The sequence below is a fragment of the Glandiceps talaboti genome, chromosome 7 (assembly GCF_964340395.1).
Source record: "Glandiceps talaboti chromosome 7, keGlaTala1.1, whole genome shotgun sequence".
NCBI classification, from domain to species: Eukaryota; Metazoa; Hemichordata; class Enteropneusta; family Spengelidae; genus Glandiceps; species Glandiceps talaboti.
In genome coordinates, this window is record NC_135555.1 from 5,001 (window position 1) to 115,000 (window position 110,000).

General features: G+C 35.7%; 1 protein-coding gene across 3 annotated transcripts; it reads left to right on the forward strand.

Moving 5' to 3' along the window:
- The first annotated feature begins 9,714 nt into the window (after positions 1 to 9,714).
- LOC144437657 (solute carrier family 12 member 4-like) lies at positions 9,715 to 90,665 on the forward strand. Of its 3 annotated transcripts, XM_078126650.1 has the most exons (25): positions 9,715 to 9,893; positions 13,402 to 13,428; positions 30,493 to 30,599; positions 32,741 to 32,866; positions 34,545 to 34,691; positions 47,468 to 47,653; positions 51,170 to 51,408; positions 55,527 to 55,732; positions 56,234 to 56,365; positions 57,009 to 57,107; positions 61,836 to 61,893; positions 64,703 to 64,996; positions 66,155 to 66,373; positions 66,981 to 67,085; positions 67,382 to 67,476; positions 68,641 to 68,720; positions 70,589 to 70,677; positions 70,830 to 70,936; positions 72,600 to 72,719; positions 73,160 to 73,249; positions 75,593 to 75,684; positions 77,702 to 77,809; positions 82,441 to 82,859; positions 83,234 to 83,367; positions 83,717 to 90,665. In XM_078126650.1, the coding sequence occupies exons 1-25, from the start codon at positions 9,761 to 9,763 to the stop codon at positions 83,806 to 83,808; spliced, it is 3,504 nt and encodes a 1,167-aa protein (XP_077982776.1). In that variant the 5' UTR covers positions 9,715 to 9,760; the 3' UTR covers positions 83,809 to 90,665. The 3 variants fall into 3 exon arrangements, with proteins under 3 accessions (XP_077982776.1, XP_077982777.1, XP_077982779.1); XM_078126651.1 differs by lacking the exon at positions 13,402 to 13,428; XM_078126653.1 differs by lacking the exons at positions 9,715 to 9,893; positions 13,402 to 13,428 and adding an exon at positions 21,175 to 21,206.
- The last annotated feature ends 19,335 nt before the right edge of the window (positions 90,666 to 110,000 follow it).

Consider the following 110,000-nt stretch of genomic DNA (forward strand, 5'->3'; position numbering starts at 1 on the left):
ACCAGTACGTGTGTCATAATACCACTAGTGTGTGCACACTAGCGCTAGTGCAGGTAATCACCAGTACTTAAGTCATAACACCACTAGTGTTCACACACACTAGCGCCAGTGCATGTAATCACCAGTACGTATTTCATAACACCACTAGTGAGCGTATACTAGCGACAGTGCAGGTAATCACCAGTACATATGTCATAACACCACTAGTGTGCGCACACTACCATCAGTGCAGGTAATCACCAGTATGTGTGTAATTATACCACTAGTGTGCGCACACTAGCGCCAGTGTAGGTAATCACCACTACATAAGTCATAACACCACTACTGTGCGCACACTAGCATCAGTGCAGGTAATCACATGTACATATGTAATAACACCACTAGTGTGTGCACCCGTGCAGGTAATAACCAGTAAGTGTATCATAACACCACTAGTGTGTGCACACTAGTGCCAGTGAAGGTAATCACCAGTAGTGTGTCATAACACCACTAGTGTGCACACACTAGCGCCAGTACAGGTAATCACCCGTAAGTGTGTCATAATACCACTAGTGTGCACACCCTAGCGCCAGTGCAGGTAATCACCAATAAGTCAGTCATAACACCATTAGTGTGTGCACACTAGCGCCAGTGCAGGTAGACACAAGTACGTAAGTGATAACACCACTAGTGTGCGCACACTAACGCCAATGCAGGTAATCACCAGTACGTGTGTCATAACACCACTAGTGTGCGCACACTAGCGCGAGTGCAGGTAATCACCAGTGTGGAAGTCATAACACCACTAGTGTGCGCACACTAGCACCAGTGCAGTTAATCACCAGTACGTATGTCATAATACCATTAGTGTGTGCACACTAGCGCCAGTGCAGGTAGACACAAGTACGTAAGTGATAACACCACTAGTGTGCGCACACTAACGCCAATGCAGGTAATCACCAGTACGTGTGTCATAACACCACTAGTGTGCGCACACTAGCGCGAGTGCAGGTAATCACCAGTGTGGAAGTCATAACACCACTAGTGTGCGCACACTAGCACCAGTGCAGTTAATCACCAGTATGTATGTCATAATACAATTAGTGTCATAACACCACTAGTGGGCTCACCAGTGCAGGTAATAACCAGTATGTGCGTCATAACACCACTAGTGTGCGCACACTAGTGCCAGTGCAGGTAATCACCAGTACGTGTGTCATAATACCACTAGTGTGCGCACACTAGCGCCAGTGCAAATAATCACCAGTACGTGTGTCATAATACCACTAGTGTGCGCACATTAGCGCCAGTGCAGGTAATCACCAGTACGTAAGTCATAACACCACTAGTGTGCGCACACTAGCACCGGTTCAGGTAATCACCAGTACGTGTGTCATAACACCATTAGTGTGTGCACACTAGCACCAGTGCAGGTAATCACCAGTACGTATGTCATAAGACCACTAGTGTGCGCACCAGTGCAGGTAATCACCAGTACGTGTGTCCTAATACCACTAGTGTGTGCACACTAGCGCCAGTGCAGGTAATCACCAGTACGTATTTCATAACACCACTAGTGAGCGTACACTAGCGACAGTGCAGGTAATCACCAGTACATATGTCATAACACCACTAGTGTGCGCACCAGTGCAGGTAATAACCAGTATGTGTGTCATAACACCACTAGTATGCGCACATTAGCGCCAGTGCAGGTAATCACCAGTACGTAAGTCATAACACCACTAGTGTGCGCACACTAGCACCAGTGCAGGTAATCACCAGTACGTCTGTCATAACACCTTTAGTGTGCGCACCAGTTCATATAATAACCAGTATGTGTGTCATAACACCACTAGTGTGCGCACACTAGTGCCAGTGCAGGTTTTCACCAGTATGTAAGTCATAACACCACTAATGTGCGCATACTAGCGCCAGAGCATGTAATCACCAGTACGTTTGTCATAATACCACTAGTGTGCGCACACTAGCGCCAGTGCTGGTAATCACCAGTAAGTAAATGGACATTCTAAGTTTCATCGTGAAGCTTTGCAGCATAGGATTGCATTTGAGACAAATATGTCCTGTATCTTGCATAATTTCACCTTTTTTTCAAGAAGGCGTGTAATTGTTTTCATGTTTTTTAACTATGAGCAAATTCAGAAGTTAGTCTGCTTTTCCCCCACATATGCTGCTCCAACTCTGAAAGTACCAAATTTATCACCCATTGAGGGCGCCAATTTTGTCAAACACCCGCTATTTTTGGTACTTGAATTGGAATTTTCGTTCAAACTTTCAGGATAGGTCTATAATATTTGGTTGCATCGGTCAGTAAATATCCCAAGGTCAAAGGTCACCATATAGAGGTACTATGGATATACAAGTAAACATATATATTCATACAAAAAACTACAACTTTTGAGTGAATAGCATTAATGCATTGTTAGCTAAGTCAAAATGTATATTTTTTTAACTGTTCCCTCACCCCTAACCTTAAACCAACACCCCCCCCCCACCCCCCACAACTGCTAACTTAAATTTCAATTATCAGTTTGGCCATATATGGTCATACTGTAAGTTTGATCCGTCAAAGTGAAAGTAACCCGAGACGATCTAGCATAGGTCAAAGTATGTTGGCAAGACATGCTCATACTTACCCATGGTTCACTGCACCAACGAACGACTGACCAGACCTGAATTCTGGTCACCTATGACATGCCAATATTTGACCTCACACAATTTGACCCGACCTGTCACCCATTGAGCTGCATCAAGCCTTTAAACTCAACACTTATGTAGTTAAAGTCATCGGTGACCCTTGACCTCGAATTTCAATATTCTAATTAGGAATATTATTACACATCTGTCCTGAAAGTTTGGTCAAATAAGACTGCCGGGAAAAATCTTCCAGTGTTAAGAATGGAATCCCTCCGCTAGTGGCCACCTTGGCGGTTCCTTCGTTTTTCCTATGGCTCAGGATTTAGTATAGGAGGAATTAATGAATTTATTTTGCTCTTGTAGTTTCATTTCTGTTGACCTAGGTTAAGTTGAGTTGACATGACCTGACACAAGTCCACCTGACATTGACCAAAATGACCCCAGTTGACCTCTCGTGACCTTTGTTGGTCATGTGCCATGTAGGTGTTCTAGGCCATATATGGTCATTCTTTAAGTTTGATCCGTCAAAGTGCAAGTAACCCGAGACGATCTACCTATCTAGGACTTTGGTCAGGTCAAATACCTACATGCTTATACTTACCCATGGTTCGCTGCACCAACGAACGACTGACCAGACCTGAATTCTGGTCACCTATGACCCCATGATATGCCAATATCTGACCTGACACAAGTTGACCTGACCTGACCTGACACCCGTTGAGCTGCATCATGCCTTTAAACTTAACACTTGTATAGGTAGGGTCATCGGTGACCCTTGACCTCGAATTTCAATTTTCAAATTGGGAATGCCATTATACTTCTGCTCTGAAAGTTTGGTCAAGAAAGACCGCCGGGAAAAATCTGCAAGTTTTAAAAAAAATCCCTCCTCCAGTGGCCACCTTGGCGGTTTCTTCGTTTTTCCTATGGTTCAGGTATTGGTATAGGAGAACAACTTTGCTGTTGTAGTTTAACATGTTTCGACATGGGTTAAGCTGATTTGACATGACATGACATAATTCTACCTGACAACCAAACTGACCCCAGTTGACCCCTCTTGACCTTTGTAGGTCATGTTCGAATTCCATATAGGTGCACGTGTTGTAGGCCACATATAGTCATACTTTAAGTTTGATCCATCATAGTGCAAGTGAAACAGCAACAACAAGACCACGTGCACGTTTTACAACGAAGAAAGAAAAGAGATTATGCTGGCTACAAAATTGTAACATTATGGTTATCAATATCAAAAGACATCTCAAGGACGTCCATAACAGAGCGACCCATGAATTAAGTTGAGTGTATGTTTGCTATTCTTATTAACCGTTGGCATTGGCAATGTTACGGCTAGGGCGAAAATTGGTTTCAAGTAAATGTTTTCGCTATTAAAAACGTTTTCTGGACATTTTCTTTATTTTTCATTCTGGAAAGGGTTGGGGTTAGGGTTAGGGTTATCCAACACATAAAATTCCATAGTTTTTGCACAGTTTCTAAGAAAAGTGTCATTTTCGCCAACTTTCCGACATTTTCGGTAAAAAAAATGACATTGCTGTTTGAACGAGATCGGAACCCTACAAATTTGTATATATCCTTGACAATCTATATATTTCCTGAAAGCGCATTTTATGGTCTATTCAACAATATTAACATTACAGAAAAACCCCGACAAATAACAAAGTTAGAGGGACATCTCCTATTGTAGATGCTTACCATTAAATGATTTGAATGGGGACATTTTTGAAAGAGAACCTCCTACATATCTATGTAAACATATTTATATTAATCATAGGATAGGTTTATTTCCATTATAAACATATTTATATTAATCATAGGATAGGTTTATTTCCATTATATATAGATAGCATTAAATTTCAAATATTATAATATATTCTAATAATTTCATCAAAAAATTAATCAAGAAATATGAAGAAATGTTATTTTTAATTTTAAAAAAGCAGTACCCTCAGTGGTGCACATCTCGTGGCAGGTTGTTTTTTCTGTGCTCTTCTAGTAACATATTCTATACACAAACTATATATTTCCTGTTGGTAAACCTAAAAAGTATATAATATTTCCTGTTGGTAAACCTAAAAAGTATATAATACAAATGTGAAAAAAAATGATTACAAATCGATACAAACTTTCCGTCAATGATGACTGATCATGTTAACATATATGTCAACATACACCAACACATCAAATTTGGTCGACAAATTCGCAACATTTATCAAACGGGAAGAATTTTTCTAAACAGGGCAAAAAATTATGTATTCGACTCGACTCAACTTGACTCTTGACTTGGCTTAACTTAAATTTACGTAAACTTACTTACCTGACCTTGTCCTTGACCTACCTTTACTTGAATTTACTTGCGCTTGCCCTACCTTTAGTTGACTCTTGACTTGACTTGACCTGACAATTTAGAGGGTGGGCAAGGGGTATATTCGTACTTCGTAATCGGGCCATTTTAGTTTTCGTTGTTTGTAAAACGTTGCAATAAAGTCCATAAAATCGGAATTCAGTGGTTGGCGTACTGCGTAATCAACTATTTATTATGACTATAATATCAGTACAAGTACCACTTTTTTCGTACACGTAAAAGAAAAATACAACTGTACCGTAATTGTACGATGTTAAAATGATTCAATACAAGCAACACTAAACGCGACTACAAGGTATCTGTAGACAACTGCTGCAATGGTTGTAAATTGAATACCACTGAGAAAAAGATAAGATACTATATATAAACATAGATGTTGGAGAGAAATCCTTCTCCAACGTCTATGCTGTAAACAGGTTAGATGAAATTATCTCTGTAAAATTTTGACATTAAAATTTTAACAGATATTGAATCACACTGTAGAATTGCGACGTGGATAGTAAAAATGGACTAGTAGCTAAACGTGCGGTTCAACCAGAGATGAAGTAATGGCTGATCATTCTGTGATAATGCTGGTATTTCTATTGACACACAGTCGTACACACTAAACAATGCCGGAGTCTCAAACTCTGAGCTATCATAGTTTTCTTATTAGTTACTACCAGGAGAGCTTGTCACATGAAGTCAGTTGAAGGATCCTTCCGATTGAAATGCATACACAAAATCGTACTATAAAAAAATAATTCTCATTATGATCACTAAGTAATAATAGGCATGATAAGGCAACGTATGTTATTCTCTTCCAATTGTTTTACAACAAAATGAGATCTAGAGGTAACCATTCGACAGGCTTAACGTTTTGTGTTCATCTGTAGTATTCTTTCTCCAGTAGTATGTACGAAAAATACTTTATGTAGCAACGCCAAAGCTTTATTTAGAAACGAATATGCTTTAATATGTAGTAACGAATATGCTTTATGTAGTAACGAATATGCTTTATGTAGTAACGAATATGCTTTATACAGTAATGCATTAATGCTTTATATAGTAACGAATATGCTTTATTAGTAGTAATCTCCCTCCCTCTCCCCTCCCTCCCTCCCTCCCCCACCCCCGTGCATCTTCAGGCTCCCTCCTCTTTCTACACTAGGAGGCAGTCTAAAACCTCACAGTCCTATTAGCCACACAGACCTTTTTCCCATGCTGGGCAACATCTTTTGCTGGACCCCGTTTGTCAGGCCTGGCGATCGCTCCATCGGCAGACCCGACACTGGCGGCCGTGATTTATTGTTCGTTTCGCTAATGTTGTACATATCTGAAGAGCGCTTCAAACGTGCTTTCAGGAGATATATAGGTTGCCTTGGATGGGTACACAATTGTGGGAGTCCGACGTCGTTGAAACATCAATGTCGGATTTTTACCGAAAATGTCGGGGAAACTGCGTAAATTTAACTTTACTGAGATGTGAAATTAAATCTTCGGAATTCTTTGTTATGGTTCCTATAGCCTTCTCCGTTGTGTGTGAAAAGTAAAGAAAATTTCACACAAAAATGGATAATATCGAAGATATTGACTAAAAACCAAGTTCGCCATTGAGGGGTCGAGCAAAATACGTCCCTAGTCTTAAGCATCGCGATGCTTAAGACTAGGGACGTATTTTGCTCGACCCCTCTCCCGGGATGGCGATCGCTCCTCCCGCAGGACCGACATTGCCGCCCGTGGTCATTGCTTCCCGTCTACCTGTATAGTTTGGGCTACGTCTTTTGCTCGACCCCTCTCCCCGGACTGGCGATCGCTCCTCCCGCAGGACCGACATTGCCGCCCGTGGTCATTGCTTCCCGTCTACCTGCATAGTTTGGGCTACGTGTTTTGCCCGACCCCTTTTGGAAAACTCCAAAAACTCCAAAAGTCAACCCCACACTACTGCAGACGAAATCGAGAGCTATTTGATGATAGAGGACCTTAGTACAGGCTAAGTGATACGCAATATTCACCAACAGCATTCACGCATTTAATTATTACATTCATGCGTGAGGTATAACCCACCCACACCTCCCCCACCCGCTCCCCCACCCCCGACACTTCTTTTCCCTGACGTTGGATACTATCATCGCATCATGACTTTCATAATGCTGTATGATGTGTCATGTACAAACACTGGTTGACTTGTGGATGACTTTCAACAAAAGATCTAGAAGTGGAACCGTTGAAATTGTCTAGCGCAGTCTTGTAGCAGGGCCAAAGAAGAATCATGAATTCTTTGAAAAGATGCTCACTACCAATCTTTTGAATAACTATAAGTTTGAAAATACGTATACAACTCTATCGTACATAAAAATCTGAGAAAGTGGTCTGAGATATACATGTAATGTGAACGCATTGGAAATTGCCAGGTCTAATCATGATATAACGATCTACCAGTAAAGTATACATGCAATAGAAACGGAATTATCCTTGGTATTTCTTTTCACTCGATTTCCATATAATGGTCATTGTGCATAGTGCTATAATATGCTCGATAGGGAACGTTTGTCTATTTTTATGGGTCGGTAAAAAAAACACGTACAGGCCAGGTACAGGCCAGGCCAGGGCATGTATCGACTGAATATTGTTTTTTTTTATTCACATTCAGATCCAAAGATGTGAATCCGTCATTATATTTGGTGTAGATTTTCGATTAGTTAGCAATTCGCCATCAGTTATCTTTGTTTTCAAAATCGCCACCCAATTAGTGTATTCTGTTCTAGGAATTACACTTTTCACATAGATTTCATACTCGTCCTTGTACCTACTGGGTGCATTTAAGAGTAAAAACATTTTAGAATTTTTCACATGAAAAAAAAAAGATGGCAGATACTCCTATGGGAAAGTAGTGACATTTCGTGCAGTTTCAGTATTTATTGATAACACAGGCCAGGAGAATTTGCACAAAATGAAGTGACAATTGCTCGTTCAAAAACAAAACGTCTTGGGATATTATTAGTCCAAGTGCGTCAACCCCCAAGATAAATACCGATCTAATAGGCGACTCTGTTTCCCGACTGGAAATCTGTCACCCTAACTCTTTGGCAGTTTGCAAAAATTGATAAAAACATCGTGAAAATTAATGCATATGTCCTAATTGTTTTGTTGAGATGTCGTGTTTATGTAATTCAGTGGGCAATATAACATGTATAGTAATTGTCGTTAGAATTTAACAAGTGAAACATTATGTTTGATAATAAGAATGTTTCAAAGTTAGCCTTGTATTAAATCTGTTTTATATGAATGTTCAAAATTACGTATGCATATACGTAGTCGCGGTTACCCAGACTCTTGTCATTGAGGGCGCCACCCCTGCTGGGGGTGGAGCCCTCAATGGTATGAGTCGAGTCTGGATAATTGAGACTAACTTATACGTTGCATCAAAGGGCAATGAAATTTGGCACAAAAAATCAGGTTAGGTGATGGGTACATTCTATGCTTTGTAATTGTGGATTTCCATCATTGGGTGCGCAACTACCATTTATACTCACTTCTTTTGTATGCAAAGTAACAAATAGGCTTTGATTTCTACTTGTCTACTACACGAAATCTCTTAAAATTTACTCCGTTTGGAGAACTAGAAGCTCGTTTGACATGTCAAATGTCAAAAATAGAATAATGCCTAGTTGATAGTCTTCCACGTCACTATAACCTTGGTGACGCCAATTTGCTGGGGGGGGGGGGTTATTGTCAGTCCCTTGTCATAAAACAGTTGTCATCAGACAGAATGTATAGTGTGGCGACAGTCAAGATTTCCTTCCTCACCGCAATTATCTATAACAAAAAAAATGACAATTTAAGTGTGAGTGTGATATTGTTAATTCAATGATACCAGGTCACAAATAATATATTTAGATATTTTGAGAGAGAATTCCCGTCACGGTTGATGCTACTATAGTGAACAGAACTGCACAATCTGATGTGCTACTATAGTCTCGTGTGTCAATCATCATCATCATCATCATCATCATCATCATCATCATCATCATCATCATCATCATCATCATCATCATCATCATCATTATTATTATTATTATTACTATTATTGTTTTTTACCAACTTCTTGATTTGTCATTATTTATTTTTTCTGTATGTATTAATGTAAATATTGTAAATTTCCCTTACTCGACATTGTGTTAGAAGAGCCTTTGGCTCAACAATTTATCGAGTTTAAATAAAGTCAAACAAACAAACAAACAAACAAACAAACAAATATTGAAGAGAATAAAAATTCCATTATAATTGACAGTTCCGGTGAACTGTGATCAAAACCCGTGTATTCTTTGATGAAAAAGATCAGACGTTTTGAGCAGATAAACCAATCTAAATATTTTCTGAACGGAATTGACGCGAGTTGTCAATCACCACGTTTCAATGGTTGTCAAGGTTTTGTAAATATCTGTCATACATGTATATAATAAAAGAAACACATGACTTGCGTTTCCAAGTTTACGATATGACTATGAGGGTATAATGATATTTAAAAAAATGAAATTTGTTTGTAGTTGATTCGTTGTCGGATTACTCATTGGAAAACCTTTGAAAACTTCCCAAAGAAAGGGAAACTTATAAGTTTGTCTAATCGCTTAGGACTATGGGCTTGACGGTGAAATCGAGGCTGATAAGGACGCCATATTTCCAATGATTCACACGTTCCGGTGGAATAGGATTTGCTGTGAATGTAGTGTCGGTCGATCGCACTGATTTTGCTGTCTGCAGAGAACAATGTCGGTTCGATTTGTTGTAACAAAGCCCGACGAAGAGCCACCAAATACTAGTAAAGGAGAGAATGATGGGCCCGTGGATAGGGACAAGATTGTGGAAGTTCCTCAAGTACACATAATAGACCTTGGTCAAGGTGAGTACCGTACGAGTCTACGACTACAAGTCCTACGGCAAATGGCATGGCAATCTTCTGACAGAGCTTCTCTGCAACCCACGCTTGAGGTTCGTGAAAGTACACAGTGTGCTATCCGAGCACATAGTGTTAGATTGGTATTAAGTTGCGAACAAATCGCTTAATTTAAACAAAACATGATATTACAAGACACGCAGTCGCATTCCCATTCCATTGACAGTTTCACTCAAAGATAATGGCGTTCGTGAAAGTGACTAATATTCCTACGCCCCCAACCGGGGTCTCAAGAACGTGCCATAAATGGCAGCGCGAGTATGTGCGGGTGGAAAAGACGTGCATTCGACGACAGGGGTGTCTCCTCTAGTACTAGATCACTTGCAATGTTTTTTTCCTTTTCAAGTTTCAGTCATAGACGCGTTCCTATCGTTCCACAGCATCATGAGCATGGCCGATTTAGAATTTGCATGTTTCTGTTTGATTGAATGTTGACAGCTACATGGACCACTTCGTGTTTGTTTACTTGTCACCTATCATTATGCAACGTTTAATATCCCGAACATTAACTTAGTGACCCGATGAAAGAACATATGTGCACGATGTTTACGAAATTGTACAGTCACAAAGATAAACTCTAAAAATCAGCATATGTTGTCATTCTACATGTAGTCCAGTGTCAGTTACGGTAATTGGTAAAGAAAAATTGATCTGGGTGTGCAGAAATTATCATGAAATATATAGTTATTAATTTGACCATCACAATTTTTAGATAAACAATAATTTTAGTTGTATGGTCTATTGAGAGTAGATGTATGTAGTACTAGTAGTTGAAATGATCGTATTCAATACAGCTTATCCATCCATTTCCATCATCATGACAGATCTCAGCATACACAATTTGAATTCTTGGTACCTGCAGTAGCATTTTACTTCATGCTAGGTCAAAATAGAACAAGAACTTAGAAGATCGAATTATTCTCATGTGCAAGTATAGTAATGCATGGGGAGCAGAGGTTTTGTGGTGTTGAAATCAACTGTTATTTTTAATGATGCACCTACAGTGTTCTCCCAAGAGGGTTTTCACATATTGAGCCCAATATCCTTTAATTTTTGCCAATACCTGATCAGTTGTCCCAATACGCAATCAGATTGCTTAGGGTTTGTGAATTGCACGATGACATTATTCATCTGTCACTCTGTTAGCTGATGCCTTTGTTGTTTTCAATGTATATTTGCAACATTTGTATTGATCCTTCACATCTAAGCAGCAAGTAAAACTAAAGAGTTTCTAATTACATGTAGTTCAAACAACTATTCAACCCTTTACCACTACCAGACAGATTTCATTGACGTTTGCAGTCAGTATTGTTATCGATAGGAAAGGATTGTACAACAACACAATACAGTATGAGAAAAAGTGCAAATATTCCCTTTCCATTACGAAACTACGCATCAAGTTGAACACTTCAAGTGTTATCTTTGTCAGTCGGAAATGTTTCCGTTGTTGTGGCAGTGTCGGTGGTTGTACTTGAGTTAGACGGGGGAGGTGAACTCTAGTCTGACAATTGTCCTTCTCCAGGGTCATGTCTATAACCTAGACCCCGCATGTACAAGTTATGTCAGCAAGCAGGACTAGATATGATCACACAAAACACTGTCCCTCCGCTTTCAGCCAAGGCCTCGTGACGAAGTTTGGAACGTCTTTTACGTATTTTCACTTTCGGCACCATCAAATATGGTAGTGTATGCCAAATATGGTAGTGAGTCTTCGAGCGTTGTCCAACGGCAGCTAATAGTTTTCATAACATGCTGTAGAAAGTAACTGAGCGACCGTATTGAAATCAAAAATACGCATGCGCAATATGCATGAGTTTGTTGATATCCCCCTAGCATTGACACAGTTGATCACATTACCGTCACACCACATATTAGCAATGTAAGCATCCAAATACCAGAGTGTTAACCTGTTTTCGAGCCATATTACGATTGTCATTCATTCTAGAGGGTTCAAAGAGGCAGAATCACTTACGCGTTCGCAAATATTGTCTTTACAAGTACCGCAAACTGGTTGAGAAGTTGTCAAAAAATGGCTTTTTTGGCTTTTTTGACCATTTTGAACGTTTCTTCATTTTACTCTTTTTAGCTTATTACACATGCCCTAGGGAATTCGGGTTTGTTTTATTTGATAATTGAGATGAAGGACGAGAAAATGCTTAGAGGATTTTTATGTTAGTGAAACAGGCAATCAGCACTGCTTTGTTGAAAATGGGGTACACATACAACAAAAATTGCCTTTTTGACAATCAATTGGAAGCATTTTGGATCAAAATTTCAAAATTTTGTCTAGACAGATTTTGACATGTATATTTGTGATGACAACTGTAAAAAAAAAAATTTTTTAAATCAAAATTGCCTTCTACAGCATGGAAAATATGAAAAATATGATATAATAATACACACAGGTGTCAAATTTCATCATAATTTAAACAAACTATATTTTAATGTTTTTAATGGACAAACACTGAAGATTTGGAGTCAATATCTTTATTTTTAACAAAATTACAACAATATTTCTACAATAAAGAATTGGATGAAAAATAGCCTATACAACAACCTTAATAACTATGTTAAAAAGTCATCTGAATATACAGATTCATAGGTAAGATTTAATGTTTCACATTAGCGGGACCTGGGACCACTAATTCTTTCAGCAGGTCTGCAGGACCACTGGATTTTTTAAGGCACTGGTCCGGGGACCACCAGTTCACAAAATGATTTGTTCACCCGTGTACATTTTAGGTCTAAATGGCACCAAAGGGTTTTTCACTCTGTCAGTGGCACCAAGATGAAGATATTTGAGATTTCTTTAACACACTTTTTAGCACAGCTGAACTATATTCACTTATGCTAGGTTCAATATTATTTATACATGCTCATGATGCTATAGCCCTGATAGAATGTCTTGTATGTCTGTGTGTCTGCCTATCTATTTAAAGTCACAAACTACTGGCTAAACTTTTGATATTTGGAAGGGATGTTGATTCCGAATCTCGTTAAGATATAGTTCAAGACAAAATATACATATCCACCTAGCAACAAGACCATACCCATAGTAACAGCCAAGTGGTGTTTTGTATTGCAAAAGTAACAACAGGAATGGGTAGGCAAATACATCATGTAGAGAAACATTCAAAAAAATAGTATGCAAATATGCCAAGCAACAAGAGCATGCCCATGACAACACCCAAATGCCTGTATACTTTACAAAGATAACAACTTGGTTGGACCAGCCAGTGAATAAACATTCAAACAAATACTTCGGAAAAGTGATGATTTGATGATTTTATTCCCAACATTTCATTTCCTATTCTACAAAGTGATACAAGAAACAGTGTATACATATCTATATATGGATAGGATAAGATGATAATGAATGTGATTCTGTTATACTGGTTAATATTGATAAATTAATTAATTAATCAGTAATTTTGACTTTTTTCCATGCCACCAGGAAGTAACACACTGCCAAGAAAACCTGGTAAGACAGCCAATAATAAATTAAAGTGTTTCAATTTGGTGTTAAACTTGAGTTTATTTTAAATATATACTTATATAGTTTTTTCTTTGCTGCATGTCTTATGTTTGATAAACTTTTAACTGATTTTATTTGCATGGTTTAATAAGTAAAGTTCTGTAATATTATAATTTAGTACAAGTATATTGAATGTAACAGTTTTGTTGAATTACTGTACACAAATATATGTGCACATATACATTTAGCAGTTTCATGATGTGTATAGTAGTTTTTGGTTTCACTGGAGCTGTATACAAGCAGTGTTGTCAGGGAATACCTGTTAAGGGCAATATCACCTGATACATGTTGTATGTACCAATACTACACTGTCTAATGATATATTGCACCATGTGTGTTCTGTGTCCATCCTAATAAAAATTACAATTAACAAGCACCCACAACCATATGGAACTCACTGGCCCTTAGACTCATGTCTTTTTTGTGGAAAACATCCCTGGGTACTATTATAAAGGTACATCATGTACAATGATTATGTACTGAAGAAAAAGACAGCATACAAATGTAGATGCTATGTAGTGATATGAAGACATCAGACCTAAATACATGTAGACTCAAAATAACCTAGAGACTTTGAAGAAAGCAGCAACACAGCCAGTCCTTAAGCTACATGTAAGTTCATATACATTTTTTTATGATTCCAAGGTGTTCCCTTTATTAAGATCATAATAATAATGTTTGTTCACCAATATAATAAAAAATAACCTTAAAATAATAGATACATATACAGAATACATGGCAGAATGGATCAAGAAATAGCAAAGCTAGTCAAGCTTATATCCCTTAGTGACTAACAAACATACCAGTACTTGTAGGTGTATATATATATATATATATATATATATACAACATTACAGATTGCCATAGGAACTATCACAAATAAGAAACATTTAAAAAATGACAAAGCACAACAAACAACAATGGAAACAGTAAAATTGATACACATACAATTTCCACAGTTACATGTACTTTACAAAAATAATATAAACTTGTACATGACAATACAGCTATACATACATGTAGTCTGAGAATAACAACTCTTTTAACTGTCTTTTAAAGTTCGTGCGTGAGCCAATAGACTGAATCTCAACAGGCAGATTATTCCAGGATTTGACGACAGAGTATGAAATGGAAGATTGACTATGTTGTATGATTATACTCTAGAAAAAGGTTACCTCTCTATATCTTTGTCTTGTATCATAGGATGATCTATAAGAGTAAAGTAATCTGTAATAGAGTGTGCACACTTGTGATACATGTACATCAGATCATGTATAAAAGAGCTACATTGTAACTGAAAATCTGTACAGTTTGAAAGTAACAAGGATTTTCAGTTGTTTGAAAAATGGGGCAGAATGATCCGAATATATACGAGCTAAACGTCATACAATCTAAATGTATCGAATATGCATTTCCCAAAACTTGTAGACTGTAGGTAAGATGAGACTGAATAAGGGATGAATACAAGTGAATCAACATAATCTATGGACTCTTTGCATTGCTGGTTCTTAGACGTAGGGCATGATTATCACATATATCAGTAAATATATTTGTGAATGAATTGAGTCCGTATCAGAGGCATTGTATACTGGCTGCCAAGACACGTTTTGCAGATCACTTATAAAATCATCGTACTTATAAGATCTAAAGTTTCTTTTAAGGATGGGTCTGGTAGTTGACGAATCAATGTTGAAGTTTTCAAAAATGGCAAAAGTAGCAAAACATTCCGATACGTCACTTTGAATAGTTCCGGCATGAATTCTATCTGTACTAACATTTGTATATATCATGTGATCAATAACACTTGATGAATTGCAAGTAACGTGAGTAGGGACCGAGATAATCTGCTCAAGGTGTAAACCCTGGTATACATATACATTTATGGAAATTAGTTGGTTACTCTTGTTATCCCTACTACAATAATCTACATTAAAATTACCCATCAGTATGCATTGTTTTTTATCAACTTTAACTTTATGGAGCGTGTCAAGTAGAGAATTCGTGAATTCAGGAATATTAGCATGGGGCTTTTGATAAAGAACCAATGTTCTCCCCAGAGGTTTTTCATGTATCGGGCCCGATATCCTTTAATTTTCGCCGATACGTGATCAGTTGTCCTGATACACAATCAGATTGCATAGGGTTTGGTAAATATTGCACATTGACATCATTGTTCATCTGTCACTCTGTCAGCTGATACCTTTGTTGTTTCGCAACGTTTGTATTGCACATAAGCTGCAAGTAAAACTAAAGAGTGTCTAATTAGTTCAAACGACTATTCAACCCTCTACCACTACCAGACAGATTTCATTGAAGTTTGCCGTCAGTATTCTTTTCGATAGGAATAAAATGGGTAAACCCGCTAATGGGGTAGTGTGATTCACACTACGGTACAACAGCTTTCGGTAAATCAAATGCAAAACCGGAACATTGGTTCGGCCGTAGAAGCATGTCGGAACTGCCAGATTTTGACGACTACATGTATAAAATCAAACGATGTCGTGCCATTTTGCTATAAAGTATAAAAGTTCGACAAACTCATGAAGTTGGCATTCAATGTCTACATGTACATGTAGTTAATTTTCTATGAGTGACTGAGTAACACCGAGTATATCTCAACCCAAGAGCATGTGCATTCTTCAGTGTCGTGAAAAGAGTTGAACAGACTAATATACCTTTCGATAAAGTGGCGATGTTATCTCTGATTATCAGTTTCATGTTCAATTTTACTCTGAAAACACTTTTAGTTTGTAGATTGACATTGTAGACTAATATATGATTGTATGACTACGATGAAAGTATGGATTTTCCAATATGGCGGCCATGCCGTCACAAACTAGCACGAGTTTTTGAAGTCCTCAATAGGGAAGCATACTAAGTCTCGTGTATCATGAAATTTCGGACTAACACGATGTCTGCCGATAGCTGTACACAAACTTTTTGCATTTCGAAAGTCTAATTTATCTGTGGACATCTAGATTGAAATAATTTCAGCTTTCCTAAGAATAATAATCAAAAACACTGCTTTAAAAAACTGTTATGAGTTTCTTATTGGTGCTAATATTTTGAAGTAATAAATTGGCCTTCAACTTTCCTTTGGCCACATGTACATGTACTACTTGTTTGATATTATGATGTACTTTGATTTTATCATTTAATTACTCAGAAATATGATTATTTTGTTATGTAAATTTATGCTAATTTATGTAAATTACAAAAAGGGTGTTGGCCAGATGCCATACTTCGGATAAACCAATGATTTTAAAACTTTGTCTGATACAATCCTCATAGAAAATTTTCAAATTATCAAAGTTTTTCCTAATATTAATATGTGCGACTGAGAATTATTTGTCGTGTTTAGTGGCAAAATTACTGGTAAACTCTGAAAGTGATAGAGTGTAGCTTTCAATGTTGAAAGCATGAATCGTTGCGTCAGTGCAAGAAGGTTGTATCTGCCTATACAATTGCATTTTAAATACGACCTTCTTGCACTGACGCGACAAAATGTCTTCTTCATTCAGAGAGACTAGTAACTTTTACTCAGGTCTTTTGAGTCACCCGTTCACATTCACTCAGTGCTTGCATCTGTTAAGGCTTGTTGTTCATGCTATGTCTGCCTATTGGACTCGCTTGATACGATCAGAAAAAACTGTTGCTTCAAGTTCAATGGAATGGCCTTATAAACAGGCATATTTAGGCACATTGACATTTTTTCACAGTGACAAGGCAGGTATAAGTCAGAGTATAAGTATAATTAGTCACCGATCAGTGTTAGATACACACGTATGGTGAACGCTCCAGAACATATGGTTCGTCATTACGTCATTACTCATGAATATTTATTACTAATCTGAAATAACCATCTGTCCATCGTAAGAAGCAAGAGCTCATTATTACGCAGTGTTGTGGAAGAAATAACAGCTCTGGTGTGCGAGAATGTTTCGTACAACACCATTTGCACTATTTTTTTTGTTATTCTCAAACTTCTAATGAATCTTGTTAGCCATTTACTTATTCCAGGAGTTATTGAAGAATGTATAGCATTTCTTGAAATTGATTTCATAAAGTTAATTTAACTTTATTCATTCTCGTAATTCATGCAATTATTGATGGCTATCGAAAGCCTCACTTTCCGATGTGTCCTCATGGAAAATTATTATGTAATTCACAAACTTGTAGATAGCTCATTGAATGACAAGTGTCCTGTACTTGAGTGTTTGCAGTCAAGGTCAAGTCCACATGTACAAATGTAAATGTTTTTCTGAGCTAGCATAGGAAGTGAACAGTTATTATTAGTTCTATGGCAGAATGCCATTCTAGACCAACATAATTAAAGACTCATAGAAGACGAGCAAAAATTCAAGGCTATTTAGGATAGTATAGTACTAGCTGTTAGCCTTTCACATCTGCAGGTCGGCTAGTACTACTTGAGATAAGTGGTCGTAATCTGAAAATGATAATATTTTAATGAAAAAAAATTTCCTTCATAGAATAAAGTAGCTAGATCATGAGCAATTCTTGTCTATGAAATACAAATGCAGGGTTCGACACTGGAGTAAAAAACTCACTAACCCACAGGACTAGTAAAATTGATAACGTAGTAGTTCTGCAAAAAATTTGGTGGTCCTGTCTTTAAGTGATTTCACTTGTTCACTTGGGCTCTTCATCTCTCTTATTTTTTGCTCTACTTCTTATTCACTTTTCCAAACCCCATATTTATTTCAAACCCTGTGTTCTAATTGAACTGTCTATTTCTTTGTAGTTGTTTGTGCATCATCAACTCCTTACTGTAATTTTGTTTTGTTTTTTATGTTTTGGAGCTTCTTCTTTCTTTTGTTGCTTTCTATGAGTAGTTTGTCTTAATTTTTGGGGGAAGAGTAATAAGATATGATGTGGTCTTATTTCTAGCTTAAATACTACATAACATTTCTGGTACACATTGATCCAACTATTGCATTTTTAAAAGACAAAAATTACCTTCCCATAGAGCAAGTCTTTATAGTGTTGTCCTTAGTGCATATTACAATGTATTTACAACATAAAGATAAATAAATTTGAAGGTTACAAATGTACCAGCAGTAAAATTTCGTTACTAATTACATGTACAAGTCCTTCGTCTATTTTCGTGTCTATGTACTTCCGGGTTGACATAAACGTTAAACGTGATACAGTCGGCCCTATAATTACTAGGAAATGACAAAACCGTTAGCAAAATAAAGTTCAGGATTTTAATTTTTCAAACTGAATACCAATATCCACTACACATTCAATAACTGGTTTCGTGTATTTAGAAATGTCCCCCAAAATACGACCTCGCAACACGGAACACGGAATCGTGTCACTGTTACTAGCTATATGTCAGTTAGTGGTACTACTACCATGGTTTCATTGTAGGCTGTAAGTTGTACCGGTAAAATTTACGATCATCGCATCATGTAGGAAGTATAAAAACATAGAACACATTGTTTTCTTGCTGAATAAACTCATTGAAATAACAACACGATCAAATTGCATCTTCGATTTTGACAGCCACCATTGTTATGATTGAGCTTCACTTAGTTCCGGTGAATGCAGCCGGGCGAACGCTGACATCCAATTTGTACAGCATTTTTATAAAGGGAGCTCGTCAATAACCTACCGAATAATTAACTCAGAAACGTAGTTTAAATACTAACTGATCTAAAAATTACTGTTTAGAAAGACTAAGCATTCGTACATAAATACGAAATCACGCGACAAAGATTTCAACCTTACTAATTTACTTGTTACAGTGTAGATGCCAGCCTTACCCGTATTATACACATATCATCGTACAACTAATTTTATTGGCTATAATATTAGCTACATTTGAAAGGTCTCACTTGATTGGCTCACCCTTCGCTATTCCCGTTTTCAAGAGACACCCCGCCAGAATCAAGCGCCACGTAGTACAACAATGGCATGAGATCGCCTGTTTGGCGACTTTCCCACCGGGCATGCTTTTCGAAAACTAAACAACATAAGCTTTTATGACACAAAATCATAGAAAATCTACCCTGTTTCCAAACTAATCGTAATTTTATCGCGAATAGACAACTGGAGTTGGTCAAAATAGCAAATTAAAAATCAAATGAATTTTACTATGACTGAATTCATATAGCCAGTATTTTGAATTCTGAGCTCCCTAATATACCTATCGAAAAGTCACTATCCCGTCGGACTACCTGCAATGGGCATATTAGTAAATTTTACTGGTCCTTACAGAAAGTTACTAGACTCGGGATAGCGGGCCAGTGTGTATGTCGAACCCTGTGACAGATGTATGTGCTTCATTCTGAATGTACAGTGTCACTGAAAAAGTTATATGACTTCTGTCACACTGTTTGATCTTGTGACCTGACCTCAAATTCAAATGATTTATGTCACTTCAGTATGTTGATTGAATGCATTTAGAGAACTGTGGCGAATCAAATTACAATGATTTTGTTCAAAGTGTAGATTACATCCATTTGGCACTGTGTATGATGTCAATTATGAAACAAAACACTTTGACAGTTGTACACAAATGCCATAAATGAATAAATAAATAAATTTAGTGTTAATTGAAATTAAAGTACAGTAGAATGATCAAATTATCATTCTGTCAAAATAGCTAAATTTAAAAACATGTACAGTATTTCTTAAAGACATTCATCAGGTTGGTAAAGCTAGTTGTAAAGCCAAAACAATGGACAGTTTGACATTTAGCCTGTCAACCAGAGCAAGCGAAATGTTACTCGTGACGTAAGTAATTACAATTCTCACTGGTGGTATAAGAACCAATTATTGCTTTGTACAGCATTGTATAATATATTTTGTTTCACATGAAATAATGTACAAAATACAAAATGTACATGATCTACAGTCAAAAACAACATACAGAAACAACAACAAAATTAGATATAAATATATATATAACACTACAGCATTGTATGTATGTCAGTGATTGCATCCTGTAACAAAGACAATTTCATAAAAAACAGTATTACATAAAGCAATAAAACATGCATATATGCAAACATGCCTCATAATATGGTACTGTAGTATACAAATGGACAAAAATGTAGTTGTCTGTTATGGGATATGTTCTAAATTTGTATATGTGTGTTTGCACATGTATTTGCCACGTCTCATCATATACATGTAACATGATATGCGCACAGTCAGCAAACTATCACTCTCAACCAATAATAAAACACATTTTACAACACTGTAAACTACACAAAAAACACATAATATTGAATGAAATACCTGATACATGTAGTGTCAAGCACCTTACGTTAAAAATTCAATTTCGCTGTCACCAGATGATGCCTTAAAGCAGATTGGGAGACAGCTGTATCCTCACCCTTCTCTTTGTTTTACAGTTAGTTTATTACATGTATGTGTTATCATTGGTGGATATCAGAATCAATTACATGACAAACAAAACCAGTCTAAAAATACCCGAACCCCACAGACACTATTGATAGAAGTCCTGGCATGTTGGTCTTCTATTTCAGTCATCTCATATTTTATAGTCCTATATACTGTACTGGTTGATAAGAGTACACAGCAATATTAGCATTTGTCATGTTAGTATATGGGTAGTGTTAGCTGATAGTGACACAAAGTCTGACGGAGGATGGCTTTAGTATAAAATCTGGTCAGAATGTATGGAAGCGTTACTAACAAGTTCAAGTATTACTCTCTGGATGATGTATGTGGTAGGTCTACATCTTTCATATCATTTTGATCAGTGTCACTGTTTCTAATTTTAAACACTTTCCACTCAGAATATCACTGTACATGTACAAATGTATATTCAAAACATGAGACAAGGCTCCTGTCACTCATTTATCGTTCATATTGATTTGAACAGTATTGTAAACATGTCCATAAATTCTGAAATAATTTCCTGTCACGAGAGAGATAATTGATAATATGAATTGTACAAGCTGTAGTAATGGGTTGACCCTATTTGACTTCTTAAACTAGTGGATGTGTGTATGAAAGGTGTGGCGTCATGCTGAACTATTTGTATTTGGAATGTACCCATCTGATATCCACCAAACTACAAAGAACTTTGTGTGAATTTTAGACAGTACTGCCTTTGTTCCTGAGTGATCTGACATTGCCGGCCTGTGTATTTGTGGACATCCTGGTTAATGGTTATTTTGAGTTGGTTTAAATGTTAGTGTGTGTGCAGTACTGTTTTTGACAGTCATCCTATTGTATATACAGTAGTAGACCTGCTGGTGATAAGCTTTCAGTTTATCACTGTCTGTTACCAGTTACTTATACAAGTGAAAAAGTCATTGCATGGTATATCGTGAGAATTTGGGCCATATCACTCTAGACTTTTGCATTGTACATTTGTATACCATGGACTGGTGATTTGCATATCAGTATAGAGGGTTTACTCCACAGGCACATGTTTCTGAGTTATGTTTCTGAATACAATAAGAATAGATATCAATATTATTGAGATACTTGGCAAATAATATTTGAAATGAAAGGGATAAAATATCACAGATTCCTAGGATTGCATGTGTCCACAGACCACGAAATATAAACGAGGCTTGCAACAGAAAACAGTCACAGAACAAGATGAACTTTCAGTACATACAGTCTTGTTTTGTAGACCGACACTACTTAGGTGACACTAAATAAAATGTCACTAAAATGAACAAAATGTTACATTTTAATTCCTACTTATTGAATTTTTAGCGAAATGAAAATGATCTGATATTTTTGTACCCATCAAACTTAAAGCAATTGGTGAGAATCGAGTAGGACTTCACAAGAAAACTATGCAATGCAATGTAATACTAATAACACTGTGGGCCAAATCTTGGAAAGGTCCAGTTTTACGTGTACATGTACTCCAATGTCTATGGTTTTTAGCACAACTGAACTGGGGTTCAGTAGTGCTATAGGGATCACCCAGCGTCTGTCTGTCTGTGTGTGTGTGTCTAACAACTTAATTTAAAGTCAAAAACTGCTGAACCGATGTGTCTAGCAACAAGACCACGTCCATAGCAACAGCAAAATGATGACATATATTGCAAAGATAATATCAGAAATTCATACACAAGTGAACAAAAACATTCAAAACTGTATGCAATATATCTAGCAACATGACTACGCCCATAGCAACATGGTTGGATAGGCAACTGGATAGTCATTCAGCAAATGAACACCTATTGTTAGCATGGACTAGCATATGGATAAACATTTTTAAAAATTGTACAGTTGTGCTACAACACCATTGTGGTATTTTTAAAATCACTATGGCTATGATTTGCTTCTTTTAGGATTTTCCATGGCTATGTGAGTATCGAACACTATGTTCCACTTTAGAACTTTCCTTTATCGTCTCACATTATTTTTGTTTTATTTGTTGTAAAAAAAATCTGAGCATACTGAAGAGAACTATGGCTAGTCTTGCATGTGTGAATTGTTTTTGACATGGGAGCGTGACTGTGCTGTGTTGACTGTACTGTACTGCTGTGTCCATCCACAATGAACCTGTTTGCGTGCGTGTGTGCGTGCGTGTGTAAACAACTTAAAGTGAAAAACCGCTGAACCGATTGCCATGATATTTGGTGGGCCCATTACCTTGGGTGTCTAGTGGGAAATTGTTCAAATCAATATGATCGCATCAGAAATGTGCATTTTACGTTTGGAAATGTGATTTGTTGTATTACAAAATGCTTTGACTTCAGCCTGGAAATGAAAGATTCTTGTTTTATTGATGCAATGAAATCATTAAATCTTTTATGGGCTACTTCACATATCAATGTCAATGGCGTAAAGATTAAGATCTGTTTAAGGTTGCTTGGCAACCTAGGCCTGTTTTTAGCACCGTCGAATTAAATCTTAAGACACTATGATTAAAACAGATTCATATAAATGCACAATCCTTAGGCATTCCAAAAAACAGTTTGTACAAACATGGAAGTGTTCTACTTCCATGGTACAAAGAATAAGAAGTCACATGTTTTATGGGGAAAGAAAAATAGTCAAGACCTCCATGATCATACTGTGTTTGGCAGGTTAAATTTCCTGCATGTACCGATTGCCATGATATTTGATGGGTGTATTACCTTCGATGTTTAGTTTGGAAATTGTTCAAATCAAAATGATCTTACAATGTACTACTGGTGTGTGATTTGGGTCAAAAAATGTAATTTTTGGTCAAAAAACTTACTCAAGAACTATTGGGCAGATCGGTCTGAAATTTGGTGGGAACATTCTTAGGGGTGTTTTAAGCATTCAAAAAATGTATGCAAGACCCCACCCATAGCAACAGCTAAATGGTGAGGTATTTCACAAAGATAACCACTGGGATTAAAAGACAATTGTATAAGCATTCAAAAAATGTACGTAAATTTGCCTAGCAACATGACCATGCCCATAGCAACAGCCAAATGATCACATATATTGCAAAAGATAACAGGGGTAAATAGACAAAGGCATAAACATTCAATAATGTATGGATAATCATTATCCATACATTATTGAATGAGAGCTTCTAGGGGAGACCCCTATGCCCCCCCCCCCCCCCCCCCCCCCACCACCACCACCACCACCACTTCCACAAAAAAGACTTGGACATATCCAATCTCTTCCCCTTCTTCTTACTGTCAAGATACAATTAAACTTTGTAGCTACAATGTATATTTGTGATAGAAAAGCACATTTTGCCTAAAATTGATACATATGGACACATTCAAGTGTCTACCCGCACATTATCAATAATAAGCTTTCTCGTGGGACTTTGACCTTGACAAACATTTTCAAGGTGAAATGAGGGAAATTTGTTTCCATGTGAACTCAATAAGTTTACAAGTTGTAATAAACAAAGACTGCATATGTCTATACCCCAAAGGTCAGCTTTCTTTTTATACTTTGACTTTGAGCTATATTTATATTCAAGGTGAGAGAGCAAATTAGTCAATATTAAGCTTTGCATCTAGAGACCTCATTCAAATTTGCACTGTAACTTTTCCATAAACACTGGGGGGGGGGGGGGGGGGGGGTCTACATCTTTAACAAAATTACCGTTGCCATGTACAAGGTACATGTACATGTATAGTGAACTGCAGCTTTGAGTGGGGACTATACATTCTGCTGTGCTCCCACATAACATGACATGAGTGGGGGCACAGCAGAATGTATAGACTATACACACCACAAAAACAGAATAGTTCACTCAAGGCCAGTGCATGCAGTGGTCAGTCTCAAATTTCACTGTAACACTGATACTACTGGGAGCATTGTCTGTATGAACTTGCCTTATGTCCCAGTCTTGTGTCTTCCACTAGTATGGTAGCACAACTTCAAAGAAAAATTTTGAGAATTGTTTGTTATGTAGATCCTGTGATAACAAAGGTTGTGTCATCATGAAGGGTTATCATATCCTGCAAATACCATGAGGATATCACTATTGTGTCATAAGTTGACATTTGACCTTTGACTCTTGTAAAACTTCTTTAGTAAGTTGTGTGTCGTCAGTGTATCAAAACACATGCAACAGTTACTACTACAGACATGCCACGGATGTTCAAATTATCACTAGTTACAGGTAATTATATAGTCATTTTAGACTTCTAAGTTTTACAGATTTATTAAGATCTTTTTAGTGGTTTTCACATGAACAAGAAAGAATAGTGGTAATAATTTTCTTGTCAAGTAAAAATGGTATTATATATCAAGGTCAGTATATTATCCATACAGTATCATTTTAGAACCATTTTGAAAGGACAATAATTTATGGAATCGACTGTACATGTATACTTTAATTGGTAGAGTTACAGTAGACGATAACATACAGTGTAATTTTGTACCATATACATGTAGTTCCACTGATTTCTATCTGACTATATATATGTATCAGGAAGCAAGTATAAATTTAACTTCCTGTGCATACAGTGTACATATATTTTTAGTTAGTCATGTTTGTCAGTTATCTGTTGTGTTCTCGTCAGTTACAAATTAATCTCATTGTTGGTCAGTGAATGAGAAGTTTCCATGAATTAAACTGTAAATATATGTACATGCAATCAGGTGAAAGTAGGACACAAGCCCAGTCCCTACATGAATGATTCAAAATTGATTCAAACTGAATCAATTCAGTTAAATCCGTTCAAGTTCAGTTTCTGTCCCCATGAGAAAACTTCAAGCAATGGATTTTAATCAGTAAACCTGTTTTGAATTTATTTACTTTTAATATTCCATCTGGGAACAGGGAGCATTGGCTGCAAATTTATCACAGGACACTACTGTGACTGTGGAACTTACATACAACATACATTCCAAATATATTTGTATATCAACCTGAACCCTTTTCATTAAAAAATCACGAATATGTAGTTGAAATGTATGTGTTGGAGAAGGTACATTTGTAGAATCACATAACATATTTTTCTGCCATACATGCATGATTGCCATTCCTTGTTTACCTTAAATTTTCTTGAATTGATTGGTACAGATTATAATGTCATTATTTACCTCAATCAGTAATGCCTTCATGTGATATCAAAAGAACATTCATCCTGAGGGCCCATAGACTGCAGCATTATCCAGCACATAATTCCTAATAAACCATCTTGTGTTGAACCCAAGAACAGAAAAGATGGTAAATAGCAGTTTGAAGCCAGTGGAACTTTTATAGCATTTGCAAACAATCATTTCATGTTGAAAATTGAATTAATGAGTTATAATGGGAAGGAGATGACAGGATAAATATATAGAGGGCATCTAGTAGGTCATATTTATTGAAAGTACATGTGATGCATACTTGAAATTTACTTATTTGTTATGACAGTGTTACTATGTTGTTGTATGCTTTATGGGTGACATCTACATGTAGCACTACCCCCCCCCCCCCCCCCGTAGGTCAAATATACTTGAAATTTGCTTATTTAATGTACTAGATATGGTAGACACCACTTTAAAGAAGGCAGTTGATCCACGTCAACTTCAGTATTTGAATTTCTGACTTGCATCTATTTTAGGTTATTGTTATTATCATTACATGTATGTGTCATCCATGCTATGTATCTGTACTGTATGTATGTACTTGTATGTCAGTGTTGCTATGGTAATGGAGTCAGATGGGATTTGTAATACATTTATCTGGAAATTGAACAATATTGAACTCACTTCATGTCAATTCAGATATTAACATTGCATGCAACTGTACGTATTTACACATCCCCTAGAGATGGTGGAGTTGAAAGGGTAAAAGTACTACAGTTAAGAATGAGACATTCAATGTATTATTATCAGTCAGTATATAACTTTCTGACAACATTTTACTTGTCACTTGAAATAATAGATACACTCACTGTTGCAGCTTTCGAACAAGGTCATGTTATTCGAAAATTATTATTACATGTATGATGTAGATAACTCTGCAAAAAATAACACCCACAGGGCTCGAAATAATGGCCTTTTACTTGCCCCAGGCAAGTGATTTCAAGTTTGAAAGGTGTATGTGAAACTCTCTGAAATTATTTATGGTATAAGATATATGTAAATACAAATTATTTATACACAAATGTACATCACACTGTGATTGTATGTAAATTTAATCTTGAAATATTAAATGTCAGTAGAAGTATCTCAACCACTGTGTTGTCAATCTTGTTGCCACCATTCAAAGTTTTGTACCTTTCAGTCCTTGCAAAGATTATTCAGTACTGCTGTCGATAGCTATGTTAAACTGCAGGCCTGTTGACAATTAAGTCATGTTAGCCCATATGTATGATTTAGAGAGAATATGTATCCCCAGGTAACCTCTTCTAGCTATAAAGATTGCTCTATCATCGCAAATGTTGAGGTTTGTAAGTTGTAACCATGGTAACAAACACTTTCAGCTTTGTTATCACATTAAGTCCAAATTATTTACAGTGAAAATGAAATTTTTGAAATCTCTGTCATGTGCAAGTGTTATAAGTTTCTCAATCATTGTCATTTGATCTATGACTCCACTGCACCTGCACCTGTACATGCTTGTAATGACCTTTTGGAGGATCTGGCTCAATTATAGTATTGAGTTTGAATGGCTGTAACCATTACAATGTTCAAGCTAGTGGAACAAGCACCACGGTATGTGTCACAGATTCAATGACAGATCTCGGAGGCTACTTTCCATCATGCTATTTCAAGAATACTCTTACAATTGGAAGTGTTGGGTTCCATTTTTCCATATGATAATACACTTCATTACAATGTCAAGAAATTAGACTGTCTATTGTCTTCTAAGATTGTCAGATCAAGTTGTGAAAGATATCTTTGTAAGGTGAGCGATGGTGCCAAATCTAATGAAATACTCAATCAGAACATGAGCCCTTAGAATTACAAGTGTGTGAACGCCTCATGGGATGTCATTATCTTTGGATACCTTATCCACTACCTGGCTTTGCACAACTAAACTGAAGAGAATTCAAACTGCAGATTTTGTCATGTCATGAAAGTTGTCAATTCAGCAATCTTGTAGGTCATCTATATACATAGAATAATCTGGCTGTAAAGAATTGTCACAATTACCAGCTTTGTCCCCAGGGTGGCTAGATAGGCTGACTTTTACAAATTGCAGTGGGCTTGTATATAGTGTTCATTTGTACATCCACTCTGTAGTGCCTGGTATGTCTAACTACATCATCGTTCTGATCTGAGCCAGGGATAATAATTGTAAAGCGCTTTGGTTTGAGAACGGATTGGGAAAGCACTATATAAGAACCCAACATTATTATTAGTAGTAGTAGTATTATTAGTAGTAGTAGTAGTATTTGTAAGATATGCAAATTGATAATACATGGTATATTTTGTGTAATGAAAATACTTTTTAGAACAACTGAACTGAGGTTTAGTACTGCTTATGGCACGGTGAAATGTCTGTCTCTATCTGTGTGTGTGTGTGTGTGTGTGTGTGTGTGTGTGTGTGTGTGTAAATGACTTAAAAGTCAAAAAACACGAGAGCGATTGCTTTGTTATTTTGTGGGGACATTACTTACGGTGTTAGATGGAAAATTGAAATGAAAATGGTCGCCTCAGGGGTGTGATTCTTGGCATGAGAGAATGCTTTAAGAATGAAAGGTTATTGTTTATTGATGTCATGAAATCATGAAAAGCTAAATGTGGTCCCTATCTTTAAATCAGGAGACAATCCTAATGTGGTTAACAGCTACAGACCAGTTCAAAGTATTCGAAATCTTGTTCTACATGTGAAACACAGTCTTTCTGTTAGTCAGCATGGGTTTATGGACAAACGTTCTATCCAAACTAACCTAGTTGAATACATGGATTTCCTTACCAATGTCACTAACTAATAATCATGGTTAGACTTAGCCATAAACTACTTCTGTGTATTAAATTAGAGCATTTTGGCTTCCACCGGTCAATGTTAAACTGGCTAAGATGTTATATGGCTAGCAGGCAGCAGTTATATGGCTATCATGGAGGAGCAATCCTCCCCTGGAATCGTGTAACATCTGGTGTCCCCCAGGGGTCAATTCTTGGTCTGTTTTTGTTCACAATTTTTAGCAAGGATATGCCTGTCTGCCCATAAACATTCTTTATGTCCACTCTATGCTGATGATGCTAAGATTTACAAGTCTATTGAAAACAGGGAGGATTATGTCTTCCTTCAAGAAGACCTTTCTCATCTGTATCATTTATGTCTCGATTGGAAGATGGTACTGAATATCAATAAATGCTGTATTTTGCAAGATTGTTATCTCAAGTCCACCTGGTGAGATTGATTTTTAGCACAACTAAACTGATAACGTTCAGTAGTGCTACAATCATTGACAATGTATAGTCATTATGCGGTGTCCATCTGTCTGTCTGTGTATGTGTGTGGACATCTTAAACTCGAAACTGCTAGACTGATTGCCTTGGTATCTTGTGGGCTCATTGCTTGTGGTGTCTGCATGTAGTTGGGAAATTGTTCAAAGCAAAATGATCACATTACAGGTGTGTGATTTGGGTCAAATCATGTCATTTTTGGTCAAAAAACTTAAACTTAAAAGCTTCTGAGCAGATTGATCTGAAATTTGGTGGGAACATTCTTATGGATGTGTCAATTGAGATTTGATCATGACATCATGATCATATCAGTGATATGCATATGACAAATAAAAATTTGATTTTTTAGTAAAAAATCTTTAATTAATAAAATATGTGGCTGATTAGGCAGAAATTCACAGGGATTTCTCTTGGTATATACAGATCTAGGGATATTAATTATGTGATGATCCCATCAGTGATATGCAAATTAGGCCTTAAAACAGGATGACAAGGTTCAGTAGTGCTATACATTGTAGTATAGGCATGGTGCGGTGTCTGTCAGTCTGCCTGTCTGCATATGTGTGTGTGTGTGTGTGTGTGTGTGTGTGTGTGTGTGTGTGTGTGTGTGTGTGTGTGTGGACAACTTAAACTCAAAAAATGTTGGACTGTTGTTTTGGTATTTGGTGTGGACACTACTTGTATCTAGATATTTACTAAAACCTTAACATTTCTAGCTATTGCCTTAAAGAATGTGTGTACCAAATTTTGTTTCAATATTGAGCAAGCCATTTTCAAGAAAATAGTGACAGACAGAAAAATGCACAGGCAGGCACCAACACACACACACACACACACACACACACACACACACACACACACACACACACACACACACACACAGATGGACATCACTAAAACACAACCTTTCCTACACAGAAAGGAAAAACATATGTACATGTATTATGTATATTGTAGGTCCATTATGTGCCTTAGCCAAAATTGAGGCTCTAAGTACAATATACAATGTACACACTTCAAAATTAAAGGTGTTTTATCCCCATATGTATATGTATGTACATGTATCCCACATTTTCATGTTTAGGTACACATGTGTGATGCAAGTACAGTTGGTTGGTCCTGGCTGTCCTGTAGGTAATGTTACTGTACGTACAGAGAATTTTGAAATCAATTTCAGATTTTTATTAATTTTAGGTGAAAATGGTCATGATTGTAGTGAGACGTCACCGTTCATGGGAGATAGTGATGTGGAGAAAGGGGATATGGAAAACACGGAGGAAAAAAACCTGGCACTTTATGAGGTGAAAATACATTAATTTATATGTATACATACATCCATATATACATGCAGACATGAATATAGAATGTAAGAAGGTCCATCATCAATTTAAAGACTGGTTCTAAAAATCTGAAAAATGTCACTTTTGCAATATTTGATTCATGTTTTTAATATACCAATTACTGCATTCTGAATGTCTTTTTAGTGTTTTTAGGTTCAGTAGTGCTATAGGCATGGTGAAATGTGTGTGTGTGTGTGTGTGTGTAAACGACTTGAAGTCAAAAACCGCCAGACCAATTGGTTTGGTATTTGGTGGGGATGTTACTGTAGATGGAAAAGATGATGTTCAAATGAAAATGATCTTATCACAGATGTGTGTTTTGGGTAAAAAAAAATGTGATTTCTGGTCAAAAAAACTTGATCTCCAAAACTGGCTTGAAATTTGATGGGAATGTTCTTGGGGTGTTTAGTGTAAAAGTAGTTCATGACACAATGATCCCATCAGAATATGCAAATTAGGGCTAATTAAAGTCTATAATTCCAAAATTACTGAGCAGATGTGGCTGAGATGTGATGGGAACATTTTAAGGGGTGATTAGATTAAGATGTATTCTAGATATGATGATCTCATTAGTGATATGCAAATAGGGCTAAAAGCGTCTTTTTGTAATTCCATGATTTGACTGAAATTTGGTGGGAGCGTTCTCAGGGGGTTTTTACTTTAAGAATTGTTCTTGATGTGATGGTCCCATCAGTGATATGCAAATTAGGGCTAAAATGTGTCTTTTTGGTCAAAACACGGTAATTCAAAACTACTGAGCAGATTGGGATGATATGTAATGGGGATGCATATAGGGATGTGTACATGAAGATGTAGTCACTATATGATCATCAGCAATATGCAAATTACGTCTGAAATATCAATTTTGGTCAAAAACTTGTATCTTTAAAAACTACGTGGTGAATGGGGCTGAAAATTGGTAGGGATGTTTCTGGAGGTGTTATCTGCAGTTTTTGTTCAAAAACATTTTGACACAACTGGCCCTAGCAGCCATGGCCCTGCCCTTAGCAACAGTGAAGTGATAATGCATATGCAAGGATAACAACAGACAGGTAGGCAAGTGACTAAAGAATAAAAAATGTATGTAAATATGCCTAGCAACGAGACCACACCCATGGCAACATCCAAATGATGGTTTATATTGCAAAGATGAAAACTGGGAAGGGTAGACAAGTGAATAAAGATTCCGAAAATGTATGCAAATATGCCTAGCAACAAAACAACATCCATAGCAACAGCCAAATACAGTTGTGCTACATTGCCATTGGCACAATTTTTTTGAGATGGGGAGGGCACGATAAGGGGAATCTCCCTCCTGTCGTAGAAAATTTTGACAAATTACAGTTGTTCAGGAGCCACTTCAATTCAAGGCTCCAAAATGACACTTATTTAGTCATTTTTCAACATGACTCCACCCCCCCCCCCCACCCCACTTCTAGTGTTATTCTCAAAATGATCCTCACCCCCACCCCCTACCAAAAACACACCTCCCCCTCCCAGTTAGTTAAAAAATACCTGCCTCCTTAGCACAACTGAACCCAGGTTCAGTAGTTCAGTAGTGCCATAGTGAAATGTGTGTAAAATGAGTTAAAGTTGAAAACCACTGGACCAATTGCCTTGGTATTTGATTGAGACATTACTTAGGGTGTGTAGATGAAAAGTTATTCAAATAAAAATGATCGCATCAGAGATGTGTGTTGTGGGTCAAAAAGTGCCAAAAAGTCAATGACGAACTGTAAAAGATGATCCCTTGAAACACATCAAAGTTGTTAGATCAAATGTCCTCTTTACACCAAAAAAAATAATGCCAAATAAAACAAAATAACATAACTTCCCCTTATGGGAAGTAAAAATGCACTTCCAGCTTACATTATTTCTGTGGGCTTCACATGTGTACAGTCAGATTTACAATTTTACAATATCTAGCTATACATGCATGAAGCCCAGAGAATAAGCTGAGCTGAAAGTGTAGTACCACATTACTTGTGACTAACTATATATTTAGGCTTAATACTCATACAGCACTAGCTTTTTTGTATCCTAGATTTTAGATATATGTATACAAACTTGAAACTTTTCTTGTGTGTATGAATTAATTTCAGGATGAGATGCAAGTAAGACCCAAAATATCAACACTACTGAGTAGTTTAGTCAACTACAATCCTTTCCCACAAAAATCTATAGAAAATGAAGAACAAGAAGTACCTAAAAGGAAGCAATCAAAAAAGGTATGTTATTATTGATGGTAATATAACTATTTTACCCCTTTAATCTTGTACTTGGGTATAATCTTGAATGTTTTGCTCTTCCTTTTGTTCTTACAACTGGTTTAATTTGTAACTGGGGGGGGGGGGGGGGGTTCATTGTGTTCAGATGTTTGAAGCTCCTAACTATCTTTTTATTCCCATACTACCTAGCCCAGTATACAGTAGGCCTTTTCTCAGCCAGATTTGTGAATTCTTATTACTATATTTTAGACACACATTGCCAAAATTTAATTTTCTTGGTCCCCCTAAACATAAAAAAGTACAGCACCAGAAATTTTCATCACAAACAGAATATTTTTGAAAGGGCTGGCAGCTTGGAATTAACAATGTTTAGTTTTCTGATGTTCTGTCAAAAGGGCTAGTGAAATGAGTCCTTTTGGTGGAAAAACAAAGTACTGTGTGATGTATATAATAAATAACCAAGTTCCCCAGATTCATAATTTGGTCCAAATTCATTTTAGAATACCTACCATTCCATCTTCTAGTATATGTAGTAAATTTAAACTAGTGGAGCACACACACACAATGTATAGAAGTAAATATTTGAAGGAAATTGAAGTACAAGTACAACATGAACTTACCTCTCAGTTTTTGTAGAGTTGAAGAAATATCAAATAATTGTAAAGATTTCAAACTAAATCTTTTTGGAAAGTTAACTGTTTTTTAGTATAATTGTACTGTGATTTTGTTAAGGGCAGTATTACAGTGGGCAAAATCTACCATGCATTTTACATGGGTTCTCTACTGAATTTATACTACATAGTATGGCAGACTATGCAAGCTTAAAAGGGGACCACCACTCTAGAAAATAAAGGCATTTTTGTAAACTTTGGGTTGTAAAGAGTCATTTTATGATTTTACATCACTTATATTACGTGCGATTGTTGAGAAATACAAAGTGAAAATTGTTTAGTGGTAGCACTAGTCACCAACATTTTACATGTTGACTTATTTATATTTATTTATTTATTTATTAATTTGTCTTTCATATACATTTAATCATTTCATTGCAAAAACACTTCTTCCAAAGATCCCTGTTGTGCAAGATGTACAAACAAACAAAAGAAAACAAAGAAGAGAAAAAGAAACTGGGTAAAAGTTTAGAAAAGATACAGTTGATGTCAGTGATGTTGATTTGAATACCTATAGACTTGATGTCAGTAATGTAGATTTGAATACCTGTAGACTTGATGTCAGAAATATTGCTTTAGTGTTAAGTTTGTCTCAGCATTGTGTCTTTTTAGCATCATGTGTTTTGTATCGTTTAATGCGTTACATCAATTCTATCTTTTATTTTTACTTTTCACTTGCATTTTCTGAGCTACGTTTTATTCATTGCTGTTTTCTTTCCAATCTTTTGTTTTCAATATTATTCACCTCTTTTTAGGAGTGCACATGGAAAACCAATTTCCGACACATTTTTATGCAAATGGCAATAAAGTTATACTAATATTATTATTATTATTTATTTATTTATTTATTTATTTATTTATTTATGTATTTGAATACGTACAGATTTGATGTTAGAAATATTGATTTGAATACTTATAGACTTGATGTCAGAACAGTAAAAGTACAATGTAAATTCTAATGATTTTACTAATTAACATGTTTTCCTTTCATTTGTCTCTTTTTCCAGGCCACAAAAATGGGAACCATTATGGGTGTTTATCTTCCATGTCTTCAGAACATTCTTGGTGTAATTTTGTTTTTACGTTTGACATGGATTGTTGGTAATGCTGGTGTATTGGAGAGTTTCTTTATTGTATTGATATGTTGTTGTACGGTAAGTATGCATACATTCCAAAACTCCCTTGTCTCATAGAAAATAGATCATAATCTTTCCTTGTCTCTTAGCAGAGTCTAAAAAGATCAATACTGCCAATGAGAAATACTATTAACCCATTGCCGCCCAGAACACCTGAACGTGTGTTGGACACTTCTTGCTTTTGAAGGAGTATTTACCACCCATGATATCTTAAAACATTTTATGTCTAACTGGCTGCATAGTTAACATATTGCCTAATTATGAAAAAAAAATTCATTAATTATGCAAACTAAGATTATAAACTACATCATTAAGCTTTAAAGCACACGTCATGACATGCACTTCTTTACCATCAATACATATACTAAATTATCTGACATTTAAAAGCTTGCATTCTAAAGATATTGCCTAATCATCGAAAATGATTATTTATACATCAAACACATGAGATATGTTATGGTTGATGTGTATACCAAGGTAAATTGAATATGAAGTTTAATTACCGAAAGTCTTAATCATGCAAATTATTCATTAAAACTAAAAACTATACCAACAAGCTTTATGTGCTTTAGTCATGGTTGATGTATGTGCCAAATTATCTGGAATTTGAAATGTGTATTCTTAAGTTATAGCTTAATTACCCCAAATCATTAATTATGCAAATTACTCATTAAAACTGAGAACTATACCAACAGGCTTTATAGGTGATATGTGAATTGTTATGGTTGATATATGTACCACTTTATATGAAATTTGAAGCTTTATAGGAATTATCAAAAGTTATTATTTATGCAAATTACGCATCACAAGTATAAACTACATGAAAACACGTGTGTTTTGTTGTGGTTGATGAGGGTACCAAATTACATGAAATTTGGTGTTTGCATTCTTAGGATATAGCCTAATTACCAAAATTCATTAGTTAATTTGTGGTCCAGCCAGAAGTTTAAATTTATTTTTTTTGTTTACTCTTCAGTTGTCGATATATTTACTTAACTAATTTCTTTTCCTCACGTGATATGTAAATTTTGTTTTCTTTTTGACCTCTGGCAAATAAATATGTAGCTACACATACTTGTGCTCTTTATTATGTTTGATTTATGATGTACCAAAATAATGAAATTTGAAGCTTTCATTCTAAAGATATAATTAATTAAATTGATGTACAAATTAATTATTAAGACTAAAGCTTTTTAGGGTATGCATGCTTTAATATGGTTGATGTATTTGCAAAATTATATGGAATTTGAAGTGTGCTTTCCCAAGATACAAAATGTGTAGCTTAATTACTGAAGATCATTGATTATTCAAATTACTCATTAAAAGTAAAAGCTATGTCAGCGAACTTTATAGGACATGTGTGCCTTTTAGTGGTTGATGTATGTACCAAATTATATGAAATTGAAGGTTCCAATCTTAAGATATCACCTAATTATCAAACATCATTAATTATGCAAATTACTCATTAAAAGTATAAAACTAAATATTATGCCAACAAGCTTTATAGGACATATGTGCTTATTGTGGTTGATGCATATACCAAATTTTGTGGAATTGAAGAGTGCATTCTGTATATATGGCTTAAAGTTGCCATATGGATGAGAATTTGGTATTTATTTTGGGTTTTTATTTGATAAAACAGCTTCACTATGTTTTTCTACTTGAAAAAATAAAGCAAAAGAACATATACCAAGTCCATGTTCATAACTCAATACATTGCAAAAAGATGCAAAAAGTGTAAAAGGTTTGTTATTGTACGTACAATAACAAACATTTTACACATTGTTCAGTGTTTTGCTGTTTATTGAGATGTGAACATGGACTTGGTATATGTTATTTCACATTATTTTTTCAAGTAGTAAAACATAGTGAAGCTGTTTTATCAAATAAAAATCCAAAATAAATACCAAATTCCCATCCATATGGCCACTTTAATAATTACTGAAAATCATTAATTATGCTAATTACACATTAATAAAACTAAAAAGCTATGCCAACTGGCTTTATAAGATGTGTGCTTTGTTATGGTAGATGTATGTACTAAATGTTGCAGAATTTAAGTGTGCATTCTGTAGATATAGTTTAATGACTGAAAATCATTAATTATGCAAATTTATCATTAAAATAAAAACTACATCAACAAACGTTATAGGACATATGTGCTGTTATTGTTAACTCATGTACCAAATTATATTGAATTTGAGGAATGCATTCTTAAGACATGGACACACACACACACACACACACACACACACACACACAGAGGCAAAAGCTTAACATAACTTTCCCTTATGGGAGGTAAAAATACAAGGATGTGAAATGTGGCTTGAAATGTGGTCACTAAACAGCGAACAAAGAGAGAACGATAGACAGGTCTGCTGATTACTACAGTTAATCAGACAAAAGAGGGTGCCAAGGTTACTATATATGCAAATTAGTCTTAGTATTCTTCTCTCATTGTTCGCTGTTAGTGACCACATGTTAGTGACCACATGAGACAAAAAAATCTCCAAAGGGACTGGTGGCAGTCTATTTCAAATTTACAAATAAGTAAGAATTCAAATGTTGTGTAAGAGTAGATCCATTAGTTGTATGCAGTAAAATAGACGTGAGCTAAAAATGTTTTCCCACGGTGGGTGATTCCAAACATAAACAAACGTAAACAAACAAAATAGTGACATCTTCAACTTTGATGTAATCACGTATGGCCATATAATGTCTTTCAAAATAAAAATATCCATACTCAAATGATACTATTTATGAGCGTACACTAAATTACAAATTGACAACCATATACTGTACAGGTACATGGACATCATTTTGCAAAAGTATTGCCAACATGACTAGGTCACCCACTATGTATATGCTACATGTACTACACTAACATACAGGGTTTTACATCAATTTTGGGTTATGGGGGTTCTTGGGACCCAGGGTCTGAAAATTTGGGGGTCCCACCTGCAAATCTGGGGGTCATTCACAAAATCAAGAAATTAATGTCTATGAAATAAGGAAATAGTATACTGGAGAGATCAAAATAAGCAAGAACAGAATTAAGTTCATTTGAATGAAATTGAAAAGGCAAATGAAAATACAAATAAATATTACTTAAGTTTAATGCCAGTCTTTATTCATCCATGATGCGATAAGAACAACTTTGTTATACTGTAATACATGTACATTTTTTGGGTAGTTTGTACTTTACATTCTGCTTCAAGGAAGTCAAAGTCATCTATGACAGGGCCAACCAGTTTAATAAACATTAACCTGTTTAGTCTAAGAGGATTCAGTCTATTTCTGGCCCTTTGTTTGATTGCATTCTGTACTGAGAATCCTCTCTCACAATGTGCTGATGACACTGGTATAACAAGAGCAATTTGACCTAGTATGACAAAGTCAGGATACTCATCCTTAACATCTGTGATTATTACCTTAATAATAAGTATATTCAATTCCAGCAGCAGTGCAATTAGTTATCTGCTCGTTACTAAAGAAGTTATGCTCACAATCATTCACATATTAAAGCATTTTTCTGAAACCTCTAGAGAACCTAAACTACCACCAAACTTATATTTCAAAATGTTTATGAAAATTTACTCCAATATGTAATGAAATGTGATGATCATTGAAACATTTCACCAAAGCAGGCTAACAGGGTCAGTAGACTGGGCATGTGAATGTCACCTGACAATAGAGTCTCACAAAGTGCATAGCAGGCTGTGTTCTTTTTTTCGTGTATTTTCTTTGAATTCCTATGGGCATGGGCAAATGATCAATTGGTTATTACCCGATATAACCTCTTCATTCGTCGTATCTCTGGTCATGCCGTTTCTGCAATGTGACAATTATCGTACCACTCATACTATGCAGAAATGGCACTCATAGTGAGCAAAGAGATTATATTGGGTAATGACATCATTTTATTGAGAAATATTACTGATAAATTATTACCTAATTATTGGCCTGAACATTGAATGTCATCTTTATGCTATAGGTAGATAATGTGGAATGCAGAATTGCTGTTAAAGGTAGTACATATATTCAACACTAAATTTCTGTACATTAAGATTTACCATCCGATTCCTATAAATTTACTTTGCCACCCACCACATTTCTATGATATATTGTTTAACGGTTTGAAGAGACCTGTAAGGTTATCTTGCTAGAGGTACTTACCTGAAAGGGAATATTTACAGACATGATATGAAAATAATGTGAAGAATGAAAATTTATTGCATCTATTAGCATGACATATATAGTACACATCATTATCACTTGAATTAGACATATTTTGAAAATGTTCAATATAACTCTCTGTAGAGAGTGAAATGCAGCAGATTGATCTAGAATTCTATTTGTTGTTTGCATCCATGTGATTATTACCTCACTATTACAGGCCAAAGTTACTTCATTCTGTATAATATTGATCAATTTGATTAAAACCTGAACAAGGCAAGGCTGCTGTGTTTGCCCTTTGCCCTTTGCCCTATTGTGTTCATATGTCATACAAGACAATACACCTGAAATCTGTAAAACGGTAAATAAAACAATTAAGTCTTAATTTGTCATGATAAATTCTGATCAGCACATCGACATCAACAATTTTTTGCTAAATAATTGTAATTTGGTTACATTTTGATATTATTTTTTTAATATTACCTTGGGTATCTGGTTGGGAAATTGTTAAAATCAAAATGATCTTACCACCGGTGTGTGATTTGGGTAAAAAATGTGATTTTTGGTCAAAATACTTAAACTCAAAAACTACAGGGCAGATCTCTGAAATTTGGTGGGGACATTCTTAAGGGTGTTTAGATTAAGAAATGTTCACGACATGATGATCCCATCAGTGATGTGCAAATTAGGGCAAACAGTGTTTCTTTTGGGTCAAAAATCTTTAATTCCAAAACTACTAAGCAGATTGGGATGCGCCTGGGGGTGTATAGATGAAGAAATATAAAGCATATAATGATTTCATCAGTGATACGCAAATTATGTGTGAATTTTGGTCAAAACGTATATCTCAAAAAGTACTTGTTCAATAAGACTGAAACTTTGTGAGCTGTTTCTAGAAGTGTTATTCTGCAGATTTTCTTCAAAACATTTTGGCACAATTGGCCCTAGAAACCATGACCACACCCTTAGCAACTACCAAATGGTAGTATATTTTGGTTAAATAACAACATCATCTGGTTGCAAGTGAGTAAACATTCAAAAAATATATGCAAATACCCCTAGCAGTCATGACCACGGCCATAGCAACAGCAAAACAGCTGTGGTGTATTTCACAAAGATAACAAGGTTTCTGAGACAAATGAAGAAACATTCAAAAAGTGATTCTTAGAAAAATGAACATTCAAAAAGTGTATGCAAATATACCTAGCAACAAGACCATGCCCATAACAACAGCCAAATGAGCACATATATTGCAAAGATAACATCAGAGATTCATAGACAAGCGAATGGACATTCCAAAAATATGTAAATATGCCTAGCAACAATACCACACCCATAGCAACAGCCAATAGCCATTTGTAGTATATTGCAAAAATAACAACAGGGTTGATAGGCAACTGGATAATCATTCAGCAAATGAATACCTATATTTAGAAAATCCAAGACGGTTAAGAAGATTTTTGCTCAACAAATTTGTGTGGGAAAATGCAGGGTAGTGAAAAAAAAATGGAAAAGTCTTTTGCTCAACATTTGTTGTTTTAGTAAGATAACTATGAGATAGTGAAGAAGTTAAGAATTATACATTTCAGTTGAGCTGTGTTTGTATGGAGTTTTACTGGATATGAAGCTGAAGTATTGATTTTCTAGAAAGAGATTACATCTATGGAATATTTGAAAAGCTAAACGTTAACAGAAAACTATTAGGCTAAGAGTAATTGAAAGCTAACACCACTAGGTACCATAATAGATATATTCAGAAGTTTAAAATTACTGAATTGGTAATTGGAAAGACCTTATCTGATGTGTCCTGTGTAGGGTTAAACTAGCAATCACAGACTTTGGATAAAATAACTCATCCAGTCTAATTGGTCAGATTTTGTCCAGTTTTTTGAAAGGAGACATACTTTAAATGTAAATATTGTGATGAGATGTATTACTCCTTAAAAGACAGAAAAGTTTTCTCAGGGTAAAAAACCACAGAAATATGGATGATAGGGCTCATAGATGGCCGGATGAAACTGCATGCCTTTGAGGCTGCGTGAAACTTAAAGATCTGAGACATAAAAAACTTTGTCCCCAAGTCTACTATTTACACATCTTTGATATTACTTTGAATATAGAAGATGGGGCTAAGATGATTCACCCAGTGCGCACCCCAGTGAACCTACTGTATACAAATTTTAATGTAAAATCAGGTCTGAATACCTCCTCTGTTCCATGTCATGCATCAATTGCCATACAGTTCATGAATAGCACAGTGACTATTAAACAGTACAGTGTATATGTCTATCCAGGTATAGGTTTTCAGTGAGACAGCTACTGTAGGTGCACTGCTGTGTGCTCTCAAATCAAAGACAACAATTTTGTTGTGGGTCAAAATATGAAAAGTGGCTTTCTTTCTTTCCGTGGACGGTGGCTTGGAAAACAAACAAAAGTATATATCGGTCTAACAGAGAACAACTTCAAACAGAGATACGCCAACCACAAACAGTCATTCAAACATGAAAAACACGAAAACAGCACAGAACTATCAAAACACATTTGGAAACTGAAAAGAAACAATGAGCCTTTTTCCGTATCCTGGTCCATCAACAAGAAAGCCCAAGCATACACCAATAAAACAAAACGATGCAACCTGTGTTTAACCGAAAAACTAACTATTATTAAAGCAGACAAAAGCTCCACACTAAACAAAAGAACTGAGTTGATATCCAAATGCCGACACGAGAATAAGTTTTATTTGTCCAGCTTCAATAGAGCATCTATCACCTAAACTATTAAACCCGTTAACTAACGGAACATCAAAGCCCAACATGGAACAACCCGCCAACACTTACTTGTCCGCACCCAATAACCCACACAATAACAACCAACACCTCCACACATACAACACCTACCCACCGACACAGACAATAGTGATGGTATTTCTATTGTCTACACTCTATATATACAGCATACCCAGAGAGTAGGCCTCAGAGTGTCTGATGATCGCAATATGCGTGAAACTCCGAGTTACACCCAAGAAAGAGTTCCAGTACTACCAAAACTATTACGCTCTGCCACTGCGGTATAGAGCACTGTCTTAGCAGATTGATACTCACCGAGTTATATATATATATATATATATATATATAATACCACAATAATTTATAGCGTCCATATCAGCAAAAGTATACTGTTTCATTTGCTAATTGACAACATTAGAAAGGCTACATGCTAGGTTTGTAAAGAAATAAACCAATTGACACAGTATACTTTTACACTTGATATGAATAAACAAGTGTAGCACATACAGAAAGTGCTTTACTTCAGTGTTACTCGTTGTAACATTAATCAAGTAGTCAGTGCAGTGATATGAATAGTGGGCTTGCAATGGACTGTCCTGTTGCAGCAGGAAATTGAAATGCTCAGCAGTTACTTAAGTTAGTATTCTAGTCTCATAGAAAACTGTAAATGTGACTTCCTGTGAAATAATCATGCTATTTCAGCTATGATGGTGACAGTGGTTTTGTAAAAATTTTCCAATGTGTAGCTTGCTTTATTTTCACACCTACGTAGGGCTCACATCAAAATTGCATTATTTCAATCATAATAAACTGCCTCCAATCTTTGATGACATTTGCAATAACTGTATTTGTGATATGGTTGCTTACCATATCCAACAAATAGACTGTATAATATATCAACCCTCAGAGAAAAATGTCAATTTGTGAATCATTATGTATATAATCCTCAATGGCATTACCATGAGATAACAAATGGTGATGTCACATAGATTATGAAATACTAAAAGTAGAGATAATGATACAATCAGCATTTTGGTTGGATAATCCACTAAAGTTAGCTAGCACTTACAATGTGTACTCTAAATCCTTAGGGAGACATTATCTAAGAAATGGCTGCACTAATAAACTGAAAGTATGTCATTGAAAATATCACTGCAGGATTTTGACCTCCTCTGTAATGTACATTACTTGCAAACTTACAGTTGTTCTGCTCCATTTCCGAAGCTTTTTGATATATTTTGTAAGCCATAAGTTGTTAATGGAAACAGCCAGATGTTTGCAGTGATGTAGTTTTGTAGTAGTGGTTGAAATATTGGTTTAAGAGTTGACATTGGAACTAAAGCTACTCAATAATTGAAAATCACTACATGTATATTGACAGAGTACTGTGTAAATAAGTCATACTATACAGTTATGGAAATTATGCACCTTTACCCTATACCCAAAGTACAGTGTTATGGTGTCAAAAGCACTTTGCTTTATGCATTTGCATTACTATCATTTCTCATCGCTGAATATTTTGAGAAAATTGTATTTTGCAAAATGTCATCAAATGTGAATACTCTTGGATCATTTTGACTATGATTTGTAAGTAAGGACAGTTTGCCTGATTCCAATGTAAAATAATTATGCCATTATTGAATTTTTGAATTTGGTCAAAAATTATTCTAAAATTTAAATTTAAAATCCAACTACTGGTAATGCAGGAAGTATAGAATTAGTTTTGGTACACTTGTACCATTGCAGTGAGGGTACTAGCACAATGCAAGATTTGTCACTATTAAAACACCCTACTTTCCACCAACATGAACCTTACTTTAATAGATACCATTTCTCATTTTCCTGGCACTATTTGTAAAAGTTAAAACATCACATATTTATATAACCTTTTGTGCATCTGGAAAAATTGAACTTAAAATTTCTTGTAGGTTGGAGTGGATTATTCCATGGAATGTTGTCATACCAGCATGTCATTGTATTGCATTTAAGAGGTCAGAGGATTATCAATATGATGCCTAGAATACCCACTGAAGAGCTTAGCAAAAAAAAAGTCATTTCATTATACCATAAGATTAATAGGAGTGATACGCATGTATTTTTGAATAGAAGAAGATATCAGACTAGTTGTATAGCTTATAAATTACTAAGCTTACAAGCTTAAAGCTAGATGTAATATTATGAAATGAAACTTTTTTTTGGATATGATATGATATGATGTGTTTTGTTGTTAATGTTGCATTAAAAGACAAAGATGCTACAGTTGTGTAAAATGGAGGACCACATTAACCGTCCAGAATTGACTAAAAATCTAAACTGCATAAGATGGGAGCTTTGTCCCTAGGTAATGAATGATTTTGAAATGCTCGTGTTTAAAACAGCAACTGCCAACAGGATAAAAGACTTCTTAAAAGTGTTTTTATGAGCCCTAGGCACATGTAACCGGCGACCTGAAGGCAGGTATTGAATGAAACCTGTCATTTAGTGGGTGAGATGCATCATTGAGAATTGACATACCTTTCCTACGGAGAGCCTGTTTGTACAGTTCTCCAAGCTCTGTGAACTTGAACCCTACAAGTCTACTACATATGTTTACAATTCTCGACAGTCTTGTCTTATCTATAACAGAAAGATGACCAAACCATGAGACGATATTAAAAGTTAGAACACTCTCAATGCAGCAACGATACATAGAGAGACTAGAACATGGGTGCTAACGTTGAAACTCTTTAGTTTCCTCAAAAGAAAAAGACGTTGCTGAGCCTTTTTATAGATACTATCAGTGTTTTCCCTGAAATTGAGTTTCTGATCCATGTGAGAACCAAAATACTTAAATGACGTCACTATTTTCACATCCTGGCCATCAATACTAACTGGTTTCATTTTATCTGAGCTGCTACGATTAATAAGAATTAATTCCTTCATCTTGTTGATATTTAACGTGAGAAAACTGTCTATGAACCAAGAGCACAAATATCCTATACCTAGAAAGTACTTTGACAAAGAATCCTCAACTTTCAGTCCGACAACTAATGCCATATCATCGGCGAATTTGATAAGAGTTAAAACATCATTAGAAAGCCTGACTTCGTTGGTATAAATTGAAAACAAAATGGGCGAAAGGACACAGCCCTGTGGTGGACCTGTATTTATGGTTAGTTCATCAGACACATGACCATTAACAAGGACACGTTGTGGTCGATCACTTAAAAACTGCCTTATCCAAAGCACAACCTCTAAATTGACCTCTAAATCTAAAAGCCTATTATATTAATTCATTATGAGTATTCACAAAAATTGTGTGAAAGAGCAGTGATTTTGTTAAGGGCAGTATGAAGTAGGTAATATTTACCCAAATTCCCCAGGTATTTTACCATGGTTCCACACCAAAGTCAAAGTTATGGTACAAGATATGGAAATTTTGGCACCCATATTAATTGCTTACCTTGGGTAATACCCAACATTAGCAAAAACACTAAAGTATCAGATTCTATCAATCTATTTTTTCTGTAAGGGGAGGTATTAAAATGGCAGTGTCTGTGTGTATGTCTGTCTGTCTGTCTGTCTGTCTGTCCGTCCGTCCATCTGTGTGTGTCTGTGTGTCTGTCTGTGTCATCATTTTCTTAAAAAACGGTTGGCTCAATTATAATGAAATTTGATATAATGTTAGGGGTAATGGCTAGAACTGATTAGTTTTTGAGCGAGATCTGTTCATGTTAATTAGGTCAATCTATATATCAATAAAATCGACTAATTAAGCAATATCTTAAGACTATACTTCAATTTCAATATGATTTAGTACATGCGTTAAACATAACAAAGTGCATATGTCCTGTAGAATTTGTTGATGAACCTTACAGTGTTAATGAATAATTTGCATAATTGATTATGTTCGGTAATTAGACTATCTTAAGAATACATACTTCAATTTCAATATAATAAGCCATATTCCATCTCGCGGCAGATCTCACAAGATCCCATGAGATCCCATAGAGTACATAGGAACCACATTAGGGTGGGTCAAGCTGAAGTGTCAAATGCTTAATTTATGTTCTCAACATCATCGTACATACAGTACAATGTATATGATTGATCAAGTGAAGCAAACTTGTGGTTTTAAAAATGATATGCATATGGGGAATGTAAGTCACCAGCAGGGGTTTCATAACTAGCCTTCAGACGGCAATGTATGGCCATCTGGGTGTAGATGAAGAGCCGGTTGAAATCGACAGTCTCACGTTTGAAATCAGTTTCGACACAAATTTGAAAATACTACGTTTTGAATTAGAGTTGGATCCTCTCGAGGGATGGCAGGCCCCATGGTTATAGGAAATCTTGCTTGCCAGGCTGTGAAATTGCTATATTGTATCATTTAAAGCTTGATGATGCAACTTATAAGCTATATAGTTAATTTGCATATTAAATGAATGATTTTTTTTATGATTAAACAATACAATATGTTAACTATGTAAGCTTCAAACTTCATACACATTTTCGTAACATTAAATTTCCAATTAAGTGGTACATCATGTATAATAGCTCTAGTTCAGAGGTTTGCATTCCAACAATGTGTATAGGCCCAAAAATCGATGGTTTTGCCCTTACGAGAGGCATTCAGTTTAAATCTGGTGTGATATACCAGGATAGCATATTTTCTTATTTTGATTGTCTTACTTTACCTGTGCATATTAGTATACATTGTACTTCAATATAATATATCAGACATCAAACTCAATTGTTAGGTTTGTGGTTACAAATTGCTTTAGGTATCAAATAACATTTAATTAAATGTAATTGGGAGTTTTGGTTAGTGTACAGAATGAAGCTTTGCAACTCAATCTATGTACGCATACACAGCACTTTGTTGAGTTTCATTTTCAGTCCTCATGGTAACGTTTCATCAGTAGGGGTTTATATGTCTGTAACCATGGAAATGATGTTAATTGAGAATTAATTAGAATGAGTTAGGTAGTTATGTGTAATTTAAGTAGTGTACGTGTTTGTTTGTTTTTTTGTATTTTTTATTAATTATTTTCTGATGAATAAATGGTCACTGAAGAGACACAATAAATAAAAGATGTTAGTATGTCATGTTTTTATCTTTAAATAGTAACGTGATGTATTGTCATATCATTCTACATAGAACAATAATATTGATTCACCACTTAAAGTGGCACAAGCTGGGTGCATAAGCTGTTTGACTCAAGTGAAAATACTTACATAAGACCATAATTAAAGTGTATGAGAGTTACATGTATGTTAGTATTTTTGCATACCTTTGTGGGCACTCACTTCATATTTTCACATATTTAGCACCCTTAATAGCAACATGTACATTTTTCCTGTTTCTCATTATCTGACCACCCCAGCTCTGACATAAAAAAAAAAATTTCATCTGCCCATAATATTTTGTGGAACAGCACACTCTCTGGCAAGAATAAGCAAGTGTCTGGACTAACTTTATCATCAGTCATGGTGGTGGCAACGCTTGTTCATGAACAGAGCATTTCTTTCATCATGATGGATGTTATTCAAGTAGGGGGAAGGGTTTTAGAGGAGAAGCAATGCCCATTGTGTAGAGAAGGTGGGAAAGGGCCTGTTACCAGGAATCCAATAAAAAGAATATAGAGAGAAGAAAAGGAGAGGCAGAGAAACATAGAGATGATTTTTTTTTTAAATTTTTTTTGAAAGTGGCCGTATGGATGAGGATTCGATATTTATTTTGGAAATACTTTATCATTGCTTCCTACTTGAAAAATGAATGTAAAATAAGATAGTCCAAGTCTCTGTATGCTTTGTAATCTCATTCATTTCATCTTTTCTTGCATATTTCAGACAATGTTGACAGCTATATCAATGAGTGCCATAGCAACCAATGGTGTGGTACCAGGCGGTGGTTCATATTTCATGATCTCCAGGGCTCTGGGTCCTGAGTTTGGTGGTGCTGTCGGGATTCTCTTTTACCTTGGCACATCGTTTGCAGCAGCTATGTATATTCTTGGAGCAGTTGAAATTTTACTAGTGAGATATTTTGCATGAATTGTTTAATTAATTTCATTGTATTGTTGTATGTTGTTTGTAAAAGTTGTTGCAGTGTGTGGATAAAGAGATATTTCAGATCTTTCATATTTTGTGGCAATTAAAATTTGGTTTACCAGCAACAAAATCTACATGTAGTAAGAAATATTGTAAATAGTATGAAGAATTATCATTTAAAATCATGATAGTTATAATTTAGGATAGCCAGGCAATGGTCATTGCCATTCTTACCATACATTTCAAAATAAACTGAAGAATGGTAAGGCTGTTTAATGAAACAAAAGAAAAATGATGCATGTTTTAAAAGTACAGGAGGCAAACCAGCTGTGTACTACTAATTGTATGACAAAGTATAGCTGCAATATTTTTGATACCAGTTGTAATAAGAATATGGTGTGAACAATAAAACCATAAAGCCAACTGTGCTGGCTTTAAATAATGAATGTCATCTTATGAAAACAAAATTTGAAATGTTTAGTGGGGAGAGTGCAATTTTTAGCACAATGGAAACTACAATGAAACTGCAGTTCACTAGTGCTGTAGGCATGTGTACTGTATGTATGTACTAATAGATGTTAAAGTAGTCTAAACTAGATATATTATGACTTGAATAGTAAAGTAGTCTAAACTAGATGACTTAGACATTAAACTAGTCTAAACTAGATATATTATAACTTAGATAGTAAAGTAGTCTAAACTAGATATATTATGACTTAGATAGTAAAGTAGTCTAAACTAGATATATTATGACTTAGATAGTAAAGTAGTCTAAACTAGATATATTATAACTTAGATAGTAAAGTAGTCTAAACTAAATATATTATGACTTAGATAGTAAAGTAGTCTAAACTAGATGTCTTAGACAATAAACTAGTCTAAACTAGATATATTATGACTTAGGCAATAAACTAGTCTATTAAAAGTAGATATATTATGGTGAATTAGTAAAGTCGTCTCAACTATATATAATTTGATGACTTAGTAAAGTAGTCTAAACTAGATGACTTAGACAAACTAGTCTAAACTAGATGTATTTTGATGACTTGGACAGTAGTGTAAACTAGATATATTTGATGATACATAGTGAAGTAGTCTATTAAAACTAGATGACTCAGACAAAGTAGTTTAAACTAAATGACTTAGACAATAAACTAGTCTAAACTAGGTGACTTAGACAATAAACTAGTCTAAATGAAATGACTTAGACAATAAACTAGTCTAAATTAGATGTATTTTGATGACTTGGACAGTAGTCTCAACTAGATATATTTGATGATAGATAGTGAAGTAGTCTAAACTAGATGACTTTAATAGACAATAGACTAGTCTAAACTAAATGTATTTTGATGACTTGGACAGTAGTGTAAACTAGATGACTTAGGCAATAAAGTAATCTAAACTAGATATTTTATGACTTAGACAGTAAAGTAGTCTAAACTAGATGACTTAGACAATAAACTAGTCTAATTGAAAGAAGTGTTCAATAGCAGAATATTGAATTTCAGTCTCTGGAGCCAGGTGATGATCAGCTTTAAAATAGTAAAATTATTTGTTAATTACATGATGGATGTAATTTGTTTTCACTGTATATAGACTTTGAATAGATTGCTTCATTTATTCCTAGTTTGGACAATAGCAATCCCTCGGATTGAATAAGGTGTTGTTAGATTTTAATATAGCACATGACACAACGCTAATTAGTATTAATGTGTGCAAGTTAGATTGTGCATATTGATCTAGAAGTCAATTTGATAGTCACATAGAGGAAGATAGGACACAGGTTTTCCAATGTACATATGTCTCAACTATTCAATGAAATATTATATGTTATTGAGTGCAGCTTTAAAAAGAAAATGTGAATAATGATGAAATATTGATAAATCCAAAGAAATGTATGATAAGTCAATTGTGATTAATTCTAAAACAAAATAGTGTCAAAAGAAGTAATGTATTGGTAAAAGAGGTATCACAGAGGTTTCTCAGGGGTTTCAGTAGAAGCAATCTGATTAAAATTTGATCTAGCAGAGATTAATAGAATCCCACACCCCCAATGCAATGGGCTGAGATGGAATATCTAATTCCAAACATCGTAATATTAAGATCAAGGCTTCAATGACTTATATATCACTACTTGTTGTAAGAGACAGACTAATTTGGAAACATTAGTTAATTTGTTGCAATATTTATACAGAGAGTATGACCAAAAATTCTATCATTGTTACTGTACCGGAGCTCGAGGCACACAACGGGATGGTTTACTTTCAAACATCATGACTACATGTATAGAATATTGCCAATGCATGAATGTTTACAATTAATTACTAGTATGTACATGGATACAAAATATCAAGTATACATTCCATTTTGGAGGTCATCAGGGGATAAAGCAGGAAAACAGCTCTGACGACTTGTAGTCATTGGCATTTCTACGGTTGCACTACGTGTTAGTCACTGGTACCAGTACCCGCGGTGGCTCGATCATTAGGCGAGTTATTTTTCACCTGAAGCGTTATCTCCAAGGGTAAACAATCAATATGTTCCAAGGGGTTTAAATTCTCCGATCATAACAAAAACATGAGAATCCTACCTAAATGCATCACCAATAGTTTATCATCTTAGGCGCGGAATAAATGTAGCCTGTTCACTCTGTTATCATCTGCCAGAATGTACGAAGTGCCGGTTCTACATTACACGTTATTCTATTCGTCAATCAACGCCTGCTGTCTATGGAACGTAATAATCCAATCAGCAATAGGTTTATAAAACAAAATTTAAGTCATGCATTGATACAGAGTGTGAGATCGATTTGTCCTCACACTGGCTGTCCCACACTCTCAGCTTGCAGGAACGTGAAAACAATATTTCTACAGGTGTTTGTACGTATTTGTTTAATAGGGGTTTCACAGTGGTTACTCTGGGGTTTCAGTAGAAGCAATCTGATTAAAATTTGATTTGACAGAGAGCACTATTTCACATCTACAGGTGTTTGTCTCTTGACTCTTCTTTTTTGTTTATGTCAGGTGTTTGCATAGTTGGTATGAAATGTACATGTAGTCAATAAAACAAGTCTTTTAGATCAAATTTTAATCAGATTCCAACAGAAGTAAGTCCAAAAGAAGTAAGTGTAGAGAATGAAAAGTGGTAAAACTTTACACAGAGCGTACTGTTAGTGTTTTTTCTAATTCATAGAATTTAGTAAACTGTTCTGGAAGTCTAATTCATTTAGAAACCGTAGTAATATGTTCTGGAAGTCTAATTCATTTAGAAACCAAGTCAAAAGGGAAGTCAAATTCGTTGAAAATTTCATAGGAAAATTGGAACATTTCCTTTGTATTTATAATAATAGTATTTTATCATAATTCTTTGTTTGTTAGGTGTTTTTACTGTTGCCTACAAACCAGGAAATCTACATGTATGTTATTATTGGTGATATCAGTTAGAAATAATTGCTTTTAATAACTATCTCAAAGCATTGTCCAACTATTTGTCTTATTGCAGACTTACATGGCTCCAGGCATGTCTTTATTTGGTGAACTGAGTGGTGTTGGGGCTGCACAGAGCCCTGCTATGTTTAATAACATGCGTGTGTATGGCTCAATCTTGCTTATATTGATGTCACTAATGGTGTTTGTTGGTGTCAAATATGTCAACAAGTGTGCGTCCTTGTTCTTAGCTTGTGTTATTATATCCGTCATTTGTATCTATATTGGATACTTTGTACCACACAGTGCACCATTGTAAGTATGTCTTAATTTACTCAGCAACTACCTTGAAATTTACAGTCAGCAATACTTTGATTACTGGGATAAATATACTGTAATGCTACACATTGAGAACTATCGAATGACTTTTGTCAATTTTATGTGTGAATTCAACTTCGTTACATCAAACCAATAACAATGTGTCATCTGTTTCATGCTTAAATCAGACTTTTGCTACATTTAACCAATGGCATAATATCAGTTCTATGTATAAATGAGAACTTGCTACACTGTCCCAATTTGTTTACAAAACTTGGAATTACCTACTGTACTGTCTCGGTAATTGTATGTTGTTGAATGTATTTACCCACATTGTGGAAGGATATATGCACATATCTCAGTTTTAACTCATTTATAGTGGGATTATGTAGACAAGTCCCACAGGATATTGTGCTTATATCGATAGTCAAAATCTTGAAGGTAAAATTTACTGTCCCCTGTCATCACTGTGTGGCATCATAAGAATAATTGTATTTGTTTATCAATGTAACAAAAATTCATGGATGTCTAATAAGTCCCAAAAAAAGTGATGTGGGTCTCCATTTGCTAAGTGCATGTATTGGTCAAATATCTGTTATTGGTCAGTAAATTAATGTAATTACAGCTCAAACATGTGTAAGAGTCATCATCATCATATTAGGCCATAGCCACAATGCTTGACTGTTGGCGCTGAATAGCACATTCTCTTGTGGCGTCCAGGCTGCCCATAGTCCACAAACCAGTGATTGTAATCCATTGTCTGGGATTACCATGGCGGTTTTTACCTCCCCTCAATAGCTGCAAATACTAAAGTATGCGGGTGGCACTTCCAAGTCCATATTTGCTCAATTTTCACCTCTTATCACATTCAACAGTCCATCATACTCTTTCACACCAATAGTTCTTTTTACCCATTTGTTAGTTCTCCAATCCGTCCAGCTCACATACAACACTCCTCACCACACCCACAGCTCAAACACAGTTATCCTTTTTCTCAGCATCTAACTCTCACAACCATAAACCGCAATACTCCATACCAAGGCCACAACCAATGTCTTCTTCAACTGGAGGCTCGAACCTGCAACCTGTAGATTCCAAGCCGATCACGCTAACCATTCACCCATCATGACTCCACATTGCAGGTCAAGTGCGCTTCACCATATTTTTACAGGCTAATTGTCATTGCTGTTCCAGGCCATCACACACATTTTTGCCTCATTGATCATCAACTCAAACTTCACACTTTTGCTCTTTACCACCTCGCCTTACTCCTCCCACTCCGACTTCATTATTCCAACAAGCATGGTGTCATCAGCATAGCGGATGTTTAACACACTATGGCTGCCAATCACACATCCACTTCTGTCTGGCATCTTACTCTCTACCTTGTGCATATGATTTTCTACACAACCACTTTGAAAAGCATAGGTGACAATGAACATCCCACACAGACACCTTTCTCAAATGGGAAAGACTCTGCCCATCCTCAACTTGCATGACACTAATTGCCTTGACATAGAGAAAGCGAATCAGCCAGGTTAGGTGCTCAGGTATCCCAAACTGCCTTCCATAACTCAGTGTGATGAACCATGTAAAATGCCTTGGCATAATCAATAAACATCATCCAAAGCTGTTAGTCTTGCTTACTCTTCGTCTTCTTCACTAGGTTATGTAGAAGTAACATGACTAATCACACTCAGTGTTCAATAATTAGTGCATTCTTGGGTGCCTGCAACCTATGGCATCATCACAATGTTGGATATAATTATAACCCAGCCATTTGGCCACTCTCCCGTCTGACATATCTGGTCTATCATCGGCTTCAGTGTGTCAATGACTGTTTCTCCACCTGCCTTCAGGGCTTCTGTTGGTATACCAACTGCTTTCCAACATTTCATTCTCTGTAATGCCATTCTTATTTCATCTTTTACAACTTTTGGTTTCACCTCTGTATCCTCTATGACCCACTCATCTAGATTGTGAGAGGTAGGGTCCACTTGGAAGAGTGTTCTGCAGTAATACAACTAGTGTTCATTGATCTTCTTCCTCTCATACAGTTAATGCCCTTTCTCATCTTTGATCCCAATACCTTTATTTGGCCGACTTGGCTGGGTAATATTGCCTCTGAAGTGCAGCATGATTACAAAGTTGGTTATACTAGCAACGCATATGCAGTTGTGATAACCTTGAGCGGAAAGCCATTTTTCTCGGCCTTCAAACATGTGTCCTTCACTTCATGTGACAGTCTGGTGTAACTTTCACTTTGCAAACCATTTGCTTTTGCCTTCCATCTCTCCTCGATCAAATTAACACATTCCTCATTCACCCATGTTTCTTTCTTAGAGTGATTTATTGGGCATATCTACTTGATAGTCTCATGTAGATGTTTCCAAGTATGCTCTTTACTTTCCATCCCATCCTCCTCAAACATTCAAGCTCTCTGTAAAGCCACTTGTACCACACACCATAGTTTTTTGTGGGTGCTTCTTCACACTCCAGAATTTTCCTTTGATTTTAGCCCATACAATCTGATGGTCACTGCTGCAATCAGCGCTGGGTAGAGTTCTGGAGTCTAAACATTCGTACCTGTCCCTACGCGTAATGGTGATGAAATCAATTTGGTTGTGGTGTCTGTCACCTGGTGATGCTCTAATATAACACTACTGTTCCAATGTTGAAAACATGTATTCAGTGCAACTAGGTTGTTGTCTTCTAGCCAGTCCAGCAGCATTTTGCTCTGTTCATTCAGAATGCCCAGACCAAACATACCACAAGCCTCATGTAACGTTTTCTCATCAGTCTTGGCATTCAAATCTCCCATCACTATTCTCTCTTCGAACACTGTTTTATGAGCGTTTGCATATCTCCATAGATGTCAATCACGGCCTAAGAAGTGGGCATATGCACCTGGATGATGTTAATCGGCTTAATTTTAGCATGTATACTCATCATGATCCTGTTGTCCACTGGAACTACTGCAGTGGATGTGACACCAAAAATCCTACCCTACCCCATGCACGTGTTGTTTTCCACCACTATACAATGTAGTACATCTTCCACCTCTCTTTGGTTACCTCTCCAACACCTTTCCATCTAACCTATATCATTCCAAGAACATTGGTGTTGAGATGTTCAGCTTCTGCTCTTACTAGCTCTAACGTTCCAAGTTCAAACAATGTCCAAGCATTCCACATGGCTATGTTTAGTACTTTTAACTTTTCTGGCTTGTTGAAATCCAGCAAAATATTTCCTCTACTGAATACTGTTCAGAAAATAGACAAAAGTTTATGTCTTTATAAAAGCAGCCGGAAATATTCCCTTTATAGGTCTATTTTGTATTTAGATTTGTATGTTAATGGTGTTTTGCATATTATAACTAACAATAAATTGTAATATTAGTCATGTAGAGGTGGAATGCTTTTTGCAAAGTGAATAACAATGGAAAGCTCAATTAGACATAAAGATTTATATTGGACATTTGGATATTGTGACTTCACAAATCGAGTGAGAAACTAAAGTTGTTGAGAGATACAATATCTTTATTCTGTGGAATAAAACTTATGACTGTTCAAACTTAAGGACCCAACACCAAGACCTATCTGTATATTATTGCACTGCACAGCAGCACTTCACAACGGAGTGTGTGTACAGTCTACTTTTATGTGTCCACATGTCGTTTTTGCTTTAATACCATAAAATGAGAAAAACTTTAAAATCAAAGTTTTATGACTTTTCAAACTTAAGGACCCAGCACCAAGACATATCTGTACCTTATTGCACTGCACAGCACTTCACAACAGAGTGTGTGTACAGTCTACTTTTATGTGTCCACATTGTTCAATGTCGTTTTTTGCTTTAATACCATAAAATGAGAAAAACTTTAAAATCAAAGTTTTCTGATTTTATTAATTCTGCAAAACCAACAGAACAGCAGGGATAATATATTGATTTTCCAATGGATGATAGCACATCAAGATGTTTTCCTGTCTTTCAATAGTGTCATGGCCAAATTTCGATTTTGCTTTACCCAACTTCTTAGTTGTGGTCAGTTTGATAATTTAAGCAGACATGTCAGACCTCATACTAACTCTGCCTGTTTACTTGTATAATTACAGGTACTGTCAAATGGGTGGTAATATAGCCCTACAGCAAGACACCAGTAAACCATGTGCCTGGTTTGATGACGATGGCAACTATACAGATCTAGCAGCAATGTACTGTGATTATAACAATCCTAACTTAACATGTGGTGATTACTATGCAGACAATGAGTTAAAATCTATCCCAGCTATACCTGGAATTGCTAGTGGAGAATTTATTAGTAAGTTGTGTATGACTTACATGTGTGTGTGTGCTGGGGGGTTCACTTGGTGATCACATATAGTGATTACTATGCAGAAAATGCCAATTACAGCTAGGCTATCCATGCTATATGTACTGGGATTGTCATTGGAGAGGTTATGAGTGTGTCTGTGTACTTCTCTTTTGTCTGTCTATATCCGTATGAGTGTGCAAATCTGCCTCTCTGTATGCAATAGTGGGCATCTATGTCTGCATGTGTGCATTGTGTGTCTGTCTGTCTGTCTGCCTGATGGACGTGTCTGTCTGTGTCTGTCTAAATTAACATTTCTGTGTACTGTTAGTCTATCTGAATGTATGTGTGTATGTATGTATGTGTGTGTGTGTGTGTGTGTCTGTGTCTGTGTCAAACCACTGTTTCACTAATTGCCCTTGGTATTTGATGGGAATGTTACTGTTGGTGTCTGGTTGTGAATTCATTCAAGGTATTATGGGTGAAGTATGAAACATTGATATGTTACAGGAAATGGTATGAGTTACTACAGAAAAGATGGTGAAGTATTACAAGGCCAGAAAGGTGTCAACAATCAGATAGTGTCTGATATGACAACATCATTTACAGTGCTGTTAGCTATTTTCTTTCCCTCTGTTACTGGTGAGTTTCTATGATAACCACATCATTTACAGTGTTGTTAGCCATTTTCTTTCCCTCTGTCACTTGTAAGTTTCTATGACAACCACATCATTTACAGTACTAATGGCTGTATACTTACCTTTGTCACTGCTAAGTTTCTATGACAACCACATTGTTTGCAGTACTGTTAGCCATTTTCTCTCTGGCTGTAACCAGTGACATGATGCACTATGATCTCTTTGGAATGAACTCTTATTACAGTGAAAAACTTTGTTACCAGTATGATAAACTCTATTTTAGACCCTTCAAAACATATGATGATCAAAAGATTGATAGTTGAAGAATAGATAAGAAATATATGCAACACTCTTCCAATGAGAAAAGTATGACTATAATACACTTTAACATGTTGATGACCAGGGTTTTAATCCCAGATTCTCACTTTAGTCTTATCTTGTCTGTGTTTTGGACCAACTTTTCATGTGACTCTGTCGTGCAACTGTTTTTCACTCCTGAAGTTTTAATCCTTTTTGGACTTGGCCTTAACATAGTTTTGAAAATGAAATAGAAGTGAAAATAACATTGGTGTAGATACAAATTAGTTCCATGCTACTAGCACCAATAGACACCTTAAGTCAACTGTTCATGTTTGTTTCTCCAACAGGTATCATGGCAGGCTCTAATAGATCAGGTGATTTGAAAGATGCCCAGAAATCTATTCCTATGGGAACCATAGCTGCCATTCTGACCACTTCAATTCTTTGTATCCTTTGTAGATTTGATAGTTTATTTGTATTGTCTATTGTCTGCTAATGGTCTTGTCTATTGTCTGGTACCAGTCTTGTCTATTGTGTGGTACCAGTCTTGTCTATTGTCTGCTAATGGTCTTGTCTATTGTCTGGTACCAGTCTTGTCTATTGTCTGGTACCAGTCTTGTCTATTGTCTGCTAATGGTCTTGTCTATTGTCTGGTATCAGTCTTGTCTATTGTCTGGTACCAGTCTCGTCTATTGTCTGGTATCAGTCTTGTGTATTGTCTGCTATTGGTCTTGTCTATTGCCTGGTAACAGTCTTGTCTATTGCCTGGTAACAGTCTTGTCTATTGTCTGCTATCAGTCTTGTCTATTGTCTAGTATCAGTCTTGTGTATTGTCTGGTATCAGTCTTGCGTATTGTCTGGTATCAGTCTTGTCTATTGTCTGGTATCAGTCTTGTCTTCATCAAAATATCTTTGGATTTCCCATGTACTATGAAATACTACATATTCAATTATTTTTTATTTTTAGCACACTGAATATTAATTTAGTAGTGCTGTAGGTATCGCAAAATGTGTGTGTGTGTATGCTTAAATGACTTAAAGTCAAAACCTCCTGACTGATTGCCTTGAGATTTGGTGAAAACATTACTTTGAGTGTGTAGATGAAAATTTGTCGAAATGAAAGCTATCAATCCGTGGTTTTATAATCACACTGGTTTTCATTGTTGTCAGTGCAATGCAGTGTGGGATGTGTTATGTAATATTATATAATCACCAGACAAAGTCCATATGCCCATCTTGCTTTGCATGTGTCAAGGCTTGTTGAAATATGTGTGTGAGGATGTTATTTTTAGTCCCCAATGGGCACCACCCACAACCGGAAGGGGACTTATGCACCTCTGACTCAATGGAATTCTTATCTGTATTTTGAAAAAATCAGGATTTAGTTTTCACTGAACTGCATGTGTATTAGGGAGACCTAATACATCCATGCTGCATGGTATGTGTTACTTATTTGTTATGGTATACTAGTATGCTCAGACCACTAAGAGAACAGACTAGCAACGCCTATTGTATTAGGTGTGTCACTATCCTCCTTCAATTGAATAAACATTGAAAAGATGTATGTAAATTTGCCTAGCAACAAGACCAAGCCCATAGCAAATCAAATGATCACATATACTGCGAAGATAACAGGAATTGAAAGACGAATGAATAAACATTCACAAAATGTATGCAAATGTGTCTAGCAACAAGACCACACCCACAGCAACAGGCAAACGATGAAATATTTGCGAACATAATATCAGGAATTCATACACAAGTGAACAAAAACTTTCAAAAATGTATACAAATATATCTAACAACATGACCATGCCCATAGCAACAGCCAAATGATCACATATATCGCAAAGATGCAACATGGTTGGATAGGCAACTGGATATACATTCAGCAAATGAACACCTATTGTGAGCATGGACTAGCATATGGATAAACATGTTTAAAAACTGTACAGTTGTGTTACAACGCAATTGGCGGTATTTTAAAAATGATTTCAAACATTCATTCATTCATTCCTTCATTCACCAGAGGAAAAGCCACGTTGCTAGTCTGTTCTTTTTGTGGTCTGAAGTACATGTTACTGGTTCAAATGCTACCTTGTCTCTGTGAGAATGGTAAACAGTCTTTGTCCAGGGATATCTACTTTGTTTAGCAGCTGACTAAAACAAAGGGAACAGAATTCATTAGTCTCATTACCAATTGATTAATTGCAAATGCATTCATACATGAACAAGACAACAGCTGTTCAGTAATATATATTGTTTCTTTGTTACCATATGAATAAAAAACTCCATGTTCATGGCTATGTACTAGTACATTGTAGATTCAAAGATATTTGCGCTCTAGCAAACTACGACAATTTTGCTTTCAACATAAAGGCACTTTCTGCTAATACTACCTCCATGCACAGTCACTCTAGCACAGGGATAGAGGGACTGTGCTCCATGCTTTCAGAGCACACATAAAGATGTACATTGAAAAAAATTGAATATTGAGAAACAGTGACATGTCTTGTCATATTTACCTGTCTGTGTGTATATATGCCAATGACCAAGCTGAACTGTTGAGTGTTAAGACATCACATGCATTTTTCTGGCATACATGGCTGGCCACAGTTGCATGACCATAACTGCTGTGATATTATTATAGACCAGGCAATTTCGTATCAATTCAAAACTTGCTTGTACCTAGTGTACTTTGTCATGATGTTGCACTTTGGAGATGATCCAGGCCTGAACCATTGAGCGCCTCTAGGTAGACAAATTTGTTGCAAAACATGCATGTATACTTGAAATGTGTGTTGAAATGTGCACTGTCCCGGCAAACTCTTCAACTCTTGTGCATACAACCATGGAAGTATCACTGATGCTGACACTTCCATGATACAAGAGAGACAAAACTCACCCATAATTTGCCCCGGTGTTGTTTCCATAGCAACTCTGGCTTTGTCATTGGTTGGTAAAAGTGAAATGAAAATGACAGTTTAATAGATGGTATGTGCTTATATCTCTTTGTATGTATCAGGATCTCTATGATATTTGAATCCTTTTGCATTTCTAAAGACTTCCTATAGGAATCCTATTGTATTCCTACAAGAATCCTGTAGGAATCCTATTGTATTCCTAAAAGAATCCTATAGGAATCCTATTGTATTCCTTCAAGAATCCTATAGGAATCCTATTGTATTCCTAAAGGAATCCTATTGTATTCCTAAAAGAATCCTATAGGAATCCTATTGTATTCCTTCAAGAATCCTATAGGAATCCTATTGTATTCCTAAAAGAATCCTATAGGAATCCTATTGTATTCCTAAAAGAATCCTAAAGGAATCCTATTGTATTCCTAAAGGAATCCTATTGTATTCCTTCAAGAATCCTATAGGAATCCTATTGTATTCCTACAAGAATCCTATATGAATCCTATAATGGTATTCCTAAAAGAATCCTATAGGAATCCTATTGTATTCCTAAAAGAATCCTAAAGGAATCCTATTGTATTCCTAAAGGAATCCTATTGTATTCCTTCAAGAATCCTATATGAATCCTATAATGGTATTCCTAAAAGAATCCTATAGGAATCCTATTGTATTCCTAAAAGAATCCTAAAGGAATCCTATTGTATTCCTAAAGGAATCCTATTGTATTCCTAAAAGAATCCTATAGGAATCCTATTGTATTCCTTCAAGAATCCTATAGGAATCCTATTGTATTCCTAAAAGAATCCTATAGGAATCCTATTGTATTCCTAAAAGAATCCTAAAGGAATCCTATTGTATTCCTAAAGGAATCCTATTGTATTCCTTCAAGAATCCTATAGGAATCCTATTGTATTCCTACAAGAATCCTATATGAATCCTATAATGGTATTCCTAAAAGAATCCTATAGGAATCCTATTGTATTCCTAACAGAATCCTATAGGAATCCTTTAGTATTTGTAAACGACTTATAAATTGCTCATTTTAATAATGAACAACCCAAAGTCCAAGTGCAATATGCAAATTAGGTCTAAAAATGTGTCGTTTTGGTCAAAAATCTTCCAAAATTTAATGGGGATGCATTTGGGGATGTGTAGGTGACAAACTATTAAGCATGTAATGATCTCATTTGCGATATGTATTGTGGACAAAAACTTATTTCTCAAAAAGTACTTAGGGCTGAAATTTGGTGAGATGTTTCTAGACATGTTATTCTCCACCCAGATGTTTAAAATTATTTACACAATTGGCCCTAGCAGTCATGACCAAGCCAAATGCCAGTATATTTTGCTAAAATAACATCATCTGGTAGGCAAGTGAGTAAACATTTAAAAAATGTATGCAAATATACCTAGCAATGGTGTATATCACAAAGATAACATGGGCATGCCCATAGCAACAGCCAAATGATTGTGTATATTGCAAAGATAACAAGGATTAATAGACAAGTGAATGAACTTTCAAAAAATGTATGCAAATATGCCTAGCAGCAAGACCCCCACCCACAGCAACAGTCAAACGATGGTGTGTATGGTAAAGATAACAACAGGGCTGGATAGGCAACTGGATAATCATTCAGCAAATGAACTCTTATACCTAGCTTGGATCAGCATGTGGATAAATATTTTAACGAAATGTACATTTGTGCTACAATGGCATTGGTGCTATTTTAGTGTGTTTTTTACATTGTAATGAATTTCCAGTGAATATGCATTATTTATTAATACATACTATGTGTTATCGGTGTAAATCAGATCCAGGGAAACAGTAAATTTCTCTTTTCCATGAGGCCAGAACAAGTTTTGTTCCAGTTAGAGAGAGTAAATCAACCATGAATAAAATGGCAGATGTGAAAAAGCATAGTGTATTAAAGTATTCATGCCCAATGTGATCAATTTACTTTCAGAGCTGACATTTGGTGGCATTAACTGCATTAAGTTTGTCAATTATAATTATGCCGAGAAGAGAGTTAAATTGACATCCCAAACAAAATTCCTTCATGTCGTTTTTGAACACAGAACATAAACATGAATGATTTTACCAGGATTAATTTGTCATATACTAAACAGAATACTGTCACTACGAAATTTAATTTGTGTATCTATTCTTTTCTCTGAATACTGGAAATATTTCCTGTCCTGGAAAGCTGACACATTGTGCATGTATTTCATTAACGTTTTGCCTTGACATCGAATCAGATTTATCTAGTGTTCTATTCTTCGGTGCAACTGTTGAAGGGGAAGTCCTCAGAGATAAGTAAGTATGACCTTGTACCATTTGATATTGTATCACATGCAAATATCTGTGAAATAAATACATACTATGTATACAGTATTTCTTTGTGTAATAAGGCTCTCATTTCTTTGATTCTACCATAGAGGGAGCTGTTCATACAGACAACTGTCATCTCCCAAATTGTCTCTTTAATTAACATTTTTAATAGATTTTAGCTCCGCTGTCAGGTTTAGGTTGAATCTCCATCATCGGCTTTTGTCTGTCCGTCAACTTTTCTACTTTCCTCTTCTCCAAAACTAGTGGGTCAATTGACCTGAAATTTGTTCTGTGGGTGTCATTTGATGAGCAGATATAAGTTTGTTCAAGACAAGTTGATTGGGTCATTTTTATGCAAATTATGTCTAAAAATAGAATTTTGTTAAAAATGCTTTAAATCTCCAAAACTACTGGGCAAATTAAGTTGAAATTTCTTGTATTGGTGTCTTTGGATGAGCAGATATAAGTTTGTTCAATACAAATTGACTGGGTCATTAATGTGCAAATTAGGTCTAAATATAATATTTGGTAAAAAAGGTTTTATTTTTATTTATTTAATTATCGATGACAAATTGAGTGGGTCATTAATATGCAAATTAGGTCTAAAAATAGAATTTTTGGTAAAATGCTTCAAAAATCTTCAAAACTACTAGGCCAATTGAATTGAAATTTGTTGTGTAGGTGTCTTGGGATGAGCATATATAAGTTTGTTCAAGACAAGTTGATTGGGTTATATATGCAAATTAGGTGTAAAAATAGAATTTTTGTAAAATGGTGACTATTTTATAAAAGTACAATATTTTACCTACTTTCTGTGTTAAATGTGTTCTATTTGCAAAAACAAAATTGTATAGTGTTACCAAAAAAAGGGAACAAAAAACCAGCAGAGCTACCGTATTCTGACTGATAACTTAAAGTCATTTGTTACCTTCCATAAGCAGGAAGGCTATAATTTAGGGATGGGATGTCTCTGTCATCGTTTCTCAAAAATGGCTTGCTCAATTCAAACGAAATATGGTGTACATATTCTTTAGGGCAATGGCTTGAATAGTCTTGCTGCTAGACGTTCAGGCTTTCTTTCGATGCTATAACTATAAGCGAACGAAGTTCGCATGTGAGGGCTTGCCCAAACAGTCTAGCGAATGTCATTTTCAGACCGGCCATTCCATTGAGATTACGATAGGCGGTGGGTTGGGCCATATATGTATATATATACTTTAATATATTCAATAACCTATGACCTCTATAAACGTACATACTAATGTGCAATATCACTTGATCATAACAAATTACACATGGTAATACCACTATAGCTTATCGGTTTATTGTAATTGTGAGTTTGATGAGTGTGTAGACGTTGTCATTCACACATTTCAGTTAACGCATTGGTAGTTATTTATACAAGCCCCTCCTTAAGATGAATATGCATGAAAATTTAGCTATTGTCCTCTGTTTGTGCTTGTCGCTAATACGGTTCTCTGATTGGCAGTTATTTATATCCTGATGACATTTGCTAGACCTCGGATGTTCCATCCTCGATAGCGTTGTTCGGCTGTGTGTCATATTTTATCGGAAGAACATCCGAGGGCTAGCTGATAGACTATGGCTTGAACTGATTAGGCTTTGGTAATCATACCACGAATATTTATGAGTAATTTGTATAATTAATGATTTACGGTAATTAGGCTATATCTTAAGAATGCAAACTTCAAGTTCTTTTATACTTTGGTACAAACATTCATGATACCCTACACATGTCGTATAAATCTTATTGAATCAGATGTAAATGTTAGTTTATATGACTGATTTGCATAAGTAACGAGTTTCAGTAATTAAGCTACCCCTTACGAATGCCCACTTAAATTCAATATATGATTTGCTACATACATCATCAATCATAACAAAGAGCATGTAGCTTCTAAAGAGGTTGTTGATGTAGCTTTTAGTTTTAATTACTCATTTGCATAATTGATGATTAACAGTAATTAGGCTATATCTAGCTTGAACATTCAAATTCAATAGAATTTGGTATATACTTCAAATATAACTAATCGCACATGTTGTTAAAAGCTTGTTGAGGTAGCTTTTAGTTTTAATGAGTCATTTACATAACTAATGATTTTCAGTAATTAGGCTTTGTCTTAAGCATGCCACTTCAAATTCATTATAACTTGGTACATACATCAACCATAACAATGAGCACATGTTCTAAAAATGTATGTTCATGTAACTGTTAGTTGTAATATTTCATTTGCATAATTAATGATTTTCAGTACTTTGGGCATATTTTAAGAACACATACTTTATTAGTTTTTAATTGTAATCAGTCATGTGTTAGTTGAATATTTTGAGCTTCACATTACTTAGTTAATTTGGTGCACAGATTGATGATAACAAATTGCATATATCCTATAAAGTTAGGTTATTCATTTGTATAATTAATGATTTTGGTAATTTGGCAATATCTTCAAGTTATTAATAAGTATACAAACTTCAGATTTCTTATAGTTTGTCATAACTTTTTGCCAATAAAGGAGTATATCATGTATGATAGCTATAGCTATGAATTTTGCATTCCCTTACAGAAGGAGTTCAGTTTAAATCTGGTACTGATTAGTTCATTCTGTATGGAAGCCATCCATTAAAATGATATGATTGTTCTTTGTAGGTTTGGTGAGAGTGTAGGCGGCTCGTTAGTTGTAGCTAGATTAGCATGGCCAAATGAATGGGTCATTCTGATTGGTTCATTCTGTATGGAAGCCATCCAATAAAATGATATGATTGTTCTTTGTAGGTTTGGTGAGAGTGTAGGCGGCTCCTTAGTTGTAGCTAGATTAGCATGGCCAAATGAATGGGTCATTCTGATTGGTTCATTTCTTTCAACTGTTGGAGCTGGATTGCAGAGTTTAACAGGTGCACCGCGTCTTTTACAAGCCATTGCCAAGGACAACTTGATACCGGTCCTAGCAGTTTTTGGTAGAGGGTCTGCAACTGGAGAACCTACATGGGCACTGTTACTGACTGCTTGTATTACAGAAGTTGGTATCCTGATTGCAAGTCTTGATATGGTGGCACCCATCATTACAATGTAAGATCATAATTTGTCATAAATACACATTGAAATATGGATAAAAAATCTGTAGACTTCCCATGTAAAGCTGTAAATGAATCATGATGTATTAGTACCCATTCAGTGTTTTTCACAAGGGGAATATCAAGTAGGTCAAATTTATCAGTGGTCCCTTTCTTTATTACCAGGTCGTACAGCTTATGGGCCCTCCTAAAATCCCATATCCGGGCCGTCAAGATTATTGTATGTTGACTCGGTAGAACGCCCCTCGAGTTCAAATTTCACTGAATGTATGTTGAAATGTTGAAGGTAGAATGCCCCTCGGTTCAAATTTCATTGAATGTATGTTGAAGGTAGAATGCCCCTCAAGTTCAAATTTCACTGAATGTATGTTGAAGGTAGAATGCCCCTCGGGTTCAAATTTCATTGAATGTATGTTGAAGGTAGAATGCCCCTCGGTTCAAATTTCATTGAATGTATGTTGAAATGTTGAAGGTAGAATGCCCCTCGGTTCAAATTTCATTGAATGTATGTTGAAGGTAGAATGCCCCTCGGGTTCAAATTTCACTGAATGTATGTTGAAGGTAGAATGCCCCTCGGGTTCAAATTTCACTGAATGCATGTTGAAGGTAGAATGCTCCTCGGAACAATAAGACTATATATTCCATATTTTTTGTTCAACTTGGCTCGTGCATGGTATAATTAACAGAAATTTGATGGTCCACCGTCTTGTTTTAAGGAAATCGACAATCTTTTGTTTTCCTGTAGCATTAACAAAGTATTCAGTGGCCATATTGGATTCAAAAATGGCTTAACTTTGATAACATTTTGACCTCTGTTTCAAAATTTTAGTCGTCTTGATTTTAACTGGTTTTAGATTTCTTGAACAAAGTAACTGTTACAGCAAAAGGTAAAAAGTTTATTTCCGAAGTACATTTCACATTAATATGCAACCTGATCAAATCCCTATAAATGGGTGCTTCCAAATATCTATGGAGTGCTGATTGGTCATGAATATTCATGTCCATTGCTGGGTTAATCAAAAAATGTCATTTCAGTACACTTCATTGCTGATAGGTTTGGGTGGGCAGCTTTGTTTTAGTTGCATGTTAGTTTACATGTGAACTTAATTTGACAGAACAATGGTCAATCACAAAATCTTCTCTTCTATTTCAGGTTCTTTCTTATGTGTTACATGTTTGTCAACTTTGCTTGTGCACTACAAACATTACTGAAAACACCGAACTGGAGACCTCGTTTCCGATACTATCATTGGGTGTTATCTTTCATTGGTGCAGGATTATGTATAGCATTAATGTTTATATCTAGTTGGTACTATGCATTGGTAGCTGCAGCTATTGCATTGTGTATTTACAAATATATTGAATATAGAGGGTAAGTAAAACCATATTTATATCTAGTTAGTATGAAGATTCAAAAGAATAAAGGAAAACCGTTCGAAACATTTTTGCGAGAGTGTTATCGTAGAAAGAATGGTGGTCAAACTAATTTGTTTAAATGAGTGGTGCCTTAAGTTCCAGAAGGAATATTAGGTTATGAATTTATGTATGTACATTGTACTATGCATTGGTAGCTTAATATTTAGCTTTTGCAGTGTGTATTTACAAATCTATTGAATATAGAGGGTAAGGACAAACATGTTTACATGAAAGTTTAATTATTTATCTCTTGTTGAGATGACGTTTGTTATATGTATATAGTCATTCAGGAAAAAATTTGAGGTAAAATTTGTAATAGATTTGGAGTTACTTACAACATATAACAATGTACATACCTGTTACATTATAAATCGATGAACAATACTCCCATCAAAATCTAAGAGTTTAACAGAACAGATCAAAATAATCTGTGTCACCACCTCTGTTCACTAACATTGATATGTAATTTCAAATATTGTAATGACAAGAACAGGGGATTATTTCAATAAAACACATAAAATTGGTGAATATCATAATACTAAATACTGTCTTTTGATTATTAGAGCTGAGAAGGAATGGGGTGATGGTTTGAGAGGTCTATCACTTACAGCAGCAAGATACAGTCTACTTAGGTTAGAAGATAACCCACCCCATACTAAGAACTGGAGGTAAGATCACCCCTACTTTACAATAGAATGACCCATTATTGAAAGACAGGATCACAGTATTGTGTATTATATAGGGATGTTCAATTGCTAAGATTGCGTGAGAAGGACAGAGGGTCAACTTTACTCTCTACTTTCACCTGTCAGGGTCTGTCATATCAGTGCAGATGAGTAAAGGAGGGAGAAAGAAGACCACCCCCAAAAAATATCACTTGTGATAGCAATTGAAAATTTAACCTTTACTTATTTTTTTAGACATACTATACGGTCATGTAGTTTAATAACATTATTTTTCTTAGACCACAGGTTCTAGTACTTGTGAAATTGGATGAGAATTTCAAACCAAAATCAACAGGCAGAAAATTACTCACATTTGCAAGTCAACTTAAAGCAGGTAAGTTTACACTGTCGGCTCCACATATAGGAACCTAATCTAATCTAGTCCAGAAAATTTATAATGCACAAGACTCCAGAACCAAGTTCTGTTCAATGGTCCCTATAAGGGTCAATCCACACAAAATGCAGTTGTGAATATATGTGACTCTAGTTAGTTTTTCTTTACAAAAAATATCCTATAGGATCCTATAGGAAAAAGTCTTATAAGAGTATCTTATAGGAATCCTTAGCATTTAGTATTCCGGAAAGACATCTATAGGAATCCTTTAGTATTCCAAAAAGAATCCTGTAGGAATCCTTTAGTATTGTAATATCCCTTGATACCAGTTTATATCTTTTACCATTGCTTGAAGAATTCTTTTAAGTTAGAATTCCTGAAAGACATCCGTAAATTAGTAATCCAAAAAAACTTTCTGTTGAGATCCCTTACATGTAGTGTAGTATACCTATAGTAATACTGTAGGTTGTTTTTTTCTGTAGATGAACTATTAAAATCATGTATTGAAATTATTCAGTATTAATTTCTAGTAGATGTTAGAATTTCTTTGTTAGAATTTCATAACATCACTCAGTTTGTCAATGCAGTTACTAATGGATTTGCATGGTGGAACATACCAATGTATGAAATCATGATTGCTCTTGTTAAAATGCAGAGAATTCAAAGTTCTGTTATTGTAATCTCCATAAAAACTGACATACAAGTGTTGAGGTATGCTGTACCTGAAGATTTTTTTTACATGACAGAACAATTTTGGAATATTTGTAGGACTGCAGGAAATATGTCCTTTGGGAATCCTATAGGATTTCTATAAGAATCCTTTAGGACATTTTCATAAGGGTTGAAATGATTCAGGTTTGATGGTTTGCCATATATCCAATGGTATATCCAATAGGAAGACAGTGATGACATAAATAAATGTTTGTCAAGGTGAAATAGTCATCTCTAACAATGATGGACTCATAACGAAGACAAGTATTTCAGATAAAGGCTAGCAGATTCATGTATGAGAGAGAGACATGTGTAGTAGTATTGTGGGGTGGATAAATACAACAAAAATTGTCATATTTAGTTCTGGGTTTGTGAGATGAGATTTCAAAAATGAGTAGTTTATTTTTTTGACTCAAAACAGGCTGTTTAAAAAGAATTGTATTTCACTGACAGGTAAAGGATTGACATTGATTGGTAGTGTTATTGAAGGTGATTTCTTAGAATGCTTTGGAGAAGCACAGGCAGCTAAACTGGTAAGTATATGAAATGATTGACCAGACACAATGTATAATGATTGCACTTGTTCAATTTTAAGAGTTATCTGACCCAGGAATGAACAAGTTTTTCACTGTCAGAGAGGATAGATGTTTAAGCCAGGGCCAAATTTTGGCCAGCTTGTTGTCTTGAGTTTTGTGGGAGAGTGGTAGAAAGGGTATTTGTCGTTAGAAGGAAAAAAGTTGAGCATATTACCCCAGTTCTTCATTCATTACACTGGCTACCTATTCAGAAGCGCATTGAATTCAAAGTACTCTGTATTGTTTTTAAAGTTCTTAATGGGTGTGGGCCTTCATATCTAGGCAATTTATTAATGATTAGATCCACCCGTCATTCCCTTTGGTCGCAATCCAGTGGCGTGGTGAATTTGCATCAACCAATAGGGAACACTGCATACTATGGTGATCGGGCCTTCTCTATTTGCGGCCCACGCCTTTGGAATGCCCTGCCATCATGTCTTCGTTCTTCTCATACTTTGAACAGTTTTAAATCTGCCTTGAAATGTCATCTTTTTAGATCTCATTATTATTAACTTTTAAATTTTACATTTTAGTCTTTTAATTGTCATTCCGTGTCTTTGTATTTTTATCCCGTTTCATATCATGTTTATACTTGTGTATATGTACCTTTCAAAATAATTTTATACTTCTGGTCAGCGCATTGAGATTGTTTTAATGTAATGCGCTCTATAAGAAATAAATATTAGTATTAGTATTATTTTGTTTGGTATGCCGCGAAGCATTTATGATTTAGTCAGTAATATTTGATTGACAGGTAGTGAACCAGCCTCTTAGAACACACCACTGACAGCATCATTTTTTTATGAAATATATGTAATATTTTGAATTTTTCACTTGCAAATCCTAAGTCAGTCTGTATGTATTACAATTGATACTCACAGAATAATGGCGTTAGGGGTCTGTATTTATGTAGGTGTACATGGTAAAATGTGTCGGTTTACAATGGTTTTTCTCCAGTAGTTAGTGAAACCACATACTTCTTTGTAAAAGAGTCAAAAATCTAAAATCTAAATCCAGTAGATTTTTACAAAACCCGTTTGGTCTTTAATTACAAATTTTCAGAACGATTTCTGCGTATTTGAAAAATATGGACAGACAGACAGACATGGATGCATGCATGCATGCATACATACATACATACATACATACATACATACATACATACATACATACATACATACATATATACATACATATACATACATAGAAATGCATATGAAACTTGTAAGTCAGTCCGAATAAATAGATGTAAAATCCGTCGTTTCGAATAAAAATTCTTTATCAAGGTATTTATCGGCAAGCTCCAGACATGTTAGGTAAACACCTGAATATCTCTGAATGTTATGGAACAGAACGACAACCTCGCTTGATTAATGATTATATGTGTGAAAAGTTCGCACGCACCAAATAGAAGCCAATAGAAAACGCCTGAAATTTTTTTTAAATGTGATTAGACCAGAAATGACGTGAATAATCTATTAATTCCAAGGGAATTACACACACACACACACACACACACACATGGACACACAGACAGACAAAGCATAACATAACACTCCCTTACGAGAGGTAAAAGTCTTGGGTTGCTTGGATGTAGTGCTCAGTTATGGAGTTAAATGAGACATAGCTATGCAAATATACTAATTAATTTTAGCCTGTGTGAAAGCTCATGTAAATGACTGTTTCTGATTAAGTGATCTGCAGACAAGAATTTCCTAATGCTGAACCAGCTATTTATGTACTCTTTGTTAAAAATACAAGACTTTGTTTTACTTCTTTGTAAATGAAAATCGATATTTTGATTTGATTTCATATGTTACTCTCAGTCTTTGAAGAAATGGATGGCAGATGAGAAAGTGAGAGGATTCGCCAAAGTGTTGGTCTCCAAGGAAGTCAGCCAAGGTCTTTGTTCACTGTGAGTACTGTATAGCATGTAAAATATCTTAACTTGTGACATTCACAAATGTCATTCATGTGAGGTAGATGAAAAATAATTACTCTACTCCACCCTACACTACCAACTGAACAAGCTAATCACATGCTATTTTTCTCATTATTTACACCCAGTGTACAGACATGTGGTCTTGGTGGTCTAAAACACAACACAGTAGTGGTAGGATGGCCATATGGATGGAGAAAGTCAACAGATGAAACAACATGGAAGACTTTTATAGGTACAATGTAATCATTATTGTGGTGTATATTTTAACAATTGTATGATATTGATAAGAGATATCATAGACCCTCCACCCACAGGATATGCAACTGCGGTAAACATCAAAGGATCTCTAAATGTTTATTGTACGATGTTTGTTTGCATACATTAAGCTAAATAAGCATTTCCTGTCCGTTTCCGAGTTGTTTACACTCACTGTGACTCAGTGATACTAGCTATACGACATGTTTTTGACTAAATTTTCCGACCATTTCAAAGTTTACAACTGGTTGAAGACCCCAACAAGATATATAGTATTTTAGGTAAATGCATACATAGTCTTGTCGTGCATTTTCTTGTTCTATGGCATGAAAAGAAGAATTGATTGCGTAAGCTGTCCATTGTTTGCAATTGTTGTGGTACGCTTTGAGTACAGTGTTTCATTTGTCACGGTTGTAACCCAATTTCTCTCAGTCAGAAATGATTCTTGAAATTTTGAGTCCATTTATTGATGCTTTTTATCACGTTTTAATATTTTAGGCTGTTTTCATTGATCAGGATGAGGCATATATTTTTCTGCCATTTTAATAGCCCTACATAACACATCGGTACATGTACTACGCCCAAGGACATAAAAGATTTGTATTTTTCAACTCAAAGAAGACAAAAATGGGTTACAATTCGTTCAAATATTAAAATTGAACCACAACTTGAAAGGTAATCTGTGTAAATACAATCTCTCAAGTCAAAGTTGGAGTACTTCTCATTTTCTCAGTTAGTTCGGTCATGGTTTGGCTGAGAATGATTTCAAATAAAGTTTCAAATCCCGCAAAGACAATCGACTAGCAACCAGAAATTTGAAGTCAGAAGTACTGTAGTAATCATTTTGGAGACGTGTTCCTTCCTTGTGTATACATAGCTGACAAAAATCAAAATCGTCGTCAAAGACACTGGAAGACACCATGCCATGATGTGTTGTGGTCATCAACATAAATTAGCATAACTGCGTATAATCTCTTCTCGTCTTTTGCGAGATTTTACATGCGATTTATGTAGCGTTGTGAGGTTTTTACACCCCAGACAGGAAGTCTTCATTACCGCTATAGTAACAGGATTAATTAAACTTAATGTATGCAAACGCACATCGATTCAAAGGAAATACTGCAGTTGCTTATCCTGTGGGTGGAGGGTCTATGGAGATATGTAGTTCTGTAATGAAACACACCATCAATTTATAGTCAGTTACTCATATCATATGGGTTTCATATCAATCAAATGATTTTGATCATCAAACGTATGTGAGAGAAAAGTAGAGAGCATTTTTGATGTAAATTTGTATTGTTTAAACCACCTGTGTTCTTTCTAAGGTATATGTGCAAATTAATTATTGTTTTTCCTCCTTTAGCTTTTAGGAATGGCACTTATTCACTGACTTATTTACAATTCTGGATTCTGTTTGAATGGTGTCAGCTAATATGAATATTAAAATTGTTGTGTTCACCAATGTTACAGTGTTTGTCATCAGTGTTGTACATGTAGTTAATTGTGTTTTGAAGTCCCTGGTGAAGCAGACTTCAATATGAAAGCAGATCAGACATTTACAGCTGATTTTGTACTCATTTATTGCAGCCAATAGGATGACACTTACTCACTGACTTGTTTTCTATTGGTTCTCTGTGTAGATTCTGTACGAATGGTGTCAGCTAATAGGAATGCATTGCTTGTACCTAAAAATGTCCAGATGTTTCCTGAGAGTTCAGAGAAGTATGAAAGTGGTACCATTGATGTTTGGTGGATTGTCCGTATCCTTTTATGACAGCAATTATATGTATACAGAAAACAAATTGTCAAGCTTATGCTCAGAAATATAGTTATAGAAGTAATATACAATTGCCATAATAGACTGTCTCAGATATAGATTGTACATATATTCAAAAAGGGAATCCATTGTGTTTTTAGGAAGGATGTTAAATCCCTTCAAACACTGAGTTACTTTTACACTTCCTGTATGCCCTATATCCTACAAAACTGAAAAGATAATGTTTATTTTTGTTATATCACATTTTTCCTTGGAAATGCTGTAAAGTTTACAAGAAAATAGTTGAGATCGAATGTTTATAGATTGGATATAATTTTGTCAGACAGTTATATATTTGTCATCTGTATGAATAATAATTTAAAGATAATATTTCATGACATTTTTCCATTGAGATCTTTTCTTTAACTCGGCGACCTTTCCCAGATGATGGTGGTATGTTGATGTTATTACCTTTCCTACTGAAGCAACACAGAACATGGAAGCACTGCTCACTCAGGATATTTACAGTAGCACGTATCCTTTTATGCTGATATTGGGAGAGATCATGACTTTAGTATTCATAGTGTTGCATGTACTGTAGCTGCAAGGAAAGCAATGTAACAAGCATGAACACTCATAGATAAGAGATGATGTAAGCTGTTCAGATATCAGCATGGATCAACTGATTCTGAATTCAAACCCTTTGATGACTACATAGTGCTATGCTATGCAGTATTAATGATATGGATAATGTCCTGGTGAAAAAGTGGTTTATTTTGATACCCATAGAGAAATGAATACAAACCATGCTGAGATAAGTGGTTTATTTACCCACTATAGAAGTGAATACAAACTATGCTGAGATAAATGGTTTATTTACCCATATAAAAATGAATACAAACCATGCTAAGATAAGTGGTTTATTTACCCAGTATAGAAGTGAATACAAACCATGCTGAGATAAGTGGTTTATTTACCCAGTATAGAAATGAATACAAACCATGCTGAGATAAGTGGTTTATTTACCCAGTATAGAAATGAATACAAACCATGCTGAGATAAGTGGTTTATTTACCCAGTATAGAAATGAATACAAACCATGCTGAGATAAGTGGTTTATTTACCCACTATAGAAATGAATACAAACCATGCTGAGATAAGTGGTTTATTTACCCAGTATAGAAATGAATACAAACCATGGTGAGATAAGTGGTTTATTTACCCAGTATAGAAGTGAATACAAACCATGCTGAGATAAGTGGTTTATTTACCCAGTATAGAAATGAATACAAACCATGCTGAGATAAGTGGTTTATTTACCCACTATAGAAGTGAATACAAACCATGCTGAGATAAGTGGTTTATTTACCCAGTATAGAAATGAATACAAACCATGCTGAGATAAGTGGTTTATTTACCCATATAGAAATGAATACAAACCATGCTGAGATAAGTGGTTTATTTACCCACTATAGAAATGAATACAAACCATGCTGAGATAAGTGGTTTATTTACCCACTATAGAAATGAATACAAACCATGCTGAGATAAGTGGTTTATTTACCCAGTATAGAAATGAATACAAACCATGCTGAGATAAGTGGTTTATTTACCCACTATAGAAATGAATACAAACCATGCTGAGATAAGTGGTTTATTTACCCACTATAGAAATGAATACAAACCATGCTAAGATAAGTGGTTTATTTACCCAGTATAGAAGTGAATACAAACCATGCTGAGATAAGTGGTTTATTTACCCAGTATAGAAATGAATACAAACCATGCTGAGATAAGTGGTTTATTTACCCAGTATAGAAGTGAATACAAACCATGCTGAGATAAGTGGTTTATTTACCCAGTATAGAAATGAATACAAACCATGCTGAGATAAGTGGTTTATTTACCCACTATAGAAATGAATACAAACCATGCTGAGATAAGTGGTTTATTTACCCAGTATAGAAGTGAATACAAACCATGCTGAGATAAGTGGTTTATTTACCCAGTATAGAAATGAATACAAACTATGCTGAGATAGTGGTTTATTTACCCACTATAGAAATGAATACAAACCATGCTGAGATAAGTGGTTTATTTACCCACTATAGAAATGAATACAAACCATGCTGAGATAAGTGGTTTATTTACCCACTATAGAAATGAATACAAACCATGCTGAGATAAGTGGTTTATTTACCCAGTATAGAAATGAATACAAACTATGCTGAGATAGTGGTTTATTTACCCACTATAGAAGTGAATACAAACCATGCTGAGATAAGTGGTTTATTTACCCACTATAGAAATGAATACAAACCATGCTGAGATAAGTGGTTTATTTACCCAGTATAGAAGTGAATACAAACCATGCTGAGATAAGTGGTTTATTTACCCAGGACTTAGCTTGCAGCTAGTCTAGCCTGATCTTAAACATGGAACATTAATAATAAACAGAGGGCTCATACAAAAGAAAGAAAAAAGGCATCCCCCTTATTGCTGTAGAACATTGTTTAGATACAAGGGAAAAGTGGTAACTACAGATTTCACCATGATGACATCACAAAATTAAGTAAAATTATACAATTGCCTAATACTAGGATGTCATTACTTTGGACTGTATTTTAACTTTTACTCAAGATGCACTGTACATGCACATGTTTGCAATGTTTTTTGAACCATTCTTAAAAGGTACACAAGTAGTGTAAAAAATAAATGCAATTTGTGTTAAACCTGTGAGCAAAGTATCATGCAAATACTACTACAGGGTTGATAGAACTCAAAATCAATCCTCAAAGCAAATCACAATGCAACCAACATGAAGCTTACTAGTAAGATTGAAATGGAGAAAAAGTCAACTTAACACTATTTGCACAGAACTAGAAGATAACAGTATACAAATGAAGAGAGATCTAGAGATGTTTTTACATTTACTCAGAATTGAAGCAACAGTGGAAGTCATAGAGTTGGTAAGTTACTGTAATGATAGTCAAAGACTATAAGATGTCCATTATTTCATTCAGTCCTGGTGGCATAACTTATCAGCTCTCAAAAGTGGGAGCTGATACGGTGGCACGACTTATCAGCTGTCTGAAGTTTTCGCTGATATGGTGGCACAACTTATCAGCTCTCTGAAGTTTTGGCTGATATGGTGGCATGACTTATCAGCTCTAAAAAGTGTTGGCTGATATGGTGGCACCACTTATCAGCTGTCTGAAATTTTCGCTGATAAGGTGGCACAACTTATCAGCTCTCTGAAGTTTTGGCTGATATGGTGGCACAACTTATCAGCTCTCTGAAGTTTTGGCTGATATGGTGGCATGACTTATCAGCTCTAAAAAGTGGTCGCTGATATTGTGGCACAACTTATCAGCTCTCTGAAATGGTAGCTGATAAGGTGGCACAACTTATCAGCTCTCTGAAATGGTAGCTGATATGGTGGCATGACTTATCAGCTCTCTGAAGTTTTGGCTGATATGGTGGCATGACTTATCGGAAATAGACAACCATTCATTGACAAGTCAAGATGAACCTAAACCTGATGGCAACCATTTTATTAGCACAACTGAACTGACAAGGTTCAGTAGTAGTATAGGCATTGTACAGTCTCTGTCCGTCTGTTTGTCTGTCTGTCTCTCTCTGGACAGCTTAAACTCAAAAACTGCCAGACCGATTGCCTTGTTACTTGATGGGGATATTACTACTGGTGTCTAGTTGGGAAATTGTTCAAAGCAAACGATTGCATCACAGGTGTGTGAGTTTAGTCAAAAAATGTCATTTTTGGTATTTAACAAAAGTGAAACTCAAAGCTACTGGGCAGATTGGTCTGAAATTTTGGGGGAACGTTCTTAGGGGTGTGCAGATTAAGATTTGTTCATGATATGATGATTCCATCAGTAATATGCAAATTAGGGCTAGAAATGTGGCTCTTTGGTCACAAATCCTTAATTCCAAAACTACTGAGCAGATTAGGCTGAAATTTAATGGGGTGCATCTGGGAGTGTATAGATGAAGAAATAAATATTAAGCATACATTGATCTCATTAGCGATATGCAAATTAGGTGTAAACATTTGAATTTTGGTCAAAAACTTATTTATGTCTCAAAAAGTACTTGGTCAATGAGACTGAAATTTGGTGAGATGTTTATAGAAGTGATAATCTGCAGATTTTGTTCAAAACATTTTGACACAATTGGCCCTCACAACCATGACCATGCCCTTAGCAACAACCAAATTCAAGTATATTTTACTAAAATAATAACATCATCTGGTAGGCAAGTGAGTTAACATTCAAAGAATGTATGCAAATATCCCTATTAACCATTTTTTTTGTTATTCTGAGCAGTAGCGAACCAATTTGTTTGGCCATTTAGGAGATCTCTTTGTCATTTATTCCTGAAGTGTCTATTGTTAGAACAAAAAAACCATAACCACACCCATAGCAACAGCCAAACATTGGTGTATTTCACAAATATAACAGATTCTTAGACAAGTGAACAAACATTCAAAAAGTGTATGCAGATATGCCTAGCAACAAGACCATGCCCATAGCAACAGCCAAATGATTACATATATTGCAAAGATAACAACAGGGATTCATAGACAACTGAATAAACAGTTTTAAATGTTTGCAAATATACCTAGCAACTAGACCATGCCCATAGCAACAGCCATATGACGATGTATATCACAAAGGATAACATCAGGGATTCATAGACAAGTGAACGAACATTCAAAAATATAGCAATATGACCACACCCATAGCAACAGCCAAGTGATTGCGTATATATATTGCAAAGGTAACAACAGGGTTGGAAAGGCAACTGGATAATCATTCAGCGAATGAACACCTATACCTCGCATGGATTAGCATGTGGGTAAACATTTTTAAAAACTTAATAGTTGTGCTACATTGGCAATATTTTCAACAGATATAACCTAGACTGACTTCTACATCTTTTACTTTTTTTCATTTTGATGCATAGCATGATAGTGATATATCAGCTTATACATATGAAAGAACTTTAATGATGGAACAAAGAACTCAAATGTTACGCGAGATGAAATTAACACGCAAACAGACCAAGAGAGAGGTAAGTTGTTATTGCAGTGTTAATAGTTTGCATGCTATGCCTTGTCAACTGTTGCTTTTTCTCACTCATCATTGTATTGGTGGCTTTTCATCAAATCTTGAAGTCTTATTCTTGGTGGCACTCTCAATAAATCTTTGAATCTCATCATCTTGTTAATGTCTCTATTGTTCTATTATTCATGTAGGGCTTTCTGTTTTTAACAGAGGTAAGGTAAATCTTTATATTTCTGCACTTACATCATGGCTGCCATTAACAGTCTTTCTATACCGTTTCTGTGCTAATAAGTGTTGTATGCAGTATGATTACCCCATGTTTTTGTTTACATAATGACCAGCATGACATCAGAGTTGTAAACAGCTGACCATCCAACATGAATAGCCAGTTCCTCACTTCTAGCAAGAATTATTTTAGTAGCAGTAATAAAAGTAGTAAGGTTATTTTAACAGTTTAGCAAGGGAACAACAAAAGAGTATTTCCACTGGGCCCGTGCTGATTTCCACCTGGGCCCTGTTAGGAATCTTTGCTCTTGATAATTTAGTATCTATTTTAGTTTTCTAATTTTGACAGAATGAAGAAGCCTACTCTAATGACAGTGCACCCACAGTTTCATAGTAATAAAATATTTTCTTTTTAGCACAACTAAACTGATGTGAAATGTCTGTGTATATTAGTCTAGTATATAGTTCCAATTCCAGAAAATGTTGCTGGAAAATGGTCACGTAGGCATTTTTGGGTAAAAGCTGGAATTCAACTTTTCTAGTGTAATTCAATGGTGCTGAATCCAAAAAGCATGCCTTCCAAACAAAATTTTGAGGTCTTAGCCCAAAAATTTGAATACATTTGCATATAAAACTACTTTTATAAAGCCATCGTTATGCCTTTTTCATATTTTCGACTAAGTAAGATACATTTTTCAAGCAATGTGTCATGGGAAAATTCAATACAGTGGCCATGTTATTAAAATCCTTTGATATTTTGTATGCAGTTTTTAGCACAGCTAAACTGAGGTTCAGTAGTGCCATAGGCATGGTGAAATGTGTGTGTGTGTGTGTGTGTGTGTGTGTGTGTGTGTGTAAATGACTTAAAGTTAAAAAACGCCAGACCGATTGCCTTGGTGGGGACATAGGGCGTGTAGATGGAACTTTATTACATGACATCTTGTAGGGAAAAAATGTTTTTAAAAGGTAAAACAAAAGTAAAAAGTAACAACAATACAGAAAAAATAAATTTTTGTAAACAAATACAGAGGCCTTTTTCGAGTCCCTCTGGTTGTACATTTACAATCCTAGAGCCAAATTGTTGACAGATATTCCTACGCCTTTTGTTGTAACTAACAATACCAAGGTGACAAAGTACTTGCTCATAGGTACATATCGTAACAGTATGCGCAGGGCTCTTTTCTAGACACAATCCAATGATAATTTCAATTTATCTGTATGTTGCCAAGCTGTACAAGCTAGGCAAGATCTAAGCAATGAGATGTTAAATTCATTTCAAGTCATCAACACTAGCTCTATACCGACACAAGACCTGCAATAATAGATGCCAGCATTTACACGTTTACTGGTGACTTCCTCAATGTGAGAGTACCATTTGAGATTACTAAGTAAGGTGAGCCCAAAACTTTTGTTGGAATTGGCCACCTCCAGTGATAATATTGTTGATCTTAAGAGGAGTAAGATCAATATCAGATCTTGAAAAGAGAATTCTCATTTTCTGACATTTCTTACCATTAAGCTCCATTTTCACCACAACTGAACTGAGGTTCAGTAGTGCTATAGGCATGGTGAAATGTATCTGTGTGTGTGTGTGTCTATGTCTGTGTATGTAAATGACTTAAAGTCAAAAACTAAACTGCCAGACCGATTGCCTTTGTGTTTAGTGGGGACATTACTTAGGGCATGTAGATGGATAATTGTTCAAATGAAAATGATCGCATCAGAGATGTGCATTTTGGGTCAAAAAATGTGATTCGTAATGTGAGAAAATGCTTTGACTCAGCCTAGAAATGAAATGTTATTGATTTATTGACATCATGAAATCATTAAATCTTTTATGGGCTACTTCACATCTCAATGTCAATGGCATCAAGATTAACCTCTGTTTGAGGTTGCTTGGAAATGTGTTTTTTAGCACAGCTGAATTAAATAATAGACACTGTCTATGATTAAAACAGGTTCATTCATGCTACAGACATGATAAAGAGTGTTGTCCATCTGTATTTGTCTGTCTACCAATCTGTGGTTGACTTAAACTTAAAGAAACTTAAAAGTCAAAACCACTGGGAAGAATATTTTGATTTTTTTTATAGGGATGTCGATTTCAGTCTCCAGTTAGCATAACTGAACTAATGAAGTTCAAGTGCTATAGGCATGGTGTGTCTGTGTGTCTGTCTGTCTTTATGTGTGTGTGTGTGTATATGTGTGTATGTCTGTCTGTGTATGTCTGTCGGTCTCTCTCTTTCTCTCTCTGTGTGTGTGTGTGTGTGTGTGTGTGTGTGTGTGGATGACTTAAACTCTAAGCCACCCAATCATTACATTACTTTTGGAGTTTACAATGTAGTTGCAAAATTGTTCAAATGAAAATGATCATATCAGAGATGTGCATTTGGGGTCAAAAATTGCGATATTGGGTCAAAAAAGTTCAAGCTTTGTTCCTTGTGGTAATCCTGCATTTACAATTCGCCAGCTTGAAGTACATTAAGCATTTTCTAACACAACTCAGACTCTACTATGAAGAAAATGTGCCACTCATTTGACTAGATTAGTGTTGATACTTATATTGATGAATTTGGACAAGAGAATTGAGTGATCAATTTTGTCAAAGGCTTTGCTAAAATCTAGATAACAAATTCTGGCCATGTGTGTTTTTGATTTTCAAGACTTTCAGTCCACGATTGCAACATGTCAACCATAGCAAATGCTGAAGATGACTTTTCACACTCACGTACTGTTTCTGGTCAATCTTTCCTTTGACTTCACCTTTGATCCATTTGTCAACTAACAACTCCATAATCTTTCACTTGTCTCTCATGTATGTTTCAAAAGAATTTCTATCAGCAGTACTGATATATTTTCGTGATTAAATTTGAACAATCATGTTAGATATTATGGTCAGTGCTACCAGTATGCAACATAACAAAGTGAGGAAAAGGCTATAGTTTGATTTCTTCTCTGAGCTTGCTGAAAAGTATATAATTGAATGAAGCTGTACAAATCCTAAAATAATCATCAAATATCTAGGCACGTATATGCATGACAAAGCCAAAGATTAACCACAATACTAGCCGTCTTCTAATTACCCAACATTACACATTTGCTTTTATGTATAGTCACAATAATTGTAAGATTTCAAACACAGACATAAGTGATTCGGAATTTGGTTTCCTGGACTTTGCCAAAGTTTCAAGTGAGATTGAATCTTTTATCCAAATCCCCTGAGCTTCACCAGCCTTATTTGACTGTAACCTAACTAGGTCATGGGTCATGAAAGATGCATCATAGAGTCGATCATTCCCTCAATGATACAACTGATTTTAAGCTAAAAAATGATCAAAAGAATTATTTTTTATTGGAATGCAATCTGAATTTTAATGATGTTAAGCATTATTTTCAAAATGATAGAAACAATCTGAGCTAACATTGCAGCAAAATCTACTGGTCCAGATGGGCAGGTCTTGCCAAAACTTTTCGGCCCAGCCTGATGTTTATCCAGTCCTGAGCTGCTGGGCCAAGACTCTTTACAGTACTCAGTGTGTCCTCTATGCTAATTTGACACAGCACTGACTCACAGAGCAATTTCTTGTGACTCACCAAAATTTGGTAATCGTCAATCCTTTACAACTGCCGACATCAGACCATGGATGACCATGGATGAACGGAACCTGTTACAAACAGGGAAAGTAAACAAATGAATTGGATTAATAGCACTTGGCTCAGTATGTTGGAACAGCAGAGATTTGTATTACACACCATGATTTGATAAGAACAGTTTTATGGTCTCTTTATATGCCCATGAAATGCCAGGGGAACTGGAAATTTGTTTTCGAGGGTGAATTATATACGTAAAGTGGCCATAATCTGTTCTTATCAATGATGGAATGTAATACAAGTCTCTGTACTTCCAAGATGCTGTGCCAAGTGTTATTAATCCATTTCAAATGTTTACTTTCCCCTTTTGTAACAGGTTCCGTTTGTCCATGGTCTGATGTCTGAAGTTGTACTATGGGATGACCCACTAGAGAATCCAATTTGTATCATTTTGACCCACAGCAAAAACTACTTTCAGTCGTTAAGGCACACTGTGGCACTATGCAAAGGACAATGAATGAATTCAGTACAGATATAAGCTGTGCAGTTTTCTATCAGGTACAACATTTGTGTGCTTCAATTTCTGGTGAGGACAATATAGTTATATTGAATTGAATTGAATTCACAGATAGGTGGTTCTGAACAAAGGATAATGAGTGACTTCACTACAAATATATGCAGTGTGGTTTTCTAAATTTATCAGGTACAACTTGAACATGTGTGTGCTTCACAGCCAGGTGGTACTGCACAAAGGACAAGTGATATTTGTCTGCCACTGTAAATAAGCTAAAAATGTGTGGTGTGTTTATCTGAATTTATCAGGTACAGCATCTCCTTGATGTTCATCGTGAGAATAAACCTGAGGGTGAAAAATCAGATGAAACTGAACCTGACATTGAGGAAATTGTGGAGGCAGATGAGGCTGAACTCAGACAAGAAGGGCTCCTGGAAGGTTTAGATAATGGAGAGGAAAACAGCACAGTAATTGTGAAAGTTGAAAATGAAAAAAATCAACCTGAGAAAGAGGGTGAAGATGGCAATGGAAGATTTGAAGATGCTGAGGAGCAAAAGGCAGACAAAGAGGCTCCCATGGCAACAATAGATGTCGAAAGTGAAACTATTGGTACAGAGAAAGTAGCAGATGCAGCAACAGCATCTGCCTTTGATAGACCTAGAAGACCTAGCAAGAAATCACCCAAAGAAATCAAAGAATACTATAAAAATCTCCTCCATATCAAACCGTAAGTGATAATCACCTATTAAATATTTATGCACACAGAAAACATTCTCACACCACTCACTCCTTTTTTATAATTCATGGATGAGGTAGGGTGATAACAAATTATGTGAGACAGCCAATGAATGGTGTGTGATTTGTAGATTGATTGACTGATTGCTTGATTGACTTCAATTTATTGATTGGTATTTGATTTATTGATTGATCACTTCTTTAATTGATAATATGATTTGCTGACAGTTTGACAATCAATTGGTGTTGGTTAGTTGAAAAATTGATTGATAGCTTTAATTGATTGAATATCTGTTCAGTGATTGATCTATTGACTAACAAAATCATTTTTCATAATCTAATGAAAGTATTTTTTCATGTTATCAGCCATGCATTGAACGTACGACGGATGCATACAGCTGTTAAACTGAATGAAATCATTGTAGAGAAGTCACATGAAGCTAAGTTGGTTATCTTGAATCTACCGGGTCCTCCCAAGAACAGAGCAGGAGATGCTAACTGTATCCTTTACATGCTGTTGTCATTGTCATTGTACTTGGGTGTGCAGTTTGCAGAATCCAATTATTTCATGAGTGACACCCTGATTTAAAGTAATTATTGCAAATTTGACTGTTTAGGGCGAAGCCTATAGAAATTATATTTAGAAGTGAACTGCCACACTTTTCCATCATTTTCCTATGGGCTTGACAGTTGTATTTAGAGGATGTCACTGTAGAAACAACATATTGTTCCTTAAATTGACTTAATTTCACTGTGAAAGTGAAGCTTTTTTTGTATGTTGACAAGCTGTTTCGTCAATGTTGTGTGTGCTGTGTGAAATCTTTATTCTTCTTAATGAATATGTACCAGACATTGAATTTCTAGAAGTGCTGACTGAGGGTATTGAGAGAGTGTTGATGGTAAGAGGAGGTGGTAGAGAAGTCATTACAATCTACTCATAACAGATTACAACAATAATGGACCAGGGAAACAATTCATATTGGTGTTTGACATCAAAACAACTCAGCAGTAATGGTGGAATTTTGCAATGGTCAAAATAACAAACACAAATATAACTAATCAATGATTAAATCAAACTAATTTAAATAATTGAATTTGAAGTGTCCTGTGTTTTGCGATAGTAATTTAAACCAATCTCAACTTAGAAAAGATGGAACAATGGAAGACAAGATAAGATAAGATAAGAGAAAGGAGATACCTCAGATGTGTTTTCTAAAATTTAACTCAGAGCTAGGTGTCTAATGACCCAACGCAACCATGGGTTATCTTTTATGTTTATTTAATATCTGTACCATTGTGTGTTTCGCTAATTTTTACAGTGGCAGACAAATATCACTTGCTAAGGCTGTTATTTTGACATGTATGAAAAAAACGTAGTTTCTAATCTCAGAATTTTGATAGATTTTGCAAATAATCACTGACTTATGACGCAAAAAGACAACTTTTTCAAAATATTATAACCAAATTTTATATAGGGATGATTGAAGATTTGATAATGATTTAATTTCATACCTGACCATTTTTAGCTCCCAGAAGTGGTGCTGAAGAAATGTCAGGTGTCTGTGGGTCTGTCCATCTGTTGTTTGTCTGTATCATCAATATCTCAAAACCTCTGGTCTGTTTTAAATGACATTGGTAGAGTCATTCTGTGAGCTAATGTGGAGAACTGATCAGGTACATTGGTAAACATCCTATTAACTATGTATTTGCATAAATAGTAACTTTGGTAATGAGGCTATATCTTCAGAATGCAAACTTCTTATAATTTTGTACACATGTTGATGATAACAAATCACATATAATCTGCAAAACTTCTTTATATAGCTCACAATTTTAATAAATTATTTGCATAATTAATGATTTTGGGGTAATTAGGCAATATTTTAAGTACGAAAGCGTCAAATTTCAAATAACTAGGTATGCTCATTTATTATATACTACCAAACCAGAAAGACTATAAAGGTTCAATTAAATAGGTGACACAATATTTTTACATTTCAGGCAATTTTTTATTTTTTATGAATTGTATAGTCAAACAAAATACAGGCCACTGATACAGTGATAGTATGCACATACATAAAATGTTACATATTACACTGTAAACAAAGTTTTATGTTTGAATCTTCCTAGATTCATCTGATAAGGATGTTGATTATTTGTTCCCATTGAGATAAACTATCATTTTATATGCTTGCAGGCTATCATTGTCTGTATTTTGTTTTATGTAATTAGTAACAACAAATCTTGTGTGAGATGTAGAGACATCATGCTGCCTAATTTAAACTTTATGGTCACTCTAGTTTAGCATTTACAAAGTGCACATGTCCTATAAATCTTCTTGATGTAGCTTTTAACTTTGCTGTGTCATTCAGGGGGTTTATTTGAAGCTGACAGTCAGAGAAAATGTTCATCTATTGTTGTCATGTGGCCTGCTACTTTGTATTTATGTACAAAGCTCCTAAACACAAGTCAAATATATATATATTTTGAACTCGTAATCAACAAAAGTAAACTGTGCTAACAACATAAAAGATTGAACAGTGGAATAATCACAATCACCAGATAATTCCAATCTGTAAACATGAAATCATGATATAGAGCAAGAACAACATTTTGATCATTTTGATTTTCGGACACAAATAGTGTACATTGTATTTGAGCTCAGACCACTAACTTTAGTGGTCTGTGATTTTAGCTTGATATGTTTAGTGAGTAACTGAATACATAATTACCAAATTGCTGTTTGTTTTTGATGAAAGAATTTTTTTTAATGCTTGCTAGCCTTAAAAATGTTTGTCAAAAATTTACACAATGTAATAGTTTAATTCTGTTAGAGCTAAAGTCAGCCTAATAGTGAGAAAGTAACCCAAGAGAGCACTTTAAGGGAGCACTTTAAGTTTATTTGGTTGAATATGAAGATATGAGGACACCATGATTTTGTCAACATGGTCTGTAATTTTATAGGTATAGTTCATTGAAATACTGATTTATATGATAATTTGAAATATACATTCAATCAGTAAATGTTGGTCTAAAAAATAAATGTGACAGCAAAGCCAGAACTATAGGTATTATTGCACCTGTATGACAGACAGGCTCCATCATAGTTTATTTATTTTTCTTGCTCAGACAGGCATATTGATTGTTGTTTCAGTGTTCTTGCTTTTAATACAACTAACAGTATAGGACAGGTAACTATTGCTTGCAGGTAAATTAAATGTGACAAGTTATCAGAATCACCTTTAATACAGTGGCACAAACTGCAAGTCAGGTGCCATTTGTGACTAAAGTCAGTGTACAAAATACACACTAAAACTTATTGAGAAACAAATCTGAGTGGACACAGAGGTTATTTATACACAGAGGCTTAAAAACCAAAGTGGTGGTATTTTTTAGTTGGTACCCAAACATTTCTGTCATTATTACATTTTTACATGTATATAAATTCCAGGTGAGAGCTGTACAAGTTACTAGGCATAATTCACCATGTTTTAGTACTTGGAATATGTATTTATCAATATGAAACAAAAGCCTGAGTAATCACCAAAATGTTGCAGATTGAGCACCTTGATTTCAAGTATTGCCATGTACTGGCAGTGAAGTCTTAAATCATTACAGATGTGTATTTCATTTTATGAAAGAAAGACTTTAGTGAGATATCGAATTACCAAGTAAAGTTACTAAGGACCTATAATGCTTGGTTATGTAGGCCACTTATGCTGTTACCAAGTAAAGTTACTAAGGACCTATAATGCTTGGTTATGTAGGCCACTTATGCTGTTACCAAGTAAAGTTACTAAGGACCTATAATGCTTGGTTATGTAGGCCACTTATGCTGTTACCAAGTAAAGTTACTAAGGACCTATAATGCTTGGTTATGTAGGCCACCTATGCTGTTACCATGTGAAGTTACTAAGGACCTATAATGCTTGGTTATGTAGGCCACCTATGCTGTTACCAAGTAAAGTTACTAAGGACCTATAATGCTTGGTTATGTAGGCCACTTATGCTGTTACCAAGTGAAGTTACTAAGGACCTATAATGCTGTTACCAAGTAAAGTTACTAAGGACCTATAATGCTTGGTTATGTAGGCTACTGTTACCATGTAAACCTTGTAGTTCTAAAGTACATCTCTTGTTAGTTGAACATTTACATTTTGAAACAAAAACATTGAAAAACTACTCAATCAACTTTATGTAAAAGAATTCATAGAAGCCTTGTGTATTTTATTTATTACTATTTTCAATTCTGTCCATATGACTTCTGGAGGTTTTTTTATCAACTTTATGTACATTTTTCAACTGAGAGTAATATTTATTGGTACTGGTATGGTTTTAAACTTTGATTTCATAGACAGGCCAAGTTTACTTACTGATTCTAAGGAAGGGACATGTATAGAGTATTATGTCAATGGGAAGGCCATTATGTCAACTTTATAAAAACACATGCTTGATGTTGGTTTTCTGCTTCAGTTTCCCTACTCTTTTTTCATAAACTGCACATGAGGGCTTAACAATAATATGAAAAGCAAGTACTTTAAAATGATGGCTGCTAATTTGCTTTTATTCTGAATTGACCTTCACCTCCATACAACTCATTGTGATTGGACAATGTACTCATTATTTAGCCCGCAATATACACAGTCTAGAGGGGTTAGAAGAATGACCCATGTCCATCCATCCAATCGCCCGTCCATCCATGGCCAACCATTTCTCTGTCACTGATGACTCAATTTCAATAAAACATGAAATGTAGAGAATAATAGACTTGATTAGTCAGTTTTCAAGAATCATATAATGATTAGATGGTGCTGAGCTATGACTATGCAAACCCTACTCAGCTACCCATAGTGAACTTGCTAATGAGACACAATACTTTTAAATTAACAGTGTGCATGTACGTTTATCTTTTAATAAGATGTTTTAGAAGTCAGAGTTAGTATTTGTATCACTGAAAATTATATATACCTGTATGGTTTGGTATTATGGCTGCTAAGGAACCCTGGTGTTTATAAGAATGTAGCTGATAAAACTGTTTACAAAGAAGTATTTTGTTGATTTGTTCATGTGATTTGTTCATATTTACAAACAATTGTTACCATTTTTCAATCAAAATCTATGCTTTATGAATAAGGCTAGTGAAAAAGACGGTAGAAAATAAATATCCATCAAGTCTTGTATATGATGTTTTATTTTTAGTTACATTGAAATTGATGTTTGATTTGATTTCATTTATTGAGATTGCACTTAAAGCAGAATAAGATTTGTTTTTTAATAATGTCACCATTGTAGAATTTTGATTCATGTGATTTAATAGAAATAGTAAGGAGAATCTCGTCTTCTCCAGATTTTGCTAGGTCGTATTCCAGTCATGTGATTTGTCACAAACACATTCTAATCACATATAGAAGTCATGTGATCACAGTATAGAAAGTACATGATTAGCTTTAGAAACTTGCACATAAAGTTCTCTTCAGTATTTACTTCTTTTTCCTTTAGTATCATAATGCAGATATTTAATTTTGATTTTCAGAAAAAAACTTGCTGAGAAACTCAAAAATACATGTGATACCTTTTTGTTTGCAACTCTAAAATATGGTACTGCTGACCTTTGACCTATCAGGGCATCATTGTTGTAGCAGTGCATTTTTAGGCAGTAGGTCTGTATTAACTTTATCATAACACTTGCATAAAATGACTAGAACTAACTTTTGAATGAGAAATTCTACTGAAGAAATAATAATTTACCAGTGATGTGTTGACGAATATTAAAATAGATCCACTTGGATTGGTGAAAGAGAAGACGGTATATAAATGTTTAATACTTTCCTAACATAAGAATAATGAGTACAAAATGACAGAAGTGCTCCAACAGTTTACAGACCATAGTAGGCTTTGTCATAGAGTGAAGATTCATTGATGAGGGCACTCTGTGTAATTGAAACTTATTGTCTTTATGACTTATATCAAATAAAACCATTCCTCTAATCAAAATCTGTTATATCTATGTACAGAGATTTTTTAAGTTATGCATTTTTCTACCATAATACAAGGGTATTCCCTTTGTATATCATTGTATGTTGCACGTAGAGATCAAGATTTCTTTCAACTTCAAGTATTTCATTTTTCTATTCCAGTAAAACGTGTCTCTTTCGTGACTTATGCAACACTTGATCAGTTCTATAGTCAATATATAGATTTTCATAGTTCACAAATAAAATGGCACACCTGCAGGTACTGCTTTGGTCCAACCTTCAAAGTAGTGAGACTTTCTGACTGACAAAAACCTTCAACCATTAACCAATATCACTACAGCTAAAAGATCGAGGGATCGCCGAATAACTGTGTGTATCATACACATTGTATGTTTCCTAAGAATGATTTAGATAGATAAGAAACAGGCTTCCCACACAGACCACTCATTACAAATATAAACAACACCACACTCCTGTCGACAAGCAGGCACTGTATGTGCACACACATATCACTTGTCACTTTGAATTAATACACTTGTATGTGTCAATATCTGAGCCTGCAATGTGATGACTTTCAATAGCTTGTTTGTTCCAAGGCGATGTGTGTGTCTGTGTATCAGGAGGGATCGGATGATGTTGTTTATATTTGTTTTGAGTGGTCTGTGGGAAGCCTGTGGGAACATAAATTGTGTATAATATGCACAGTTGTTCGGCAATCCCTTGATGTTTTTATTGTAATTGTAATATCACAGTTTCCATCATTTTATTGGCATTCTAAATTGACCTATGTTACACAATTAAAATATTGGGTCAAGTGTTTAATTTATTTGTCTAGTTGTTTGTTTACCATTGTTGTGACCAGTTGAGATTGAATTGTGCTCCCAGTAGGGTGGCATTCATCCTGATGACTTCCTGGATATTGCAGTGTGCCTGTTTAGGGACTTGGTAACAGCCTTGATTACATGGTGATAATATATCTTCACAATAGAGGCACTGCCATCACCCACTTGTGTAATCTACCACATTGAACACCTTTTAATTTATGTCTATCTTAGTGCAATGAAAGTTCAGTTTCCACACTACAACTAAAACATCAAGGAATCACCAAACGATTGTGCATATCATACACATTTTATGTTCCCTAAGAATATTTAGTTAGATAAGAAACAGGCTTCCCACAGACCACTCATTACAAATATAAACAACACCACACCTGCCAACAAGCATGCACTGTATGTGCACACACGTCACTTGTAACTTTGAATTAATACACTTGTGTCAAAATCTGAGCCTGCAATGTGATGACTTTCAATAGCTTGTTTGTTCCAAGGCGATGTGTGTGTCTGTGTATCAGTAGGGATCGGATGATGTTGTTTATATTTGTATTGAGTGGTCTGAGAAGCCTGCTTCTTATTTATCTAAATAGCAAATGTGATTAAAAAGAAATATATATGCACTGTTAAAAAAGAAAAAAATATTGTCCAGCAATGCCTATGTAGTCTGACACTTCCCAATACATTATGTAGTTCAATTTTTCCCCTTTAAGGGTCTTTACTTAAAAGAACTGTTAAGGTCAGAGAAATATTACTAATTATGAATACATGTCATAGAAATATACAAAAATAACAGTCAGTGTGGCTTTTAAGATAAGACAATCTTACTCTCAAGCTTTTCAACATTTGTGATTTTTTAAAAGAAAATAACAAAGTATAGAGCTTGCAAGTTGGTCATTTTTTTTTCAGATAAACGATGCCTAACCTTTCTATATATATGGTTATTGTAGTGGAGATAGCCTAATGTTTACACAGAAATGTATATTTGTATTATAGTTAATAAAGTCATTTTCTCTTCCTACATGCATCCCTAGTGTTATTTTGCTCTGTGCCTGTACTCGTCACTGTGTAATTTCCAGCTCAAGCTGATATTCAATTCAATTCAATGTAACTTTATTGTCCTCATTGGAAATTTCTCCTTAGCTTCACCCCAAAGAGACAAAACTATAATTTACACACAAAATATAGCGGATAAAGACTAAAACACTGATATACATACAATAATTTACACACAAAATATAGCGGATAAAGACTAAAACACTGATATACATACAATAATTTACACACAAAATATAGCGGATAAAGACTAAAACACTGATATACATACAATAATTTACACACAAAATATAGCGGATAAAGACTAAAACACTGATATACATACAATAATTTACACACAAAATATAGCGGATAAAGACTAAAACACTGATATACATACAATAAAGGCAACAAAGAACAGAATGTAAATGACAGATTAAGATTCAGCACAATAAGACATTGATAGGTTAATTCTAAGATACCAGTGGACTATGAACCTGAATTAAAAAGGCTTACTGCACTTGGTAGAAATGACTTCTTTAGTTCTTGTGAGCAAATGGCATTGTATAGTGCCTGCCTGAAGGCAATAGTTCGAACTGAGAATGCAGAGGATGGTTAAGGTCATCAGTGATAGCCAATGCTTTCCTTTAACCGATGTATTGTAAAGTTCACATAGTTGGAGTTGTCTAGATTTTTCTGCCATTTCAGTGATTTTATCTAGCTTACTTTTCTTTTTAACACTCAAGGTTCTATACCATACTGTTACGTTAAATGAAAGTACACTTTCAATGAGGCTCCTGTACACTTTTTCCAGAACATCTTGGCTGAAAATTCCTCAATTTTCTCAATAGAAACATACGCTGTGCAGCTTTTTTGACAATGCTATCAGTATATTTGGTGAAACTTAACTTATTGTCTAGATTTATGCGTAAGTATTTGAAACACTCAACAATCTCAACTGGTTGTCCATTCCTGAACACCTGCTCTAGTGTATCAGGGTTATCTGCTATCACTAGCGCCTTGGTTTTACTGACATTCATTTTTAGCATGCGAGTATAATACCCCGTCACTGGGTCATCCCCAGCTCGGTCTGATATTGTGTGAGTGCTCAGCTGTGGCACTACCTGAAGGGGGTCTATAATTACAATGAGTGTTGTGTATGTGCATATAGACAAGATACTCATTGGTCACAATACTTCTGTGATAGTTTGATGAGGTGTAAAAGAAATAAATGAAGACATGTAAGTAGATGAACACAATATGCAACTTGCAATTTTGAAAGACTTGATTTCTCTGGAATGGGAATCAACAAAAGATGGTTTGGCAGGAAATTTTACTGTAACACCATTTTTACTTTTTTTTAATGAAAACAATGTTTACTGAATAACAGTGGCTTAGGGTTAGTCAGGTTACAGGAAAAACATTTTTTATTTGGCCTAAATGATGTTATAAGAAATGAAAACATGTATAGGTGTAAAGTTTGTTCATATTGGACGAAATTCTCTCTTCTTGTAAAAGAAATGAAATTTGGTAGGTTATGTATACAGTGAGGATTTGTGATAGAAAAAAAGGGAAATATACATTCCTTTGGTTGAAATATGAAATTGTTCTGGAATATATACGAACTCTGTCAACAGCATATAACAGGCATATCAAAAGAAAGTGGTACTCATCTTGTACAAGAAATGTTATGACAATTGCTATTGTCAAGAAACATGTTTTCACGTCTTTCTGTTTCAATTCTAAGTTTGTGACGAGCTATGAAATTGAGCCAAAGCACAAGTCAATGCAAAAACTGAACTGCAGGACAGACACTTTTCTGGTTCCAGTTCTCTTTTGAATTCACTTTGAAATGTGGCCTAATCATTGATTGCAACTGTTCATTCCTGTAAACAGCAGTCTCTTAATCTTTGTGAAAATAGTCTTATGGAAGCTTTGTGGTCACCAACTTCCTGCTCCAACCAAATGATGCCACATACATATCTCATTAATAATAACTTAATGTGTTTAGTCCAAGTTTTCCCATCTGCCTCATCAAATCTTTTCAGCATTAAATACCCCACTTTGGGATACCTGTCACTTTCCATACCAAGCAATTTTACCCAATACGTGATACAGCATTTGAAATATACACAACATAAAGGAAATCTGCCACATTATCCAGGAAGCGCCACTGAATTTACGTTACTATGTACACCAACAAAAATTGAGAAAACTTGTATGATATTCTTTTTATTTAAGCTGTAATACATGTACATAGAGACTTCATTCAAGTGTACACCCCACATTGTCAGGTGCAAGCATTCTTCTAAGACCCAGGCCTTGACCTTCATGATCAAATTCAACCCATTTCTTGCATGTCGCACATACTTTTTAGCACAACTGAGCTGATAAGGTTCAGTAGTGTTTGTGGCACGGTGCGGTGTCTGTCTGTGTGTGTGTATGCATGCATGACTTTAACTAAAAACTACTGGGCTGATTGTTTTGATATTTGGTGGGATGTTATTCCCTCTGGTGTCTAGTTGGGAAATTATTCAAAGCAAAATCATTACATCACAGGTATTTGATTTGGGTCAAAAAATGTCATTTTTGGTCAAAAAAGTTGAACTCAAAAACTACTGGGCAGATTGATCTGAAATTTGGTGGGAACATTCTTAGTGGTATGTAATTCAAAATTTATTCATGACATTTAATCCCATCAGTAATATGCAAATGAGATCTAAAAATGTGTAGTTTTGGTAAAAAAAATATTTAATGATAAGGCTGAAATTTAATGGGGATGCATTTGGGGTTGTGTAGATGACAAATTATTAAGCATGTCATGATACCATCAGCGATATGCAAATTAGGTGTAAAAATGTGCATTTTGGTCAACACTTTATATCTCAAAAAGTGCTAGGTCAATGAGACTGAAATTTAGTGAGATGGTCTCCAGATGTTGTAAAAATGTTGACACAATTGGCCCTAGCTACCATGACCACGCCCTTAGCAAGAACTAAATGCCAATATATTTTGCTAAAACAACAACATCGGGTAGGCAAGTGGGTAAACATTAAAAGTGTATGCAAATAGTCCTAGCAACAAGACCACGCCCATAGCAACAGCCAAACAATGGTGTATATCACAAAGATAACCACTTGAATTCATAGCCAATTGAACAAACATTCAAACAATGTATGCAAGTGTGCCTAGCAACAAGACCACGCCCATAGCAAAAAAAAAAACGATGGTGCGTATGATAAAGGTAACAACAAAACTGGATGGGCAGTTGGAATGAGCTCTTCTACCTAGCATGGATCAGCATGTGGATAAATATTTTTTAAAGTTGTACAGCTGTGCTACGACGCCATTGACGCTATTTTTAGTATTTAAGTTCACACATTGGCAAGAAGCAGGAATTAATTAAGACGTCAGTTCAATCACCAATACCTATACCAAGAGGGGATGACTTCAAACTGCAGACTTTGACAAGGGCGTTAGAGTATGGACAGCTGTTCTCATTGAGTGTACTATCAAAACTTAGAATCAGGAAGTATTGCAGTAAAAGGATAAACTCTATATGAGACTATGTATGTGGTGTAACTGGAACATAGACTTTATTTATTGAGTGTACTAAAAGTTAACGATATTGTTTTAGGAGTTAAGATATCAACATTGATAATAAAGACATTGACGATTTCTATGATAGGATGAAAGTTGGCCGTGCAGCGTTATTGATGATGATTGATGAATGGTATTGTCCGAAATGTTTAAATTTAGGCCTCTGGCATGACCTCATTTTAGACTTAGTATCTTATAACTATTTAGTATGATCTTACTACTACTTTCGTACAATGCACAGTCCAATTTCGACCCTTGCACACGTTCTTTTCGCACAACGCAACTGTTGCTACGCAACAGTAGAACATCCTTTGTGCACGCTGTGGAAGGATGATACTTAAATAATAACAGTAATGTGGAGCGTCGAAGGCACCCTGAATAGAACACCTGACTTGACTCAAACGCATAGTGGAAATTCCTCTGCATTTCCGAAATAATTTAAGACTAATGGTGGCTGCATAGTCTAAACCTGTATTGGATATTCGATCATCGTGTAAAGATGCGTTAACGAAACCATCATATGCGACTGAACGTCAACAATGGATCCGGGAATCGAACGACTCATTCCTGAAGGTAGGTAGAACGGTTCCGAGCAGTGTGTACCAGACACGAGTGTATCGAATAATGTACCAAGGTATAAATAAAAAAGGGGGGCTTCAAAAAGTGTGCACCAGAATGCATTCCTTCATCGACGCTGAGTTGGCATTCTCCATCTTATTAAATCACTGATATGAAAATGATTATTGCACGTAATGAAATCATCATTAATTACAGAATTTCACGTTTCGAATCTTATATTAATTAATAGGCTTCATCATAGCTATTTAAGCTTGGTAGACATTTAATTGCGAATGTGTACAGTTAGTATTTTCTGTAGTAGACAGTGTTCATTGAATACAACTGAGGGTTCATACGTGATTCAACAGACGCACAGCCAACAGGCTAATTTTTCTATACAGGGCGGTTGAGGGCCTAGTACCAGCAATTCAACCAGCGGACTATCTTAAACCCGTAAGACCCAAAAGATCTATAAAAGCTAGGAAATTTGCGGACTGTATCTCATCTAACATTGTTTAACAAAGAGTTACTAACAACTCAAAGTGCTTTGAAATTGACAATTGTAAAAATGCTCAATATAAATAGTCATTCTTTGTAAAAACACTAGTAGACTGGAACCATCTGGACTGTGCGCGCTAAATCGTGTGGTGCCTTTAACAGTCACTGTCAAAAACCATTCTGACTAAATACTCTCCCCCGGTGTTTCATTCCTTACCCAAGACCTACACCGTAACTATACAGATACGGATACAGATTCAAATGAAATGGGTTACTATTGGTCTATAGTACTGCCCCCAACTTTTCAACTGTTACAATGCAACCAAATGTGCTGCCCTGCCTAATATCCTGTTCTACCGCATCTAATTCTGCACCTGTCATTCTGTAATGTGTGTGTGTAAAAAATCGACCTTACATTGGTGGGTCTCGAACACAGTACTTCTAGTTATGTGCCTAACTATCCAAAGACATGCTCTATTTTTATTATTATTATTATTATTATTAAAAGACATTCCGAATGACTTGTCTTGTGGAAAAGGGAGTTGACAATTCTGGTTGCAAAAAAATATATTAAGTAGAGAAATGCATATACAAACGATATAAATCATATCGCTGACTTGACCTATAACTATCAGTAACGGACACTTTTTACACAAAGAAAGTGTCCGTAAACGGTTAATCCATGCATCAAACTGTCTGCATTTCTTGTTAACCATGTATTTCCCCACTTTGTCAACTGTTACAATGCCTAAGACCGTGAACATGTGTGCTACCCCGCCTAATTCTACACCTGTCATTCTGTAAAGTGTGTGTAATACATCGCCCATACCTTGGCCAGGTCTCGAACACAGTACCTATAGTTCTGTACCTATCTATCCAAAGATATGCTCCATCTCTATAACCACGTCACTACAAAGTGACTTGTGTTGACAACGGTTTCCAATAGAATTGTTCTTTGACATGACGCATATGGTACAACAGAGTTAGTAACAGAGCTGGCTACAGGATAAAATGCCGACGTTATTGGAGGGTAAAAAACGAAATACTGCTCGAGTTGGGACTGTAACTTTGTCACAGAATGAGGAAAACATTTATACAGGTCCTCGGCCATTTACTGTTTTTTAAATACCTAGGACACTTTTGTCGCCTCGGACAAAATAACAGATAGGTTAACCAAAAGTGTCCTACGGTTTTAAAAAAATGAATAGTCGAGGACCTGTACTATAACTATCAGCAATACTATGCTACTCAACGATTGTTTTATTTCCCTTTTCAGGAAGTATACCGACGGAAAAAGAACTAGCTCGTTTACTTTGTGACCGTACGTTCGTGGACTATTTCAATGTTTTCCTGTCTCTACCGGTAAGGAGAACAATACAAAGGTTTTAGAGTGTTTTCATTTGCCTGTCTTCAATCTTTCATCTCATGTGACGTAGACTTATACGTCACTACATGTTAAGTTACCTTGAAGCACACCCCACAACCCACCTTTCGTGTATTTATTTAGAGTGATAAGTTTGCATTTGTTACGTCGATAATTCTCCTAAGGAATGTTCAGAAATTTAACACTAATTTAGAGTGTAGATATTCTATCAAACGTGTCATGTAATCATTTTCCCGACTCATGATAGAAAATCGAATGCATTTATCACCAATTTTAAAATCTTCTATTGCAGGTATTTTCACAACGAATCATCTATCGACAGTCTTCGCAGACGTTTGAGCTTGATCCACCACTGAAACGAAGTCAATATGTAAGTTTTAGAAAGTTTACACGAATTCCTTGCAATGTAGAACATTCTAAAAGTAATTTACCCAATTTATAAATGAGCTATAAATTAAAATATCACTTTCGCCCCACAGATCTTAATGTGAGTTATTGCACTATCGTTACAGGAACTGGACAAAATTCGATTAATGGCATGGGTGAGAACACAGAGGGCGCCATTGTTCTTCAATACTAAAATGTTCATAGAATTCTTATTGTGCAAGAACCTACAGAAAACTATATTACGCCTGACAGTGAGTTCACACGATGTCTGCTATAGTAAGTTATCAATATGCTTTCATTTCAATATCTCAGTCTTGTCCTAGATGACCTTGGACGAAAATGAAATTATATATAAAAGATTATAAATTTAAAAACAAATATACCTCAGTAATGTTTGAATACAGTCCACATCTCCATTGCCAATCTCATTCTCCCAAACAGTTTTTTCCGCTAACGTCAGTGTACAGTCGTGTGTATAACCTCAGACCAATAGAGACTTCTATAGTGGTCTGAGATATAAGAGAGAGTATAGGGGCGTCTCAGCCAACGGATATATTTTACCCGACACTTCTCAAAACAAAACGGAGCATAAAAAAGTGATGAATAATTCTTGAACGAGTGACTAATGACTGATGATATCTTTTGAAGGTGCAACAAAATTCAGAAGAGATGAACAACTTCTCATTAAGTGCATCGGTAAAGTTTCCGGGATGCGTAGATTTCGATCTTTTCTATCGACGACAGTCGGGTCAAGCATCTTCAAATTTTGGCTCGATGCCGAAGAATTCCGACAACTACCGAAGTTCGATACGGAAAAACATCGGGTCATGTTTAGGGAAATCCAATCGAAATACTTCAGAAGTGGTGCTGCCTTAGAGCTCCCAGAGAACGCTAAATGGGTGGCTTTTTCTGGTAAGTTCAAGTCTGTTTGAAATATTTTGCTGCAGTTGCTTTCCTTTTTTAGTAGTACTTTGTAGAAACTGTTCAGAGAAAACACAATATTTTCATTGTTGAGAAAAAGTCTCATAGCTCTTACCACAAACAGGTCAGGGTGGTTTGACGTCTATGTAAGAGATGTCCTGAAAGCATTCTGACCTAACGACAATCACTTCATACACCTGAACTTGTTGTGTCTGTGAGGGCGCTTGTCACGCGGTATGACTGCTACTGTAGTAGGTGTAATCTTCTGAATGATTATGGCAGTGTGTGAGATAGAGGCGAGGATTGGAACAATACGCATAGAAAGAGTAGTTACTTGATATACAGTTTTCTAAAAAGATATTTACTAAAACCCCTTCTTCTTTTTCAATTTGTTCTCAGAAACCCAAGATTTTCAACAACTAGGATTCGACAGTGATAGGGTTGGAATTCTACCCAGGTTTAATCGACGGCAACGACGTGGCAGTATAGTTGGTAGTGGTGTCGAGTTCCAAGGTCGATTACGGGCTGGTTCCATTTACGGGGACGACAAAGTGTCGATCTTTACCAATTTTGTGTTCGTTCCCATGCAGAAGTTTGTGATGAAGACTCTCCGCAGCTACTGGTTGCCTAGATACGTTACGCACTGCAAACTCCGTTGGCATAAAAGGGAGTGTACATTTGATTTGCTTGTGCAACCGATTAGCGAATCGGCCAGTAACGCCGGTATCAGGACGATGTTTGACGACATGGCTGACGTCATCAAAGAAACACGTCAAGAAATAATCGACAGGGATAAATACAGCAATTTGATGTCAATGTTCAGATCAGCCGAATTAAGGGGGCCACTTGGTTTAATTGAGGAAGGTGAGGAGTCGGAACTTTCGGAGGATAGTTTGAGTAGCAGCGAAGAGGAGGACGATTCAAAAACTATAAACAAGGTGATTGAGGGAACCGACGAAGAGGAAAAGGGACGTAAAAGTCGAGGTGGGTTCGTTCTGCCAACACTGGAAGAAGGTCTTGAAGAGGAAGAGGAGGGTGAAGAAGGTCAAGAAGGAAAGGAACAAGATGGCGAAGAAGAAAAGAAAGAGGAACAAAAAGGTAAGTTATATTTTTCTTAATCTATTAAATCAATCAATCAATCAATCAATCAATCAATCAATCAATCAATTAAAATATACTTTGTTAATCGATGTGTTAATGTTCGCACATTTATCAGCCCATTATACCAGCCAACCAATTAGTTAATCCATATTGGGTGTATCCATCGAAATATGATTAATTATCACTTCTTGGAACTTTAACTACAATGACATTAGGGAGCGACGGTGACAATGGCGAGAAAGAGGGCAAAGATCAAGGGTTGACTGATCAGAAGGACATAAGGAAATACTTACAACAAAAGTATGGTCGTCGCGGAGGAAATGCCGGGTTGCCGACAGCAGGTTCGTCTAAGGACAGCCTTTCTTCGCTCGGATCATCCGATAGCTACTTTATGGTCTCGATATCTGGGAAGATTCGACGCAAAACTTCCCAGCAAACGAAGAAGAGAAAGAAATCTTTGCCCGGTGAAGGTTCAAACTTCCAAAAATATGTGTTTGACTTCGAAACCTTAACACTTATGCGACGAGACGAGTTTGATCAAGTACAAAAAGAACGGAAACGACTGGAAAAAGAACGGAAGAAGGAGGAGAAGAGACTGGCTAAATTGGCAGCACAGGAAGCAGCAGAAGCAAATCGTAAGCCAGGGTCAAAGAAAAAAGCAGCCGCAAAACCTGCAGATGACGACAGCGACAAAGGTGGTCCCCAAACTGCAAGGTCAGGTCGTCGAGGCGCTGTGTTTGGGGGAAGTGGACGCGGAATCCTGCCGAAAATCCCATCAGGAAGACGCGGATCGGTGTTTGCTAAACGAGGACCTCCATCAAAGAAAAAGAAGGGCACTACACATACTTCATTGCCACCTATTCACAGTCAAAGGCATCCTTCTATCATCGGTAAATTACCACCGATGAAACTCACCAAAACTAATCTTCAGATTGTAGACTTTGCTGAGAGAACGGGTTACCATTCTGTGAAATCGAGCACTTATGATCAACTAAACCAGCGGAGGTCCTCGACACATCAACATCGTCACGGTAGTGGAGCATCATCCCGTATCCATGACGACAAGAAGGGGAAGAAAGACGAGGAACATCATGAAAAGACGTTTTCGGAGCAAATTCACGAAGATGATGACATCTTATCACATCTTCCCGATATATGTCTTTCAGATTTGGTATTGGATGAACACCATGACGATGATGAGGAACATATCCACCACATACCATCATCAACGCTCAGTGATCACGATACAGATTTCTTTCATCGAACCTCTGAAGAAAAACTCCACACATCAGCACCTGTGAGTAAACTTTATTATGTCGATTTTCACATCGGTGAGGCCAACTACAAGTATACTCATAAAGGGTTAGTGGGAGGCATTGCTTCAGATAGATTGGCCGGAGGACCGTTTGCGACTTACTTGGAAAAGACACGTCAGTATGATAACCTGAATTACGTGCAGTTTTGGAACAAATCTCAAGAATACTTAACGACAGGTTATCATCACAGCGACCTAACAGGGCAATCTTTGAAGTACCGACGTGCCAAGGAAATCACGGTCAACCATCTACTACAAGGTGGAAAGAACTTTGTAAAGATTGGCGATCAACTTACACACAAGTTGGTGGAACTATTACCCGAGGGACTTGGTGATCAATTACTGATGCATGCACAGGATTTGGCTTGCGAGGTAGGGTTAACTGTGTCATGTGACATGTATAGCTATAAGGTAATGTACATCAGAAAAGTCAGAAAAATCACAGCGAGTAAGCGTCTCTAGTGTACACAACACAACACAACACAACACAACACAACACAACACAACACAACACAACACAACACAACACATACCACAAATCTTAAACTCTAAGTAACTCTAACTCTGAATAACTTGTGTACAATATTGATATGTCTATCAACTGTTAAACGCAGTCTTGAATCACTAACCTACGTCATCTATAGGAATGTTGGTGTTGGAAAAACTTTGATGAATATTTTAGAGAGTAAAGAAAATATCATTAAATGAAGAATATTTAATTTGGGTGTTTCGGAATCCGAATATTGCCTGTATATTACACTGCTCTGGAAAAAGATTGCCACTCTCCCTTTGACAGTCTTTGTCACAGTTGAAAATGTTACTTGATTTTGATATTATGAATACAAGAACTGGTAATATGCATCTCAATTCCGTTTTATACGATAGGGTCTACAAGAGTCTTGGATGATGTTCCAGAAATATGACGAAGATCGTTTCCTTAGATACGCAGTGAGTGAAACAAATTGTCTTTGAGAATGATACTTTTAAGGAAAAGTGAAATTCTCTACATTTTAAGTCAGAGTAGTTATCGTTGGTTAATTTCGAAATTTTTTAGTTGTGCTCTGAAATATGCTTTAATCAAATTTTCAGACAAGGAAAAAGAAAGTGCTTGAACATCAGGCAACCGCTGAAGACGTTGGTAGAGTAAGGGGGACTGGTTTTCCTCAGTGTCTACCTGAAATCGACGAAGAAAATGAATTAATGAGGTTTAAGTACAGTAAAGTACAACCAAAGAAAAGGAAAAAGAAACGATCAGTAGTTTTGCCATCAGCGAAGACGATGAAGGAAGGTGTTGGTGAAGACACGGAAGAGGAAAAGAGACAGCGCGAAGAAGAAGCGCCCCCTAACGTTATTGTCCCGCATAGGATGTGGAGGGCCCTTCAGTTAGCTGAAGGAATATCACACCTGAGTAAGCGTAAATATTTAATTATATAATTATCGATATCTAAGGGGATGACACCAGCTTGAACCTGTCATTCGAAATACATAATTCCATCGATTAAACTCACCAGGAAGCAAGAGCCCCGTTGTTTGGCACATTTGAAAAGAGCTATATGCAAAATACAAAAATATGCAGTCACTGATATTTGTCAGAGTCGTAGAACTCTTGAAGTATCTTTTAAACTGGTCATCATCATGATAGTTGATAAACGACTGATACATAATCCAGGCATTGGTTTATGATCTGGAATAATTTACTCAGACACCAAGCTCATAACATACTCCTCAAATCAGTTATGTTATGTTGGTCGACTTCAGTCCTGAAGTGTTCGATGAATGACGGCCCTGGTATCTATTAAGCAATTATAGTACATAATGAAAAAACTTATCCCAGCTTTTAACATGAACATATTGTCAATTTTTCCATATGCACTTTAAATCTAGGTGAGGAGGTAGAAGATATTAGTGATTTAAGTGACCTTAATGCCGACAGTGATGATGAGGGCAGTCTCAAGAAGAAAAAAGAACATGTCGTTGTCCGGAGACGTAAGTTGTGTGGTTATAAGTATTGGACATATGGTATTGCATTGCGTTGGTGGTGGTTCACTCAATTCGGATGAAATACGGGAAAACACGTCGGGGAAACAGGGGAAACTAAGGAAATCCGATTAAACCTGCCAAACTCTTATAAAATCGAAATATATCGTAATCAATTAACTGAGTTATCATGTTTAACGTTATGCTAAAAAGGTCATGACCTGTCACTAGTTTCCCAGGGTTACTCTGATGTTTCTTCATTTTTGGCGATTGTTAGTATGAAATTGAAGATGACAACTCATGTAATTGATATGTTGTCGATTGTAAAAGGGTTTCATCGAATGTTTCCTTTGAATTGAAAGAACTTGTTGGTGTACTCATATCATTTGGAAAAAGCTAAGTATTTGTGAGAAAACGGCTGAACCCATTCGTTCTCCTATTAACAGGTAGAGCTGAAATTACCCGCCAAATGTCACGGTTTGAAACTCGACCAGGAACCGCTGGTGGCGCCTATGGTGTCAGTCGACATTCGATGTCGTTTATACGGATCAGAGACCAAGGATCTGGAGACCAACCTTTCCTATTCAAAACTATCAGGAAGAATGGTCGCACAATTAAACGACCACCGAGACCCAGGTATTACATCAGAGTGGCGATATTTGCTTGTGACTTTCGAATATTCATTTACTCTTCATTTATATATTTTGACTAGTTGTTAACTCATGGTGTATAAAGTCGGCAAGTCAATATTTCAACATATCACACAGAGTGTGGTTGACATTTCTATTGAAACAAACAGATGGCAACTTAATTGTTCCAGTGTCAATGCCTTGTACAAATAGAGAGACAGAGAACGCTTCTATTTGCGAATATTAGCGAATAGGAAAACGTTGTTAAAACCGCACACAAGAGATGTTTCAATATGGCCACATGTACTTATCTCTACTATCATACAATTATACTAACTTTTCAAGGACTTACACCCTGTAACTGACACCTATCACTTCATCAAAAAGCACATAAACTATATTGAAGTTTGTTGGGAGTTTTCTGTAATTGGGACTGTTTACTGCATCCTTTTCAAGTTGTACAAGCATAAAATCTTTCTGTTTTACCCTAGAAATTTCAACGAAGTTTTGCGAAATTCGGATCATTTTGAATACTTCAGGCGGATGCTGTTACGGGAGAAGGGCGAGACACCACTGTATTTTTGGCAGGCTGTTGACGCGATGAAGGCCAGTAAAGATGCTAAAACTAGACAACAGAAAGCCCTCCAAATCGGACGTCGCTATTTTAGTCAAGCAGCTGGATCAGGTGATAAAATATACGTCGCCATTGTAACAAAGAAAAATGTGCACAAAGGCAAAATATTGTTAAAAATCAATTTAATTTTACGTTAAAGATTTTCTTAGAATCTTAGATTAATCCCTAAAAATTGATCGTTTCATACAGCATTGCTGAAAGTCGATTTTACTTTTAGACTTGCTCCTTCCTTGCATGCAGTATTCGTTATGCATTTCTCTAAATTATTATCCTGTTTCATATAAACATTTATTTATATGCATAATATATCAAATAGGAGAATCTTTGAAGTGTAATGCCGAAGTAATCCGAGAGATTCCGAAGATGAAAAAAGTTACTCCGCCTATGTTGTTGTCCGCCCAGGCATGCGTCGCAAAGAGTCTGGAAGAGCAATGGTAAATATAGTCTCAGACAACTAAAAGAACAGTCTGTTTTTTAGTTGTCTAAGATATAATCACACGAATGTCAGGTTGTTGGTTTTTTTGGTGAATCCAGACAGTGTTGACGGTGTAAATCGTATAATGTATTTACTCCACAACTTCCACTCGCTTCCATCAATAGAAAACATCATATAATTTAAGGGTAGCGTCGAAATTAATGACTCAACTTCTATATTCAAGTAGAATTGTTTTAACCCACATTGTCTTCCAAATTTAAAATCAGTGTACACATCAAATTATAGAAATATTGTCATCGTCTGAGTCTACAACTTTCGTTTCTGCAAGGTTCTCCAAGTATCTGCTGGCGTTCCCAGACGAATCGAGCGAAGATGGAGATAGACAGGGTGATGACGATAACGAGCCTGGACCAAGATTTTGTCGAGAAAGGACTGTACGTACATTAATTTTTCTGTCCTACATGTAGATCTGTATGTCTGAAATAATGCTACGAAACGATACGTTTACAATGCAAATTCGCCCATAGCGAGTTTACCATTCATGTAATGTGTTTTTGTCACACGTACATACTTTGGATCAGGAATAATTTTAAGTGACATTTCTGATTTGTGTTATTCATAATTACACCTCGACAATTTCGACTTTGACTCCAAACAGAAGGCACTCTGGGCCATGTTTATACAAAATGTTATAAGCTTCCGTCGTGGTTTGATGAATCCAATATCTCTTCATCTGTTCAAGAAGTTTATAAGAAAAGAAATATCCAAAGACATGGAAAGTAAGTACACAAATTCATATGTAAATACACTGAGACAAACAAATTCAGAGTTTCATATATACACAGAGTACTTTATTGCACCTTCTCTCCGCCAATATCAACCCGCGGGATTAAATACACATGCTCACGCAAACCTTATGACCAACTCCTTTTTAACGAAAAAAACACACAACAACAATGACATCAATATTTTGGGACCACCTGTTGCAGCTTGATCATGGATTGTGTGTGATTATTGCTTTATTGTTTAAACCGCTGAGCCTAAACATTTTTTACATTGATTTCCAAATTGTAAAGTAGTGAGAATTCACTACTATTTTGATTTCCGTGTAAAATGAAACATTTTTTACATTATTTCCAAATTGTAAAGTAGTGAGAATTCACTACTATTTTGATTTCCGTGTAAAATGAAACATTTTTTACATTATTTCCAAATTGTAAAGTAGTGAGAATTCACTACTATTTTGATTTCCGTGTAAAATGAAACATTTTTTTACATTATTTCCAAATTGTGAAGTAGTGAGAATTTACTACTATTTTGATTTCCGTGTAAAATGAAACATTTTTTACATTCAAAGGGTAAAATGGCGAGAATATACTAAGATAATTTTTCTTGCCAAAGTATCTTTGGTGAATTCTTTTAAAACCCATTCCCAGATAAACCAGACTCTAAATTGTATTTATACAGTACATTCTGTTTATTATGTTGGTCGGTCATTATTAGCCCCCATAGGAATGGCCCATGTCGGTGCTTCCTTTCGTGTACGTACAGTGTGTGTGTGTGTGTGTGTGTGTGTGTGTGTGTGTGTGTGTGTGTGTGTGTGTGTGTGTCTGTCTGTCTGTCTGTCTGTCTGTCTGTCTGTCTGTCTATGTCTGTGTCTGTCTGTCTGTCTGTGTGTCTGTCTGTCTGTGTGTGTCTCTCTCTATGTGTGTGTGTGTGTGTGTGTGTGTGTGTGTGTGTGTGTGTGTGTGTGTGTGTGTGTGTGTGTCCCCGATAGTCCATCCGTGGCCAGCCATACCTCTGACACTCATGACTCAATTTCAACCCGGCTCCCTGGCACAAATGTTAAACACTATAGAGTACATATGCGTATCACCTGATTTGCGACATTTACCTTTACGATAAAATGGCGATCATATTTGTCCTACAAATACACATCTTGCCTCTTACCTCCAAAAGTTTAATAGGTACAGACACCATTAAAATGTTAACCCCCATCATCAATAGTAAGCTATCTAATGAGACAGTAGCCATGACCAACATTTTGAACGTGAAAGAGCCGAAATTTGTCTTTCTACCATAACTAAAGAAGTTGAATATACATACCTCATTCAAGTGTCCACATCCATATTGTGACAGGTGGGCTTTCTACTTATACTTTAACCTTTGACCTTGACCTTCATCTTCAAGTTCAAAAAAAATTGCTCAACTACTTATGAAGTTTCGTATATAGAAACACCATTCATTTGCCTGCACCTATGATTATCAAGGTAAGCTTTCAACCCGGACACAAAGCTTTTAACTTTAATTTTGAAGTTTTAAACCTAGAGACTTCATTCAAATGAGTGCGTGCAGATGTTGATCTCCATCTTCATCTTCAAGGTAATAAATTTCAAAGTTATTGAACTTTGAAATTTATTTTGTATATTTTGTACATCTGGGGTAACCTATTCTGATACTTAGTAAGATTGTAGAACCATATTTCAGACAATGAATTAACAGCACAATACATGCTGTGTTGGGGGCTATATTTTCGAATGCAGGAGACCAATGACTTTTTCATGTCATGTCATGTCTTTGTTTATGTCTCACATTACCATACTAGAACAGAGAGTTACAGGGCATGCCTCGAAGAGAGTGATAAGTGATAAAATAGTGAGTGTGGAAAAACTAGGCAATGATCTGGCATTCTGGGCAGAGGTGGAAAGGTAGGTCATTTTTATAGCACCTTTGAAGGTATTACTCCGAAGCAGTACTCATAATTATGTTAAACATGTCCGAAGTGTCCCCTGTCGGCTCCCACACATTTATATAATTCTATCGATGACCGACAATAGATTGGTTAATAGATCTTACAAAAGTACTAGTAACTAGTATCGCGGATGAACAAATCATGAAAGATCTGATGATTATATCGATCCTTTCAATTTATTGTAATGATACGAGAGAGAGAGAGAGAGAGAGAGAGAGAGAGAGAGAGAGAGAGAGAGATAGATAGAGAGAGAGAGGGGGAAGAGAGAGGGGGAGGGAGTGGCGGACGGACAGACACTGTCAGACAGGCGATGTACAACTCTAAAGTTAAATAATCACATTTTCTTGTCACAGATTTAAGGATTGTGCGGATGAAGTAGCTCGCGCGGCGTCGACCGGGACGTATTCAACCGATGATGAAATCTTGGTACAGAGGAAAGCCCAAGCTGTCATAGATTGCTTTATTGATTCAAATGTCCCTCCTAAAGTTCAGGTAAGTAAATGAGCTTTGTCACGAATAAACTTACAAGTATAGTATCTTTGAAATATCATCATATCGTCTATTAAAATATTAATTTGGAGACATTTTTCACAGCATGAAACTATTATTAAAACCAGATTTAAACTGAATGCCTCCCGTAAAGTCAAATCCATAGTTGATCCTATACACATTGTTAGTATGCAAAATTCTGACCTTTAGCTATTATACATGATGAAAAATGTCTCCAAATTAATATTTTATATGAAAGTATATAAAATTGAAGCTTGCATAGTTAACATATTGCAATTATGCAAATTAAACATTACGATTATAAACTACATCAACAAGCTTCAAAGGACATATGCACTTCTTTACCATCAAAACATGTACTAAATTATCTGAAATTTACAGCTTGCATTCTACAGATATTGCCTAATTATAAAAAAAATAATCATTTATGCAAATTACACATCACAATTAAAAACTAAAGAAAAAACTACATCTAACACGTGTGATTTGTTATGGTTGATGTATTTACTATAATGTTATATGAAATTTGATGCTTAGATTCTTACGATATACCGTAATTGCCGAAAATCATTATAAGTACCAGCTGTGTCAACAGTCTTCATAGACATGTGTACATTGTTACGGTTGATATATGTACCAAATTATATGAGATTTGAAGCTTGCATTCTTAAGATATAGCCTGATTACCAAATATCACTTATGCAAATTACTTATTAAAACTAAATACTACGGGCTCGTTAAGAAAAGTATTATCACTCCAACTGTGAGTGCATGACACAAGGAAATTTGAATGCTGGGGCTTGACATGTGTAGAACGTTTTTGCATTCTCAAGATATAGCTTAATTACATATTTCTAGACTGGGGAAGTTCTTTTCCCTTCACATCTTGAGTAATTTCTCTGCAGGCACTCGCTTGACTCCCACATCAGTATAATCATGAAGAAGTTCTTCTCTGAGGAAATTAACCTTTTTAAGGGAAACTCGCTTTACTTCGAGTTTAACAGACAAGAGGCTTGCCAGTACCAATTAATAGACCTGTTGCCGGTTCCAAGATGCGCGTCTCTCCATACAATGCCATGTATTGTGTACGCGTTGAGGGGTTTGCACGCGCTAAACAGGGGGATGGTTGTCACCTGACCATACCTTGGGTTCACCTGTAAAATCAATCACTGTCTGTCAGTGATGGTGTTTAGTCATTGTTCTATAAAATCACTCATAAACAAAGAGGTCAACTTGTGTTTCCAAAATTTTAGATCAGCAAGTATTGTAGTAAAAGGATAAACTGCATATTAGACGATGTATGAGTATGATTGAAACATAGACTTTATTAAAACCCAGAGCTAGGAGAGACAGGTACATACATACATACATACATACATACATGCATACATACATACATACATACATGCATGCATACATGCATACATGCATGCATGCATGCATGCATACATACATACATACATACATACATACCGACCGACCGACCGACCGACCGACAGACACAGACAGACAGACAGACAGACAGACAGACAGACAGACAGACAGACAGATTCCCCATTATCAAACATTGCTACTCAAATATGGCGAATTCATATTTTCTACGGACTTTTCTTTCAACCTATATTTTACAAATAAGTGTGACTCATTGGCATGGTACAGTTCAGTTTACCGATCCTGTCTAAAATCAAGACAGGTTGTCACAAATGTTCTGCGCATAGATATAGAATTTTTTGCTCATGATAATTGTGTTTAAATGTTTTGCTATGTTTACCTTAGATCTCTTTGGCTATAGGGGTCTGAGCTTAAGCTTTATATATTATATTAGTTGGCGATTGATTTATCATTTGCAGATTAACATATCTCAGGAAACAGCCGACAGTATCCTTGATGCGTATAAAAACGGTGTTTTAGAACGCGGCCTGTTTCACGATGCTGCTGTCTCCATTTTCTCCGTATTGCTTCACTTCTGGAAAAAGTAAGTTTTATGTGATTTGCACTTACAACTGTTCACTTAAATTTGGTCTATGATATAACATTGTCACGTAACGATGCATTGCTAGCCCAGATATAGATATTTGTAAAATATGTAATAATTATAGTAGTTATATCGATATGTGCACCTAATTACCACTTGAAAACTTGACCGCACTGTGAAATATATAGAGCTTTTGTTTATTTGTCTATTGAGAGTCCAGGCATTATGGTGTCACACTTCTCTAATCGTACATTTCAGCGAAAATACTAGCGTTTGTGATTACATGATGACGTCAAAATGAGAAAAAATATCGTAGAACTATTATATGAGAACCTGGGAAGAGAACATACATAGATGTATTATTGACTCCATTAAATGTTAACGCTATGTAACCCCGCATAATTTGATTAATGTAACATACATGTACATGGCGGTACAATGTATTTGTTTATAAAATTCTGATGTAGGTTCTGCAGAGAGCGATTTGCGCCTAAAAAGAAGGCAGAAAGTCCAGAAGAATTAGCCCGCAAGAAATCCCGGAAGTCAAAGACTCCGGATTACCTGCGCCCTAACATGAAGAAACCCTACAAAGTTATCACGGGTGCTATTGGTA

Bases quoted from the DNA above. Each gene is read 5' to 3' on its own strand.
- LOC144437657 (XM_078126650.1), top strand. From the start codon at position 9,761: ATGTCGGTTCGATTTGTTGTAACAAAGCCCGACGAAGAGCCACCAAAT. The intron at 34,692-47,467 runs GTAAGTATGCAT...TGCATATTTCAG, and splicing joins TATTGATATGTTGTTGTACG to ACAATGTTGACAGCTATATC. The intron at 67,086-67,381 runs GTAAGATCACCC...TATTTTTCTTAG, and splicing joins CCCCATACTAAGAACTGGAG to ACCACAGGTTCTAGTACTTG.